The sequence below is a fragment of the Amblyraja radiata genome, chromosome 22 (assembly GCF_010909765.2).
Source record: "Amblyraja radiata isolate CabotCenter1 chromosome 22, sAmbRad1.1.pri, whole genome shotgun sequence".
In the NCBI taxonomy this organism is placed as follows: Eukaryota; Metazoa; Chordata; class Chondrichthyes; order Rajiformes; family Rajidae; genus Amblyraja; species Amblyraja radiata.
Window position 1 is genome coordinate 34,022,963 of NC_045977.1, and position 134,596 is coordinate 34,157,558.

The following is a 134,596-nucleotide window of genomic DNA, read 5'->3' on the forward strand; positions in this document are numbered from 1 at the left end:
AGAATGTCCTTCGTCAAATTAGGAAACCAAAACTGCACACAATACTCTAGGCGTGTTCTCACCAGGTCCCAATACAACTGCAGAAGGACCTCTTTGCTCCTATACTCAAATCCTCACGTTATGAAGGCCAACGCCATTAGCTTTCTTCATCTATCTCTCCCTCCTACCCATTCTCCAGCATTCTCCCCATAACCCGACACTCGTACTAATAAAGAATCTATCCATATCTGCCTTAAAATTATCCATTGACTTGGCCTCTACAGCCTTCTGTTAGCCGGCTACAGTGCAGAGTTATAAAAAGAATATGGCCGTCATCTATGGCCGTCATTCTTGAGTGTCATCCAGACTGCTGGAGGTTTCACAAGACCAGCAACATCCTTATTGCGAGCAGTAACCTGATCTAAAGTAAATTATCTCCAAAGCCTGCACTAAACACCTCATAAAGACCCGCAGCAGATGTGGACTGAACAAGGATACAACAGTCAGAAATAAAAACGTTGGAGTAACTCGGCGGGGCAGGCAACATCTCCGGGGAGAAGGAACGGGTGACATTTCGGGTCGAGACCAGACTGAGAATCAGGGGAGGAGACATAGAGATATGGAAGGGTAAGGCGTGAAAACGCCAAAGGGGATGCTGATCAAGGGAAATGTTGAATGATTCATTGTTAGCCGAGGGGAAGACGACAACAGGGCACACAATCAGTAAAATTTAATAAGGAGCACAGTGAAACTAGACAGAGAACTAGGATGGGAGGGACAGAGAGAGAGCGAGGGAAAGCAAGGAATACAAGATGTGGTACAGTGACTGTATGCCCTAAGCGTCCTATGACAACGTTACAGACCTTTATTAGATTTTAAACAGGACACAAGGAGGTGGGAATAAAAGAGTTTTGTACTTAACCATATAACAATTACAGCACGGAAACAGGCCATCTCGGCCCTACTAGTCCCTGCCGAACTCTTATTCTCCCCTAGTCCCATCTACCTGCACTCAGACCATAACCCTCCATTCCTTTCCCGTCCATATAACTATCCAATTTATTTTTAAATGATAAAATCGAACCTGCCTCCACCAAGCTCATTCCACACAGCTACCACTCTCTGAGTAAAGAAGTTCCCCCTCATGTTACCCCTAAACTTCTGTCCCTTAATTCTCAAATCATGTCCTCTTGTTTGAATCTTCCCTACTCTCAATAGAAAAAGCTTATCCACGTCAACTCTGTCTATCCCTCTCATCATTTTAAAGACCTCTATCAAGTCCCCCCTTAGCCTTCTGCGCTCCAAAGAATAAAGACCTAACTTGTTCAACCTTTCTCTGTAACTTAGTTGCTGAAACCCAGGCAACATTCTAGTAAATCTCCTCTGTAATCTCTCTATTTTGTTGACATCTTTCCTATAATTAGGCGACCAAAATTGTACACCATACTCCAGAATTGGCCTCACCAATGCCTTGTACAATTCTAACATTACATCCCAACTTCTATACTCAATGCTCTGATTTATAAAAGCTTAAGATTTCATACCACCACCCCCCTTAATGGTTGTTATTGAATAAACTTTAGTCACTTCAGTCAACCACACAGCCCTGGGAACTCAACCTGTTGACGATATAGTATGTGGAGTATGATTAAATGTAATCTGACATTTCATAAAAAATCACATTGTTTCAGAATTTATCATACTTTCTCAACTAGTGTTTTTTTAAGTAGCCCTTGTTGGGGATAAAGTGTATTTATCATACCATTTATCAATGGTTATTTATCAGTTGTTGGACGATCTAGGATCACTGTTTATGGTCCCATCTACACGTTTGGCCCATATCCCTCGAAACCTTTCCTATCCATGTACCTGTCTGAATATATTTTTAATGTTGTTTTAGTCCCTGCCTCAGCCACCTCCTCTGGCAGCTCGTTCCGTACACCCACCACCCCTTGTGTGAAACACATTTCTTAATGACATAGAGGTTTAAAGTTCTCACTTTTTCTTAATAAAACTTTTTTTTTTGCTATCTTTCACATTTGCTGTTTATTTTTTACCTCACTTGTCATATACATTATATTTTAGGAGTAATGCACAAGATGCAATCAATCTTGCATCTTTGAGTCTGAAGAAGGGTCTCGACCCGAAACGTCACCCATTCCTTCTCTCCAGAGATGCTGCCTGTCCAGCTGAGTTACTCCAGCATTTTGTGTCTATTTTCTTGCATCTTTGAGTGGGGCTGTTTCAAACTGCATTAATACAGCTTGGCTCTCATTACCTGGATAAAGAGCTCCACCTTGTGGCAGGATGGAGGAGAAAACAAATAATGCAAGATGCTGAGCTTTGTCTCCCTCCGTCCCCATCTCAATGAGTTCCGCGCCCACCATGACTTGGAGCGCTTCTACCGTCGCCTCCGCCTCACAGCGCACTTCCATGGGAAGGAGTCCTCGCCCCCCCAATGATGACCCTTTTTCCCGTCTCCAACGCACCCCCTCCTCGTGGAACCCCTCTCGTAAAGTCCCGGCTCTGGAACTCTTTATCCAGAACTGCCGCCGCGACGTCAACCGCCTCAACTTCTCCACTCCCCTGTCTCACTCCAATCTCTCCCCCCCTGAACGCACTGCCATTGAATCACTCCGCAAAAACCCAGATTGGGTTATCAAACCAGCCGACAAGGGAGGTGCCGTGGTAGTCTGGCGCCTCGATCTCTACAAAGCGGAGGCCACGTGCCAACTCTCGGACACCTCCTTCTACTTACCCTTGGACCATGACCCCACTGACGAGCACCATCACCGACTTCATCAATTCCCACGCCCTGCCCGACCAAGCTTCCAACCTCATCGTTCCCCAGCCCCGCACGGCCCGTTTTTATCTTCTCCCCAAAATCCACAAACCCGGCTCTCCCGGCAGACCCATTGTCTCTGCTTTTTCGTGCCCCACCGAACTCATCTCCACATACCTTGACTCCATACTATCCCCCTTGGTCAAATCCCTCCCCACCTATGTTCTAGACACCTCAGACACTCTCCGCCGCCTCCACGCATTCCACTCTCTAGGCCCTCACCCCCTCATCTTCACCATGGATGTCCAGTCACTCTACACCTCCATCCCCCACCAGGATGGCCTCAAAGCCCTCCGGTTCTTCCTCGACCAGAGGAGCAACCTATACCCAGCCACTGACACTCTCCTCCGCCTAGCGGAGTTGGTCCTCACCCTCAACAACTTTACGTTTGACTCCTCCCATTTCCTCCAAACACAAGGCGTAGCTATGGGCACATGCATGCCTCTTTGTCGGGTACGTTGAACAATCCTTGTTCAATACGTACCAGGGCCCCATCCCCGACCTCTACCTCCGTTACATTGACGACTGCTTTGGGGCCACCTCCTGCATCCACACACAACTGACTGACTTCATCCACTTCACCACCAACTTCCATCCGGCACTCCAATACACCTGGACCATTTCCGACACTTCCCTACCATTCCTTGACCTCACCATCTACATCGCAGGGGTCAGACTTCTGACCGACATACATTACAAACCAACTGACTCACATGGCTATCTGGACTACACGTCTTCCCACCCTGCCCCCTGTAAAGACTCCATCCCCTACTCCCAATTCCTCCGCATACGCCGCATCTGCTCCCAGGATGAGACGTTCCACACCAGGGCATCGGAAATGTCCTTGTTCTTCAGGGAACAGGGATTCCCCTCCGCCACCATAGATGAGGCTCGCACCCCATCCCTGCACTCGCAACAAGGGCAGAGTCCCCCTAGTCCTCACCTTTCACCCCGCCAGCCGGCAAATACAACAAATAATCCTCCGCCATTTCCGCCACCTCCAACGTGACCCCACCACTCGCCACATCTTCCCATCTCCCCCTATGTCTGCCTTCCGCAAAGACCACTCCCTCCGCAACTCCCTTGTCAATTCTTCCCTTCCCTCCCGTACCACCCCCTCCCCGGGCACTTTCCGTTGCAACCGCAAGAAATGCAACACCTGTCCCTTCACCTCCCTCCTCGACTCCATTCAAGGATCCAGCAGTCGTTCCAGGTGCGACAAAGGTTCACCTGTATCTCCTCCAACCTCATCTACTGCATCCGCTGCTCTAGATGTCAGCTGATTTACATCGGGGAGACTAAGCGGAGGTTGGGCGATCGTTTCGCCGAACACCACCGCTCAGTCCGCAATAACCTACCTGAACTCCCGGTGGCTCAGCACTTCAACTCCCCCTCCCATTCCCAATCCGACCTCTCTGTCCTGGGTCTCCTCCATTGCCAGAGTGAGCAACACCGGAAATTGGAGGAACAGCACCTCATATTCCGCCTGGGTTGCTTGCGTCCGGATGGCATGAACCCAGTTATTCTCCCAGTTTTGCTAGCCCTTGCTGTCTCCTCCCCTTCCTTAACCCTCGAGCTGTCTCCTCCCATCCCCCCACCCTCGGGCTCCTCCTCCTCCCTTTTTCCTTCCTTCTCCCCCCCACCCCCCATCAGTCTGAAGAAGGGTTTTGGCCCGAAACGTCGCCTATTTCCTTCGCTCCATAGATGCTGCTGCACCCGCTGAGTTTCTCCAGCATTTTTGTGTACCTTCGATCTTCCAGCATCTGCAGTTCCTTCTTGAACACAAGATGCTGAGCCTGTTTAAGACCAGTATTTTTTTTAACTTGGGAACATTAATTACTGAGCCCACAGAGCATTATTCCAGTCACTAACATCTTGAGCTGGTCAAACTTTTAGATGGAAATTACCTAAATTGTGCAGAAGAATCTCAAAGGAATAATTAGATTTGTGCACAATATTTTACCCACCAAATTCAAGTGTAAAATTTAAATCAACTTTTAAGAATGAACTGAAGAAATTAAAATGATATTAGCAAAATGAAGGATTGCATAGAAATAATTCGAGAGGATTCACAAAAACATAAATGCCATTATAAATGGAGGAATTTGGTCTTTTCATTAATAATAACGACTTTGTTTAGTTTAATTCAGAGATTCAGCGCAGAAACAGGCCCATTGGCCCACCGAGTCCACACCGACGAGCGATCCTCACACACAGACACTGGCGACAATTTACATTTATATCTAACCAATTAACCTACAAACCTGTACGTCTTTGGAGTGTGGGAGGAAACGGAAGATCTCAGGGGAAACCCACGCAGGTCACGAGGAGAATGTACAAACTGCATGCAGACAGCACCTGTAGTCAGGATCGAACCCGGGTCTCTGACGCTGTAAGGCAGTAGCTCTACCACTACGCCACCGTGCCAACTTGATGGCACTGGAAATATGGTGACTCTTGTGTATTGCGTATATGACAAACAATCAATCCTCAGGAGATGGTGCTTTTGAATTACTGCAGACCTACTGGTCAAGATATTCCCACAAAGCATTTGCGATGTTGAACATTTTCACTCAATGAAAAAGAATAACTGATGAGATAATTCGAAGTCTGCAACTTGGAGGGGAACCTGCAGATGGCAGTGCGACCGAGTCTGCTGCCCTTGTCCTTTTTTTTAGGGGATGCCAATACAGGCTTGGAAAGTAAAGGGCCTGTCCCACTTTCACAACCTAATTCACGACCTCTGCCAAATTTGCCCTCGACTCATACTCGCAGCATGGTCGTCACGAGGTCGTAGATCGTAGGAGGTCGTGATGCTAGTCGTAGGTACTCGTGGCATCAAGTAGGTCGGGGCGTTTTTCTAGCATGATGAAAAATGTCCACGAGCAAAAAAGGTCGTGAATTAGATCATAAAAGTGGGACAGGCCCTTTACTGCAGTGGAGAGCTGGAGTAACTCAGCGGGACAGGCAGCATCTCTGGAGAGAAGGAATGGGTGGCATTTTGGGTCGAGACCCTTCAGACTGGTTAGGGATAAGGGAAATGAGAGATATAGACGATAATGTGGAAAGATAAAGAACAATGACTAAAAGATATGCAAAAAAGTAGCGATGATAAAGGAAACAGGGCATTGTTAGCTGTTTGTAGGGTGAAAATGAGAAGCCAATGCGACTTGGGTAGGGGAGGGATAGAGAGAATGCCAGGGCTAACTGAAGTGAGAGAAATCAATATTCATACCACTGCGAGCTGCCCAAGCGAAATACAAGATGCTGTTCCTCCAATTTGTGTTTAGCCTCACTCTGACAATGGAGGAGACCCAGCACAGAAACGTCTGTGTAGGAATGGGAAGAAGAATTAAAGTGTCGGGCAACCAGGAGATCAGGCAGGTTCAAGTGGGTCGAGTGAAGGTGTTCTGTGAAACTGCAGTGGAGGTCAGCTAAGGCATAACATTCAAACCTGACCAAGCCCAGACATCCCGTGCCCTACCTTATCCAATCGGGTACAGTGAGGATAAAAACTGACACATATAATAAAATTGCACAAATCTTTATGACCTGGATAAAGAATAATTTATGTTGAGGCCCTTCTTCAGACAATAACAGGATATCTTGTAAGTATTACACACTGCTGCCATTGGGTACCAGTGACGCAAGGGGTAAATGGGGTACCAGTCCAACTAGCTCTTTTTTTTGTGCAAGGAGGAACTGCAGATGCTGGTTTACACCAAAGATAGACACACAAGGCTAGAGTAACTCAGCGGATCAGGCAGTATTTCTGGAGAAAAGGAATAGGTGACGTTTCGGGTCGAGACCTTTCTTCAGACAACAGCTCTTTTTTTTGTCCTAAAAGGCAACAAGCTCAAGTGCCACTGGTGTTCATCAGGGCAAGTGGAGAACTTCATAGATCTCCAGACCTGTGCGTTGGAGATGGAAACACGCGTCCCCATCACACGCGCTGACGATGGTCGCCCACCACCAGCTGCTCTTGCCCCCGTCATTTGGATGACTGATATCCATGTCATCTTTCTTTGTGTTCCGTATTCCCATTTGTAGATTTCCATTGACCCGAGTTTTAAAAGCATACTTATTCAAATGTAACCATGATATTAAAGAAGTCAGTCTCACTTTGTGTCTGCAATTTATCTCTTCTATGTTCGAACCAAAATGATAAGATTTGGCAGTCACCCAATTGAGCATTTCATTCCTATGCACTTATTCACCTTCTGTTATGTTGCTGATCACCACAAGTAGACAACCCAAAGGTTTATAATTGGATTTGAGCATCTTCTGGACAGCGTATACCTGGACCATTTATGATCATGGTTGCAGGTTCATTGAAACATCTTTACTGGGGGTACAGTCAGCTCTGGAGTGTAAATGGCTACAGATGGATTAAATAAAACTCAATGTGATTCAGAAAAGATTACACAAGAAAGTTAATTGATGGTTTTGTGAATGACTTGTTAAAATTCTAACCTAGGTTGTGAATGTTACAGCACAGAAATAAACTTTGTGAAACTCTGAAAAAAACTTACAGCACAGAAACTTTATGTTGATTTTTTAATGTGCAAGTAATGTTTTTAAAATATGATTATAAATGGAATTCAAACATAAACCCTGTTTACCAGCACAGACATCCAAATTTTGTTTCACACAGTATTCAACATTATTTTGAGATGCGAATAAAGAAGTTAATTCTGGGTCATTCTAACCAATGTATATTTTTCTTCATTCCCAGGACACTTAGAATAGCAGTTTGATCCCAAAGATAGACATAAAATGCTCGCGTAACTCAGCAGGAGAAAAGGAATAGGTGACGTTTCGGGTCGAGACACTTCTTCAGATCCAAATAATAGTTTAGAATACTGGTTTAGACAATAGACAAGTGACAATAAGTGCAGGAGTAGGCCATTCAGCCCTTCGAGCCAGCACCGCCATTCAATGTGATCATGGCTTATCATGCCCAATCAGTACCCCGTTCCTGCCTTCTCCCCATATCCCCCGACTCCGCTATTGTTAAGAGCCCTATCTAGCTCTCTCTTGAAAGCATCCAGAGAACCTGCCTCCACTGCCCTCTGAGGCAGAGAATTCCACAGACTCACCACTCTCTGTGAGAAATTATTGGGGGAAATTAAGTACAAGTGTTCAAGGAACACTTGCATTATTAGACTTCCACAATTTTTTAATTATAAACTAATATTTTCATTGCATAATGTTCTTGCAACAAACAGCTTCCTCCAACTTTCAATTCAAGCACTGACATGCATTTATAACTCATGGTTTTAATTAATTCACTCGCTATTCAATAATCAACCATTATGAGGTCACCGTAACACTGCCGTAAAAAGTTAGAAAAGGAACAACCCTATAACAAATGTTTTAAAAATACAATCTGTAAGAAAGTGAATTCTGCAACATAATGGAAGTCAGATATATAAACATCCTTTAAAGACTTATTCTCCGCAAAACAGTTTTTATTGGAAATCAATTTTAATTTCATTGCACTGTTGAGGCCAGAACCAAAGTAATTGTTCCACTCAAATCTCCAATAAGTTCACCTTGTGCCATCCTGCAAGTCATAGGTTTCAATTAGGAGCAGACGAGGGCATTCGATCCAATTTGTGATCCCAGCTACAAAGACAGATGTGTACAGCAATTCGTTCTTCCCCCGCACAATTAAAGCATGGAATAATCTCCACCAAACTATAGTTACCCAACCAGATGCAACTAAATTTAAAGTAGCACTTTCTTCCCAATAACCCTTTCTGGCTTAATCCCTCCCTTCACCACCTCCAGTTTAAATTCCAGTTGGAATATTTTGGAGGACCAAGTAACCAAGAACCAAGAACCTTGATGAAACTCATTGACTAACTGCGACAATCAACCCATGTCTATTAGTTGACAACAGATTCAGACAAGAGGTAAGAAACTCCCAAGGGTGAAAGTTTTTGGAAACATAGGTCGGAAATCACCATTTGCATCAAGTGGAATTTAATTCAAACATATGGAAACTTATGAATCGCCTGATGCAAAATATTCTGCTGCAAAGTTTTATTTTTCCACACACGGTCTTCTCTTTAACACTGTAGACTTTCTAAATAGTGGAGATACAGTGAACTCACTTAAAATCAGTACAGATATAGCAATGATAAAATCAGACACCAGCATTATTGAAATTTAATTTTACCACTTTAAATTGGAATCATTATTTAAAGTTTCCTTTTCTAGGACAAGGACAACAAAACCATCACTAAACTGTACTGAAGGAATCGGCCAATCCAGCGATTACAGCTATAAAATAAACCTGCAGCGAAAAGTTTGTCCAGATCCCACTCAGTTGGCTTAGATCACCACAGAAAATGTTGCACCAAGCAAGTTGCACCTGCACTGGGAAACTCAATTTTTTCTTTAAATGAGCGCTAGTCAAAGTGCTAATGTGAGCTGGATTCTGCATTATTCTTGACGTACGCCGGGAAATGAAAGGCAAACTACCAAAGCTTACAAAGTAATAAAACACAAGCTCACCTTTAGAGTTTACCTTTTCTTGTTCATTTGGGAGTAGATCGGTAGCAGAATGGCACGAGGGACAATATCAGATGCTTGGACAATGCTTAATTATAGACCTTGTGCTTAGATGAAAAATGCGTTTGGGATCTAATTTGAAAATTGATTCGGGGAAAATGTTAGCTTCCGTGTATAATAAAAGTAGGTGTTAATATTTGGCATCCCACATTCTATTGTGAAGATGTCACTGAGTATGTCAGAATAAGTGTATCGATGTCACAGCAACTTCCTGTGACATCATAAAGCAGTTCAACTATCTTTAGTGTTGCCTATTTAAAAATTATGCTTAAAACTTGTTAAAATTAAAACATTGGATTATGTGACAACTTTCAATTAAACAACTTCAGTGTCACAAATGTACTGAACCTCCTACATTAAAAACCTTAGGTGGATATAAAATTAGACTTATCGTAGTGAATTAGGATAGGTTAGACATTTAATTAGTAAGATAATTCTGCCACAATTGTTTAATTTCGCTGTAAAAATTATTTGATACACCATCCTTGCAATTATCTGATCATAGTGCGTACTGCCTTCATACAATGAGCAAGAAAATCACAAATGATAGAAGCACTCCATGTACAAGGGTGTTCATGTATTCGATTTGAAGGATAACATTTAAGAAACGTTTAGACAAATACATGGATATGACAAGCTTAGAGGGATATGGGCTAAATGCAGGCAGGTGGGACTAGTGCAGATGGGAAATGTTGGCCGGTGTAGGCAAGTTGGGCCGAAGGGCCTGTTTCCGCGCTAAGACTATGATAACCCAATTTATATTCCTTGATGTGTCGCAAAATAACAAAATCTTTAGTGTTGCAACATTTTATTACAATACAATATCCTACAAATAAATGTAAAATCACATCCATATGAAATTACAGAGTATTTCTTCAATCTTTTAAAATGATGCACTCAATACATTCTGAATTAAATGCAGCGATGAAGCTCTATGGAAATAAGTGACTACATATTAAAAATCTATGATGGACAAAAGTACTTCAACATGGTTCTGCAAGATAACCCATTCTTTGCTGTTCATGTATTCTTTCCGTCACTTCACAATACATTCAACTAAGCATTTATTTATACTACAGTAAATAGAAAATTAGTATTTTCGTCCAAAACAGTTTGAAATTCGAGATTTTGCTCAATCACAATCACCGGATCAAATGACAAGATTTTTATGACATTTACTTTCATCATAAGATCAGGTACAAGGCACAGAATAAGGATACAATTTCAGCAGATGGAGCTGAATGAATATGCTGTATTAATCTCAACTGAATAGTCTTAACTCGCCTCGTCTTAATCATACCAAAAATCAAATATTCAAGAATAACATGAATACAGCAAAAGGTTACATACACGAGCAGCATGATGTACATAAACCTAACACATATTCTGATCATTAACTTTTTTTTTTTTTAAACAGCTGAATGGATTTGAGCATAGTCAGAAACAGCGTCTTTAATCAGAAGTGCAGACTGGCAAAGAACTATATTAAAACATTATTAAGTATTTATCTGTGCTCAAATTTACCTGCATATTTTAATCATTTGCTTTTGCGCAAGTATCATCTATCAAAATCTGATGAAAATCTGAGTAAATGGTGACTGAAATGGAACAGCGAGAGTCTCTGTTGCAGAGAGTAAATTGAAACAATTAAGAGTTAACAATTAAAAGACCCAAGTTCAATGCTTGTCTGTATAGAATTTGTACGTTCTTCTCCCCATGACCTGCGTGGGTTTTCTCAAGAGCTTCGGTTTCCACCCACACTCCATAGACACACAGGTTTGTAGGTTAATTAGCATGGTATATATGTAAAAATTGTCCCTAGAGTAGGATAGTGTTAATGTGTGGGGATTGCCAGTGCAGACACGATGGGCCGAAAGGCCTGTTTCCACGCTGTATCTCTCAACTAAACTAAACTAAAATTGGTGTGATGGTATTTTAGGAAGGAATTCAATGTTTAGTTATACAGCAGTACCAGCATGGAACATCAGCAACTTCTCTGCAGATGTAGCGAAGAGCTTAAGCAGATTGCTCAAATGGAGTCTGATGTAAATACACAATTTAAAATATTTATTTTGAGGAGCGGGTGTGGGTGGGGGGGGGGGGGAGTGGGGGGGGGGAGAGGATAAAATAAAATCTCAAACAAATAGATTGATTCAGGAATAATGGAAAATCCTGGCATTGACGCACTGCAGTTTTGCTGGTTTAACTTACTTCATGTTCTTCCACCTATCTGATTTACGCAGCTTTGTGAATTTCCAATTGAACCCTGATGGTGCAGCATTCCTGGTTGGCTGCAATGAAACTATAGCAAGACAGATAAACAAGTGGGAGCAGCATCTAACCAACAATATACAACATCTACCACAGTGGTCTTCCTTATTTCTCATATGGTTAAGAGGGGCTAATCAGGCATACTTTGTGCCGTTAGAGCCGAGCTGCATGGTACACCATTTTTTCTGGGAATTACACACTCTAATACCCGCTCCTTATACACTAGAATTGTCACTGATTACAATGATCATCATTTATACGTCTTTCACAGGCAAAAGGAATCTCTAATACTGCCGACATCACATTTATGCCAGGATAACATTTCGAATTGGAACTTTAAAAATATTATCAATGGGACTGTTCGAGGTGATAAAAGTGTTAAACCACTCTCCTTGGAGGATCAGATGAGGGTGTGTTTATGCTTTGGTGGAACATGTGTGCCGCCTTTAACTTTTCAACACTGTTCAAAGTATGTTTTTTAATTGCAATCACTGGATCGTTTTTGCGTTAGAGGTCTTGCTGTTGAGATTCCCTGCCCTGCTCTTACCCTTTCCAGTTAGAATCAAAATTGTAACAAGCCATCTCGATATCTACAGCGCAAATGTGCCGTTGCTCTGATTTACAAAGAGCTGCCAACTTTGCTGTGCAATACAATAGTTTACGAGATTCGCAACCATTTTTAGTTTTGTTCAGTTTAGAGATACAGCATGGAAACAGTCCCTTCGGCCCACGGAGTTGGTGCCGACCAGCAATTCTCGCACACTCACACTAACCCCACACGCACGAGGGACAATTTTCAATTTTTACCAAGCAAGTTAGCCTACAAACCTGTAATGTCTTTGGAGAGTGGGAGGAAACCGGAGATCCCGGAGAAAACCCATGCAGGTCATGGGGAGCACGCACAAATTCCATACAGTCAGGATCAAACCCGGGTCTATGGCGCTGTAAGGCTGCAAAGGTTACCTTTGCGCCACCATGCCAGAACCTATCATCAGCAAAAGTTAAGATTTAACTACACTGAAACATATGTGGGTCATATTTGCTTCAAGCTAATCTTCCATACCCTACTGCCATATTAAAACATGAGTTAATGAGGTAGACACCACAAAGATGAACAGATTACAAGATATCACAGACTATGCATTAATGTGCAGATTATATTCAACAATTTCAAAGATTAAGGTGGTCAGAAGAAATTATATACTTTGAGAGTAAGTGATTTTTTTTTTAAAGACTATATTGGATAATAAAGTCTTCCAATGGTTTTCTAATACAGAGCATTCAAAAACATGGTTTAGTGTCCAGAGTCAATCACACCAAGACAGACGGGAAGAGTAAAGTCAGATGTTTCAGTATCTGGGAAGATAGTTTTAAAAGGCGACTTGTGCAAGGGGGAAAAAAAGAAAAAAAATTATGCACAGGTGATATAATAACTGTCCAAAGTACAAACTTCAGGACATATGGGGCTGTTCTTTTAAGAGTGATGCAACTTTTTAAATCATGCATTATCAATGGTTATTTACGTAATATAATTGGAAAATCCAAAACAGCTTCAATCTATATTAAATGGAGCACTAAATAAATGCCTTGCATTTTCACATGTTCTTCAGCACCGCACTTTAACTCAGAGATGTAACTGCAAAATGTTTTAATTGTACTTTTTAAACATGAAAACCCTGATCAAGGCCGGTGAACTGCCTTGGTTTCCCGTGTCATTAGTACGGGTGGGGAGGGGAAATAAGATTAATAAGCCAAATCAGTATTCGTGTTCTATGTTAGTGCATAATGTATTTTTGAAATGTATTACAAAGCATGAAACATTATAAGTTATAAACACTTTGACCTCTGCAGGGAATGGATCAGTCAAACTGCCAGTAACAGAGTAAAGAGGAATGCAAGTTTGGGTCATGAGGGTGTTAAATGTATATGGTGCAAATGATCATTCAGGACACCATGAAGCATGGCGAACTATTAAAAAAAACAAAAAAAAACAGTTAAGTGTGTCATGAAGACAAAACTGATACAGGGACAGTAGATCTTACATGGCACATGCTATTGGTCATTCTGCTGCTAATTCGTACATTCTCAAAGAACCTGGCTCTCATCCTCTATGAGGACAGCATTTGAGGCAGCAAGGAGAGGTTGAGATGAGCTGTTGGTGCTCTGGCTTTTCAGGCTCTCGGTAGAGTCCGAAGTTCCTGCAGAAAAATACACAACAGTGAAATATCAAAAATGTCAATGGCTATATTTCAGCAAATGGCTACCACCATTTAACTAACATTCGATGACAAAATGGAGTGGAAGGGGGGAAGGGGAGGGCTAACACCGTTCTCGTTGTGTTTAACAAACGTCTTCTGTTGTTGGGAAAAGAAAGAGCTATTCGCTATCTGTGGCATGATAAGGTCATTTATGCTGGCGTTGCGTTCTAAGTTTTGCCCTTAGTGGTGCTCTTAAATTAATGTCTTGCATCTCTACATGAAAAACAACTAATCTTGCTGCTATCATTTAATTCACAAAAGGAAAATAATTGAAAAAGCCTCAAGGAAAATTATCTGACCAAATAATTCTAAGACAATCCCGAAGGTGTTAAGTTATACTGACTGAAGGCAAAATTATGGTTTGGCCTGCAGTTATTGCCACAACTCCGATGCACCCTCATCTTTACTTAATGTGCTTTCAGTCAGATTTAATGCAAACTGTAGCTAAACAATCCATGAATGAAAAACGTCAAATAATTTTACAAACCAATCTTCAACATGTTTTAAATTGAGTTTATTGTGGAGTTATCAGTAAATATGCATGCAAAAACATGCTCGATTAACAATGTTAAATTATTGCCTGAAGCACATTCCCTCCAACCCACAGGTCTCTTCAGCCTCCCTCTACACCTATCAGTCCCCAACTGCAGACCAGGAGGGGGGTAGAAGGAGAGAGCAGGTGCGTGGAGAGAAAACAGAAACAGAAAAGGGATGGAAGCCAGAGGGAAGGAAGAAAAGATGAGAAGACTGGGAGAGGAGAGAGAAGCAGTGGGAAAGATAGAATCACGTGCAGAGGTTAGGTAACATGAAGTGACGTTCAGAAGCCTGGATTAGAATGCAAGAATTGAAAGCCGGGCTTAATTTGATCCACATGCCATTTGGCAGCCCCTGGCTCATTGTAGCACCATTTCTTTTTTTGGGTGATTGAGTCGGCATAACAACTGTTGGAAACACGGTTTAGTCTAAGTCTACATCTCTGCCTGGATTCTGATCTGGTGTTGGAGAAGAAAATCAGGACCTGGACGTGGCTAGAAAGAAAGACAGGCAAGGAGCTGAGGTTGAAAAAGGTCACGATACGATACAACTTTATTCATCCCAGGAGGAAAATTGGTCTGCCAGCAGTCATAAAATACAAGATACATGAAATTAAAGTGATGAGTGGAAAGTCAAGGATTGGGGATGTGCAAAGACTGGGAAGGGGGGGGGGGGGGAGGAGTCAGTCTACCCCATGACAGAAGGGGGAGGAGTCGTACAGTTTCATAGCTACGGGGAAAAAGGATCTCCTGTGACGTTCTTTGCTGCATCTTGGTGGAACCAGTCTGTTGCTGAAGGTGAAGGTTGCAGAGGTAGAGAAGACCAGAGGGCTTCAAACTAGTTAAGAGTATTACATTATGCCAGAGTACTTCTTCTGGATCATTCAGAAACACTGATATATAACAGTGCAATTTAAAAATGTCAATTCATCACAATACATTAATTTCTGACCTCAATTCTTTTAACGATTTGATTGACAGCCCTAGTTTCTTGAGTGGGGGTGGAGGTGGGGATGAGATGAAGTTGCTCTGTTATGAGTAATAACTAAAATCTACCATGCGATTTACTTAATGCAATTCCAATGGTACATAATATCTTGAACATATACATTAGAAGGCAAAGATAGGCATAGGGAAATTAAACAAGCATATGCAGTTCCTTCCTATACATTTGAAGGCAGCCATTAACTAGTCTCTATTAAATCCAACAGTAAATTGGGCAGAACTGTGAAGCCTCACAGCATTGGTGTCGTCTTCTGTAAAGTGAGGGCACAAAGGAAAACTGAGGATGCCTCAAAGTTCTTCAAATTATGTAAACAGAAGACAAAGTAGCAGAAAAAATATTACTTATAAAGGCAGCAGTAAAGTTTTCAAAGATCGGCCACTGTTGGTTGGGTATTAATGATGCACATTTTGAATATAAGCACAACCAAGGTGGCAATTGAGTGATCAGACTGCATCTGAACACTGCCATGTTGTTGTAAATCATACTCAGTCATAAACATATTTGCACATTTTGGAGAGAATAAAGGTACAAACAACTGCAGCTTGACGCTGGCACAAAAGGAGTCAAAATCAAATATGAGAAAGTATTTTAATTTAAAAGCAAAATATCATGACATTTAACACTGAATTAACTGCAGCAACTGCTTCAGCGAATCCTCAAAAATTGCCTGGGCGGAAATTACCACGGCGGCCAATATGCAAGATGAGTCTTTCCACAAAAATCAAACTTGAAAATCATTTTCCAATTAATAATCTCAATTTACAAACCATAAAAATTAATAGAAATCTCAGTTATCAAACATAATTTCCATTATTTGCAGAATTGTTTATTCATGAATTTGAACTGTAAGTACAACAGCAGTCACAGCTAACTCGGTATATCACTGATTACAGGTAATATTTGAACAATGTAAAAACTATGACATTTTTCAAAAATACACGTTTCAAAATAATAGAATACATAAGCAATGCTTGATCATGTGCTATGTTATGGATTTCCTTAATGCAATTCCAAGTATTTACTACCGCTGATAGTACTCTATTCAGATTTCGTCAAAGGCTCAAATGGACATCCCAGGAGCACCAATCCTGCTATCTGCCCCACTCCCTCGTTCACTGAACCAGTATCTCAAATGCAGGTTTCGCAGATCACGGGTTCCTTTTTACAGATTGAATTTGGCAAATTAACCGTATTTTATTCATTTTCTGCATTTATCGCAGAATCCCAAGAAAATCTTGAGTAATCTCGAGGGAAGTTAGATAATGATTATTCACAATTCCTTCAACCACAGAGGGAACAATGTACATTCATCTTGTCTCTCTCGGACACATACACGGAGATTACAAATTGAAACAAATATAATCCGATAAGGAATCTCACTTTGCAATCTCAAAATAAATTGTAAAATTCAGGACACAAAACTGTTCTTGATAATATGTTCTTGAACATCAGAACCCAGCAATAAGATGTGCAAAATTACAAAAATCTTCCAGTGAACTTGTCACAAGGACCATACATTAGTTGAAAATGAGTAAATATACAGAATGGCATATCAAATACCCAAAATTCAAAAACTCTTTTTTATACTGTTAATTTCCCCCACTCCTGGCAGATCACTGTAGCTAGTGACCACCAAGGCAATTTTCAAAAGCACTTTAATCCCTCTGCACTGCAGTGTTTCACAGGCAATAGTGGCCCAAACATCTTGTGGTGCAATTAAATGGGCAAAAGCTCTCAAGATTAGTTAGTTGTATAATAGTACTGTTGTAGTATTTGACCAGTGTACAGATAGCTTCCAATGGATCACTTATGCTGGGATTCGATTATATTGGCAGTGGCTACACTCTTCCATTTTGAAGAACCCTGACAAGTTTCAAACATACAGTGCCCTCCATAATGTTTGGGACAAAGACCTAGCATTTATTTATTTGCCTTTGTACTCCACAATTTGAGATTTGTAATAGAAAAAAAATCACATGTGGTTGAAGTGCACATTGTCAGATTTTATTAAAGGGTATTTTTATACATTTTGGTGCATCTACATTTTCAACCAAATATCGATCTCTGCAGTACACCACTTGCTACAGACTTCGAGTCAGAAAAGTACCCATCTGTCAGTACCCTCTGCCTCCTATCACCAAGCCAATTTTGGATCCAACTTGCCAACATGCCTCTTTATCTCTGCAGAGAAACCAGCAGATATCCCATGCAGCGTGCACTTATATAGTAACAAGCACAGATTCATGTATTGGGCAGTTACATAAACATCAACAATCCTCTCTGCATGGGCGCAGTTAAACAGATTTGGCAGAATTACACTGGCACCCATAATGGGCAGTTACACTGTAAACACCAATCATTCCATAATGGGCACAATTACACAATCTATTATAGACACAAAGATGGGGTAACTCAGCGGGTCAAACAGCATCACTGGTGAAAAGCAATAGATGACGTTTCGGGTCGAGACAGTTCTTCAGACATTAGATTTTCTTCTCCTACATATGTTTGCAAGCTATTCCTTTTCTCCAGAGATGCTGCCTGACGCGCTGAGTTACACCAGCTTTTTGTGTTTATCTACGGGTTAAACCAGCATCTGCAGTTCCTTCCTATACACAATCTATTAACATAGAAACATAGAAAATAGGTGCAGGAGTAGGCCATTCGGCCCTTCGAGCCTGCACCGCCATTCAATATGATCATGGCTGATCATCCAACTCAGTATCCTGTACCAGCCTTCTCTCCATACCCCCTGATCCCTTTAGCCACAAGGGCCACATCTAACTCCCTCTTAAATATAGCCAATGAACTGGCCTCAACTACCTTCTGTGGCAGAGAATTCCAGAGATTCACCACTCTCTGTGTGAAAAATATTTTTCTCATCTCGGTCCTAAAAGATTTCCCCCTTATCCTTAAACTGTGACCCCTTGTTCTGGACTTCCCCAACATCGGGAACAATCTTCATACATCTAGCCTGTCCAACCCCTTAAGAATTTTGTACGTTTCTATAAGATCCCCCCTCAATCTTCTAAATTCTAGCGAATATAAGCCGAGTCTATTCAGTCTATCTTCATATGAAAGTCCTGACATCCCAGGAGTCAGTACTTCCTGTCAGTCCAGTCAGTCTAATAAGTCATTATCGGTCTCCGAGGAGCTACAGTTTTAATAGTAGTCGCTGACTCTCTGGCACTGAGTTATAATGACAAAAGAACTGATGAACCTTGCATGGAGGACAGTCACATGGCACTCATTGTCCAGCTAAATGGTCTTTGTTCAATGTGTCATCACATTCCGGGAGGCAAAGTAGCCTTTAATAATCTGCGTTTCAAAAAACATCTGCATTTAATATTGTTGGGTTTTATACAAATGTCATAATAATTGTGGTTGGACTTTAGTTTTAACTCTTGTCAGATTTCTGCCAGCTATTGCTACATGATCACGAGATGTTAAGAAAAAGAAACTGCAGAAGATGGAAATCTAAACTAAAAAATAAAATGCTTGAAATATCAGCAGGTCGGGACATATATTTTTCTTTCCCCAAAGATGCAAACTGAGCTGCTGAAAATATCCCGCATCTTCAGAATTTTTAAATTTTATTAGGAATTAACCTCAGATTTATCTGTATCTTGGACATTCATCACCTGCAATAATTTTCAATTGCAAATATTTATTCCAAAGACAGACCATGAGTGACAGGAATGGGTGACGTTTCGGGCAAAGACCCTTCTTGTGTGGTCTGAAGAAGCGTCTCGACCCGATACGTCACCCATTCCTTCTCTCCAGGTGCTGCCTGTCCCGCTGAGTTACTCCAGCATTTTGTGTCTATCTGCAGTTCTTTCCTACATAATAAAGGAGCATTTTATGGGATTTCTCCAAAGTGCAACAGCAGAGCAGATCGCAAAACAAACAAAACAGTAGAGTTGCTGCCGTACAGCGCCATAGACACGGATACGATCCTGACTATGGGTGTTGCCTGTACGGAGTTTGTACATTTCCCCGTGACCTGCGTGTGTTTTTCTCCGAGATCTTCAGTTTCCTCCCACACTCCAAAGACGTACAGGTTTGTAGGTTAATTGGCCTGGTTAAAGTGTAAATTCTCCCTAGTGTGTGTAGGGTTGTGTTGATGTGCGTGGATCACTGGTCGGCGCGGACTCGATGGGCCGAAGGGCCTGTTTCCGCTCTGAATCTCTAAAAAACTAAAAGCTTTTCACTGTATCTCGGTACACATGACAATAAACTAAATTATAACTAATCTCTAACTGTAACTGACTCACCAACAACCTCAATCTTGCAGCCTACGTCCTTACAGGGTCGGCCTTAGGAGGTGCGGGGCCCAATTGGGAACAATTTTGGTGAGCCCCAGGTTCACAGCCAAGGTCTGTAGAATCATAGAAATACAAATAAAGTCTATTATAGACTTTATATCTCTATGGTAGAATGGAAAGTAATCAAAATGTGCGCTTAAAAAGGGCCTGCGAGTTAATGGACCAAACAGATCTAAGCTACATTTTAATATAAAATTACATACATGTAAGCCTACAAGTAACAAACAAAATGTGTAGATGACCTCTGAAAAATACATAGTTACAAAACCACTTGATTGAGTGACCGAAATGAAAAACAAAATTTTTAATTTGGAAAAACAATAATTATTAGCGAAAAACCAGTCCAGGCATTAAATTTTGGGCTTCAGCCCCATCCTACCCTTTAGGCTTCTACCCCATCCTAACTTAGGGAGAGGGGTGTGTGTGTGTGTGTGTGTGTGTGTGTGTGTGTGTGTGTGTGTGTGTGTGTGTGTGTGTGTGTGTGTGTGTGTGTGTGTGTGTGGAGGGTAAGAAGGGAGAAAGGAGAAAAGGGAGTGAGGGAAGGAGAGAAAGAAGGGAGGGAGGGAAGGAGAGAAAGAAGGGAGGGAGGGAAGGAGAGAAGGGAAAAGAGAGAGAGGAAGGAGGGAGGGAGGGAAGAAGGGAAGGGAGGGATAGAAGGGGAGGAGAGAAGAGAGGGAGAGGGCCGGCAGCAGGAGCGGATGCTGGGGTCCGGGCGGACGAGTGCGAGCTGAGGCCGAGGTTTGTAAATGTTGCTCCAATCCTCGGCCCGGCCCTCCCTGTAGTGTTCACCGCGTCTTCCTGGGGAGAGAAAGGGGTGGAGCCGGGGCTGTGTGCGTGAAGCACGGCGACTGGAGGGGCGGGAGCGCTGCCACCTCCCCCTTATCCATTCCCCTTCAGACCCCATCCCCATCTATCCCTTTCTTCCTCCTCCACCCCTCTACTCTCTCTCCCCCCTCCACCCGGGGTAGATCTACCCGAGCCGAGAGTAGATTACTCTGGCGCGGGGCCCCCCCTTAGGCGCGGGGCCCAATTGGGAGCAATAGGTCCAATCGGCTTAAGGCCGGCCCTGCGTCCTTATCACCAACTTCTTCTCATAGTAGCACCAATCCTGCTGTCTGCCCCACTCCCTCATTTATCGAACCGTTATCTCACTCAAGTGCAGTTTTACAGATTACAGGTTCCCCTTTACAAACTACATTTTGCAAATTAACTGCACTTTCATCATTTCCCGCATTTACAGCAGAATCCTAAGAAAATCTTAAGTAATCTCCAGCTGTGAATAATTATTCTCAATTCTTTCAACCATTGAGTGAATAACTTGTTAATTTTGTCTGTCTGACATCTAAACAACGAGCTACCAGCAGGAGTTTTCTATAACAATTAACAATCCTATTTCTAATCTTGGCATTTCTTAATTGACGGGCATCAAAAACCACATGAAGCGTTCTTTATTACTCCATGGTTTTGAATATCTTGATCAATGCAGAACTGACATCAAAATTATTGCTGTTCCTAAATGTATGTTAATCACTGAATGAAGCTCAGTACCATTTTCGAGAGGGAACCTAATAAGCTTATTGTGCATTTTTTAAATGAGGTTAATATCCGACAGCCTTTTTAAGTGAAACTTATTGATCCTCCCATATGATTTGGAAGCATTTGCAGATTAAATAATAATTCACCAAAACTATTTTTCAAAGTTCTAAACTATGCTTTGCCCATGTTCTTTAAAATTCTGTTTCAATGGAAACACAATTTGGAATAGCAGAACAATTAATAATCTTTCCACTACTGTGGCAAACTGAGTTTTTAAATGGCACTTAAGTTCAAAATGTGCATCATTTACGAAATGCTTTTAGGATATCCTACGAACTTTAAACAAAAAGTAACAGCTGAAAATTAAAATAGCAGCAGGTATTTAAATTGTGCAATAGTGCTAAAGATAGAGATATATTTAACATGAATGCGTCTTTAACATGGATTGTGTTACAGGGAGCTTTAAGGAGGTGTGGGGCTGGTTTGTGTAAGGGGGAGGGAGGGGGGAAGAGGGGAGGACAGGAGGAGGAGCAAGTTAAGCTAGTGGTGGGGTCTGCGAGAAAAAAAAAGTACACCAAGCCACTGATGCAAAATGTGACCTTTTAAGATGGACTTTAAATATTGGAAAGACGATTAGAGTTAGAGGTTAAAGGTGTCGTGAAAACACAGAGTTAAAGTGCCAGAGTATTACAGCACAGAAACTGGCCCTTTGGCCCGACTCACACAATGTGTTTGCAGTGACAGTGGGAGGAGGGGAATTTGATGTGGTGTTGTAGGGGTGGCTGTAAATGATCTTGCCAGGATGTAGAACTGAAATTCTAGATTTAAAAGATTCAATTACTATGGAAAAAATGATAAGTAGTAGTAAATAACTGAAGCAACTCAGCGGGTCAGGCAGCATCTCTGGAGAAAAGGTGAGGTTTCTTGCTGAGACCCTTCTTCAGACTGAAGAAGAGTTTCGACCCGGAAAGTCACCTATTCCTTTTCTCCAGAGATGCTGCCTGACCCGCTGAGTTGATCCAGCATTTTGTGCCTATCTTTGGTGTAAGTCAGCATCTGCAGTTCGTTCCTACAAAGCAGTAAAGAACTGTTGAGGAGATACGGAAACCTTGAAACATATTTAAAAGAAAATGAACAAACAGTAGCTGATCATAAGGTTGGATACCTGGTTTCCATTTCAAAGGTGTATAACCCAGCCCAACAGCTGCAGTGGAAAGTAGATAAATGAAGTAAAGGGGTGATGAGAAACTAGTAAAGGAGTGGGGCCGAAGCAATTGACAATTTCTTTTCAGCCAAGAGTGCAACGAAAGGAAAGGAGATGCATGCAGACAAAAGGGAACACAGCAAAGCCATGAAGCAAATAGGGACAGGATTTTACACTGCATCGCAGGTGATGGGGGAGGCTGCATATACCAACGATGGTGTGATGGAACGGAACAGATGAGGAAAGCTGCATTTTGGAAGAGTTTGCATTTATAACATGAGCAGCGAAAAGACTATTTTCAACAGCATGGCGGCAGCAAGGATATCAGTGTGAACAGGAGTGAAGATGAAAAGGGAGCCAAAAGATGAGGTGGGCTTATCTAAGAGTTGTGCTTGAAAGGTACAGAAGAGATGCGGAGAAGTAAAAAAAAAAAAAATTTGCCGACAGTTGTTGGATCACTTAGTGCTGCAGGGGGAGGAGGAGGAAGAGAAAAAGATTTCACATCCTGTACTTCTTATTTATAATTTTCATGCACACAGAGAAAACACAACAGTTAACGTAGTCAAAATCATAATAAAGATTAAACAGTAAAGAGGGTTAACATACCAGAATTAATCTTCTATGCCAATTGAGCAGGAATCAGGACCAAGGGCTGCCCAAATCAGCAAAATTATAGATAGAAAAAGGTAAGGATATATTAGAGAGGTAATGAAGTAAGTCAATAAAGAACACACAAAAATGGAACACAAAAAGAATTATGTTATAAATGAGGATATAAAATTAACATTCATTAATAACTTGTTAGAATGAATTCTCTTTCAGCCTTTGAATATTTGTAGCTAACAAATGGGGAATAGAAGACCAGGTATCAATAGTTCACTGCCTAAGATTAATGTTATCAGCAGAAACAGATACCTGTCTATAACAAGTCCTGTTTCAGGAAATCTGAATGAAGTCTTTTACTGGTAATGTTTAGAGGCAACACTTGAACATCTAAAAGATTGTCGTATTTGCTATGCTTTATGCTGTAATTCAGAATTTATAATACACATTAATAATAAAATTCCTTCTTAATAAGGAGAAATTGTGCATAAAATATTCTCCTTATTTTTTTCAAATGAAAGATTCACTTTGCTAGACTTGGTGGTTCTGAGAAACAGAACCATTCTAATTAGTACAGGAAAAGTACTTCACTAAGAGTGGAGTCTCAATTCTTTCAGTGTGCATAGTTCTCACCTTTAATTTTTCCTTAAATGGTGGTTACTTATTTTACTACTTTGCCTACAGATGTAAGCCTTACATTCTTCGCATGTGGTAAGCTAAACAACCAACGTGGAAGAATTGAAAAGACCAGTAAAGCAAAAGAGACAATTAATTCAAACTTCCAAACATCCTTTAATAAAATGCCATGTTACAGACAGAAAAACAAATGGAGTCAGGGGGACAAGTAGGAAAAATGGTTTCAAGAGAAGGAGCAGAGAGTAGGGTTAAAAGTATTTATTCTTAGTTTCAGACATTGGTAGGTGAATAGAGAGTAGAGGTTTTTGTAAGTGAGAAATTATATTCCCATTGAATTTCAACACAGGTATACATGTGATTCACAGTAAATTTGCACTCTGACAAATGGGGCACCAGAGTGAACAGCTTCAATAAGCCAGCAAGTTTGGGGTTCACATATTTGTTCATGCATGTACGCAGATCACAAATTTGCCAGCACTTAACGAAACGGCAACAGCTCTTCCTGGAACTGTTGGCATTTGCATGCTCATTAACTGCCACGAAGGTCATTCGGTAGAACTGAAGAATGGATAAAGATGGGAGTACAAGAACGATACCACAAATGCAAGGCTATGTCTTTCATGAAAAGTTGTGTTGTGTTTTTCCCCCCTTGAAAAGAGGAATGAGGAGGGAAAAGTGTCTTAAAATTATGATCCTGTGTTTCAATAGAGCAGGCAAAAAAGTACGTTTCCATTTGTGGCGAACAGCAAAACCAGAGGTCCCCATTAGATGAAAGCGTCAAGAGTTCCAACTGGAAATTCAGATTTCTTGACCCAGAAAGTGGTGAGAATTCATAAGGTCAAAAGGAATAGAAGCCAGAATACACCATGTTTTTGCTAAAAGTAGCCATCTTTTTCATGTGACTTTCTCTCATGTTTGGTAATCCAGTTATATGCAATATAATAATTAGCAAGGCTCTAAATATCTAATATGTAGCTAGAACTTGTGAAAATGGTAATAATTGGAAGCTAATTAATCAAAAATCATGAGGAGTACTTTAGCTAAGCTAATTAACATAGAGGCTACAAGGCCTCATGGTGACGCAGCAGTAGAGGTGTTGCCTCACAGCGCCAGCCTCAGGTTCTATCCTGACAACAGGTGCTGTCTATGTAGAGTTTGTACGTTCTCCCTGTGACTGCCTGAGTTTTCTGTGGGTGTAGGTCAATAAGGTTACATTTTCATGCATGCAGGAACGTAGAAATGACTAACTTGATAACAACAGATGACAATACTGGATTCAGATCGCAGTCCCCATATAGCGCCAGCACTTTCACTGGAGAATCTTCTTTTATTTCAGGCAAGGATAATGACCATAGGCGTTTTTTGTAAGCTTTTAAATTTTAATCCTTCTACATTTTAAAAACTGTTTTGGGATAATTTAGGTATCTAAAACATTTAACCTTAAGTAACTACACTAGTGGCATTGTTTAAAGACAGCTGTCAATTCTTTTTAGCATTATTTTCTGGCCAGGTCACGATCATTCTCCCGCCTATCCCCCGTGTAATTTGATTTAATGGAACAAAGTCCTGGATGGGAGATGACATTTTTTCCTTACAATTTCCTAACAATGTAAGTGTCCTCAAACGTACTGAATATTTCCAGGCGTACTGGATCAAAGAGATCTGCTAACTGATCCACAACTTGTCCAAGTGTTAATATGGTATTGAAACACATAATAAAGTACTGCAGGGATGAATGCGATAAGACTAGTCTTTCCCTTTACGCAGGTACTGATTGTAACTGCAGTGGCATCATTGTGGACTAGGAATCAATGCACAAACCTCTCAATTCTAAGGCACAATGCATTTGTCATTGGCACAAAAACAAAATAGAGGAAAAAACAGACAATAATGAGACGCACCTTTTATACATACTTGTTACATCTCATGAACATCTTAAAGCAAATATAATGAAGTGTTATTATTACAACTGTGATATAACTTAAAACAAACCATATATTGTTACTTCCTGTGTAAGATTTCACTTACTGAAGATGAATTTAGCACCTTATTTTCCATAAGCGTACACAATTGCTAATAAACCCATTATCCCCATCATATAATTAAATAATCCAACAACCCAATCCCAAGTACATACAAAATTAAATATAGTTATGATAAAAAAAAGTTTATATATAACTACCAGGTAGGGAAATTGCAAGAGGAGTGTCCCCATCTTCTTTAGCATGGCTACCGTATTCATTGGTGCTATCTTGTACAATTTCCTCAGAGCGAGGTCTGTCAACTGCAAGAAAATAGATAGGAACTACACTGAAACCACCCAGATCTCGACAGTTACATTGAAAACCAATTTGAAATATTCTGGAACTCATTTTGTGATTCTGGGTCTGACACTTATAATGCCTCTTGCATTTTCATCTTTTAAGTTCCGTTGTTCTATTCTTAAGCATAGATTATTTTTATTTAACAATTGCTCAAGTAACATTTAAATCAGATTTACATGATCGTTCTTATTACAAATAAAATCTCTTCTGAAAATCTAAATACATTTCATATATTGTTCACTAGCCAGAAGTATGGACCATAAGGAGGAAACAGAGATGCTATGCAGAATATGGGCAGGTTAAGTGAACAGGTGACAATATGGTAGATGGAAAAAAATTGGAGAAATATTTTACTGTCCAATGTGGTAAAAACATTTTTTTTTTAATGTGGCTGTAAATAGATTGAAACGTGTTGCAATTTAGAGTGACCTGGATATCCTTATACATAAATTGTTAGATGGTAAAGTGCAGGTACTCCAAGCAATTAGGAAAGTAAACTGTATACTAAACTCTATTGTAAGAAGATATCAGTGCAATACTAAAAACCTCTTACTGCAATTATACTGAGCCCTCGTGAGACCTTTACCTGCAATTCAGTTTACAGGTGTGGTCCCCTACTGAAGTGATGATATATTTATGACAGAGGATGCACAAACAAGATTCATTGGGAAACGTAATCAAGTTTAGAAGAATGAGAGATTATATAATTGAAATATTTAAAAATTGCCAATGGTAGATGCAGCGAAGATGTTTCCCCTGCATGGGGTGTCTAGACTCAGGGTCACAGTCTCAAAATAAGGTGTTGACTAATCATGGTAGAGATAAGAATTTGTTTTCGCTGAGAGGGCAGCGAATCTTTCAAGTTCTTTACCCAAGAGGGATGGGAAGGTTCGGTCGCTGAATGTATTAATCAAAGACAAATGGATTTTTAAGGAAATAGAGGGTCTTATGCACTGAAAGGAAACTGAGGAAAAGATTGCCACGATGGTATGGAATGACATAGCAGGCACAAGAGATCAACCAACCTTTTTCCTATCAATGATGTTCCTAGGCATGCATTTTTGTTATTAACACATGAGAAAACCTAGCTCTCTAAACATTAAAAATTAAAATAACAATAACACAACATAATTAATGCAAAGTTTTATCTGGGCATATATTATACTGTGAGATACAATCATTTTATGTGAATGGATACTATGGAAAGATCGCGGGATGTATGCATTAAAATATTCTAAAAGGTGGCATGGCACAATGTGGTTTGAAGAAAATAGATCTTTGGCTTTACACATCAGGGCACATGATATATAAAACATGAAATGGGCTAAATCTTTATTGTGCCCCATTCAGGATACCAGTTCACAAACTACATGCGAGTTTTAGAAGAAATTTAAAGGAATGGTATTGAGGATAAAAAAAACATTGGTTATGGGTTTTATCTACAGAAGCTTTTCTTATTCCCCTTAAAGCAAAGGTTTGATAAAGATGCTCAAAATGAGGAAAGGATTCCATTTGTAAAAAGGCTGAATATTGGAGCAGACAAATTTAAGGTAAAAGATTTGGCAATAATATAGAGGAATAAATTGAAATGAGTTCTTGTTATAGACGTGTTTTAGAAATGTTATAGACATAGTTATGGAAACAGACTAATTTTCCATCTGCTTCATAGTGATACTAAATTGACTTGCCTCCTCCTGTACTGTACCAACATGTCATTCTAAGATCTCACCTGGACTGTGCGTATGTTTTTCCGGAGATTCTTCCGTTTTCCCAATCTGTGGAGCAAAAGGCCAAGTTGGTTGTCATGAAGTTAACCAAAGCATAAACATAATTCTGCACATCCACACTCACCTTGGGTAAATGGGCAGGTCACGGAGAACTAGTAGCTTCTTTGGTAAATATACTCTGATTTTAAAAAGGGAACTGTGACAGTCTTTCCACAGAGAAGGGACTCCAAAACTAGAGGGCACAAATTTAAGATGAAAGGAGAAATACTTAAACGGGACTTGAGTGGCAAATGCATAGTGAAGTGGTAGAGGCGGGTGACCATTATGACATCTAAAAGACACTTGAACAGGTATATGGATAGGAAAGGTTTGACGGGATAAAGAGATCAGAACAAGTGTCTTCGCTAAATTTCATGTTCGCTGTCTTCTCAGAAAAAAATCTTTTACCAATTCAATTCATTCCACAAACGGTCAGAATTATGGCCATGGTGTTAAATGGAGACAAGACCACAGATGCTGGAATATGGAGCAAAACACAAAGTGCTGGAGGAACTCAGCAGAATCTGGGGAGGGTATGAGCAGGTGACGTTTCAGGACAGGACCCTTCTTCAGACTCACAGGTGACCTTTTAGGTTCAGAATCCCTTCTTCAGACCGAAGAAGGCTCCAGACCTGAAACATCACCTGTCTCTTCCCTCCCTAATGCTGCCTGACCTGCTGACTTCTTCCAGCACTTTCTATATGCAATTAACTATTTCAATGGTGTAGTGCTGAAGACTGATTCCAGAATTAGCTTTATATCAAACCATTCTATTCCATTCCAACAGCATCTACCTGAAAAAAAGAGTAAATTTTCCAAATATCTCCTGTCCATATAAATGGTACATTCAGTTTCATCAACTAATGCTAATCAGTCTACTCTGAAGCTCTACCTTGCTCACTCAGGTTCAAGGTGCAAGTTCTCCAGTGGTAACTTGGCTCCAGACCTCCTAACATTTTGGGTTAAGTATGGACAAAATAATTGAAATCCAGTAGAGAAGCAAGAATAATTTCCCTTGATATCAATACAAAGTTGCACCAAAAGCAGTAAATTTATGACAGTGGAAATCGCAAGAAAAGTCTCCTCATTATAACGGAGTTAAGTTATTGCGGAGGGAGTGGCCCCACAGTAATCAGACAGCATTGCCTCTTTAAGAACACAGGCTGCTGGTTACACTGCGAGGGGCCATAGAAATTGACGATTGCTTCGATCGGAACTTTGCAATGATACTCCATTGAACAATGTAATAAGCAGCCTTTAGTATAGCTTGCAGTAACAAAAAATAATTTTTAGCTGTTAAGAAGAATTTTGTATTTGAAGTAAACTCGGTGTTTCACAGATTGGCCGCTGGGTAGTTGGAGCGAATCCCTTACTCGGTTATAGCAGACAATCGGCAATAACGGACACCATCAAAGACCATCTCCCTCCCACCCCCAAGGTCTGTTATAATCTTTAGATTACATTTTTAGCATAAATTTCTAGTTGAAATCTGCAAGTAAGGAGAGTGTTAAAATATACAATTTAATCAATTAACTATAAAGTGATCACAAAATTGTATTTATTTTCTTAATTGCATTGTAATTATAATCAAATTTCATTCAGAAACATTGCTTTCCTTTCAGAGAAAACAAAAGGAATTTCTGTTAGTCAATCCCAACAGGCTACTTCATACTTACTTCTTGGGAGCTTGTTCCACTTTGGAGCTGTGGCCCATTCTTTTGTAACAGATCAGAATCTTCAGAGAGTTTCTCTTCGTCTTCTTCTTGTATGGGGGAAGATGGAGATCGCAGGCTGCTAAAATGATGGTACATATTTTAAATTAGACTTTCAAATGTACAATGTAGACATAGAAAATGTCAACTGATTTGCACAGCGCTATATGCACAAACCTCCATAGTGTGCCAGAGTCCCACAGTAAAGACACAAAGTGCTGGAGTAATTCAGCAAGTCAGGCAGCATCCGTGGAGAACATGGATGGATGATGTTTTGGGTCAGAACCTTCACAACCTTAATCGTGTTCCCTTTCAATTTCATAACCACAATACGATGGTTTTGAGTGCACTTGTCAAAATTTAAGCACCGACAATCCTCTAGAGGACATAATTCCAATGATTCAGTCTTCAACCTAATCAGCTTGCCCGTCTCTGATATGGATTCTCTCCTCACAATGATCTCTCCTTTCAATGATTTTAAATTCCCCTTTTCATGCTTCATTTCCTCCTCTTCATTCTACTCTTTTAAATGGCGTTGGCCTGCTACCTCGCAGATCCAGCAACCCAGGTTTAATCATAATCACTGGTATTATCTGGGTAGAGTTTGGAGATTTTGCACCTTCTTCTTACAATGTGTTTCCTTTGGCTGACTCAATTTCCTGCTGTCTCCCAAAGGCCTGAAAGTTAATTGACCACTGTTAGGTGCCTCAGGTGGTAGAATCGGAGAGGAGAATTGATGTGAACGAGGTGAGAATATAAATAAGATCTACTGTATGTAGGATTATGTGAACGGGTGGTTGAAGGTTGGCACAGACCTGGTGAGCCGAGGGGACCCTACCCATGGTGAATGACTTATTACACTGTATTGTGTAGGGGACACTATTTATCCCCCGAATCATGAAGCATTTAATCAGTGCAAGATGAATGAAATTAACCATTGCGGGAGGTTAAGATGTACTAGTAAATCCATTTAAACTGTAACTTCAGGTATTGGGAATTGTGGCATAACAAACAAAATGCAAGTTGATCAGGAATGTTGGACACTTACCTTTCGGAGGATTTGCTCAGTTTGGGCTTTTGGGGACAGTTATCCACCATCCTATCTATTGCTGATAGCTGTCTGCTGGATGGAGACAAACCATCTCCAATTCCGGAATAGTTTATTTCTTCATATAACGGAGCCGGGGGGATAGACGGAGAAACTGATCGTAATCCGTTTAAAGCCTCCAAAAGGGAAACTGGCTCAAATCCAGGAGGAACATGGTCAGATGCCTAGAAATAGAAACATAGAGACATAGACAATAGGTGCAGGAGTAGGCCATTCGGCCCTTCGAGCCTGCACCGCCATTCAATATGATCATGGCTGATCATCCAACTCAGTATCCTGTACCTGCCTTCTCTCCATACGCCCTGATCCCTTTAGCCACAAGGGCCACATCTAACTCCCTCTTAAATATAGCCAATGAACTGGCCTCAACTACCTTCTGTGGCAGAGAATTCCACAGATTCACCACTCTCTGTGTAAAAAATGATTTTCTCATCTCGGTCCTAAAAGACTTCCCTCTTATCCTTAAACTGTGACCCCTAGTTCTGGACTAAAATAGAATAATCAAGTTAGCAATTAATTAGACAATGGACAATAGATGGAGTAGGCCATTCGGCCCTTCGAGCCATCACCGCCATTCAATGTGATCATGGCTGATCATCCCCAATCATTACCCCGTTCCTGCCTTCTCCCCATATCCCCTGACTCCGTTATCGTTAAGAGCCCTATCTAGCTCTCTCTTGAAAGTATCCAGAGAACCGCCCTCCATCGCCCTCTGAGGCGGAGAATTCCACAGACTCACAACTCTCTGTGAGAAAAAGTGTTTCCTCGTCTCCGTTCTAAATGGCTTACCCATTATTCTCAAACCGTGGCCCCTGGTTCTGGACTCCCCCAACATCGGGAACATGTTTCCTGCCTCTAGCGTGTCCAAACCCTTAACAATCTTATATGTTTCAATAAGATTCCCTCTCATCCTTCTAAACTCTAAGCCCAGCCGCTTCATTCTCTCAGCATGAATTACTCTCAATAACCTATTAAAATATAGGGAATAAAACAAACTAAAGCAAAGCGCTACATTTTTAAATGTCTAACTGTAACAGATCTTAACGTTTTACCTCAAGCAATATGTTAAATGTTAAATTTAATCCAAATTTGCTTCTTTTTTTTGCCATTTACCACCAATGGAAAATGTCAGAAAAGTAAATTTACTCAAAAAAGTGAGGCTGCATCTAATCCATAGATTAAACAAATGATTCACAGCTGAGCTTTATTTATGAACTGCAAGTCAATTTAATTGACATTAACCCGAGGCCTTTAAGGCATGCAAGACCCATTTATGTTAAAAGGTGCAAAATGGTACAATTTGAAACATGTATTCAATTTTAGGTAAAATGAAAGTATGAAGGTGGAGAGGTTTAAGAAGGAAGTTTGAGTGATGGAAGGTTCTTCCACCAGTGTGACAAATCAAGTCAATGCAAAAAATAGAGTGATAATGGAGTCAAGGTTTATGAGCATTTGAAAATTAGGAACTAATTTTGAAATAAAGATCTGCTGTAATCAAGATTTATTTATTGAGAGAAAAGCACAAATTGTTAACTGAACTGATGAACACAATTAAGTCAACAGACTCTCAGATTACCAAATGGTCTTCGGAAATTCTTCTTTCTACAGATTGATTTTATTTGTTTTTAGCTTGTACACAATGGCACTAAAATAAATATTGGTCACTGTACTTTATAGATCTTCAATGTACACAGACAGAGTTTATTTCACAGCTTCTGTACATACATTGTGTTTTTATTTAGTTAAAAGCGTCCAAATTTGATCAATATAATTTTACTTCCCTAAAATGTAATGCTAACCCCCATGACTATACTTTATTTTTCCTTCATACATGGGGTGTGCATTCTTGGCATTATTGCCCATCCCAAATTGCTCTTCAAGTTGATGGCGAGAACTTCAAGGCAAGGTGCCTTATTGAAAATTCCTGCTCTTATGATGAATAATTAATCAATGTTAGACACAAAAAGCTGGAGTAACCATGCGGGCCAGAGAGCATCTCTGGAGAAAATGAATAGATGACGTTTCGGGTCAAAACCTTTCTTCAGACTCGTCTGTACTCATCTGAAGAAGGGTCTCGACCAGAAACGTCACCAATTCCTTTTCTCCAGAGATGCTGCCTGACCCACTGAGTTACTCCAACCTTTTGCGTTTATCTTCGGTTTAAAGCAGCATCTGCACTTCCGTGCTACGCAATTATTCAATGTTGACAGCCAGGAGATTCCAGGATTTTAACACATTGAAGATGGTGATATGAACAGGAATTCCCAAAGATCATTTCAATTATGCTACCCACACTCTTGGTCTATGTAGGAGATGGAGGTCTTTCCACCCAAATCCTGGAACTCCACCGAACAATACCATGGGAGTACCTTCATCATAAGTATTGCAGAGGTTCACTGCTACCTCCTCAAGGTTATTAGGAATGAGGTGATAAATGCTGATTTAGTCACATCCCGATAAAATGAATAGAAAGGGAAGGATGTGGTCACAGGAAAAGTTAACAAAAAACATTTTGTACAAGTTATTGCAATGCAGTTTGTAGTTGGCACACAATGCAACGACAATCCTCGTGTTGGAGAAAGGATCGAATATTTAATTTGGTGGAAAGCTTGTCAGTCAACAAGCTGCTTTGATGTGGATGTTGCTGTGTTAAATGTCATTGTTCTGTTTAGCAATCAAGTACAGAATATTCCCTTCCGGTAACTTTTTTTAGAAGTTGAAAAGACTTTAATTCAGACCATGGAGAATGCCTAATCTTGTAATTACTCTTTAAATCACAATGTAAAAGGCATGATGAGAACAGGTCCAACCGGCAAGTGGATCAGAACCAACATAAGTGGTGGTGATGGAAATCCAGGACATTGCTTGAAATCTTTGAATCTGGGCATGTAAATCAGTCAAATCAGGCTGCAGCTTGAATAATCCATTGGATAACTCCCCCAACTTGGCAGTAATCACTTAATATTATGTGCATGCAACCTCTCCCGTGAGATGGAATGCTTGGAAACAAATGAATTTAATTCCATTACAAAAGGCCTAAGTTGGAGTGCATTAGGACCACAGCATTTTGATTAGCAACAACCAAGGGCGTAACAAAAATGACATATTCATGCAGAAGGCTTTTGTAATAATTAATGCCAGACATTGAGTCTTCAAAATGAGTGTCAATTAAAAACGCATTTGGGTTTTACATTTTTCTTATCGTATTCTTAAAGGAAAATATAAAATATTAAGTCAACGGCGTAAGTGGCTTACCGAATGATCGTCGTGATCCATAGTCTGTGCCAAGACAGGACTGAACGACACGGGTGACAAAGCCCCAGCCCTCTTTCTCACAGCTCGGATTTGCAACAATGCACGAAATGCTGTGGATAGAAGATCTTTTCATTATCTACTGCACATGAATGCCAATTTTATGAATTATTTTATTAGGCATATTTAACATACACAACTTCTGTATCATTTCATGTGGGTGTATTGTAGAGACATCAGAGCTGAAATAATGAAATATTTACACACAATAGTTGTGTCAAATACAGTGTCCAATACTAAAGTCCTAAATCACCTCTAATATAAAGAATGCACGTTCATACTAATTTTTTAACCAGATAGCAATCTCTGCCAGGCAAAAGAATACATGCAATACTTTGCTTCTGTGTCTACTTATAAACAAGGTCAAAAAGCTGATGAAGCTTCAGCCTCGCAGCACCAGTGACTTGGTTCAGCGCTGTCCTCTGGTGTTTTTGTGTGGAGTTTGCAGGTTCTCTCCGTGACTGTATGACAGGCGCTTGGTTTTCCTCCCATTTCCTAAACACGCGCTGGTTGGCGAGTTGATTGGCCATTATAAATTGCCACTGATAGGTGGATGAATGGCCGAATCTGGCGGAAGTTGATGGGACCATGTGGAAAATAAAATGGGATTAGTGCAAGACGAGCATAAATGGCCGCTTGGTGCACTCAGGTGGGGGGGGGGGGGGGGGCTGAAGGGCACATTTCCGTGCTGTATGAACCTGAGGCGAGATTCCTCCAGGGATTAGGTCATTTAAGGTGAAAATGAGGGGAAATTTCATCAGTCGAATTGACATTGACCAATCTTTGCAAATCTCTTTCCTGGAGGTCTGTGGGGCCTCAAATATTAATTGCCTTCAATACAGAGATTGGTTGATTTGTGGATATTAAAGGGATCGAGGATTATAAAGATAGCGCAGGAAACATGGCGCGGAGCTAGAAAGATCAAACAGGATCTCGTTAATTGGTGGTGAAGCCCACAGATCATGGGGCCTATTCCCACGTTCTTAAGCGATGATAATCTCAGAATATGGGATGTCAGATACAATTTCACAGTTGTTTTCTAGCCAAATATCCTTGAAATGCTCGCTATCTAAACTCATTCATAAAATGTCAATTAGGCTAGGTAATGGAGTTATCTATAGACCGTTTCATTCACTCCAGTTAGTAAAATATATAGTATACATTTTCCTGCATCGTCTATAAAGGATTTTTAATTAGTTTCATAAAGATCGATTTTTGAAGAGAAAGAAGAGTAAGTGGGGTGGCAGCATGCCACAGCTGGTAGAGATGCTGCCTCATAGCCCCAGAGACCAGTGTTCGATCCTGACCTCGGGTGCTTTCGCGGTGGAGTTTGTATATACTCCTTGTGTGGGTTTCCTCTGGGTGCTCCGGTTTCCTTCCTCATCCCAAAGTCGTGCGGGTTTGCATTGCATATTCTGTTTACATGTTCTATTGTGCTGCTGCAAGTAAGAATTTCATTGTGCTATCTGGGACATATGGCAATAAAACTCTTGGCTTTTTTTTGTAAGTTAACGTCTCTGTAAATTGACTGTAATATGTGTAGGGAGTGGATGATAAAGTGGGATAACATAGAATTGGTGTGAATGGATTATCGATGGTCAGCATAGGCTCAGTGGGCCGAAGGCCCTGTTTCAATGCTATATCTGTAAAAACATTCTGATTATTTTAAAATGTTGCACACCAACCTTCACCAATTCTCTTGCTTTATCTTAAAATCAATCGTGTGATGATAAGTCATTGCAATACTTACGTAGCCTGCAGATAGGACAGTTATTCGCCTGGTAACGTAGTGTATCTGCACAGGTGCTGCACAAGCACAGATGTCTGCAAGGTAGGATTAAAGTATCTCGCAGATCAGACAAGCATACAACACATTCATTGCTGTTGTCACTGTTCTCATCATCTGAAGGCTGCAAAGGAAGACATTTTATAAATTAATAGGAGCCATTACTTTCTCAGCGATTCACAGCTAAATCTTGTGTCATGTATCCAAACATTTTCAGGTGCATAAAGTTATTCTCTGAATTCTTCCTGACTGTGTATATCAGTAGGAATCACAGTTATGTTTTAAAATGAATGTTTTGCCAGATAAATCTATGAGATTAATACTTAAAAGTAATTTCTTGTTCATTCATAATACAGGTCCACCGCCGATTCTCATGAATTCCGTGCCTACTCATAACTGAAAATGTCTAGATTTTTAAGTAAAAGTGTATTATGTCTAGAAAGCAACTTACATATTTTATGACAAAAAATAAAACCAATATTAAATGAAAATAAAGCATAATTATTCAATCCAAAGCAAGGTAATTGAGCGAGGACAATGGAAAATGGTACCTTTGTTTCTTGGTTATTTTTGTTTTCAATACCATATATTTCTTGTAATAAATAACTGACTCGGTCAACCTGCAAAAGAGACAAACAGAAATGCATTTAGGATAAAATCAGAAACATGACTGATGTATACCTAGACTAAAACAATCCATGTATCGTTGATGGAATTCCAACTCAGTCATTTGAATTCTAATTCTTCCAAGATTATTTAGAAGGTTTAAAACCTTAACATTGTCTTTAATAGGCAGGTTTAACTTCAGCTATTTCTAAGCTTTGCCTCCATTCATTCACGCACTTTCACTTCTTATCAACACGAGAAACAGGAAAATAATAGAGTTTGCTTATCATTCAATAAGATCGTGCCTTTTCTTCAATTTTAACGACTATTAATTACTCCTTTGGTAAAGGGAAATGAGCATGTAAGAGAGATTAAGTTACAAACCTGCAAGGAAATAAGATTAGGAGAATCATGGAGCCAATGTGACTGTGTAGGGAGGAACTGCAGATGCTGGTTTAAACCAAAGATAGACACAAGAAGCTGGAGTAACTCAGTGGGACAGGCAGCATCTCTGGAGAGAAGGAATGGGTGACATTTTGAGTCGAGATCTTTCATCAGACGAAAGTCTGGTCTCGACCCAAAAAGTCATCCATTCCTTCTGTCCAGATTTTTTTTAGTAAAGAGGATGCTGGCCAGCCTACGGAGCATATTGAGGATGTTGTTTCCGAACATTTCGACAGAATAAAAACATTAATCGCAACAACTAGTACTGACACTCATTTCCCTCGAGATACAAAATTAGATTTTGTTGTTTGGCATTGCTAATAGCTGTTCAAGCCCTCCAGCGTAGTTTGGAAAAATCTGCATGATAAGGCATAATTTGTACTAGGCTTTCATCTGCTTTTTTCAAATGTGAAGCATTTACAAGTATTCACAGCAGGGGGCAGAAACACACCATGCTTCTGTTCTTATAGAACAAGATGTAAGATAATCAACATGCACTGTGTGCTCAGTATCCTGCTGAGAGATTTGCTGAAGTTCCCATTAATAGGCCTGCACAATTTTTTGTGTGCATTTGCTTGCATTATCAGAATAAGGACCGTTTTACATTTTGACACTTAATTCACGGAAGAACTAATTTTATGAATTTTAGATTACTTTGACGTATTTATATACTCCAGTGACATGTCCCTCAAAATATTATCATAAGACTTTGGTGAACGGTTGTACTGGCATTGAGCATTTTAACCGGTACAGGGAATGATACAATAATGAACCAAATGCAATCGAAACAAGTTACTCATTTCTGGAATTGTAAAAGAACGAACAACCACTCGTTGTGAACTTGTGTCCACTCATCTGCTCAGTTATTGTCATCCATAGTAATAATTTACATTGATAATAGATTAATAAAGTAAGGACCTCTACAATATCACAGCACAATTTGTATCCCATCAACTTTGCACCATTTACTTTGGAAACCACCCAGTTATTCCTAATCCCTGGCTGCTTATCACATCCTAGCAACTGTAAAAATCACACTTAAAGTCAGTGCTTTTCACCTTTTCTTTCATTAATTGTTCAATGTGCTGTCTACATCTCTTGTTTTCCCTTCCCAGACTCTCAGTCTGAAGAAGGGTCTCGACCCAAAACAGCACACATTTTGTTTTCTCCAATGATGATGCTTGACCCGCAGAGTTACTCCAGCTTTTTGTGTCAACCTGCATTGACCCCCCCCCCCCACCCCTCACCACAGTGCAAGCTTTAGTTTAGTCTATTTAAATGTATGGAACCCAGGTACAAGTAGGTCTCTCGGAGAAGACAGACTGCTGGTTTCATCCGCAGAACTCAAAATAAGAAAGGTGCAATCACTCCCAATAGCTAGAGGAAGATAGAGGAATAGATATGTAGACGAGTTATGAAAAGATTTAAAAGCAACAGGGTTGTCATAGTGGATGGCTTTGACTTCCCATCATTAACTGGGATTTCCTTAGTGCAAGAGACTTAGTCAGGGCAAAATTTGTTAGTGCATGCAAGCAGGTTTATTGAAAGAGTGTTACGAGCACAGCCAGACAACTGGCGTTTCAATGGGAGATGTGTTTTAGTAACCATGATCACAACTCCATGTGTTTTAGTAACCATGATCACAACTCCATAGATTTTTAGACAGTTACGAACATGGATAGGTCTGGCCTTTCCAGGTATGGCACTAATTTGGGAACGGGCAAATTACAATGTTATTAGACAGGAGCCTGGGCGAGTAAATTGGGAACAGCTGCTATTGGATAAGTCCACATCTGACATGTTGGAGTCTTTTAAAGACTAACTGATTAGAGTTCAAGACTGGTATGGTCCTCTAAGGAGGAGGGATAAGGAAATCAAGGTAAAGGAATTTTGAAGAACGAGTGGAGTTCAAAACAAAGTATGTGTAAGATTCATAAAGATGGAATCAGACTGGGCCTTTGAGGAATATAAAGAAAGCAGGAAAGAACACACACACACACACAAAGAATTAAGAGGACCAGAAGCAGCCCTGAAATGACACTGGCAGGTGGGATTAAACAGAATTTCAAGGCATTATATTCATATGTTAATAACAAGAGAGTAATTGGAGAGAGGGTGGATTACTCAAGGCCAAAAAGGGAATTTATACTTGGAGTCAGAGGATGTAGGTAAGGTACTATACGAGTACTTTACATTGATATAAACCAAGGAGAAGGACATGGACATTATATGCATAGCGATCAACATAGGGTATACTAATGTAGTTTAGAAACACACAGAATTTAACACACAATTGCGTCAGAGGAGACTACATAGCAAGATAGAAGCTAGCAAAAATAGACGGAACTGAGCCCTTAGAAATTAACACATCCAACAACATAAAATGTATTCAGATTCTCAACATAAAAAAGTCAAATAGAAATTATAATTTCAACTGACTTTTTTTTTTGCACCCCACTAGTCTCCGACAGCTGCCACCCATCAATGTAAAGGGAAGGCAATAGTGACAGTATTTCTCAACTAGCACTTGCACTAGAAATAAAAACTCCCAGCTGTGGCAAGTTTTCAGTCATCACCTCCACAGGCAAGTCACATAATATATATTGTAACTGTTGGCCCAGCATTTTAATTTTTCTTTTTAATTGAAATCACTGATTAAGCAGCTTAATCCCAATATCTTTTTACTCTGCATTATACAAAAAGGCAGAGCCATCTGGATAATGTCCCACCGCACAGCTTCTTTTACATATTTCATATTACTGGGATCAATCCTTTCAAAATGTGCCTCGAATTTTAATTTAGTTTGTCTCTGAAAATAGCAAAATTGCAATTAGAAACATGAATTCAAAATTATTTATTTTAAAAGGACAAAAAAAATCTACATGGAGCGTAAGTGCAAGATAATTTACTTGAAATTGTTTGGGAACAATTAATGTGCTTAAAGGGCAAGTTTTAAATGTGTTGGCAAAATTATCTTATTCAAAGAGATTGGAAAAGATAAATCATACATTGGCTCTTCAGATACATTTGTAATATTCTAATTTAAAATATTTCTCAATGCCAAATTCCCAAATATTTATTGCATTTTTTTCCACAGAGGAATTAAGTCACCAACTTCAACAACATTTGTTGTTTTCATAACTACACTTAGATTCCCCAAAGGAAAATTAGGTCAGTTAGGGATTGTTCGATTAGAATACAGTAAAGAATAAAATCCTCCAAATTATCATCAACTTGTTTTGTTATTCTTCACGTACCACAAGATTCTGGCTAAGTACGTCCCATATGCTGATCTCAACTGTAATATGTAGGTGCCAATATTGTTTGAAATAGTAACCTTGTTTCGCACAAGTTCAGACTAAATTATAGACACTTTATTTTCTTGCCTAATTCTGATGAAATTTACCTTAAAGAGATGAGTGCCATTTTATGAATTAACTTTGTTTTGTCCTTCATGGATATGTGTTTATTAATTTTCAAAACAATGCTTCATACCATGTGGTAAAATGCCTGGGTTGAACAAAAGAATGATGGTAGGGGAATTCATTTTGGCCTTCTGCAGCCAAGTCGAAAATTAGGCTTTGGATCCCATCGGCACACAGCAGATAGCAGATAACATCAAGATGTTAGCATGAGATTAACTTTCATTACATTTCCTTTTGGGAACAGCTTTCAGGTGGTTATTAAGAGGGGCATGGAGTGAATAAGCAGGACCACTGCAGACTTGGATCAAACACTCCTGAACAGGTTAATACATTTGCTCACCACCAGCGCCTTGAGTATTCTAGAAAGACGCTATATAAATCCCATCCATTATTATTATTATTATCATGATGCACATACGCTTACAATACTTACAATCTGCTTTTGCTTTAAGGGCTTCACAGAAAAGCTTCCATCGACATGCTGCAAGACAAATGAATGAGGTCAACAATAAGCTCAAAGAAGTCCCCAGCGAGTACAAATGTAAAATTCTAGGCACAAAGAACAAAGATTTAAAAAAAATGTAAAGCTACTCTAACTGGATGATGAAATACCACTGATGTAAACTATTCTCTCAATCAAATCTACAAATATACAGAGAATTAGTATGGTGATATCACTAAGAGCTAGAATATTTACATTAACGAGTAGGAACAGCATAAGCAGATGAACTCCCTGGTGGTACTTGGTTTTTACTAATCATCTTGAGTATTGGTTTCTGTAGTATAATACACTTACTTTAAAAACAAAAGCTCAGTTAAACAGACATTCATCAAATCAGACAAGTTTTGAAAATAGCCTTTCCTAATATTTCTGGCTGAGGATGAAAGATACTTCAATTCTATGAGGAAAGAGATCTTTGGGTTACTGAGAGTTTATGACAGACGATGTATCACCATTCAAATAAAGTAGATGTCACAAATCCTTGACAAACACTGAGGTGTTTACTGTTGTAACATAGTTTAATATGGCACTGTGACCACAAACAGCATATTGCATAGATGGCCAATTTATCTACTTCGCCGATTTTGCCAAAATACCAAGTTCCTTATCTTTTTTAAACAGTGCCACGGAATCTGTTGTACCCACCTTAACAGAGATGGAGTCAATCCACATTAAAACAATGGCACAAGCAACAGCATCATGTATTCGTCGCTCATTTCCGAAATGCCGCTTGGATTTTTTTCCCCCCACTTATTGACAAATAACTAAAATTAATTTCTGAAGAACGTTGTATTACCAATCAATGAGAAACTCGAGGGTGGTACAGGGGCGCATCTGGTAGAGCTGCCACCTTGCAGCGCCAGAGACCCAGGTTTGATGCTGAGCTCAGGTGCTGTCTGTGTGGAGTTTGCACGTTCTCCCTGTATGTGTGGGATTCCTCTAGGTGCTCAGGTTTTCTCTCACATCGTGCAGATTTATAGGTTAATTTCCCTCGGTAAATTTCCCCCTGTGAGTAGGGTGGGAGAGTGGGACAACGTTGAACTAGTGTGAATGGGCAATCGATAGTTGGCATGGACACAGTGGACCGAAGGGCCCATTTCCATGCTGGATCTCTAAAACTAAAACCTTTTTTGACTAAAATATGTTTCAATACCATTATAAAACAAGCTCATAAGCAATAGTTTCTAAAATTAGTCCACCTTTCTCTACCCATTTTTTAGGAGGGAAAAAATGATCTATGACATGCACCCAACCAGCAGGCCAAGAGTATTCGGCCCTTTAGCAGGTATTGCTCGTTAATTTATTGCAAGTACTCAGCAAATCATACGAGTCCGAAGAAGGGTCTCGACCAGAAACGTGTCTGAAGAAAGGTCTCAACCCGAAACGTCACCTATTCCTTTTCTCCAGAGATGTTGTCTGACCTGATTTTTTTGTGTCTATCTTAGGTTTAAACTAACATCTGCAGTTCTTTCCTACGCATATCATATGGAGTGACCAATTTCATATCCACCAGCTCATGCCAAAATGAACAGCCATTGCTTAGCTAAAAATTGCAAGCCCATGACAAATAGTAGCCATGAATTTGTATTATTTATTCATTCAAGGCCCAGGGATGTCACTTGCATGAATACCTCACAATGCCCAGCCTGTAATTGCCCTTGACAGAGTGAAGCGAGTCACCTTCTTGAATCAATGCTATCCTTGCAGTGTTGTTGGGGATGTATTCTTCAATTATTTATTACAAATGTTAAAAGGAAGATAATTAAATGCTCTTGTTAGAGCAAGTCTTTCCAAGCCGTCTGTGTGACACAAATGTTACTTGACATTTATCAATCCTGCCTGAATTGTTATCAAGGTCTTGCAGTACGCCGGCTCAGACTTTTGTTATCCAAGGAATGCAAAAGGAATTCAGTACTGTACCATCAACAAACATCTCCATTTCTGACATTGTGAAGGAAAAGTATTTATCAGACTACAAGAATCACCGAGGCAGAGTGACAATGGCAGAACCCATGTTAAGAATTGGTGAAGCTATTGCTGAGCGAGTGAGTGACTGGCAGAGTCATCAAATCAGAATAGTGCAGTGGTGCAGCTGCCAGAGCTTCTGCCTCACCATGCCGGAGATCCGGGATCCATCCTGACCTTGGGGGGCCGTTTGCATGGAGTTTGGATGTACTCCCCATGAACGCATGGGTTTCTTCCCGATTTCTCCCGCATCCCAACGACGTGTGGGGTTGTAGGTTAATTAGCCTCTGTAAATTGCCCCAAATTTGGAGGGCATGGATGAAAAAGTGGGATAACAGTACCAGTGTGAACAGGTGATGGATGGTTGGCATGGATTTTGTGGGCTGTAGAGCCCGTTTCCATGCTGTATCCCTAAAACTTTCCATCACTTTGATGGGAGTAGGTGGTTTGGGTCACTCTTTGTAATGGATGAAGAAGATCCCATTCTGTTCCCTTGATACTTCATCTAAATGTTGGATATTAGCTGAAGGGAGGGTGGTAAGTGGTAGATAAGAGATTTATTTGCAGCTCTTTGTTTTTTTTAACCTAATGCCTTGAAACTGCAGGGTGTTCAGTCAATATGAGCAACTTCCAAGGCAACATTGCCAATATGTTTCTGTACTGTTGCCAAGGAAGAATATTTTCTGCCACGGCCATGATCACGATGAAGAATCTTCAATTAAAAATAATACATCACGCTGCTTTTTTTTTTATTTTTTATTGAGTTTGAGGAACAGTTCTGCCAATCGAGACTCAGGTCATCAGATATTCACAGGAACAGTTTTACATCGTGGACTGGGCTGGGGTTGTGCTGTCAGTTCCCAACCAATGCTGAGATAGTCTTCATATTTGCTTGGTCATTTATGAAATTAGTTAAGTATCTAACAGACCAAATATAGAAACAAAGAACTGCAGATGCCGATCTGTCCACAAGATCACGTTCCAGAACTGTGGTTGCTGTTTTAAGTACTTCTTGGCAAACTGTAACCTGCCCATCCTATTTTTGCAGCTAACCAGTGGTTTGCATCTTGCTGTGTACCCTCTGTATTTCTGTTCATGAAGTCTTCTGCGGACAGTGGTCATTGGCAAATCCACACCCGACTCCTGAAGAGTGTTTCTGATCTGTCTGACAGGTGTTTGGGGATTATTTATAATAGAGGGAATTCTTCTGTCATCAGCTGTGGAGGTCTTCCTTGGCTTGCCAGTCCCTTTGCGATTATAAACTCACCAGTGCTCCCTTTCTTCTTACTGATGTTTCAAACGGTTGATTTTGGTAAGCCTAAGATGTCACTAACAGTTTTATTCCTGTTTCTCAGTCTCATAATGGCTTCTTTGACTTTCATTGGTCCTCATGTTGATAAGCAGCAATAAAAGTTTTGAAAGGTGATGGAAAGACTGGAGAAAAGACTAGCTGCTGAGAGCTCCCTTATACCTACATTAAGGAGACAATTAAAACACACCTGAGCAATTACAAACACCCATGAAGCCACGTGTCCAAAACATTAAATGGCCCTGAAATGGGGGGGGGGGGGGGGGGGGGGGGAAACTATGTATAAACACAGCTTTAGTTTTTACATGGTGAAACCAAAATGTATAAAAATGACCTTTATTAAATCTGACAATGTGCTCTTTAACCACATATGATTTTTACTATTACAAATCTCAAATTGTGGAGTACAGAGGCAAATAAATAAATGATGGATCTTTGTCCCAAACATCATGGAGGGCACTGTACCTGTCTAACTGTTTCTTAAATGTTGGGATAGTCCCTGCCTCAACTACCTCCTCTAGGGCGGTCACGGTGGAGCAGCGGTAGAGTTGCTGCCTTACAGCAAAATGCAGCGCCGGAGACCCGGGTCCAATCCTGACTACGGGCGCAGTCTGTACGGAGTTTGTACGTTCTCCCCGTGACCCACGTGGGTTTACTCCGTGATCTTCGGTTTCCTCCCACATTCCAAAGACGTACAGGTTTGTAGGTTAATTGGCTTGATAAATGTAAAAATTGTCCAACTTCCAGTATAGTCCCTGGTACCTTGTACCTTCCGAAGAGTCTACAAGGTTCCATCCATCCATTTGTGTGAAAAATCTACCCCTCGGAGTCCTATTAAATCTTTTCCCCTTCACTTAATCCTATGTCCTCTGGTCCTCGATTCACCTAATCTGGGCAAGAGACTGTGAGTCTGCCCGATCTATTCCTCTCATGATTTTATACACTTGCCCTGCAATGTAATGACTATACTCCTATTCGTAATAATCATGTACTCTCCCATAACCATTTTTTAAAAGGAGTGAACTATTGAAGGTTTTTAATGACTGTTAATCTTTACACCACGTGACATTTCAATGCAGCTCTTGTTGATTGAGTGGATGAGTCACGGGCTATTTTATACAAGTTCTCATCCTGCTTTCGGGGTTTATTGTATCCAGTATTGTGCGAGTGAAACCTTTCCTTATTCAGTACCTGCACACATCCTGCACTGAGTAAGCATTAAGCAGCCTGGAGGTTATTAAAACAGAACAAAAATCACCACCACCTCTGACACCATTTTTCCAGAGTTAGTCTATTTAAAGAAATGGCCCAAGATAACATTTTTAAAAAATCAGAATGGTGTCATATAGTGCGTAACACAGCTCACAAATCAATCACTACCAGTAACAAAGAACAATTCATAGTCTTTTTTTTTTTTTTTAATTGGCTAGTGTTTATGGAGAAATCTCAGAGGATTAATGTAAGAGGCTAAAGTTTCAAGTATTGCAATTTTGTAAACCAGATGTTTCATGGAATTTTTGAAGAAAAAATATTTACATTTTACATGTCCTCAGTTTTTTTGTTTTTTTTTTAAATAGCCAAATAATCACAATTTTTTTTTTTTTAAATGCTGTGGTTTGGGGAAAAAGAGAAAATGGTAGGTCAAACATCCAAGTGGAAAAACAATCACTTTAGATGTGAGAAGGCAAAAAAAAAAAATGCAGATAATGGAAATCGAAGGGAAAAATATTACACTGGTGAGGCCGCCTTTTGGAGGGAAACAGAGTTAAATGTTTCAGGTTGACGATTTTCTTTAAAAGCATATTTTTTTGTTCCAGTGAAGTGGAGAGAGCAAAGGAGGTGCTTGTGACATGGTGGAAACCATAAGAGTGCGAATGCCACAGATGGTGTTGGTGCTGGCTGACAGACGCTTGATGAAGGCTTGTTATTTGCAGCTGATGTGTTTGGAGGTGGTGTAAAGGAAGAGAGAGAGAGAGCGAGAATTGAGAGAGAGAGAGAACAATGTGGGATTTGTGAGATGCAGAACAAGAGTTGGTAGACACCCTAAATAAAATAAATTGCAGAAAATATTAATCAAATCAGGCGGCATCTATGGAGAGAGAAAAACTGTGTTAATAACAGTGAGCAGACCAATTCTGACAAATTGAAAAGGTTGGAAATCTGTGGGATTGTTATATGCTTAGGCAGAAGAGATGGCATTTTTCGTGTTTACATCAGGCTTCCCTGGAATAGGGCAAGAGGCCAAAACCAGACAGGAATAAGAATTAATTGACAAGGCAACTGGTGACCCTGAACTTCCAGTTAACGGCCTCTTGAATTCTCTGTCTTACTCTCATTCTGTCCTCCCTCTCTTTGGCCTCTTACACTATTCCAGCAAAGCTCAACACATGGTTGTGTGGACTTGGGAAATGAAATGTTATTATCCATGCTTTGAATATAATTGATTTGCAAATTCTCACAACTTTGATAAGTGACCTTTAAATCTAAATGAAAGAAAATACATTAGACCCTCTGGAGGCACAGATTTAGAATAGTTTAATTTCCCCCCCAAGGAAGATTATTAAATAGATCAGAATTAAAAATATGAGTTTAGTATGGATGGAAGGGGAAAAATCCATACTTAAGGTCTTTCTACATCGTCAAATTTATTATTTGGCACAGGCCGTTTCAAAATTCATACAATAACATTATTCTAAAAAGGAATTTCATGATTTTTGAAACAAAGTTCAGCTTGCGCAAGTACTTGTTCCATTAAGTTTTCTGAAACACCTTCATATTTGATACAGACGAGATAAACTAAAGGGAAAAAAATGCAAGGGAAATAGGATTCTTAATTTAGCAAACCCCCTGCTACACAAAGAGAAGCCTGTTAGCTCTGAACTAAGATTTTGACACCTTTACAGCTAAAGCATGCATAGTAATTTGATTTGATGAGTGAAAGCATCCTACGTAGGGCTGGAAATAAATCTACTCGCGACAGGTGAAAATTATTTCAAATTCGTCTTTAATTAGTTCCAGATTACGTGCACCATTTTGCTAACGAGTTTGAAACCTTCACTATATGGGAAAACATTTATGAAATGACAGTGTATGCTTGTAAATGAATATATAAGAGCAATATTAGGATATCGAAGCTGAATATTTAATACTAATTCTTACATGTACAACCACTCAGGATGTGCGAATAGCCAGCATAACATAAATTCATAACCATCACAAGTTCGGACTTGCTCATTGTGTTTGTGATACGTGCAACAGAGTGCATTATTAAACTTTTATGGGGCCCATTAAACTAATCGAGAGCCTGTCTGCAACGATTCTCTGTTCAACATTACAGATGCATTTATCTGCAAATTCTTCAAAATTGCCCATTACCGTGCAGAAGGGGGAAAAAAAAAATCTACATTCATTCTACATCTCCCCACATTCTTGAAACTTAGTTGCAACTTTAAAGCTTTTTAATGTACGACATTTTCAAAATCATTCTGATGTAATTTGATTTGAAAATGCTGATTTTATCAAAAGCAGCTGTTTTGATGCAGTTGTAATTCTGTTCTGTAAAACGCCTTACGAAATGGAATTGTGCAGCTTCATGTAGGAAACTAATGTGATCCCCACTCATAGAATGTGCTATGTTAATGCATCAGTGATAGATAATTTAGCTCTTCACGGTGGCGCAGCAATAGAGTTCTTGCCATACTGCGCCAGAGACCCACGTTCAATCCTGACTACTGGTGCTTGTCTGTACGGAGTTTGTACGTTCTCCCCGTGACCTGTGTGGGTTTCCTCCAGGATCTCCTGTTTCCTCCCACACTCAAAAGATGCACAGGTCTGCAAGTTAATTGGCTTGGTATAATTGTAAATTGTCCCTAGTGCGTGTAGGATTGTGTAAATGTGCGGGAATGTGCAGACACGGTGGGTCAAAGGGCTTGTTTCCGCACTGTATCGCTAAACTAAACTAAAGGACAAACTGTTCAAATGAAACAATCTAATTTTACTTCATGAATTTACTTTTCACAATTCCATTTCGTTCATTTTGTTCTGACGCCTATCAGCATGAAGCCACTGACATTGCTTTTTATCACAGTTACAAAATTCATTTACAAATTTCTGCATATATGAAATAAGCACTAGTTTTAAATCTAATTAGTTGTAATTCAATTTATATATATTTAATACAAATTAATTTTCTTTCAATATTCTCATCATGTAGTAACAGTCATATTGAATGTCTCAATTTTAACATACAGTACTGCAACAAGTGGGAAAGGTAAATGTACATTCAGGACTAAGTAATAAATTATATTTGATAATTATGGGTGTCAGAAGTTATGGGGAGAAGGCAGGAGAATGGGGTTAGGAGGGAGCGATAGATCAGCCAAGTTTGAATTGCAGAGAAGCCGATGGGCCGAATGGCCTAATTCTACTCCTATCACTTATGATATTGAAAATTGCTATGAATAATGGGAGATACAGCATGATGAAAACCTTTCGCCGACAGATAATGTTTATACAAACACCTAAGCATTATCAGGAGTCCAAGTTCAATTTCACAGAATTAATATTCCTACCTGGAAAATCCAGCCATTGTGAGCTGAATTTAGGATAATGACAATAATTCAAGATGTGTACAGCATTGTTACTTACTTTTTCCATTGCAGCCAAAAGAATATGGGCATGACCAGAGTATTCTGAAATTAAAAAAACAAATTAGGTTTATTAACTTTAGTATGTATCACAACATGAAAGTTCCAACAAGATATTTCATTTCCAAGAAATGTAAATCAACATTTCAGAAATAATTAAATTTGAATTTGTGACAATCTAATCACAATTGTCAAACCAAAACAAAAATCATCCAACTCGTGAAATGTCTACAGAACAGAAAATATCTGACTCTGTTAATACAAGCTGCAGTTTAATTGACAATGCATGGATTCATTCATCAAACATAAGCCTCCCACGACTGTTATTGCATTCAAAATCTTTTGTTTGCTGCCAACTTCTTTTCTTGCCTTATTTCTAGAAGGCACCAACTGCTTGGTGTTATTTTTTGATACAATAAAGACTTGGACATGGTTTAGACAATAGACAATAGGTGCAGGAGTAGGCCATTTGGCCCTTCGAGCCAGCACCGCCATTCAATGTGATCATGGCTGACCATCCCCAATCAGTACCCCATTCCTGCCTTCTCCCCATATCCCGACTCCGCTATTTTTAAGAGCCCTATCTAGCTCTCTCTTGAAAGCATCCAGAGAACCTGCCTCCACTGCCCTCTGAGGCAGAGAATTCCACGCTCACAACTCTCTGTGAGAAAAAGTGTTTCCTCGTCTCCTTTCTAAATGGCTTACTCCTTATTCTTAAACTGTGGCCCGTGGTTCTGGATTCCCCCAACATCGGGAACATGTTTCCTGCCTCTAGTGTGTCCAAGCCCTTAACAATCTTATATGTTTCAACAATTTTATATGTTTGCAGTGTAAATTTTCAAATCTGTAGCTTACAGAAAACTTGGGAGATGTGGACGAAAGCGAGCTGGATAGTAGCAGACTGCAAGAGAGTATAGGTAAGATGGCAGACTTGGCATACAAATGACCGCCAAAATGTATACAAAAGCGTGCTAAATTATACAATTTCACAGAAACAAAATCAGAACTAAAATACAGTGTCCTAAAACAAGTGCAGGAACAGAGGGACCTTGGTATATGTGCATAAATCTTTGAAGACGATGGCACACATTGAGAGTACAAGTGTAAATCAGACGAGAATATGAGCTTCATCGAGCGTAATGGAATCAAGCTAGAATGCAGTAAACTGAACCTTAATAAAACATTGATTAGGCCTCGAAGATAGACACAAAATGCTGGAACAACTCAGCAGGTCAGGCAGCATCTCTGGGGAAAAGGAATAGCACATCCTTTTCTCCAGTGATGCTGCTTGACGCGCTGTGTTACTCCAGCATTTTGTGTCTATCTTCAGTGAAAACCAGCATCTGCAGTTCCTTCGTACACATTGATTAGGCATCAACTGGAGTAGTACATCCAATTATGGTTACCTAATTTTAATAAGGATGAACATCCCAGGGAGACGAAAGGAAGATCAACCAGAATAGTTCTGGGGATGAGAGATTTAAGTTGAAAGGTTAGATTTAGATGTTGAAGAAGGAAAAAAATTGGCGATTCGATAGAAGTGCACAATATCAGAGGTAATCCATTCCCACCAGCAGAGGGTTCAAAGACCAGAAGACATAGATTTTACTTCGGAGTCACGTGAGTGACTACGTGAAGAAGGGCCGTCCGTCTGCGTGCGCGTCATTACGTCTGAACGCAACGCGCATGACGGACTGGAGAGGCACTGTGTCCTCCCAGCCGTCAGGATCGGCAGGTAAGGAAAGTTGAACTACTTACCTGCGTTCTCTCGGACTTGAAGCTTTTTGTAGTTTCAGAGCCCAGATGTCGAGGAGACGGTCCGTGGGGAAGTCGGCTGCCGAAGACCGCAGCATTCCCAGTAGCGGGCGACGGTCTTGTTCCCGACATTACCGCCGGCAAAACCGGCAGGAAAGACTTGGTGCAGGAGGAGGAGCTCCGTGGTGGTCCTGCGGGACGTAAAAACCACCCGCAAGTCTGACACCCGTTGACTCAGATGAGTCCGGGGAAGAGGGATACCCTCCCTCAACGGAGAGCGTCTGAGGACGACTCTCCCACATGGAGCAACTTATGGAGAAGTTGCTCCAACAATGATCTGCTCCGAAGGAGGGAGCAGTATCAGCACGGGCCTCTACAGCAGGCCGTGCCAGCAGCCTCACACATGGGGAAAACAAAACGGGCCAGGAGTACCTAGGCAAACCCAATTGGAGGGTAGGCCAGGAGGATCCCGGATGGAGAGGATAACCTCCTTCATGGGTAATGTGTTTAAACGTTCAAAACCCACATGGAGCACCTGATGGAGAGGTGCTCCACAATGATATACTCCAAAGGAGGGAGTTATCAGCCCGGGAATTATGGAGAACCCGCAGGCAGCGGCACCTGTTTCAGGGCTGCACAAATGTCTCCTGCTCTGAGGAGAGGAGCATCCACGGTCAGTTTCAGTCTGACCCAAAGCAAGAATCTCATTTAGGTCCGCTGGAGGGGCCATGTCAGCGCAGGTATCCTCAGGGGCCTGCGGCAGCACCTGTTTTCAGGGCTGCCTACAAATCTCACTCTCAGTGGAGGGAAGTGTGAGTGATCAGTAGGTAACTGATCTCGAATTTAAAGTATGAACATACTGAAGCACATGCATATGGCCTCAAGAGCCAGCAGTTGGCAGAATATTCGCACAAATGCCGGCAAGGGAACAGCGCTATCATGGTGACATTGGAGAAACTAGCCGCCGAATCCTCTCTTCAGGTAAGACCAGAAGAAGGAAGCAAAAGCTGTCGGACCAATCAAGGTACAACGACAAGCAAACTTCATCAGTAGGCGACAAACACACCCCACACCTCCATAGGGGATAAGCAGTTCACTGAAGCCGGTGGTAGCTTGAAAGCTGGGCACGGAAATATGATCAGAGTCGTCTTTCAAGGCAGACTCAGAATTATGGCCAGAATTGTCTTACAAGGCAAGCTCAGTATGATAAGGTTTTCAGACCAAGACTAAAGCAGTGGTCAGGAGAAACATGGAATCCACACTCCCTACCAGTCCTACTCCCAATCAAGGAGAGAAAAGGAACCCGCATCAGGGGCCTTTGGGCTTACCACAAGACCACCGGTAGCCATGGAGGTAGGTGGGTCTGGGTTTACCGAAACAAGGGATTGTGGACCAGTTACATGTTGGTAATTTTACTCTTGTGTTTTTGTTCAAAATGACAATAACATGAATTTCAGATCTGGTTTTAAAAAACAGATAACAACATGTGATTATTTTACTGCACAACATACATAGGTTCCAAGCAGACTTGGAACTTGGACCGGAGTTGTCTTCGAGGCAGGCCCAGTATTATGGGCAGGATTGCCTTCCAGGACAGGTGACAGATGGAGGATGTCACTTCATCCAGGTTTAACTCATTTGTGCAGTATAGACTTTCAGAACAGTAAAATTTTGTTATGTTCTAACAACTGTTTTATAGGAGCTTCCTATAAAATGGTCACATGGCATGCATCAACTTCAAAGATGCATACTATTCGGTGTCTATTCACTAAGAACAGGAGATATTTGAAGTTTAACTGGATGGCATGGCTCTGCCAAATGGGTTGACAGCAGCTCCTAGACTATTGACTAAACTACGGAAACCAATTCTGGGACTACAAAGGTCTCAAAACCACATAGTAATGGCATATTTGGAGGACATTTTCAATTTGGAGTCACCAAGAATTGGCAGAAGCATCAGTCAAAGCAAATCAAAACCCTGTTTGAAAGAATTGGTTACCTCATCCATCCAGTTAAATCAAAATTGACGCCTACAAGGGTAATTGATTACCTAGGATTTACTATTAAAAACAGTAAATATGTTGGTGACTTTGCCTAGGGGCAAACAACAAGATTAAGTAAGCCTGCTATGACCTGATAGTCAAATACTAGCCATCTATCAGGCAAACAGCGAGTGTAATTGGCAAATAGTACCTGCATTTCCAGCAGTACGTCACGGGCCTTTGCATTACCAGAATTTACAGCGAGCAAAGGAACGAACACTCAGATTACATGCAGGCCAAATTGGCAAAACTATGGATTACCAGCAGAGGCCATTGTTGATAAACTATGGTGGATAACGAACGAGAGACAGCTCAAGGGAAATTTTGCTCGAAAGCCATCAGGGGCTTCAGACCAATGCTAGCGGCTAAGGATGGGGAGCCACAAACACAGTCTAGAGCTGTGGGGGCAGATGGAATGAGCAGGAGTCTGTAATTCCCCAACACAGGGAATCAATTACCCAGAATTGTTGGGGGCACAATATGGACTCAAGGTTTTCTGTAGCGATATGCAACCTGTGCTTGTTCAAATTCAGATTGATAACACCACTGCGGTGGCATATATCAATCACAAGGGTGGTGTAAAATCTGTATCTTGCGACAGATTGTCGAACCTCATTTGGCACTGGTGTATCGAGAGGAATATTTGGGTTACAGCGGTCTGTCTACGAGGTAGATATAACACGGTGACAGATGCTGGATCACGAATGTTTAATAACAACACAGAATGGATGTTGAATCAGACAGTATTTAACGAAATAACTACACGATTTGGCATACCAGATATTGATCTGTTTGCATATAGACCAAACCATCAGTTACCCAGATATGTGTCCTGCGAGCTGGATCCAGGAGCTAAGGCAGTGGATGCTTTCTCCCTCAATTGGGGAGGAATGTTTATGTATGCTTTCCGCCAATTTGTCTCACAAACCGATGCTTGACCAAAATCAAGCAAGACTAAGCCACAGGCATATTGGTAGTGCCAGATTGGCCTACTCAAGCCTGGTTCCCAAAAAAATTGGGAATTATAGTCCAGCCAGTTATGGCTGTACCCAAGAGCAGGGACCTCCTAGTGAACCCAGTTACAGGGAGCAATCATCCGCTACATGAACGTATTAACTTGTTGGTCTGCAGATTCTGAGGAGGCCATGTCAAGGCATAGGACTGTCCGAACAAATACAACACAGTTCGGATAACGGATGTCTTGGAGTTCCTATCAACTCTGTACCATAACTATAAACAAAGTTATAGTGCAATCTATAGTGCCAGAGGCGCACTCTCCTCCTATCTGATGCTGGAAGCAGGGCACGGGTCGATAGGAACCCACCCCTTTACAACAAAATTCATGAAGGGAATTTACAACTTAATACCTCCAAGGCCAAGCTACACGGACACATGGGATGTGAGCGTGGTACTAACCCTACTTTGACAGTGGGGACCGCCTATAACTAACCCTGAAGGTGGTATGCTGACAAAGAGTCCAGACACTGCAAAAGTTACAGTTGGACTACATGACCACCAATATGAACAACATAACATTCCTAATCAGGAACCTGATAAAACAGAGCAGGCCAGGAATGCCAGGGATGGAGATCCAATTCTTGGCATATCCAGAGGACCAACGGTTGTGTGTGTGTGGTAACGTACTAACACCACTATCTGAGAGTTACGGAGAACGTCAGAGGCTCAGAACAATCGGTCCTCATCAGCCATAAAAAAACCACACCAGAAGGTATCAACTCAAATCATCTCCAGATGGTCAAAGGAGGTAATGGCGGTAGCAGGAGTGAACATTTATATCGTTAAATCTCACTCCACCAGGGCTGCATCTACGTCGGCAGCAAGAGCTATGGACGTGCCCCTTAACGACATCCTAGTGGCTGCAGGATGGACGAATGAAATAACGGTCCACCGGTTTTTATAACAAACCCATAACCGGACTGGGGGTGTTTGCACGTACCATTTTAAGTTCTGTCCCTTAGTTTCCCCCCAAGGTTGGGAGGGGTAACTTTTTTTTAAACTTTTCTTTCATTTAAAGCATCAGTTTCTTTACTTAACTACGTAATGTCTGAATGCTTTAATGATTACACGCATCCATGGTCAATCCATTCAGTGTGTGACGCTTGGATTCGTAACCGGCGTAAAATCACAGAGCTTTGAAATCTTCACGTAGTCACTCACGTGACTCCGAAGTAAAATAGTAAGATTAAACGAGAACTTACCAGTTTGAAGTTTGATCTTGATTTTATGAGGAGTTACGATGAGCGATTACGTGCCTACCGCTCCCACCCTCATATTATCAAGGTCATATGGAAGTTCAAGTTTTTCACAATCTTACTATTCTCAGGTCTTCTTTTTTATCTGTGATTTAAAACCACTGCTTTGAAGATTGACGCGCACGCAGACGGACGGCCCTTCTTCACGTAATCGCTCATCGTAACTCCTCATAAAATCAAGATCAAACTTCAAACTGGTAAGTTCTCGTTTAATCTTACTATTAAACATTAGGCAATGAATAGACATAGTGCAATGGGGCTGTGAAGAAAGAGTGGCAAGCATCCAGTAAGGACTTGATGAATCCGATGGGCTTCTTGTGCCAACAGAAATCCATGACCCATATCCTTCAGCTACTAACAAATGATCATCCCTCAGTCACAAAGATAACACAAGGTTGTTTGTTGAAAGGTTGCAAGATCTTCAGTTGCATTCGCTGGAGTCCGCACAATTAGTCAGGCCTGGGCCTATGTTGGTTGGCCCAGGCCCAAACAGCATTTAGACTTGCGATGATAAGAGGCAAGTATTATTTGTGCCTAACAAATAGCATACAATGACTACCCCACAGCATGAGAGACCCAAACTTCTGTATCCTTATATATACAAGCATGAGAATCAACTTTGGTCAAACATTTAACCCTGACGAGTCACATAAATGAAAAGGCTACACAAGAATAGATACAAAATGCTGGAGTAACTCAGCGGGACAGGCAGCATCTCTGGAGAGAAGGATTGGTTGACATTTCGGGTCGAGACCCTTCTTCAGACTTCGTCACCCATTTCTTCTCTCCAGAGATGCTGCCTGTCCCGCTGAGTTAATCCAGCATTTTGTCTTTATCTTCGATTTAAACTAGCATCCGCAGTTCTTTCCTACACACAGCTACACAAGAAGTTTGGTTTGGTTTGCAGCAGACCTTGCACCCTTATCCCTCTCTCTGAAGCCATTCTAACTTGGGGAAGTGCGATGAAATAACTCCCATATCGCTGCATGAGTATACCTCCAATGACGGTGTAGTTTGATACAAGAATCTAGGTCAAAGCGGCCAGCTTGAATGGCACTCTGCTGCCATTAGGCATTCATTGCCTCTCATACAAATGAACCTCAGCTGTAGAGTGCAGTCCATAAGATGAACGATATCATGTCATCCAAGTCTTTTTTTAATATGCCGATGAAACACGTAACCATCTGTCGCCAAAAAGGGTAAAGACCGAGCGTGAACAGAAACATCACTATCAGAAATTTCACTAGTCTTAACCTGGAGATATTACCCATCTTTCATTTTCGCTGTGACAAAATTCAGGGAACCATTTTTATGTAGCAGGACCATGACAGTATCTTTACCATATAGCTTTCAGCAATTAAATCAGCATCTCACGATCATGACAAATTAGCATCTCACAATAACCATCTCAAGGATGTCCATGCCCCATGAACCAAAATGGGAAGTAGTAGCATCACGTTCAAATATTTTAAAACTGCATTTATTGTTTGGTCACTTTGAATTTTTTTACAATTCCAGCAAAAGAATAGGCATTAAAATAATTTGCTATATTACCACAAACAAAAGCTAAGCATTCAACTGGAAAGATTTGGGAGGCTTGAATATTATACCAGAACCTTAGCTTCGGCGGCGGCACAGCGCAGGAGCATCATCACGGAGCGGGCAATGCCTTGCCCGGGTCGCTGTGCTGAGCTCCAGAATGCTGGGTCCGCCGATGGAACGGTAAGGAAGCGGCCGTTCCAGACACTCCAGGCCGCTGAGAGTGTTCTTCCGACGCCGGAGCACCATCACCCGGCGAGAAGGGCCTGAAACATCCGGCTGCCTTATCGGCGACTGCGGAGGCCTCAATAGGCCCGACTATGGGTGAGCAAGAGAATAAGGACTGGACTTTGTGCCTTCCCCCACAGTGGGAACCATTGTGGGGGGATGTGTTTATGTTTAATGTTAAATTCTTCTTTAATGTTGTGTTGTGTTTTTATTAGTGTGCTTCAATGGCAACTCGAATTTCATTACACCAATTGGTGTATGTGACAATAAATGAACCTTTGAACCTTTAATTCTACAGGTTTAAACTATACAGAATGTGTTTAATTCCCAGCATGGCCTGATATATTTCCTCTGCTCAGTGACTGGATTAAAATAATGAATGGGCTTTGCATTGATCACAGAGGATGCAAGTTAAACTGATCTCCCTTGCAGTTGCCAGCATTCCTCTACTTCACCTCTCCCGTTTACCTCAAGGTCGCCCACATGATAAAAAAAATAAATTGGTTGATACTGGAGTTTGTACTGAAATGGAAATGAATGATTCATGACCATTAAGAGGAGGAATTAACATGATTTAAATGCATAGATAGTTTTACGGTTCCCTAGCATCTCAAACGCTGCAGATAGCCGAGTCCCAGAGACAAGCAGGATGCTAACATTTCTAGTTTGTGTTGTAATGGCTGAGGACTATAAGATTGTATCATCATACCAAAATTGTATTTAGTGACCTGAATTAGTGTGGTGAGCATGAGAAGCAGCTTCCAAAGCCTGGTCTCTATGCAGGTATTTCTGCTGGAAAAAACATGTTCATTGTTGTCAGATGAAGGAAGACACAAAGTGCTGGAGTAACTCAGCTGGTCCAGAGGGTGTGAAGAAGGGTCCCGACCAAAAATAGACACAAAATGCTGGAGTAACTCAACGGGACAGGCAGCATCATTGGGGAGAAGGAATGGGCGACGTTCTGAAGGTCTCGACCCAAACATCACCCATTCCTTCTCACCAGTTACTCCAGAATGTTGTGTCTACCTTCAATTTAAACCAGCATCTGCAGTTCTTTCTTACACATCCCAACCTAAAATGTTGCCTATCTACAGTGCACTCCATAATTTTTGGGACAAAGATCCATCATTTATTTATTTGCCTCTGTACTCCACAATTTGAGAGTTTTAAGTTTTAAAAAAATCACATGTGGTTAAAATGCGCAAGAACTCAATTGAGCATGCCTTTCATATGCTGAAGAGAAAACTGAAGGGGGCTAGCCCCCAAAACAAGCATAAGCTAAAGATGGCTGCAATACAGGCCTGGCAGTGCAACACCAGAAAAGACACCCAGCAACTGGTGATGTCCATGAATTGCAGATTTTAAGCAGTCATTGCATGCATAGGATGTGCAACAAAATACTAAGCACGACTACTTTCATTTACATGACATTACTGTGTCCCAAACATGATGGTGCCCTGAAATGGTGGGACTATGTACAAATAATGCTGTAATTTCTACATGGTGAAACCAAAATGTATAAAAATACCTTTTAATAAAATCTGACAATGTGCAATTTAACCACATATGATTTTTTCAATTACAAATCTCAAATTGTGGAATAAATAAATGATGGAGGGCACTGTATGTTCCCCTGAGTTGCCCCCTAATCCGCTGAGCTACTCCATCACACTTCTGTCGTCTTCTGTTCCTCCATGGCACTGGATCTCCCCTACACATCTCCAGTATTACCCAAAGATTATAGAGGAGCAAGATAGACCACTCCTCGAAAAAAGCGTAGTATGACGTGTGTGATTGTCGACGCCATTTTATAGGGCATTTTATTGGGCTGCCCGCACACTGTCATGGCCAAAGATTATGGTCATGGCGTCCTCATCTAAATCTTCATCTCACTGCTCTGCTATCAATTGTTCTAATCGTAAATGTAGACGACCCGACCTGTCATTCTTTAGGTTCCCCAATAAAAAAGAAAGGTAAGAAAATATTATTATTATTATTTTCAGTCGATATTCTGTCGTGAAAATGTTATTTTCTGTTCTCCCATCAACGGCCATTGGGAAACTAGGTTTGTCGGTACATTAGAAAGTTATTAGACTTATTTTTAATAGATCTTTACTTACCATAATAATAAAGACAATTTTAACACTTCTGTACGTTTTTGGTTTTGTTCTTGTAAGGGATTGGTCTCCAAAATATGGCCCGCGGGACACATTAGGCCCACCACGAGATTTTTCAAGCTCAGATTCGAGTCTGAGAACGCGGCGGCTGTTACCTGTTATGTCCCTCGAATTGTCGAGACATCACAAGCAAAGATCACAAGCCCGCCGTGAAGAAGGGTGCAATCAAAGATTATAGAACTCTGCTCTATCATCACTAGAATGGTGGGCCGGGGGGTTCGGCGGCGGTCGCAATCAAAGATACTAGAGGAGCTCTGCTCTATAATCTTTGGTCGGAATGGGACGGCTGAGCGTTATAATGTGCTATCGTTCCACTCTCCCTCTCCCTCCTCTCCCCCCTCTCCCGATCTCTCTCTCTCCCCTCTCGATCTCTCTCCCTCTCTTTTCTCGATCTCTCTCTCTCCCTCTCTTCTCTCGATCTCCCTCCCTCCCCTCTCTCCCTCCCTTACCTCTTCGTGAGAGTTGGCAGCTCTGCTATGCCTTATGTCCAAAAGAGGATAGAAAAAAAAATACTTAATGGTCTTTGTAAGAAGATTTTAATAAGCTCTTCTACATTTAAGATAAATTGACATATTAGAGGCAAAAAGCATCTTCAATATACAGGTCTCTCCACACAACTGAAAACAATTGCACTTAAGTGATATATCATCCATTCTGCAGGCATGTATATATGCATATATTTATTATTATATAATTATATATATAATTGCCTTTATGGTTTATGTACATCATCTTACATAAGACAAATAAAGTAATAGTGATGCTTTAAATCAAAGTTGCTTCTGATCCATGAGAATAAACTTTATTATCTCTAACTTGCCTCTCACACGCAGACACACATTCATATAAATATATAAAATATATATATACTTTAAATTTAATTTTGTGTGTGTTAAAGCAATACAAGGGAAACTGCACAATACAATGCAAGGGAAACTAGGCAAAGGAGGGGGCTGGGGAGGAAAGACGAGAGGGAAACAGTGGAACGGGGAAAACATTTACAATAATATTATGTGAAGTGATAGATGCTATATAAAACACTGTTCCCTACAACACGGATTACACCAAAGATGATAGAGCGGATCAATCTTTGGAACGGATTACACCAAAGATACTAGAGGAGCATTGCCCGCTGCCTCGGGCTGACGCTTGAGGCTCTCCCGCCGGACAGAGAGCCTGGTGCCGGCCAGCCGCCTTCATCTGGTATCGGGAGGGACCGAGAATCGGTCCTGGATCAACTCAGGAGTGGAGGAAACGTCCTCTTCCCCCAAAGATACTAGAGGAGCCTCTAGTTTCTTTGCTCTTCCCTGCGACCTGATGTAAGCGCTTTGGTATAACCAAAAATTATGGAGCTTCTCCATAATCTTTGGGTATAACTGGAGTCCGTTCCCGCTACAAGATACTCGAGGATCTTTGCTTTGGATTACACAGAGGCATACCGGAAGTCGCGTTTGGCATAAACAAATGGCGGCCGTGACGTTCCGTCACGTACTACACTTCAGTCCATTGGATTACGGAGGAGTGGTCTATCTTGCTCCTCTATAATCTTTGGTATTACCTACTTTCTTTTCAAGCAACCATAGGCAACACAACACTTGTATTAAAACATGATGGGAATAGATAGGGTAAATGCAGTGTCTTTTTATCTAGGGAAGAGGAATTAAAAATAAGATTTTTAATAAAATTAAAAATAAGTTTAAGGTGAGAGGGTCAAGATTTAATACAAACCTGAGGGGCAACCTTTTCACTCAGAGGTTGGTGGGTATACGGAACGAGCTGCCAGAGGAGGCAGTTGAGGCAGATACCATAAGTGCATTTAAGAGATACTTGAATATGGGCCAAACACAGGGAAATGGGGCTGGCTTGGATGGGGCATCTTGGTCAGCATGCACGAGTTGAGCTGAAGGTCTGGTTTCCGTGCTGTACCACTCTATGACGTGCCATGCTAGATCTGGGCGGAAAACAGAGCACCCAGAGAAAACCCACACGGCCACAGGGAGAATGTACAAACTCCGCATAGACTGCACCTTTAGCCCGGATCGAATCCGGTCTCTGGCTCCATGAGGGGATATATGTGGTCTGATAAGCTGAGTATTTACACTATTGTCTTTTTTTTTGGCATCTATGGATTATGTTTACATCAGGGATTGGAGGAGGGAACAGCAGATTTAAAAAAAATCAGTGGAAAAAAATCCTGCTACTGTTCTTACATTAATAAACACTCGCACAGAATAAAACAGCTGCACTCAATCTTAGCACACGTGTTCAGCACTCCATTTCACTATAGTATTCTATATTTGGCAGGATTTACTTAGGAAAGCTTATATTCAATCGTCCACTCATAATGCGTCACCCACCAACACATAAATATGTCTCAAACAATCTACTCTGCTGCCTCACAGATATAATGATTTCATTCTCAAAGGGTGGTCTCGCAATGGAAGTTTCCACTTCAACAATCACTTCTATCAGTGTAAAATTCAAAAAGAAATATGACAGTTCTGTTATTTGCAGCAGGATAAAACTTCACAGAGAAACTCGAAGCCATTGTGTGAAATACAAGGAATATTAATTTTGCCAAATTTTAATTCACTATAAATTCTAATAAGAGTTGTAAATACAACATGGAAGCAGGCCAACTTGTACATGCATCCAAATCAGCACTCTGGGCGGGTCCTATTTGATTGTATTTGGTATATAGCCCTCTAAATCATTCCTGTCCGTATAGTTGACCAAATGTATTTTTAAAGCCGTAGTTATATCTGCTTCTAGTTTCCTCTGGCAACTCATACCTGATATAGACTGTTCTCTGAAGACCGTCTTAAATCTCTCTCCTCTCACAAGTCTGTGTCCTCTCGTTTTAGAATTTTCTACTCTGGGAAAAAGACTATGAGTATTTACTTTATCCATGTCCCTCATAGTGTAAGGCTCTGAAGAAAAACAATGCCAGCCTTTCCAACCTCTCCCTATAACTCAAGCCTGCAGTTCCGATAACATCCTGGTGAATCATCTTTTCACCCAATCCAATTTAATAACATAATTCCCAAAGCAGGGCAAGCAGAACTACACACAGTATTCCATGTGTGGTCTCAACTGCGACTTGTACAACTACATCGTAATGTCCCAAGTGCTGTACTCAAACCCCTTCCCAATGAAGGCATACATGTTACAACTGTGAAGCTGATGTTTAGGTAAAAAAAACACTTAATGCACGATACATCCCAAAATTGCATTATTATTGTTGGATTAAAAAAATTGCATTATGCTCAAACAATAAGATTTGTTTTGATATCATGCCTTACAACACACATTCATAATAGCATTAATTAAAGTAATTGCATAAATCTGATAAAATGATCTAATTATTTCCCACTTCCACTGCAGTTATTAATAAAATTGTTAGCTGGAATATATTATGTACATCTACTCTTTTGGGTAATTCAAATGAGGAAAATAACAGACTAGCATGTATATAATTCCTTTCACAACTTCAGACCATAATGGAATTTGGAATTGTAGTCACTGACATGATGTACAAAACAGTCGTCAATTTATGTATTAAAAAACCTCCAGAAACACCAATATAATAATGACCAGCCCCTCTGTTTTATTTCAAGAAGTTGATCACGGGATAAATGCTGGCCAAAATAGCAATAATAGCCTGGTGAGACACAAAATACTGGAGTAACTTAGCAGGTCAGGCAGCATCTCTGGAAAAAGGATAGGTAACTTTTAGTTTTGCGACCTTTCTTCGAATGAGCATCTACAGTTCCTTCTTATTACATTTTTTTAAATCATTAATAGCCTACTGCTTTTCTGCGAAAAATACTGAGATTTATCTGTGCATCAACAAGTGCAGAAAGGCCTTTGTGTAACATCTCATAAAAAGCAAGCACCTCTGTTAATGAAGTACTTAGAAATACTCACATATTTGCCTAGACTTTATAATCGAGAGTCCAAGGTGGGACCTGAACCCATAAACATTTGACTCGGGTGTGTGTTCTGCCACCCCTCTCCCTACCTTCACTCCATGAAGGAAAGCTTTTGCAACCTAGCCACAACATTTGTACATTAATTACTTCATGGGTCTATTTTCTAATAGAGTCATAGAGTGATACAATGTAGAAACAGGCCCTTCGTCCCAACATGTCCACACCGGCCAACATGTCCCAGCTACACTAGTCCTAACTGCCCGTGTTTGGTCCATATCCCTCCAAACCTGTCTTATCCATGGATACATGTTGGGATAGTCCCTGCCTCAACTACCCCCTCTGGCAGCTTGGTCCATACACCCACTACCCTGTACTGTACTGGGTCTTTCCCGTGCCTCAGCAGAATTTCTCAAGTTTAATTTGGCTATAACAAGGATAAATAATTCATTTAAATATACCGTTGTCCTTTCTCGTGATGTTCGACCTGAGCAGAATGATAAATTCCAGAGGAACGTTGTCAAACTCTGGGCTGTACATTCTTGATTTACAAAAGATCTCATCCATGGTAACCTTCATTGCGATTTATGTTCCCTTTATTGGGGAATTGTGGAAGCGGATTTAAACATGGTGGCACGGCGTCTGGTTGTAAGAGTGAGTGGGCATGTGTCAAATCGTTGTCATATGTTTGTGAGGGTGATCTTACTCCAAATAATGACCTTATTAACAGGCAACATGCCACAGATAACAAGCAACATCGGCAATGAAAGTCATTGTTAACCCAGACCTGACATTTCTTAATGCCTTCCCTTCCAATGTGTTTACAAATTATGCATAGTTTAATAGCGAGTAGGCTAACTGCACAACCACTAGTTAAAAACTTTAATAAAAGGTCTTTCAAACACAAACCATCAGGATGGCGGAAGGAATTCGCCATGAGATTTGGGATTTGAGTATTATCATGTCATACAACTTACCATCCACTTCATCTACCACGGCCCGAATGACTAAAGGAAAAACTCCTTTCTCGAGGTCAAAGTTCAACTAAAGGGAAAAAAGAAAAGAACGATTAACAAAGAAAATAAGTCACTTTTAAATTTAAAATAATATTCAATATTATTTTTACAAAACTTGGAGAATTCAAAGATACTGCAGTTTATATATTTTCTGCATTTCTCAGGAAAACACCATCGGTATTCAGGGAATGAAAAGTATTAATCTCCAATTAAAATGTTTCTTTTTAAAGTTTGTCTGATTTATTACAATACATTGAAATGAATGGTTATATTGTAGCATCCGCTAGCAACTGAGATCACAGTATCAGTTAACATTTGCTCTGGAGATGGTGGGTAGCTGAAATTTCCCAATAAGAAACTTGCTCAGAATTGGGGAATCTTTAGCTTTTCTTTAATTTTTGCAAAAGTTAAAATCTAATTAAAGTCCAGAAGTGTCAGCTATTAAATTTGCACTTGGGTAGAAACACAGAACAACTGAAAGTGTTGCGATAAGTGTGGAAAATGTGCTGCACATTGGTTAGGTTATGGTGAAGAAGAAATAAATGAACATGCAGGAGCATAGAGCTAAAATAAAATGTTTTTTAAAAGGATATATTACAAATGTAATGGATCTTCTATAAAAGAAACAAGTACTTCAGAACCCGTTGACACTAGATTAAAAGCCAATTAAAAATTGATTATTCATGAATGCATATTCCAAACTCTAACAAATTTGCCAATTAGTGGCAATTAGTTCTTAGAAAACTGTATTGTAGAGCTGAATCCAAGCTCAAGAAGTGCAACAATGTTTTATTCACGAAGGATGTTTTTAGATAATTTCTGAAAACTAAAATGAGTACAAAGCACCTTTGTTCAATTTGGCAATTGAAAAAGGAAGACAGAAGAGATTTTGGCAAACAAGAGAAAATAGAATATGCAGCCACTGTTTGACAGATGAGGTTGAAAGAGAGGTGCACTTCCTCCTAAAATGCAAAAATATTGACAAAACAAGGAAAACATACTTTGACAAATTCAGTCTGGCAACCCCAGATTTGAAAGAACTAGATGATATATCAAAACTAAGAATAATCCTTGGTGAAGGAAATACGGCACATCTTGGTGCACAATACGTAACAGCATGCCATAACCTGAGAGACAGTGAATGACCAACATGCACACATGCACACACACACACACACACACTAATTGACATTAACGGGGAGGGGGAGGGGGAGGGAGAGAGGAAATGAGCAAGGCAAGTTTTTAACAGAGTGGTGGGTGCCGAGAACGCACTACCACTGGTGGAAGCAGATTCAATACTGGGATTTATGAGTCTTTAAGATAGGCCCTTGAATATGCAGGGAATCCAGGGATATGAATCAGAAGCCGACAGAGGAGATTAGATGTATTTGTCATCATGTTCGGCACAGACATCCTGTCCTGGGCCAAAGGACCTGTACCTGTGCTGTACTGTTCACTGTCCTAAAGAGTAATGTAGGTAAAGCAATCACACAGAAAGCAATCAACAGCAAGATAATAATGACCACATTTTTTTTTTCATTTCATGCCATTGATTAACAATATTGGCCAGGGAACCGAGGATAATCAATACATTTTGCTTTGAAGCAGTACAACAGGACATTTTCCACCCCTTCAGTCAACAAATGGAGCCTCAGTTTAACATTTATCGAAAAGTCTTTAGCTCCAATGATCAGCACTTCCTTCATAGTCCAACCTTGACACCTGTGACAAGCTTCTGAGTCAGACATAAAGAATATTCACAACCGATATGAAGTAATTATGGCGAGTGTGGGCTTCAGGAAAATTTTCAACAAGGTATGAATGGAAGGTCATCAAAGAATGTCACTCAATAAGAATTCAGAAAAAATAAGAAATTGAAGTACAAATTGAGGGTTAAAGAAGAGGGCGAAAACAAAAGGCTTTGGTGAAGTATTTTTAGCTGGGAGTAGGCTAACAACATGCTGATGGGTTTAGTTCCTTAGCCAGTCCAGTACAGAATGAGAACAACAAAATTGCAGGCACTCTCAATGGAATTTATTACTCTTCCCGTTTCCATACTAACCCTTCTGTCCTGGGTCTCCTTCATTGCCAGAGTGAGGCCAGATGCAAACTGGAGGAACAGCACTTTATATTCCATTTGGGTATATTTCAACCTAACAGTATGAATGTTGAATTCTCTACTTTTTAGGTAAATAGCATATGTGCAAGAATAGGTGGCCTAGAAATGTTATGTGAAGAAAAGGTTTTAAACGCTGAAGAAAGGTGGTGCTTATTTTGGCATAACGAAATGAAGTAAATCATGTTAACATTCAAGAATAGATTGATTAGATAGATAAAGAATAAGTGTTGACAAGAGATTGTGACGTAATATTCAACCCAATTAGTATGATTGTCTCCAAAGAAGATGGAGTAAACTGAACCCATTCCCCATTGTGACATAATCTATTTCAGTGCAGACAAGACCTGGGTATGTACTGTATTGTACAGTTGTGTTTAAGGGAATAGAGAAACTCCTGGCCTCGTGTGCGGAGGGAAGTGCAAGGATCAGAATCTGGAAAGCTAGATACCAAACCATCAGATTCCTAAACAATTGGACAGTAGATTATTGATGTTTTATTGTACCTACTGAATCGTTGGTTTGGTACTGATATTACCCCAGCGGCCAATTGAAAGTTATTTTCTAAATGCTCTTTGCCACACTCCATTATTAATCTCAACCTTGATGCAATGATGCCTGTTCCTCAATTGTTTTCGCACAACGCCAACCTCATTCCCCAGAATCAAAGCAACAATGTCTCCCATCTCTGTGGGTCAGAAACATTAATCATGGAAGTTCTCTTCACACAATTTAAACAAATCCTTCCTTTGACTTTTACTGTAATATTGCTTCATCCAATTGACATCCTCCAATATCACAATTTAACAGCTCGTGCACATATCTAATTTCCCTGCAGATTTTCTCTTCTCCGTCTCCTCATTAGCATGATAACTCTCCTCTTGTTTCTTAACTCCAAACCATAGACTCTTCACCTCACCTCTCAAGGGCATCCTCTGGCTCCAACACTAAATCTTCTTTAATTAGCACTGCGATCCACTTCCATTTTTCCCTTCCCTATCTTTTATTAAACACCTTGTATCCTGAACTGTTAAGCACCATGTTTCAGTTCTTACAACTGTCTCACAACCTTTCATTATTTTGCGGCTCACCAACTTTAATCATGCTGAAATAATGTTTCTATTCCTCATGTTCTCTCTTGATTTACTTACCTACTTAGCCCACTTCCATTCAAATTTAACATCTGAATTCTTTGTGCACTGGATTCTTCCTTTCTAGTATCATATACAGGTGCCTATCCTCCTACTATTGAAGTTTAAAACCCTCCTCAGTCACACCACTGAACCTCCTGTCATGGGCATTATCCTGCAACAGATAATGTTGCACCCCTCAGTCTCTCCACCTCTGCTGTACAAGATGCATTGAGCAAGGTGAATGAGCAGCAAAGCTGCCGGCCCTGATGGCATCCCTGGCCGGGTTCTTAGGGCATGTGCTGGACAACTATCCCCAGTCTTTACCGACATTTTCAATCTCTCACTGGCCCAGGGTGTTGTCCCCACTTGCCTCAAGACATCAACCATCAGTTGCCCAAACAGTCAGCCACAGGGAGTCTCAACGATTTCCGCCCAGTGGCACTCACCCCTGTCATTGCTAAGTGCTTTGAGCGGCTGATCTTGGCTCACCTCAAAGCCAGCCTCCCCCCCCACACTGGACCCCATCAGTTTGCCTACCGGGCCAACAGGTCTACAGAGGACGCCATATCGGCGGCCCTACACTCTGCTCTGACCCACCTGGACAACACCAACTCCTACATCAGGTTGCTGTTCATTGATTTCAGCTCTGCCTTTAACACTGTCATCCCCGCCAGCTTGATCACCAAACTCAGCGGACTTGGCATCTCCACCTCCCTCTGCAACTGGACACTGGATTTCCTCACCAACAGACCACAGTCTGTCAGGGTCAACAACCTCACCTCCTCCACTATAACACTGAACACCGGCGTGCCACAGGGCTGTGTGCTCAGCCCTCTCCTCTACTCCCTCTTCACCCACGACTGCATCCCTAAGTACGGATCCAACGCCATCATTAAGTTTGCTGACGACACCACGGTGGTAGGACTGATCAGTGACAACGATGAGTCGGCCTACAGAGAGGAGGTCCAGCACCTGACAACCTGGTGTGCCAACAATAACCTCGTCCTCAACTCCAAGAAGACGAAGGAAATTATTGTCGACTTCAGGAAGGTCAGAGGAGGCAGTCATATCCCCATCCATATAAACAGGGACTGAGGTGGAGCGCGTCTCCAGCTACAAATTCCTCGGGGTACATATCTCGGAGGATTGTCCTGGTCCCTCAACACCTCCAAGCTGATCAAAAAGGCACAGCAGCGCCTTTACTTCCTGAGGAGGCTCAAGAAAAGCCCACCTGTCCCCCCAGATCCTGACCAACTTCTACCACTGTACCATCGAGAGCATCCTGACCACCTGCTTCACGGTATGGTACAGCAGCTGCACTGTTGCGGACAGGAAGGCACTACAACGGGTGGTGAAAACCGCGCAGCACATCATCGGTGCCCCGCTCCCTGCCATGGATGCCCTCCACCGAAAGCGGTGTCTGAGACGGGCTGGGAAGATCATTAAAGACCCCATCCCACCCCAACCATGGACTGTTTGCCCTCCTCCCATCAGGGAGGCGGTACAGGAGCCTCAGGTCTTGTACCAGTAGGATGAGGAACAGCTTCTACAATTATACCATCACATTGCTGAACTCGGAGTCCCGCCGATAGATTTCTCCGATCCCTCCGTCCCCATTGTTTAATTATTCTGCATTTTTGATTATTCTGTATCTTCTTTTTTTTTAAATTTCTATATGCACTACTACTACGGACTGACGCAAAACTGCATTTCGTTGTACCCATACTCAGTATTTGTGCAATGACATTAAAGTTGAATTGAATTGAATTGAATTGATCTGGGTCAAGCCATTTTGAACAGGTTCCAAAGCCCAAGCATCTGATCCATGTTTTCAGCCATGCATTAAATCTGCAGAATGGTCCTAACCCAAAACGTCACTTGTCCATTCCCTCCTCAGATGCTACCCGACATGTTGAGTTCGTTCAGAACTTTGCAGATGCTGGAATCTTGAACAAAGCAATTTCTTGTGCCTCCATTAAATCTGCCTCATCTTCCCATATCTATTCTCGTTAGCATGTGGGGGTGAGAATAATCGGGAGATTATTATCTGCTTTCTAATTTATTCCCCAACTCCTTTAAATTTGTTTATAAACGTTTGAATTGCTCATCGGTGCCAATATGCATCTATATTTCCTTTCTGCATCCTCCCCCCACCAAACAGAATAACCCATAGATTTAGTAAATCAATAGTGAAGTCCAGGAGAGCTAAAGATAAATCTGTAAAACGTGATGATTGATGGCTTACCCATAGTTAAGTCCTCAAAGACTGAGAAAATTACAGGGATGAAGAAAGGAAGGCTTAGCTTTAACATGGGCTTCAAAGACAGAGGTGATGGAATGAGTCAGCAAAGTTATTGTGGCAAAAGAGGAGGCAAACGACAAGGTGTTTGATAGTGTTGCTGTAAGTAACATACAGGAGCTTATTTTTGCAATCGACATAAAGCTTAAAATAGAAAAATGTGCGTGGAAAAGTTTGCAAGACATGATGGAATCGTGCAGCACAGGTACAGGCCCTTTGGCCTACTTTATTCTCCCTACATTTGTAAGAACGCTCCCCAAATTCTACTACTCATTTACTCTGTAGGGTTAATTTATATTGCCCAATTACCTTACCAATCCATATCTCTGGCCGCAGGAAGAATATGCAAACCTCATAAAAACAGCAGTGAAGGTCAAGACTGAACCCAGGTCACTGAAGAGGCAAGGCAGCAAGTCTACGCTACATTCTGCTGTGTCACCCCAGATGTGGTCGTCATGGGGTACAATGATTGATATGTAAATGGGAAAACAGGCCATGAATATGTTGGAGTATTTCTATGATTCAAAGCAGAGGCTGTGAAAAATGGAAGGAGATTATTTTGATCAGCAATCAAGGAAACGCCAATAATTCAATAATTGATTATGAAGGGGGAATTTAATTTATGCAGATGGTGGGTTAAAAATGTTGCCGTTGATTGAAAGTTTACTTAAATGAAATCATTCATTTCAATTTGATAGCTAAACTCAACTGGCTATATAAAATCCAAGGTACACACAAAGTGCAGGAGTAACTCAGCGGGACAGCCAGCATCCCTGGGGAGAAGGAATGGGTGACGTTTCGGGTCGGGACCCTTCTTCAGATACCTCCAGAAATTTACTACAAAGTTTGAATTTTGTAGCCAAGCAATTAGAAATGTTCCAAGTCATGAAACCAGAGTCTGTTTTGCTTATCTAAAACTTGACAGAACCACAATTATTAACAGTCTTTTTATCAAATGCTTGAATTTTGTACGAAATCCAATGGGAACAGACAGTGCATCATCATACTTATTCAGGAAACGTACTTCACAGCCACTTCACACATTTGGGAAACCATGCATGAAATTAAACATTACAATTCACAGAAAAGAACCCCATTTGTTATCTACAGTATCGGTACATATTGTACGTTTGGTTTAAAGAGAAACACAACATAATTTTCCATTAACACTGTACAGGGTTTTCTCCACTCTTAAAATTGTCTCCATAAGACTAAACACCTGCAGTTTGCTCCATGACTTACAAACTTTTGCCACCCACATTTTCCTATTTTAAGCTATAATTTCCTCAATGTTTGAGCACTTGTGGCTCAGCAATCAATTATCACATGTTATGTAATTGTCTTTAGCTTGCATGGCACCACAAATTCATTTTATGATGTCATTTTAAGATGGTTGAGACAATGTATAAATGAATCACCACATAATATAACAAAAGAATGAAATCATCAATATGTACAAGCAGCTAGCACATGTACAATCTAAGTATTGATAAAAGAGATTTTTTTTTTTTTTTTTTTTTTTTGGAGAATGTACTATTGGAAATTAGTCCAGCTATGGTTCGAATGTATCATGCAACACACAATTCATTCAGCTGGTACAGAAACATGGCATCCTAATTGTCCAAATAAAATAAAAAAGCAACAATTAATGTTTAAATTAATAATTCAAGAGAATGCACAATGAAACATTTCAAAGAAATTCCACACCAAATAGGTTAAAACATTTAAAATCTTGAAATTGTAAAATGATTGTTAATTGTTATTAACAAAAAAAATATCGGCACTGCTACTAATTTAAGAAATATAAATGTTGATCATATCAACTAGCCAAGGCAAATATAACCAAATTTACCATTGGTAGTCTTAGTTCCGTTATTCCCACCCATTTTAAATAATGTGATCTGTATATAGCTTTGAATGGCATCAACACCCTCGGAGTCTGGGAGAAGTCACCACCAAAGATAATGATGATGCAAGCAAATTTAAATCTAGTGCTTCAGCTCTGCAATAATTAGCAAGCTTCCAGCTCAGATAAAAGGTTGGCATGGCAGCCGCAATTAATTCTGGACCTCAATTCATTATCAGTTAAAATAAAGTGCGGACACAATGTATCTTTAAAATTTTGCCTCTATTGATCTGTCTAGTTTACAGCAAAATAAATATCAAAACAATTAAAAAGGTGTTTTACAGGAGACTGCAAATGCTTTAAAAACTCAGTGAGAAATGTAATTGCAAGTTCAGCTAAATTCTAGTGAGGCTTTTAAAGCTACAAAGACTACAAAATTGCAATCTGTAATTCATATGTCTCCGTGGATTGTCACCTTGTTGTGGTGGAGAATCTTGTGTGATCCGGAGATCCTGAGAGCGATGCCGTCTGGAGCTATGCTCCTGGTAGGGCCACCCATGGCGGAAAGTAGAGGGGGAGGACTCTGACAAACAGCAATCCAACCAAGACCTCAACGGTGGCACAGGCGGAGGATGATGGCTGACCTTAGTGGAGCGTCACATCGGCTGGGAAGGCGGATGAAGGCAGCAGCAGAAAAGGGTCTCCGGTCGTCTTGGACTCCATGCCATTGGATCCTGACCCAGATCTGTGAAGGATCGTGTGGTGGCTGTCTGTGCACCAGTCTCCCCACGTTAAACAAATTCACGCACTGGAGACACCCATGGTCAGTCATGACAAAGGGGGCCTAAGAAGAACGTCTCTTAGATTCAGACCATGTCACATCTAAGCCTTTGGCTGGAATTTTGCTCTACCTTTTAAATGTGTTTATATCTACTGTTTTGTTTTCTCTGCCTTGCAACCTATCTTCAAAACAGTGTTCTGAAATAGCTTGTGAACAGATTTGGCCAACATAATTTGCTAATGTCCCAATCCCTTTAAAGGGCTTGTGTTACAAACATTCAGAATCTCTGCAATCTTCAATTGTTTTGAATCTAACATTGAAACAGGTACATTTAACATAAAAATGTTGTCCCTTCACACCTTGGTCCATTTTTTTTTGTTGAATGAGAATTTTGACATATATAAAAGTTCCAACATGCATGAGGCTACGTATAAAATTGACAAACTATATTTCTTCCCAGGATTAGACCCATGAAACTTAATGTATTCATCAGGCAAAGATAAAAGCTGAAAAAACTACAAATAGTGAATGCTGAACCAATGTAGAATTAATTACTGTGTTATCCTCTTCTGTTACACCCCAGTGCAATTAATAAAAAAAACATTTTGCATAATCCTACACAGGCTGAAATAATTCATTTTTCAGTAAATATTGAATGAATTTGCTGCTCAATTTAGAATTAACGTAATAATGTGAAGACAGATGCTCTCTTAGAATTCTCTCCAAATATTAGCAAGAAAATCATAAACACAAAATACTTGCGTAATCAGCTTCATGAGGAATTATATTGATTTTATTTTTGATTTTTTTTTTTAAATACTATTTTCTTCCCACCAATAATAATATAAAATCTCAAATAGCCAAATACCAATGAATGACACACAAAAACAAATTATATCAGTAGATTGAGTACCCAGTATCCAGTCCATAGACACAAAATGCTGGAGTAACTCAGCACGATAGGCAGCATTTCTGGATACAAGGAATGGGTGACGTTTCGGGTTGAGATCCTTCTTCAGACTGAGAGTCAGGGGAGAGGGAGGCACAGAGATATGGAAGGGTAAGGGGTGAAAACAAGACATCCCCTGACTCGCAGTCTGAAGAAGTGTTTCGACCCAAAATATCACCTATTCTTTCTATCCAGAGATGCTGCCCGTCTCGCTGAGTTACTCCAGCATTTTGTGTCTATCTGCAGTTCCTTCCTACCCAGTATCCAGTCCATCAGTAAGGTTTTGGATGTTCTGACTCCACTCTCCCACCTGATCCCATAGGGGGCGCTGTCCTGTGCACGGCTGCCCTGCCAGCAGTTGTCTGTCTTTTCACCATTTTATTTTTATTTTTAGTTAGTTAAAGTGTTTTGTTTGGAGGTCTAGACTTTTTTTATGTGGGGGGTGGGGGGGGAAGGGGGAAACTACCTTTCGGGGTCCCTACCTGGTCGGAGAGGCAGCTTTTCTCCAGGCTGCAGCTTCGACCCTTCCTCGCGGCCTACCAGCGGGCCGGGAGCGGCGTTTCCTGTCGCGGACCGCCCAGAACCTCGGCTTCGGCGGCGGCACAGCGCTGGAGCGCTATCGTGGAGTGGGCGATGCCTTGCCTGGGTCGCCGCGCTGGAGCTCCGGTGAGCTGAGACCGCCGGGAACAACATCGCGGAGCTGCGGGTCCGAGGAGCGGCCAGCTGCGCCGAACTTTACACCGGGAGCCTGGGATCTCGCGACGAGATCGCCAGTTGTGGAGCTCCAACCGGCGCGGCCTTGTCGGCTTCGGAAGCCGCGGCTTCCAGTACGGAGGCGGCCGTTCCAGGGTTCCCATGCCGCTGTGAGGACTCTCCCGACGCCGGAGCACCACCACCCAGCGAGAACGGCCAGGAACATCGGGCCTCTGTAGAGGCAACTGTGGAGGCCTCAATAGGCCCGACTATGGGTGAACTGGGGTTGGGGACTGGACTTTGTGCCATCCCTCATGGTGGGAGCCATTGTGGGGGGATGTTCTTTGTGTTTAAGACTCTCATTGGTGTTATGTCTGTATTCTTTTTTTGTGTGCTGCAAAATGGCAAAAAGCATTTCACTTCATTACACCTCGGTGTATGTGAATGTGACTAATAAAATACCTTTGATACCTTTGATCCCGAAAATCTTCGATAAAGCAAAAAGACCAAGATTATATCTCAAACTTGAATGTTGAGAATAACTTAATATATTCATGTCTCTTGAAGAAATTCATCTTCAGCCTTTAAAAAGGACAATCCCTCACTCTGATATTATGTTGTGTAACTCTGCACTTACCCATGGCACAGTCCTGATCTGTCAGGTCTCCTTAGAATCTTCTGTTTCAATGAGATCAGCTCTTGTCCTTCTAAATTTGAGATTAGGAGGGATTGGCCGAAAAGCAAACACTGGACAAAATGAACCAAAATACTCACCAGCACCCATTGACATGCAGGCTCACAAAAGAATGCTAGCATAAGTAAGGCTATGAAGGATTAATACAAGTTACGGAATCATATTCCAGAATGGGTTTCTGTCTTTAGAAGGAGAAAAAGTAAAAAATTAATGATGGGAAAAAATGAGTATATACCTCATCTTCCTTCCAGTCGGAGAAGTCAATCTTAAAAGAAGGAAGAGAGAAATGCTGGCTCACTCCTCTCTTGCAATGGACAGTCTCAGAGTGCATGGATGGGTGCTTTGATGTATATCTGAAACAAAAGGAAATAACATGTAAAAATGCATTCTCCTATCCATTAAACAGGCTCAAGTATCCAATGTTATCAGTGGTTAACTTTATCCACACCAACACATTACCAGTACAGGAAATACCAACATTTGCAACGTTTCAGAGTTCAGTACAAACACATTTTAAAAAGGAAGCAAATCAATTCAACAAGGGTTCCATCCGGTGTTTTTCCCCCCCGTTCTGAACAAAAAATAGAAATGTCAAGTTGGTGGTTACGGAACACTTAAAATCTAGACATTGTAAAAGTTTGAAATTAATAGATGGGCAGTGTGGGAAGGAACTGTATATGATGGTTTAAAACGAAGATAGACACAAACAGCTGGAGTAATTCAGCGGATCAGGCAGCATCTCTGAAGAAAAGGAATAAATAACTTTTTGGGTCGAGACCCTTCTTCAGACTTCTTCTTGATCGGCAAAGACAAGTTGAGCTGAAGGGCTAGTTTCCATGATTTATGACTATAACTATGTAAATTGCTGCTTTTGGGCAAGACACTGTAACTGAACAGAGAGGGAGGAATCTGAAGAAAGGTCCCAACCCAAAACATCTCCTATCCAAGGTACACAAAATTGCTGGGGAAACTCAGCGGGTGCAGCAGCATCTATGGAGCGAAGGAAATAGGCGACGTTTCGGGCCGAAACCCTTCTTCAGACTGATGGGGGGTGGGGAAAAGAAAGAAGGAAAAGGGGAGGAGGAGGAGGAGCCCGAGGACGGGCGGATGGGAGGGTGGGAGGAGACAGCTAGAGGGTTAAGGAAGGGGAGGAGACAGCAAGGGCTAGCCAAATTGGGAGAATTCAATGTTAATGCCATAAGGACGCAAGGTCCCCAGACGGAATATGAGGTGCTGTTCCTCCAATTTCCGCTGTTGGACTGTTGCTGAAGCTGCCTGACCCTCTAGGTTACCTTCCTGATGGGAGCTGTAGGTGTATGGAGACCGGATGTCCATGGGAAAGATGAGACAGTTGGAGTCAGGGAATTGGAAGTTATTGAATTGGCGGAAGGCATTACTGACGTGCCGCATGCAAGTGGGAAGGGACTGAACAAGGGCAGATATGGTGGTGGTGGGTATAAAGAAATGTATTGAGAGTTTCGAGCAGATGGAAATGATAGATAGATACCAGGGTGGGACAGATGTAGATGTGGTCAGAGTGAAGTTGAAAGCGCTGGAGGTCCAGAGGATGGCATGAGGTGATGTCTGAATGCTGATATTTGCAAGTTAATGTGGTAGTCAAAGTGCCGGACTACAACAGCACCAACCTTGTCTACAGGTTCAAGGTGTAGGTTGGGATTGATCTGAAGTGAATGGAGTTCTACACATTTAGATGGGTGAGTTTGGAGCGGCTGATGGGAGTTTACTTCTTAATCGGTTCCTTTTGTTCCTGTGCTCATGGCAACATAATAACCAACACCCACTCACTCACCCCACTGCCCTTTAACACAATGCAGCCTCGGAAATGAATGTTGACTCAGTTGACAAAAGTGCCAAAAGAGATGAAAGGTAGGTTAAATCAAGGAAATCCTACATTAAAATATGAACAATGTTTCCTAATGAGATATGCTTCAAAGCTTTTGCAGTAAACAATAGCATATTCTGCACTGCATGCTTTCTATTATCATAACTAGAATGCATTTCTAATCTTGTTTCATGGAGTTTCAAGAATTATAATTGTTTATTGAAATCAGCATTACAACTTGCACTCGGCAGTTTTTTTTTCCATAATGCTAAATTATAGGCAAACTACAGTGATTTTTAATTTAAATTCTTATTGATTCGTCTCAAAATCCACTTCATCTAGTGCCGGTAAAGTAATTGTCTGTCAAATCATATTTGAACAAGAGCAAAGACATGTCTATTTTATCCAGCAAGGAGCATGAGGGCAGGTCTCCCTCTGCCCTGAGATCATTGATGCCTAAGGCATGGATCACACTATATTCCCAACGAGGTCCACAGTGCAGTCTTTGGCTAGAAAGCAGACCCCCAGCTCATTAGACGACGTCTCCTAGCACAACCAACTGGCTGGGCAGACAAAATGACTTTGGTGGTCCAGACTCACTGGCTCGCAAAGTCAGCAAATTCTGCAAATGCCTTTGGTGTTCATAACCAGAGCCCATTGACATTAAATTAAAAACATTTTAATTTTATTGCTGACTGCTGACAACAGTTTCTGCTTTTGTTTTATGCTGCCAGCATCTGCATGTTTGCTTCATAATCATGAAGCTTTTCAGATGATGCTGAGAGAACGGGATCCCATGATAAAGGAATTCAGAATTAGAGTGCAAACCATCACAATAATGAGTTGGACACAAAAAGCTGGAGTACTCAGCAGGACAGGCAGGGAGACTGCAGTCTGAAGAAAGGTCTCAACCCGACACGTCACCCATTCCTTATCTGCAGAGGTGATGCCTGCCCTGCTGAGTTACTCCAGCTTTTTGTGTCTATCTTCGGTTTAAACCAGCATCTGTAGTTCCTTCCTACACATTAATGGGTTGTCCATTTCAGGAGGACCCGAGGAAGTATTTCTTCTGTGGGAATCTTTGGAATTCTATTCAAAGCTGAGATTCAGATTTCTGGACTGTGGAGGAGTTGAGTATTTTTGGGGACAAGCAGGAAAGGAATGGATGCCAAGATCAGGTCAGACTTGTGAAATGATAGAGGAGGTTTGAGGGGTTTCAGGGTATTAAAAAAAGATTCTTTAAGTGGCAAATTCTGCATTGTGGATATGTGCACATTTTCAAGCATGTGCAGAATATTTCAAGATTTGAAGAGATTTAGTAGCAGAACATATTCATGGAAAGTAATGGTCATCTAAAGCAGGGGCTCCCGACCTTTATCGTCCCGTTTACCCCACTGGCAACTTTTCAAAAGTGAATTTATGTCCACCCTGTCTTGTTCAGTTATTTGAGTTCACACTTCGACCATAATAACCGACTAAAGGGAAATTTTAAAATGCATTTTTTAACAAATCCAGAATCAACAAATTTACCCCCTGGGTAAGCGAAATTTATCCCCTGGGGTAAATTTACTCCAGGTTGGGAACCCTTGATCTAAAGGCAGTAGGGTTATCAAATGCAAGAATAGATTCAACTCTTCCAGCCTTTAAAGCTAATTAATGATCAATGGTCTCAGGAATTACATATCGATGTTGAAATAATAAAATAATCATTACATTTTGCTCTACAGATGTATCTGGTTGTTCTTGGATTCCCTCACCACCTTTCTGAATATTACATCGCCAGACAAACCATTCCCTTCTTGCATAGAATCTTTTGAAACAAACCTACAGCCTTCAGCTCTGGAATATTCTAATGTCTCTCGCTCTCTAAATTTCTCCTCCTCAACAAGGTGTCTTGAAATTACCTCTTTATCCACATTTTTGGTATTATCGCCCATGGATACTTCAATTACATCATATCCTTTACAGTGTACTGTTTACATATTCTGTTGTGCTGCAGCAAGTAAGAATTTCATTGTTCTATCTGGGATTTATGACAATAAAACACTCTTGACTCTTGAATTAGGTCCATTTATTTTGGATGGGGGAGCATTTCATCATTTAAAAAGCTGCAAGATAGTTACACATTAACTTGTGGTCAATTTATGAGTTTAGCCCACAGTCATTTAACAACTCCAGCCCTGTCAGACAGCCACTCCCAAATCCTCAGTTTTTTTCTGCACTGATTTAACAGGCACACGTTTCGTGGATGATAGCATCTTAGATTTATAGCTATAAATTTACAATTATCACCTTGAACCCCGCCTCCTCCCCAACTCCCTCTTAAAAACCACGTTCAGTTGCCACTTGTCTAATTCTAAACAACAACAATTACAACTCTGAAGAAGCTTGGGTCACATTCTAGGTGTGGTGTAACCCTGTGTTGCATCAGTTGGGGCACAGGGAATTCATCGTTACGGACTTCACAAATAACTAGCCAAAAACTGAGATTTTGGAGTAAAAATTGGCTCCTGTGGATTTTGTGAAATAAATAAACAATTGCAAAACGTATCTGATCTAATTTACCATGGACAACAATTACAGGTTGCTGCTTCACAGTAGTGGGCTATTTAAGGGATTTTCTTTGCAAACTGAAAAGGCAACTTTTTCTATTGACACATATACAATGACATTTTATCAACAACATCTATTTCTAGTTATTAAAACAATAACACTTTCTCTTCTGCCAACAATGCAATCAGAATCCCCTTGACAGCACAGCCACAGGGACATTGTTGTTGAGGGAAAAGAACTTCCTATAAAAATGCTTATTACATGGGACATGGGTTTCAAAAAATAATAAAATCCATCTAGACTGGTTTCTGGGAACACAACTTGCCTGCATCGTGGGGTTACAATATATATCTGTTCAAGATTCCGTTTGCTTGATTTAATGCAAGGTACTGAATATGAAATATAAATGTTATATCCCGCATACTTTGAACTTTCTAAAAATAGTAATATAGTAAGGCATCTTCCTGCATCTGCTGTTCCTTCTTGAACAATATAGTAAGGTTAACTGTTTGATTGATAATCAAAATTCAGAGCTAGTTATTAACTTACACTGCCATGCCACTCTGGAACTCCTCTGTTGCCTGGCAGTAGATCGTTATGGCAACACGTGCATCGGCATCAAAGGTGAATTCCACACTGTAAAGCACTTTCGGCTTCGAATTCTCATCAGGAGAATCGTCAGCTTCATCCTTGTATCTATGAGTAAAATAAATGTATACTTTTATTCATACACAGGATCTGGACATTTCTGGCATAATACATAGTTTAGTTTAGTGATTCAGCTTGGAAACAGTCCTTTGGCCCACCGAGTCCACGGTGCCGAACTGCCACTCTTACACTAGTTCTACCCTACACATTAGGGACAATTTACAGACGCCAATTAACCGACAAACCCGCACGTATTTGGAGTGCGCGAGGAGACCGGAGCACCCGAAGAAAACCCACGTCACCACAGGGAGAAAGTACAAACTCCATGCAGACAGCAGCCGAAATCAAGATCAAATTCGGGTATTTCCCCCCCAAGTTGGAACGGTACACTTCTAGGAGGGAAACATACCCACACACTTATTACCCTGTAGAAAACACAAGTTGGAAAGGTGCCACCAAATTTGAAAATACATTCTGTACACTCGCGTCCAAGACATTGATATTTACAAATAAGTTAGTGATGCTGTCAAACGGTAATGGAACACACGCAAAATAATAGATTGCTTAGATTCTCAACCATTCAGTTAGATTAAAGCTGATCAGTGATCTAATTGTACATTTCCACCTTTACCCTTCATCTTTAGATCTTTACATGCACATTACCATGGAAGATCAAGGCACAAGAGACAGCAGATGCTGTATTCTGGAGCAAAAGAAACACTGCTGGGTGAACTCAGCTGGTGGAAGGTAAAGAATTGTGATGTTTTAGATCAAGGTCCTGCATCAGGACTTACTGAGGAAGATATTAACAAGGAGGTCAATGCTGCTGGAGTCTCAAAGGAAGATGCAGATAAAATACAGGACGGATAAAAATGATAATTGAAAAAATTCTATAAATGTTAGCTACACTTGGTGGATAAGTCTTAAGCTGCTGAGGGAAGAAAGAATGAAAATGTATAGTATTTTCCAGTACTACAAATGCTACACAATTGTTTAAACATTGAACGAGAATAAATGCAGTAGTTTTACACAGCAAGTTTAATCAGATTGGTGGGGAGGTTTAGAAAGAATAATCAGAGGCAGACTAACTAATTACTTGAACTCATGGATTAATTAGCGAAAGCCTGCATGAATTCAATAAAGGGCAAAACATATTTAATTAACTTGATTCTGTTTTAATGAGTTAAAAGTGAGGTCAATGCAGTTGATATGTACTTTCAAAAGACCTTTGGCAAGGTGTCCCTTAATAGTGTTGTAATCAAGACAGATACCCATAGAATACAAGCTAGTGTGGCAGCATATGTAGAAAAATGGATCAGAGTCAAGGAGACGGGTCGTGGCAAATGATTGTTTATCAAACGATGTTCCCCAGCCATTGGTACTAGAACATAGAACGGTATAGCACAGGAATAGGCTCTTCAGTCCACGCCGAACATGATGTCAAATTACCCCAATCCCCTCTGCCTGTACGTAATCCACTTCCTTCCATTCCCTGCATGTCTAAAAGTTTCTTAAATGCCATTGTTATATCTGCCTCCACCACCAACCCTTGCAGCATGTTCCAAACACCCGCCGCTCTGTGTAAAAAAACAAAAAAACTGCCCCGCATATCTCTTTTAAACTTTGCCCCTCTCAGATGAGTGTGTGGCCAGGGTGATGTTGGCTGCCTTTTTGAGGCAGTGACTCCGATAAATCCCTTCCATGGTGGGGTGGTCAGAGCCGGTGATGGACTGGACAGTGTTCACAACTTTTTGTAGTCTTTTCCGCTCCTGAACGTTTAAGTTGCCGAACCAGGCCACGATGCAACCAGTCAGTATGCTCTCTACTGTGCACCTGTAGAAGTTCAAGAGAATCCTCTTTGACATACCGATTCTCTGTAATCTTCTCAGGAAGTAGAAGCACTGATGTGCTTTCATTATGATTGCATCAGTGTGCTGGGTCCAGGAAAGATCGTTGGAAATATGCACACCCAGGAATTTGAAGTTTTTGACTCTCTCCACCATCGTCCCATTGATTGTAAACAGGATTGTGGGTTCTCAACCTTCCTCTTCCAACTAATACCTTTTATTCCAGGCAGCATTCTGGTAAACCTCTTCTGCGTCCTCTCCAAGCCTCCACTTCCTATCTGTAATGGGGCATCCAGAAATCCACACAATGCTCCAAATGTGGCCTAGCCAAAGTAATATAAAAGCTGCAACATGACTGACTCTTATACTCAATGCCCTGACATATGAAGACGGCATGCCATGCACCATCTATACCACTCTATGTATTGAGTTGCCAATTTCAGGGAGCTATGAAAGGCTCGATGAAATTGAGGGAGCTCACTTTCAGGGAAGATGGACACAAAATGCTGGTGTAACTCAATGAGACAGGCAGCATCTCTGGAGAGAAGGAATGGGTGACGTTTCAGGTTGAGACCCTTCAGCATACCTTCAGTCTCAGGGGAGAGGGAGACGAGAGATATGTATGGGTAAGGTGTGAAAACGACAGATCAAAACAGACGATGATCAAGGAAATGTAGAATGGTACATTGTTAGCTGAGGGGAAGGTTTCAGGGAAGTCCCACTTTCAGGGAGCTGCTTTAAGCTCAGAGTTGCAACGTTTCCAAGTTAAATAAGGCAAACTCCCTGAAGCAAACTAAGTTGTGGTGTCAATTAAAAAACCGCAAACATTAGCAGTACAAAATGTTCAAGAAGTTATCTGTAGAACACAAAACCTAAACAACAGACTCCACTTCAGCAACAAACAACCAGTCAATAAATAAGGTAAGACACAATATTAAATTAAAAAAGCTTATACAAGGACAAAACAAAAACCCGCAGGAGTAGAAAGCAAAATGTAAAGAGAAACAAAGAGATACAAAATAGTGATACAAATGGAAAGGGAAGAACTGTGCAAGGATTTCAAAGCTATTAAATATTTTTACAGATATAATCGAAGAAACAACGCCCAAGGTGGAGCACAAAAGGAAAGAGCACATTTTAATCCTGATATAAGTTTTGATGTTTCTTCCCACCACACAGATTAGATTAATACGGGATCTGCCAACCCTTACCTCATTTACCAAACATCTAAAAACATGGTTACTGCAAAATCAAAATTGCAATCATAATCTACCTTAAAATTATCATATGGTACTCTTTTATTGCTACTTTTTTACTTTATTGTTTGTTTTGTTTTTGTTTTTGTCTTTTGTTTTTACCTTGTTTGGGATGTGTTTACCTTGTGTTGGGACTAAAGATGGAAATTAGCTACTGGCTACAATCTTGCATATTACATGCAAATGTTTATTAATATGCACTGTCCCTAATAAAATCAATTCAATTCAAATTCAAATTAGATTCCTTTATTGTCATTCAGAGCTTTCAGTCTGAATGAAATTTCGTTGCCTGTAGTCATACATATAATAATAAATAACAAAACATACAATAAACACAAATTAACATCCACCACAGTGAGTTTACCTCCTCACTGTGATGGAGGCAAAAGTCTTAAAGTCTCTGTCTCTTCCCTCCTTGTTCTCCCTCTGCGCTGAGGCGATCCAGGCTTCCGTTGTTGTGACCCCGCCGGACGATGGTGAGTAGGTCCGAGCTCCGCGAACGTGCCGGTTTAAGCTCCGTGGCCCGGGGTGGTAGAAGCTGCCGAAGATGCCGCCCTCCAGTCCAGCGGACGCAGCTGTAGTTGTGGGAGCTCCGGAGAACAGGTCACCAACCTGTGACCTGCGAGCTCCCGACGATGTAGTCCACTGGGCCCGCGGCCGAGCCCCGAATTCAAGTCGGCGCTGCCAGAACGCCGCCTCAGCCCCGAAGCCGGGCCACTGCTACCGGAATGCCGCCACAGCTCCGAATTCGGCCAGCCTCGCGTTGGTAAGTCCTGGCTGGCTCTGCCTCCGGAGCCTAGAGGACGGTCGCAGTTGGAGGACGCCAGCTCCGCCATTAGGCCTCAGCGCAGACGGAGGCAGAGAAGGGGATACGACAAGAAGAGTCGCATTCCCCCAAAGGAAGAGACAAAAAAACATGTTTCACCCCCCCCCCCCACACATATACACAACCTATTAAACTAAAATTTAACTAAAACAAGACAAAAGAAAACAACAAAAAAAGTAAAAACAGACGGACTGCATGCGAGCCGCAGCTGTCAACAGCGCCACCACTTCCGGAAATGCTGCTCGACCCACCGAGATGCTAAGATCATAAGATATAGGAGCAGAATGACATCATTCGTCCCATCAAGTCCTCTCCTCTATTCGATCATGGCTGATCTACTTTTCCTTCTCGACACCATTCTCCCCGTAATTACTTGCATTACCCATTGTCCAATCGTGCCCAGCCCATGCAAAGTTGAATACTTTCACACAAGCAGTTTGCTTGTACGTTTGCAAACTCGTTCAAAAATTGCTGTCAGCTACAGACGACATGACCATTTATTTATATAACGCCCTTTTGACTATGTTTAGAGTTTTCCATGGCATCCATACTGCAGCTAATTAAACCTATTCCCAATTTCCCCATTTCATTTTCCACAAGGGTGGGGAATCTCTCTGGTTCAGAAGGAAGTCAGCCCATCTGTACAGAAAGTTTTCTTAATAAACATTTTTTATTTTACAATGCAGAATAATCAAAATATGTGTGACCAAACTGCAAAACGGAAACGTTAGCAAATGTATTATGTCGGTGGGGCCGCACAGTGGCGTAGCAGTAGAGCTACTGCCTTACAGTGCCAGAGACCCGGATTCAATACTGACTACGGGTGCTTGTCCGTACAGAGTTTGTACTTTCTCCCCGTGATCTGCGTGGGTTTTCCCCGAGATCTTCGATTTCCTCCCACACTCCAAAGACATAAATGTTTGTAGGGTAATTAGCTTGATATAAATGTTAAAAAATCGTCCCTAGTGTTGGATAGTGTTAGCGTGCGGAGATCGCAGTTCAGGGCGGGCTCAGTGGGCCGAAGGGCCTGTTTCCGAGCTGTATTTCTGAACTAATGTATTTTCTCCAAATCATTTGTACGGGTACCTACCTGACCAAGCGAAGAGAGTCTTTTCGAATATTAACCAAACTGCGTAAGGTCTTCACCGGCTCGTGGGCAGCTGGTGTCACATATGGAAACTAAAATTGGAAAATAAAAGTTATTTCAATGCACAAATGCAGCATGTCCAAAGGCAATATATCTTGCTGTCTTCAATTTTAATTCGTTGACATGAAAAAAACACAATTAAAAGGATACCTGCTATTGCTTTGTGGAACAGTTAGCAAGTACAAAACAAAAGCAGCATTTAACATACATAATGTGTAACAAAGAGGCTGTTGCCATGGTGTGGCTGATGTTCAATTGCAATTATTAAAGGTTATTTATCACACAGGAAAGCAGTTTCTCCCCTCTCCCCACCCCGTCTCTCTCTACCCCCCTCTCACCCCCCGTCTGAGTGGGGAGTGGCTAGTGTGCGTGTGTATCTTCGGTTTAAACCAGCATCTGCAGTTCCTTCTTACGCATGTTGACCTTTCTGTCCTGGGCCTCCTCCATTGCCAGAGTCACGCCACATGCAATCTGGAGGAATAACACCTCATAATCCGCTTTGGTAGCTTACAACCCAATGGTATGAGCATTGAATTCTCCCACTTTAGTTGACAACAACCCAACAACCCACCATCCCCCTCCCCTCAATTTGCAACTCTCGATCCTTTTGGCCCACACCCATCTTTTCATCTCTGGCCTTTGTCCGACCCCTGCCTATCAAAAACCGTCTTCACCTCTTTTCACCATTGCTTACCAGACTTTGTCCTGCCCCTCCTCTCTTCGTGCTTTCTTCCCCACCGTCCCCTAGCCCCACCAAAATCAATCTGAATGAGGCACCAACCAAAATCCGCACAGATCCACCATGTTCCCCAAAGACCTGCTGAGTTACTCCAGCACTGTTAATTTTCTAGAAATCTAAAATTCTTGCATGCAATTTTCGTTCAAGGGTGTGCTCTGCATTATTTTTCTAAAAGGAATCTTTCCATAGCCCCAAGTGAACCTCTTTAAAATTGCTGAGATTTTGGTTGAAACCTTTTTGAGGAATGTTTTGATTTTAAAAACTTGACAATTTAACAATTTAATAATTTTCAGAAAAATTTGTTACATTACTTTATAATCTGATACAAGCTGTTTGCCCAAATTTCACTCAACATTATTATGAACATAGACACAAGATATGAATTACGAAGATAGACACAAAAAGCTTAGTAGGACAGGCAGCACCTCTGGAGAGAAGGAAAGGGTTACAAATGATTGCCTAAAAGAGCAACGCTCGCACCAAAAATTAACGCAATGCAAGCTTTGAATGAAGAATTACATTTGGACAACCTGTACAGTATTGACAGCATGACAGACATGGATGACGCTGGGGGCACGGCGAGTCGACTTTTTCCATGTCGCCTCCCTCGCGGCCTAACAGCAAGGTGCGGCCTTTCCCGGAGTCGGGCCCAGGGCTTCAGCAGCGGGCGCAGCGTGGAATTTTCCATTGCGGAGTGGATAAACTCTTGCCGGGGGTCGACAGAGAGGAGTGCACCGATCGCTGGCCTGGTTGACTTTGGCATGATGGGGCTGTGGTCTGCGGAGCTTCTAGCCGTGGGCATGGCGAGCTCGGACCGCCGGCCTGCGGCCTATAACATCCTGAAGCTGCGGTCTCCGGTAGGAAAGTGCCGATTCGGGCACTCCAAGCACAGAGTGTGTTTGGCCGTCCTGACGTCAGAGGTTTGATCATCCCGACGAGAGGACCTGTACATCGGGCCGTCTGTAGCGGTGACCACGGAGAGTTTATGACCCCGACCATGGATGAATAAAAGGAGGACTGACTGAATTTTGTTGCCTTCCACCACAGTGAAGAATGCTGTGGTGGATGTTTGTGTTAAATTCTACTGTGTATTGTGTGTTCTTTTTAAGTGTATCGCTGCTGGCAAATTCATTTCACTGCACCTTCGGGTGCATGTGACGAATAAAATTGATTTTGACGAGGCTGTACATTTACCTGTTGAATTTTTACACTCTCTATCAACATCTGGTGGGTTATCAGCATTTAACGGCTTTGGGCCAGTGCTCGCTGGGGTTTAGGCGGATGAGGGGGGATCTCATTTAAAGTTATCGAATATTGAAAGCCCTGGATAGACTAAATGTGGAGAAGATGTTTCCATTAGTGGGAGTGTCGAGGACCAGATGGTACAGCCTCAAAATAAAAGGACGTACCTTTAGAAACGAGACGAGCAAGACTTTCTTTAGCTGGAGGGTGGTGAATCTGTGGAATTAATTGCCACAGATGGCTGTGGTGGCCAAGTCTTTGGGTATTTTTAAATTGGATTTTGATAGGTCCTTGATTAGTAAGGGTGTCAAAGGTTACGGGAAGAAGGAAGGAGAATGGGGTTAAGAGGAAAAGACAGATCAGCTGTGATAGAATGGTGAAGTAGACACTATGCACCAAATGACCTAATTCTGCTGCTATGTCTTATGAACCACATTACTCTGAACAAAAAGGAGCTCTCAGCATGTTACTCAAAAATTTGGATTCATCCATTCTATGCAATGACACAAGATTATCAGTTCAAAAATTATTACCACATGTAGATAAGGCTGCAGTAATGGCTGGTACAGCTGCTGGGGGAAAATTAATTGCGGAATTAATTGCAGCTTTCAAAACAGGAATGGACAAATATTTGAAAAGGGAAAAATCTGATTCATTATGTTGAAACGGCAAGGGAGTGGGACTAATTGGATTATTTAAGAACCAGCACAGACATGATTGAATGGGTTCAATGATACATTATTGTCACATGTACCGAGGAACAGTGAAATTCTTTTTTGCAAACAGTTCAGTACAAGTACTATTCCTTCCTTACAGTATAAACCTACAAAATCTCTAAAAATCATAACTTTGCATAGGAAATCACTCAAAAAGATGAACACATTTTACACAGTTAAGAATTTGTTCAAAATCTAAAGCCGTAAACAACTATCCCACCACTCAACCAAGATACTCTGCCAAATATTGTGTATACATACATGACTTAACTCAAAGCAAGGCGTAAATTTCCAGGCAGTGCAAATAACTAGAATTGGTGTTCAAGTCTTTACTGGGTGAGGCCGAATTGGGTAAACACAGAGTACAGCAGAGTTATTCATATTCAGTTTTTAGATCGATTCAGCAGCCTTTCCATTGTGGTTGAGGCAAAGCAAAATTCAGACTTTTTGTAAATGGTGCCAAAATATGGCAACTCGTGTATGTGTGATCAATGCAAAAAGAATTTCACTGTACAATGCACACATGACCATAAAGCACCATTGAACCATTGAGTTTGAGCATTAGCATGTAAAGCGTTTGTTACCATTTCTGATGTAATATGTAACACTGTCTTTGTCCCAAATATAAACAGTTTCAGAGCTTGATGTGTTTAATATTACTGTTTCACTGCATCTAATGGAACTGAGATATTACAATACTTTTGTAAAGTCACACTGCATAAATTCTGCAAATAACGTTGCTCTGCTATTTTGTGGAATGAAAGTTAAACACGCATTTCTAGAATCTTCGATGCCTCAAAATACTTGAAATAAAAGACATACGTGTATAAAGACACAGCACCCAATCTACACAGAGAACTATATCACAATCTTGTAAATGACCAAATGATTGGTCATAATATAATTTAAGGGTACATTTAAGGGTTTAGCAAACCTGATCCACACACTAGAAGGTCAGATGAGACATTCTGCTCAAATGTCCGAGATGGAAAATGTACTTGGAACTGAGCCAGGGTTGGCAAAGTGGTGTAGCTGCTGGAGCCGCTGCCTCACGGCACCAGATACCCAGATTCAATCCAGACATGTTCGCATGGAGTTTGCTCATTCTCCTTGGGACTGCGTGGGTTTCCACTGGATGCTCTAGTTCCCACCCACATCCCAAAGTCGTGAGGGTTTGTAAGTTAATTTGCCTCTATAAATTGCCCCCAGTGTATAGGGAGTGGGTGATCGATGGTTGGCATAGACTTGATGGTCTAAAAGACCCTTTCCATGCTCTATAAAATAAATATGTGGTCATGTTCTCCCTCTTGCTAAAAACAATGTCCAACGTGGTTTGAGTCCCCAGTGCTAAACATGAATTCACTATCAATTTTATTTTTATTTTTATCAATAAATAGTCATAATATTTCCAACTATTATGAGGAAAGGACAACTGGCTGAATGGGGTCCATCTGCAGTCTACAAACCTAAAGGGGCTGTAACAGCATAACACAAATTTGGAAGCTATAAGTACACATCCTGGTCAGTGTAGGAAGCAACTGCAGGTGTTGGTTTACACCAAAGATGGATACAAAATGCTGGAGTAACTCAGAGGGACAGGCAGCATCTCTGGATAGAAGATATGGGTGATGTTTCGTGTCAGCTGAAGAGGGGACTCGACCCTAAACGTCACCCATTCCTTCTATCCAGAGATGCTGCCTGTCCCACTGAGTTACTCCAGCATTTTGTGTCTATCTGAAGAGGGGACTCGACCCGAAACGTCACCCATTCCTTCTATCCAAAGATGCTGCCTGTCCCGCTGAGTTATTCCAGCATTTTATGTCTATCCTGGTCAGTGTGATGTTAATTAGGTCAGTTGTCAAATAATTGGCCACAACATTCTAGGCCGAGTGGTCTAACTGTTAAATCTAACTCCCAACTGCTGGTCAATGACTTATGTGAAAGGTGCCTGTATATGGATCTCATGTAAAAATCTGCACCCGTTCAACAGCTACCAAAACCTGTCACCCAAAGTTAATTAATTAATTAATTTGTTAATTGATAAGTTTATGAGTGAATAAATTTATCGGCCATGTTCACATACAAGGAATTTGCCTTGGTGCTCCGCTTGCAAGTGACAACATGACATAGTGACAATTAAGAATGACACATAAAACATTCGTGGAAAAATCAAATTTAAACAAAAACCATTGGAATCAAGTATGATTAGATATAACAAAATTTTTACTTGGGAAATTAACAGTAACGTACAAGGGAGGATTCATCTCTTTAGAACAAATCTTTACAATATCTTACAGAACATCATCAATTTATGTCAATTCCACTGAAAGTTAACAATGATGACGACTGCTTGTCTAATAATCTGAACTTTATTAATTGTTCTCAACACAAAGTTCACATTTCAGGTTGAAGATCCTTCAGACTTGTTGAGAACATCTCTGTATTTTTTTTAATGAGTTACAGCATTTAGTTTTCTGATAAATTTTAGAGGCCAATCGCCTTTGATCAGTTTTTATTTTATTCTACAAATCTCTAATTTGTTCCAAATGATTCAGATTATATATTTCATAAGACAAATCACAGATGGAAAAGTATCGGAAGTATCCGAACCAAACTGGATTCGTGATACTGCTTTTTTTTTGTTATCTGAAAATACACATAGAAGCCACATTCTTCACTGAGTTACACTGTGAGTTTGCCAACATTGCTCCATGGCAATTGATTGCAAACATGTGGCATGTGACCAAAGCTACAAATAGGCTGCTAAAAGTATCTGCAATGCAATGAAAACGAACATAACAAAGACCATTGTGTGACACTGGTTATCTTTCAGATACTACACACTTGTATCCACAACACAAGGATTCACATGACAATCCTTCCACTCTGAATTCATGTTCATACGTCATCAGAGCAGAATTAGGCCATTAGGCCCGTCGAGCCAACTCAGCCATCAGAGCCATTCCCCTGTTCTTTCCCCATAACCTTTGACACCCTTGTAAAATTAAGAACCTTTAAAAATACCCAATGAAATGGCTTCCACAAATTCTCCACCCTCCAACTAAAGAAATTCCTCCTCATCTCCGTTCTAAAAGTATGTCCTTTAATTCTTACCCTGTGCCCTCTAGGCCGAGACACTCCCATTTGCGGAAGCATCCTCTCCCCACCCACTCTATCCAGGCCTTTCATTATTTAGTAAGTTTCAATGAGGTTCCCCGTCATCCTTCTAAACTCCAATGAGTACAGGCCCACTCAGCCCCGGGATAATTTTCGTAAACCTCCTCTGGAATCTCTCCAACTCCAGCATACCCCTCCTCAACGATGGGGCGCAAAACTGTTCACAATACTCCAAATATCGTCTGATCAACACCTTAAAGCCACAGCATTACGTCCATTGTTCTTTTTCAGGAAGCCAAATTATCAATTATAAAAGCCACTCATAATAAACCAGATTATTGTGCAAACAAAAGCTTATTTGTCAACCATATCAATTCTCACACACAAAATCTTTTCTCAACTGGTTCTTACTGCCTGACAGGTGGTCTGACCAAGCAATGTAGCACCTCACAAAAAGTTTTGTCATCGTGAAGACATTATGCAACCTCAGCTCGATGGTTGGTTATACCTGTGTCCACTTGTGTTCTTTGTGAAATTAGAACTGTGTTAAACTGTGTGAAGATAGACACAAAGTGCTGGAGTAACTCAGCGGGACAGGCAGCATCTCTGGTTAGAAGGAATGGGTGATGTTTCAGGTTGAGACGCTTCCTCAAACCTTAAGAAGGGTCTCGACCCAAAACGTCATTGATTCCCATCCAGCATTTTGTGTCTATCTTCGGTGTAAACCAGCATCCGCAGTTCCTTCCTACACATTAAATTTCATGGTGGTTGGTCGGGCAATCTACAACATATTTTCTTGCAAAGGCAGTGAATTATTGATTCAGTACAATGCAAGCTTATTTTACAATAGTTGAATGGTTATTATTGATTGTATGATACCTGCACAGGGCGATTTCCCAGGAAATTCAAGTCCATGTTCTCACCAAAAAGGTAACCCTCGGGGTGTGGCGTATCAAACTTCTCACCACCCATGAAGAAATGGCTTGCAAAATAATTCCCTAAAAGGTCAAACAACAATTGAGTTATTAACAGCAGTTTTTAAACTGCTAAATATCAAAATCACAGTGGTAACCATTGTGGGGGGATGATTTTTGTGTGTAAGTGATTATTTTAGTTTGTGTCCAAGATGGCTGTCGGAAGGGAGAGTGTACGCTGGCGCGGTTTAGCTGCCGCTGCTCTCTCTTCACATTGTGTTTTTGATTTTTTTTGTCTTTGGATCGAATTCTGTCTTTAATTTGTGTATTGGTGATGTCTTTATTATTTATTTTACTCCGATTATATGTTTTTTACTCTTGTTAAATACTGTAAGGTGTCCTTGAGACTTTTGAAAGGCGCCCACACATAAAATTTATTATTATTATTAAAATTGTCAACATACTTTATTTAAAATAATTTAAAATAACATTAAACATAAAGTATCTACAAACTGAACTAATTAAATTTTAATTTTAATCCAGAAATGTGTCGACTAAGTGCAGAAAATTAATCGGGAAGCTTTAAAAATATTGTGTTAAAAATATTTTAATTAAATTGCTCAGGGCTTCAACGAAACCACATTCGGAGTAATGAGTGCAGTTTTACTTTTTCTGTATCCAAAGAAAACCCAGAGTCAGTGCAACAGTTGACCCCTGGGGTGAGAGGATTTTTCTATTTTTATTTTTAACCTTCCGGGTAAACAGAACAAAAAATTCAATTTCTCACGAGTGACAAGCTATTACAAAGTTGATTCACATTTCAAAGTTTCCCCATATCAGCCAAACAGTTTGAACAGGAGGAATCTCCTAATTGATACCTTTGGTTGAGTGCTGTGGACACTCATCCAACTTTGCTTCTGTTTTAATTTTAATATTGGTTGTCACATGTAAAAGATACAATGAAAAACTTAAGGCAAATCATACCTCACACGAGTACAATCAAACCATACACAAGTACCACAGGTAGGGTAAAGAGAAAATTTAAACAGAGTGCAGTTACAAAGAAAGTGCAGATTTTCTTTTTTAAAGTGCAAAGGCTGCAACGATGCAGATTGGGGGAACATCCTTCAATTGTCTGATTATAGAGGGGAAGGAGTTGTTCCTGTGAATTTTCAGTCTATAGGTGATCTCCAACCTGCTTCACTCGGGACACTACTTCAGAAAATCCAGTCCGTCTTAAAAGCACTGAACATTTTATTTATGTTTGCACCACAAATAAAAAATGTTCAGCACACACCTTTTATTAAACCCAGCAAGTAGTGACATTTCAGAACAGCCTTTTCTTCAATTCATGCCATTGTATAAAATAGGCATTAACATTGCCTCAGTGACCAGGGATTATAATTTATACTAGCTATCTGCAAATATAACGTACAAAAGGAGCTGATTAATTTCAGAAATAGTACTGAAGGTTAGAACGAACATTTTAATCAAATAGGCTATAGGATACTTCTGTATTGTTGAGCTCCGAGATGAGAAAAGAGTAATTGAAGGGATGAAATACATGTAAAGGCAGATCTGGAACGAATAATAAATGCTATCCACAGAAAGTTTTGATTATTTTGTTCACCAATACTGCTATGAATTTCAACAGTTGCCTATACATGATATACAGAAATTAGATATTTAATAAAAACCTGCCTGTAAAATCAACTTGTATCAATAACTGAATCAAAGTACAATGACTAGAGATTAAAAAAAAATAATGTACATGGTATTTGTTTCAGTTCAGTCCCAAACTGCACTTGATTGAGCGATGAGGAGTGAACTACCCCAAAATAAAATAATTATTCATTTGTTATTTAAATTGCAAATTTAATGTTCTTGAAAAAACATTGTTTAGGATTGTTTCCATGAATCTGGGCCTGTGAATCTGAGTATCCAGGAATTTGTAAGATTGTGACCATCTTACACATTCCTGTAGAGATCCGAAAACATCTGCCAACAGAAAACAACAGCTGTCAGGTGGTGCTAAAATCCTTCACCTAAAACGACAGCAACTAATATTTTCCATTCATTGCGGTAATGAGAAATGCTGGCTCTCATGAATATCCATGACATACTGACAGTTTACATACATTGTCCACTGGCAGTGCAATGCAAATCTGATAAGCGTTCTCAATAGCGCCATTAGCCATGATAGGGATCAGTGATTCCTAAATGATTCCTACCTGCATGCAGAGATGGGAGATTGGGTAAAGCGTGCAATAGGTTGGAAAAAAAATCACCGCATTTTAATCATGAAGGAAATATAGTTAGAAAATTACAAGAAATTTATAACTAAAAGAAAAGATAGTCAGGCCACCAGCTCTGTCTATCGTAGGCTGCAGCAAACCCCCGAATTACTAAAACAGCCCAAATTCCTTACAAATCCGGAATAGATCGGGAAAGAAGCATTCAGTGCCCTCCATAATGTTTGGGACAAAGACCCATCATTTATTTATTTATTTGCCTCCGTACTCCACAATTTGAGATTTGTAATAGAAAAAAATCACATGTCGTTAAAGTGCACATTGTCAGATTTTATTAAAGGGTATTTTTATACATATTGGTTTAACGATGTAGAAATTACAACTGTGTTTATACACAGTCCCCTCATTTCAGGGCACCATAATGTTTGGGCCACATGGCTTCACTAATTGGTCAGGTGTGTTTAAATGCCTCCTTAATGCAGGTATAAGAGAGCTCTCAGCACCTAGCCTTTCCCCCCCAGTCTTTCCATCACCTTTGGAAACTTTTATTGCTGTATATCAACACGAGGACCAAAAGTTGTGCCAATGAAAGTCCAAGAAGCCATTATGAGACTGAGAAACAAGAATAAAACTGTTAAGAGACATCAGCCAAAACTTAGGCTTACCAAAATCAACTGTTTGGAACATCATTAAGAACAATTGAGAGCACTGGTGGGCTTACTAATTGCAAAGAGACTAGCAGGCCAAGGAAGACCTCCACAGCTGATGACAGAAGAATTCTCACTATAACAAAGAAAAATCCCCAAACACCTGTCCGACAGATCAGAAACACTCTTCAGGGGTCAGGTGTGGATTTGTCAATGACCACTGTCCGCAGAAGACTTCATGAACATAAATACAGAGGCTACACTGCAAAATGCAAACCACTGGTTAGCCGCAAAAATAGGATGACCAGGTTACATTGCCAAGAAGTACTTAAAAGAGCAACCACAGTTCTGGAAAAATTAAGAGCATGGTTGTTTGGTAAGAAATGATGGGGTAGCAAGAATGAGCACACCAGGTTAGTGTTAATAATCCATAGGCAATAATAGTGGATATGATGCCGCAGACATTCCTTAGTCAGTTCACCCCTGCAGTGGGAGAAGATTTCAGACTGGTTGAACCCGACTCTAGGACTAAAATAAGCCAAATATCTTCAGCCTAAGTGTGAATGAAAATGAAGCAACCTCCCACATTATCAAATCCCCACTTGTCGAAACCAGCCGTGATAAGTATGCTCCACTCAAATCCTGATTCTCACTGAAAAATGTATGATTGATGATTGAGGCAACAGCTGGTGATCAAAATTTACAACATCACTGTTAACAGCGATAAAGTGTTTCAAAAGAGTATAAAAAGCTGTTAGAAGAGTATAAAAATATAAAAAATGAAGCTGTCTTTTAGTTTAGAGATACAGCACGGAATTAGGCCCATGGGCCCACCGAGTCCGCACTGACCAGCGATCCCCGCACATTATCACGATCACATTATCACAATAGGGACTATTTTACACATACCAATCTAATTAACCTGCAAGCCTGTACGTTTTTTGGAGTATGGGAGGAAACTGAAGACCTCGGAGAAAACCCACGCGGACACGTACAAACTCCGTACAGACAGCACCCATAGTCGGGATCGAACCTGGGTCTCCGGCGCTACAAGCGCTGTAAGGCAGCAACTCTACCTCTGCGCCACCGTGCTGCCTCAACTATCTTCCTCAACTATATGTGGCAACAAGAAACTGCAGAAGCTGGTTTATTCCACAGATAAGACACAGTGCTGGAGTGACTCAGCAGGTCAGGCTGCATCTTTGGTGAAAAAGGATGGGTGACGTTTCAGGTCAGGACCCTCACAACACGAGAGGGGTCCTCGAGAAGGGTTCAGGCTCTATTCTGAAGACGGGACCTGACCCGAAACATCACCCCTCCTTGATCTCCAGATATGCTGCCTGACCTGCAGAGTTACTCCAGCACTTTGTGTCCATCTTCCTCAACGATATGCCTACTGACTTTTACATATACCATGATGAATAAAAAGCCAATTTTACTGATCTATGATTTTATCTGCCTTGAATCACAGCACAACCATGATTTTTTGAAGCAAGTTGGGCAGGGTCTTAATTATTATTCTACAGCACTGATATTGTGCACTATTCTTAAACAAATCTTCAGCATTTAAATAGTTTAAAGAACCTATCTGACTGTTTATAATGTTTCATGCTGACTACAAATGTTTGTTAATGGTGCCTCATTGATTTTGCACGAAGCTCTGCCAAATGGTATTTTGGTACGGCCAATTCTATGAACAAGCTACTGCAAGTTTTTTTTAAATTGCCAAGAAATAATAATCTCTTTAATAAATGTCATCAGAATTTCATGGTACACAAAAATGCTGGAGAAACTCAGCGGGTGCAGCAGCATCTATGGAGCGAAGGAAATAGGCAACGTTTCGGCCCGAAACGTTGCCTATTTCCTTCGCTCCATAGATGCTGCTGCACCCGCTGAGTTTCTCCAGCATTTTTGTGTACCTTCGATTTTCCAGCATCAGCAGTTCCTTCTTAAAAAAGAGTCTCATATTCACTTCCCTGTTGTGTGACTCTTTAAGCAAAGTTCTGTTGGAAGTTGCAATATTCAGCTAAACTCTACTCAAGAATAGATACCACCATTGAAAGAAAGCATGTTCATCCTATCTCAATTACTTGAAAACATTTTGTGCATTATAAGAATTTTTCATGTGGCATACCATATTAAACAAGATCCCAAATACTTTGATATGCAGCAACATGCTTTCTATCCAGAAATGCTGCCTGTCCAGCTGAGTTACTCCAGCATTTTGTCTAACATGTTTAAGACTACGTGATGTAATAAACAGAATGGTGTAAATGTACTTGATGTTCATTTGATAGGATTCAAAGACCAGCATGCATTGATAGACAACTTTATTCACATTCACTGATCTATAAAATGCTACTTCAATCAGTCATCATCACAAATTCATTGATGTGTGTAGAGCCCAATGAATGGTGCAGGTATTGAGCTGTCTTCCAGAGTGGAACTCCAGCTGATTTATTCAGCAGATCGTTCAGACGAGGCGGTACCAGACATTAGAGTTTAAGTTAAAGAAGGTTACTTTACAAGCGTGTGTGTGCATTAGAGGGAGTTGGTGGATAAACTACAATCCCCCAACAGGAAGGTCTCAAGGCCCTCCAGTTCTTCCTTGAACAGAGACCAAATCAGTTTCCCTCTACTAATCAGTCTGAAGGTCCCGACCCGAAACTTCACTCATTCTTTCTCTCCAGAGATGCTGCCTGTCCCGCTGAGTTACTCCAGCATTTTGTGTCTCCCCTCTACTAACATTCTCCTCCGCCTGGCAGAACTTATCCTTAACCTCAACAACTTCTCTTTGGACACCTCTCACTTTCTTCAAGTTAAAGGTGTAGCCATGGGGACTCGCATGGGCCACAGCAATCCCTGTCCTTCCACTCTGGAAGACAGCTCAATACCTACACCATTCATTGGTCTTACACACATTGCATTCATGCAGATTTCATTAATTCCACCACTAACTTCCACCCTGCCCTCAAATTCACTTGGGCCATCTTTGACATCTCTCTCACCTTGATCTTTCTATCTCCATCAGAGGACAGACCATCAACTGATGTCTACTAACAAATCCACCGACTTCCATTGTTATGTGAACTATACCTTCTCCCACCCTGCCTTTTGCAAAGACACTAACCCTTACTCTCAAATTCTCCGTCTCTGCCGCATATGATCCCAAGATGAGGCTTTCCATTCTAGGACATCTGATACATCCTCTTTTAGTAAAAGTGGTTTCCCCTTGCTTTCATGTAAACATGCCTCACCCCTATGTGTCCCACAGTATTACTCTCACCCCCCCCCCCCCTCCTGATGGAACAAAGACGGAGTTGCCTTCTTTGTCTTTATCTTTCACCCCGACAGCCACTGCATCTTAGACATCATTCTCCGACATTTCCACCACCTTCAACGTGATCCAACCACCAGTCACATTTTTGTATGCCCGTGCTTTTCCCACCTTCCAGAGACTGTTCTCTCCACAAATCGTTGGTTCACTCATCCCAATCCAAACCACCCCCTCCTCGGGTATTTCCCGTGCAAGCGCAAGAGATGAAGGGGGTCCGTACCCCTTTCACATCCATCCAGGGACCCCAGCAGTCTTTCCCGGCGAGACAGAGATTCACATGCACCTCCTTTAACCCCATCTACTGCATTCGTTATTCCCAATGTGTGGCGTGTGGTGGGAGAAGAAAGAGGAGAAAAAGAGAATTAGAAAACAAATATGAGAATTTTAAAACAATCGATTGTCAGAACAGAGGTCCATGTCGGTCCCTGAGCAGTGAACAAGACTTGTGTCAGGTTAGTATGTAGACCGAGGGGTTTTGGATATGTTCACACTTTTCAAGAGGTTTTGCTTACAGTAACTACCTAGACATTAAACTATTCATATCTACCATTTTGTTATCCAACTGTCAATTGTTTTACGATTTTCCAAATTATTCTTCCCACTCCCCCTTCAACTGAAGACAAATCATGTTATAAACAATTGGCCAGCAGATTAACATCAATAGACATTATGCATTATGATAAATTTCCTGACTGACCGCCACCACCACCACAGTAGAAAACGAACACTGGATCTTGTTTATGCTCCTCATGGTTATACAAGATGGTGACTAATAATCCACGGTGAAACTTAGTTTATAATATGCACGTTACTAAATCAAAATGTATTTCCACATTAAAAAAGTCATCTAATGTAACCCAAGCTTCTCTTAATGCTCACAAAGGCTTAACAGAATAAATATCTAAGTTTTAAAAAGTCAGATGTAAATATCACTAAACTGAAAAATACACTTGCTTCAGGAAGATAGAGGGAGAAATTTTAAAAAATCCAAACTACGAGTGAAGCCACAAAAGGAAAAACCCCAGCGGAAACTGGGCTGACAAACCATCTTAAGTCTCTGAAGTACTGTAGAAGCTAACTCTGGCAAGAAAGACATATTTTACCTCCAGCATGTTTCTCCATTCAATTTCCTCACCCTATTTGTTCAAGTTTACATCAACGTAGACCCAGTGAATGTTAAGAAATTTGTTTTAGAAAAATAGTACAAACCACAAAGTATGGTTCACAAATATGACTAGCACCTCCCCGTTTTCTCTACACTAGTTAACACCAGAGGATACCAGTTTGGCATCCTTCAATAATTCTTTTCTTTCCACATGCTAATGAAAAATTCCAAGGTAATAATTAAACTTTGTCCTCTATTAATTCCCAATTTGTCATTGGAAAGATTTCAACCACTCATTATACCTTACGTCCTTCTGTTTATTAACATTTAAAAGCATCTGGAAAGAAAAATGTGTCAATAGCACTCCAAAATGACAATGAGCTTATCCCAAAAGTAGCTCAATTTAAATCAAAAAGTCAGTTTTTAAAAATTGCATAAATACCACCGATGGAGTCCATATTAAGGGACAAAAATGGAGGCAGTGTGTGTGAATTCAGGAACAAGTTTTCATAAACTCAGCTGAAAGCCCAATGATTACATACTCAACATACTGGACCAAGTATTTTGTGACTGATGATAGGGTTGTCAGTGTCCGCCCATCTGCAAGCCTTCCTTTGCTCCAGTCTAGGTCATCAACTGCTAAATCACTATTATTACCAGATAAAATATTTGAGGAATAAATACATTTATATTTGATTTTCAAAGTGTGACAAACACATACAACAGAAGCAAAGCACAGAATAACCTCGAGGGATCTGCTGTAAGAATTTCTTGCCATGTGGGTTAATATCTGAGTGACAGCACTATTATTTATAACAGATGTAATTTTATTCTGATGTATCTTTCCTATCCGCTACACATTCAAGCCAGCACCGCCGTGTGTGGGGAGGGGGTGTGGGTGGGCAAGGAGGATGTGGGAGGGGGTGGTTTGGTGGAGGGGTTGTGTGTGGGGAGGGGTATGTGTGGGCGGAGGAGGGTTGTGTGCAGGGAGGTTGTGGGGCAGAGGAGAGGGATGTGGGGGAGGGGGTATGTGTGGGCAGAGGGGTTGTGGGGAGGGAGTGGTGTGTGGGAGGGTGTGGGGGGGGAGGGGTGTGGGGGGAGGGGTGTGGGAGTGGTGTGTGGGCGAGGGAGAGGGGTGTAGGACCAGGGAGGAGAGAGAGCGGAGAAAAGATGGGGGAAGAGCCATGGGGGAGAGTGCGGTATCACGTGGGAGGGGGGCAGGAGCCAGCGATGGGGACCAGAGGGGAAGGGGTTGGCGGTGCGATGGGGACTCACAGCGGGCGCTGGTCACTAGCCGCTACGCTGGTCGTTCTCCTCCGCCGGGATCAGAGACTCTGCTTTCTGATTGGCAACATCGGCGCCATCTCCGACTCTGCACCGGGCTGGTTTGGGCTGGGTCAGGTAGTGTCGGATCGTGCCGTTTCCGGTCCCTCCCTCCGAAAATTGTGTCAGGTTGGAGACCTCCGCCGGCCATCCAGAGCTTCCCGCAGCTGCAGTAAAGACGCGATGGCGCAGGAAGAGGCGGGCCGTCTCATGGAGTGACAGTAGAAATGACCAATCCGCGCGGCGCTGAATGGCAAGAGAGGCAATCGTTCTGCGCACACGTGGTTTTTAAGATTTTTAAACCTCCATAACTCTTACCAGCTTCCACCGATCGGAACGAAACTTGGTGCAATCGCAGCACAGGAGAACATTGAGTAAGCTGGTGAAAAATTGCGTGCCGTTTTTGCACAAATAGAATGACCGCTAAACCAGAAGATAACAAGATCAGAGGTTTAGTTATGTATAGATATGCCCACAATTATTTTGCGGCTATTTACAATTATGGATCACCCTTGCATACCCTCTTTATGCGCCCCTCCCCCACACTAGTTGTCGTTCAAGTTTCACCGTTATGGGGGTTTTCTTTAGTTTAAGGGGGTTTTAGTTTGGGGTTTTTTTCCTTTGTTCTTTTTCTTTATGTCTTTTTATCTTTGTGTTGTTTTTTTACATTTATAAGTTTCCTTTTAAAGATTTAACTATATTTACATAGAGACCAGGAGGTCTATATTCATTGTGTATTTTGACACTGGTCTCATACTAGGTTATACCTGTTATTAATGTAATCCTGATCCCTATGTATCAATACCATTGTTATGTTTATCATTATTCTTTTTGCTCTGTTCATGTTTTATTTTTGCTTTTTTTGGGGAAAAAACAATAAAAAGATTTTAAAAGAAAAGAAAGTTTCATCGTCATTCTACTTAGCTTCACTGTTGATATTACTCGTTATCATCTGCTCCACAACCAACAATGAACCTTTCCTTGATCATTGTTGCAGGCTTTAATTGTTTCTTTGCATACCTTTCATTCATTTGTTTCTTTGTACGTTTTCATATCTCTCGTTTCCCTCTCCTCTGACTCAGTCTGAAGAAGGGTCTTGACCCGAAATGTCACCTATTCCTTTTCTCCAGAGATGCTGCCTGACCCACTGAGTTACTCCAGCTTTTTGTGTCTACCTTAGGCTAAAACTGCTGGTTTTAAGCAAGGATTGTTTGGAGATGCATTGATTGTCCTCAGCATACTTCAACGGAGAAATGCATTAAAGTTCTGTGGCACTAGCAAGAAAGCACACTTAAGGAAAACAACGATAGAATCAATCCACATTCAACCCACCCTTGATAGTTTAACATAGTAAAGTCGCAAAGCACTAAATATTACAAGGCCTTTATTGAATGGCGATAGAGTACAGAAATAGTAAGTATTCTGAACTTCAGCAGCAGAGGCAAATGTCAAGTAATTATACATAAATATTTAGTAGGCAATACAGATATTATTTATTTTCTGCAATCTGTTTGTCCAGTACCTCATCCATTATCTAAACCTTCATTCCCTGTGCTACAGGCACGCATCAGTGGTTACCTGTGTACCATCCAAAAATACACTACTGCAACTCAACTAGGCGACTCCAATGTCACTTCTCAGACACTTATTCCTTCCACCAAGAAAAATATGGTCAGTAAGTGCTTGGGGAACACCGTACAACCATGTCCCTTCCGAGGTCAGAAATATGTCACAGATCCTTCATTATTGCTGTGCCAAAATCATGGAAAATTCACTGTGTAAGTACTTTCACTAGAAGCACTGCAGCAGTTCAAAGCAGTGGTGCAACCATATCTGCGAGTATTAGACACAGCACCTGCCTTTCCATCCATTATTACACCATAAGGGAATTAAAAAGACTGACAAATTGAATACTCAAAACAGGATTTATACTCAACACCTTCACTGCAAACGCGCATTAATAGACCATAAAGAAAATTATAAGAAAGCAACTGACAAAGATTGAATATTACAAACATATAGGAATAAATAAATGCACTTGCAAATTGACAAAGACAATTATAAATTAGGACATTAACAAAGTAGAAAATTTGATAAAAGGAGAATTCAATGTACCGGTGATCAAACACTAGTCAAATCATCAATTGTGGGAATCACAGAGGTAAATAACATCAAGGCACGGGGTCTTTGTCCCAAACATTCTGGAGGGAACTGCAGGTTAGTTCCAGTACTTACTCTAGATTACATCTGGCATTTCACTACTACCACAATAAACTGGATTTAGATGGCACTTTTAAGGTAATAAAATTCTCCAAAGGCATTTCACGGGAAGATTATTAAACAAGTTTTGGCATCGAGCCACACAAAGATGTGCAAAAATGTGCTAGAGCTTCAGAAATGTTACAGTCCAGATCAAGGCAATTTAGTCCATCATATCACTTAGTTCAATTTTCATTTATATCAAACTTGGATTGTTTTCTCTGCACTGTCAGAAGCTGAGAAATGACCTGATAAATTACCTTATATATGAAATAGTGAATGGCATAGATTGGGTGGGCAGCTCAGAATTTGTTTCCCAGTGTAGAAATGTTAAAGCCTACAAGGAGTAGTTTTAAGGTGGTGGGGCAAAGTTTATTGTAAATGTGCCGGGCAAGTTTTTTTTAATGGAGTGGTGAGCGCATCCACAGCCAGGGGTGGTGGTGGAAGCAGCTATGTTAATGGAATTTATGAAACTTTTAGGGATAGATACATGAATATGCAGGGAATGGAGGGATATGGATCACATGCAGGCAGAGGAGATTAGATCCAACTTGGCATCATGTTCGGCATGGAAGTTGTGTGCTGAGAGGCCTGATCCTGTGCTTTACTGTTCTATATTCTATTCTACCATTCTTCACTGTAAACGCCAATAAGATATTTTCCCTCAAGTCACTTTGAAAGACCCAACTGATTCTCTTTCCACTCACCTAACACACCAATGTTTTAATCAAATATTCTCATAACATTCTTTGTTCCAACTATAACGTCATTGCCAAAGCTTTCATCTGAGGAATCGTGGAAGCAAATGAAAGCTGGGAGAGCTGCTGCCTCACAGCACCAGAGATCCAGGTTCTCTTCTGACCTCAGGTACTATCTGTGCAGAGTTGCATGTTCTCCCTGTGACCACGTGGGTTTCCTCCAGCAGCACCGGGTTCCTCCCACATCCCAAAGACGTGCGGGTTTGTAGGTTAATCGGCCTCTGTAAATTGCCCCTAATGTGGAGGGCATGGATGAGAAAGTGGGAGAACGTAGAACCAGTGTCAATGGGTGATTGATGGTCAGCATGGACTCGGTGAGCTGAAGGACCTGTTTCCCTGCTGTATTTCTGAACTAAACTGAACTGAATTTAAATTCTATCCAGGTCCCAATTGGTCAGGAGACACAATTGCACATGCACAGACTGTAGGATTGAAGTCAGTGCCTTTCCATTAAGATAGTATTTAAAATATTTTAATAAAAAGTCACAAAAATTGAAAATAATAGAGAAAATTACTTGTCCACTGTGGTATAGAATCGCGATGTAACAGAAACAAAGTTATATAGATTTTAAACAAAAATCTCATTTTGGGGGTACATCCTCAAGTTAGGATCAAATTAAATGGTAGCTTCACTGGTTCCTTTCCAAATCACTTGTTCTGCACATAGCTGCTGACTGACTGCTGCTACTTGGTAGTTGTTTTCTGTACGTAGTTTGTCTGCTCTCCCCGTGACCTGCGTGGATTTTCTCCGGGATTTCTAATTTCCTCCCACATTCCAAAGGCATACAGGTTTGCAAGTTAATTGGCTTGGTATAACTGTAAATTGTCCAAACTGTGTAGAATAGTGTTCATGTACGGGGATCGCTGGTCTGCGCGGACTCGGTGGGCCGAAGGGCTTGTTTCTGCTCCGGATCTTGAAACTAAACTACTTAAGTGCAACTCGTTCATCAATAAACCCTTACTTACATTATACTTAGTTATTTTCTTTACAGATTGTAGTCAAGCAAATCAGATTGAAGAGCACTATATATTGAAACTTTCAAGTGTGACACTTAGAACGGTTTACAAATCCCACAGCCAAATCATTCAATTAACGATATGAAATCTCCCGAATTTCATTAGCATCAATTTTTCTATACAGTGCCCAACTTTCCTTGCAAAATTGATTCTTCTATTCATTTGCTCACAGAGATACCCTTCCACTTATTTGTCCCCATTCAGATCAGGTTGCCCCAACCAAAGCACTTGGAATATATTGAAGTAGTTCTTCAGTGTGGATGCTGTTTCTGGAGCCAATACAATTTGCATGCTGCAAGAACCATCAAATTAGATAACTTCTGGACATTGTTCGAAAAATGTCATGGAGTATTTTACTTTCCTTTGAAATGACACTCCAGACCTCTGTTTACACATTTTCCAAATTACTATTATGTCATTGTATTCAGTATTCTTGAGTTGGTTTTCTCTACATCGACGAGACCAAACACGGAATAGGCAGCTGCTTTGCAAAGGACCAGCTCTCTGTCCACAGTGGCCACCTGAATAGCGCATCCGAGTGCCAGCCAATTTAACTCCCCTTCCCATCCCTAAACCCACCTGTTTGTGCAATGTTCAGCCCAACAGCGTAAACATTGAATTCTCCATTTCCTGGTAGCCTGCTCCCCTCTTTCTAAGAGTTTCCCTCACCCTTCTTCCCAGTGCACTCTCCATCCCCTTATCAGGCTTTATTCCCCCTCCCTCTCCTGTTCCATCTTCCCATTACCCACACTCTACTCCCGCTGAATTTACTTCCCCCACTCAGAGCTCATCCCTCCGAGTTCCCCATCTCTCCGCCTCCACTCCTAATTCAGTCTCTTTTTTCACCCTCCTCTCCTATCTGGTTCCAGCCTTTCGTTCTCCGCTGATCACCTCGCAGCCTCTGTCGCTATCTCCTCTTCTCCTGACAATTATTTGCCATTCAACCCCTCCTTACTTATTTTCACCTATCACTTACTTGCTCTGTCCCCACCCCCCACCCTCCCCCTTCTTTATACTAGCAAGTTCCCCTCCAACCTTTCAATCCAGAAACAACTTCCATCCACAGATGCTGTCTGACCAGTTGAGTTCCTCCAACAGCTCTTGTTTTGTTTTTTTGCTACACATTCCAGCATCCGCAGTGTCTTATGTCTCTAGGATTCTTTATGGGGCTTACTTACACATTAAGCAACCCATTTCTTCTTATTATTATATGAAATAACCTTTTTATTGAGTCATCAAATGCAAAATGTTGTGCTAACTTTTTACACCATCGCGTTGAATCCTGAAATGTTGCACCTTTCCCTTGCCTCCCCACTACCTCAAATCACAATTTTAATTAAAAATTCACTTGGATTCAAACAGATGATAGTGCAGCTGCTAACAAAGAAACCAAAAAATGCACCACACATTAGAATCTGAGTTTTTGGGAGGCAGGGGAGAGGATAAAATCATGGTAACCACAATTACAGGGACGGATAAGGTTAGCAGACAAGCAAGGAAAGGAGCCTTGGTGTGAGATAGGCACAAATAGTTTGCTTAAACTTTATTTGTTGCAGCAGGGTAATATCATACTTCGTTCTAATAGACATGCAAGATGTGACAAAGGTGAAGCTGTCACAGCTTTTCAGGATCTGTAACGTATTAAAGGATCATTGAATAATTAAATCTGCGCGAGTCAGATACTTGAATGGTTGATGGGCCAAGAGGCTGAATCAGATAATATTTCAAAAATTGGAGAGCGGCAATTGTTGTGATAGAGTGCATAGGAAAATAAATTTCCAGGGCATAGGCGAGCGTAGAAGGAATAGACTCGACTGGATTGCCCGAGACACCTGACTGCGATGATTTTTAAAGAGCAGAATCAAATGCCCAGAATTTCAGTTACTTTGCTGAAATATTGCTGCACTTAATCAAAATAGCACCATCTCTTGCAGCAACATCAATATACTTTTCAATGTCGGGATACACGAAGGGTGAATATATTTCCCCAAGATATTGCGACAGCGATTTACACAAACGATACAAAATGTATGAGCTTTCAATTTAATTAAACATAGTTTCTGTTTAGAAACTCTAATAAAAAGGCTTATTTAACATCTGTTTAATCACAAGGTACCGGAAATTAGTTGCACAAAGGAAATAGTTTCTGACCTCCAGCAGTCTTTAGATTTCCACGTCAAAATTGAATATCTGAGCAATGGTCCTCTCGACAGGATTGTTACTTACAGTGTCAATAAATTCACTTATCATTCAAAGAGTAATTTGCTTTATCCCCGAACCTTTCAATAATTCCACAGAATATTGTTCTGCTTGAAAAACTGATAAAAAAATCAGCTCGAAATGTAGGTTACAGAATAATTGTTTTGAACGGATCAATGTAAACATATTGCAAAAGTAACCAAAATAAAAATCACATAACATTATCTTGTGCCAGTTGCACAGGTTGGGAACGATTCAAGAACACCTTGGTGATGGAATTCCCCCAGAAACCCAATTTCGGGTTGGATGACAACAACACAACAAACAGTGCTCTATGTGCAGAATGGTGAATGTATAACATGTAATCGTTATGTAAACCAGGTTATGTGGGGGGAAAAACATGCATTACTTCTACGGGAATTGATACACAGATAGATTCGTGCAAATCTTGTGACTGGTTAGCTTTAACTAAGTGCAGGGAGAGGGATTGTCACTGAGCATGGACACAAAATGCTGGAGTAACTCAGCGGGACAGGCAGCATCTGTGGAGAGAAGGAATGGGCCACTTTCGGGTCGAGGCCCTTCCTCTGCTGCCTGTCCCGCTGAGTTACTCCAGCAATGTTGTGTTGATCCTGGGTGTAAACCAGCATCTGCAGTCCCTTCCTACACAGCCTGTCACCGAGGGCCCGGCCCGCACACACTCCTCCTTACCAGACTTGGGCGGGTATTTGTAGGCCGAGTTGGCCTGGATGTCGATATCCTCGACCCCAGCGATCCTCCTGCTCAACACCGAGCCCATGTTGCCGCGGGTGGGGGGGGGTGGGGGGGGGGGGTCACTAGCGGGGCGGCTGCGATGGGGCTGGAGGCCGAGGCCGAGGCCGACCGACCACCGCTAGCGAGAGAAGTTGCCGTCCGCCCTCCTCCTCCTCACACAGAGACGTCCCTCGCAGGGTGAGGTGTGTGGGGGGGGGCGAGGACGAGCCTCAGCCGGTAAAGCGCACAAATCCCACGGTTAGTTCCTTCAGCGGAGAGGGGGAAACGCACCAACAATAGACCATCTTCTTGTTTGGTCGTGTGTAACTGTCGCGAACTTCTCCTCCCGTAAGTCGAGGAGGCGGCGGCCGCGCTGTGCATCGTGGGAGATGGTGTTCCCAGCCGCCGTTTGTCGCCTGCTTTTGCGTGATCTGGACTACAGTTCCCAGCATGCGTTACCCCCCCCCCCGCACCACACCCCCCCCCCCCCCCCCCCCCCCACCTCCAGCTGTTCTGGGGAACAGCTGAGCTGATGCACTGTATTCAACATTCAAGAGAGTTTATTGTCATGTGTCCCAGATAGGACAATGAAATCAATAACGCAATCAATAAAGGGTTGTAGGCCTATTGCATGTACAGGGACATATCTATCCATGCACTGTATACTTTATTTATACTTATGCATCTTAAATATGTATGTCATGTTTTATACTTTGGAAATACAATTATTCAATTCAATTCAATTCAATTCAATTTATTGTCACGTCAATTATCATGCCAATAAAGTTTTTAAATTGAAAAAAAATTTTTTGAATTGAAATTCTTGCTTTGCTTCAGCACAACGGAATATTGAAGGCATGAATACAGAACAGATCAGTGTGTCCATATACCATTATATAAATATATACACACATGAATAAATAAACAGATAAAGTGCAAATAGACAGATAATGGGCTATTAATGTTCAGAGTTTTGTTTGAGTTGAGTTCAATAGCCTGATGGCTGTGGGGAAGAAGTTGTTTCTGAATCTGGACGTTGCAGTCTTCAGGCTCCTGTACCTTCTACCTGAAGGTAGCGGGGAGATGAGTGTGTGGCCAGGATGGTGTGGGTCCTTGATGATGCTGCCAGCCTTTTTGAGGCAGCGACTGCGATAGATCCCCTCGATGGTAGGGAGGTCAGAGCCGATGATGGACTGGGCAGTGTTTACTACTTTTTGTAGTCTTTTCCGCTCCTGGGCGCTCGTTGCTGAACCAAGCCACGATGTAACCAGTCAGCATGCTTTCTGCTGTGTACCTGTAGAAGTTAGAGAGAGTCCTCCTAGGTGAAATATTAGGTGCATTGAAGACAGACACAAAATGCTGGAGACCCTTCTTCAGACTTAATCACCTCTGGCTGTCTGCCCTCTACAGCATCCAACCTTATCATTCCCCAGCCCCGCACGGCCCGGTTTAACCTTCTCCCCAAAATCCATACACAGAACTGCTCTGGCAAACCCATTGTTTCTGCCTGCTCCTGTCCCACTGAATTCATTTCCACATACCTTGACTCCATCCTACCCCCTCTGGTCCAATCCCTCCAACCTATATTGAAGACACCTCACACGCCCTTTGTCTTTTCAATGACCTGTTTTCCAGGCCCCCACTCCCTCATCTTAAAGGACTTTGAAAGGTCTCGATCCAAAACGTCACCCATTCCTTCCATCCAGAGATTCTGCCTGTCCTGCTGAGTTACTCTAGCATTTTGTGTCTACTTTCGGTGTAAACTAGCATGTGTAGTTCCTTCCTACATTTTAAGTGCATTGTACTTTGCAAAGCTTTTGTCAGCGATGGATATATTTTTAATTGCAGTTGGTTTTGTTTCCGAATACAGCGTCTCTATCAAAACCATTCCTTTCCAACCCACAGTAACAAAACCTTTTCACTTTTGTTTAGCACAAAACAAAAGCTTTTCATTGTACCTCGGTACCCGTGACAATAAACTAAACGCAAACTCACAGGGTATCACTTATCAATTATCACAAACCAAAATCAATCAGCAGAACCATGCGAAGATCTCCTGACCCACGCCACTGCTCAATATTCTGTCTCTCCCTTCGGGGGAATGCGACTTTTTTGTCGTATCCCCCTTCTCTTCCCCCGTCTGCGCTGAGGCCTAATGGCGGAGCTGGCGGCCTCCAACCTGCGACCGACCTCGAGGGTCCGGAGGTAGAGCCAGCCAGGACTCACCAACGCGAGGCTGGCCGTCTTCGAGCTGTGGCGATGTCCGGGTAGCGGCACGACTCGGGCTCCGGTGAGGGTGGACTACGCGGGGCTGAGACACTCTCGTGTGAGCGGCACGGCTACCGGCTGGAAGGCGCTCCCGTGTGAGCAGCCCAGTGCGGGGCTGAGACGCTGCCGTGTGGGTGGCCTGGCTATCGGCTGGAAGGCACTCCGGTGAGGGCGGACCGGCTCCCGGCTGGTAGGCGCTCCCGTGTGAGCAGCCCGGTGCGGGGCTGAGACGCTGCCTTGTGGGCGGCCCGGTGCGGGGCGGAGACGGTGCTCCGGCGGCTGAGGCGGCGGCGACTTGGATCCGGGGCTCGGCCGCGGGCCAGTGGAGGACAATGTCGGGAGCTCGCAGGTCACAGGCTGGTGCCTGTTTTCCGGAGCACCCGTTGCAACAGCTGCGGGCAGCTTCGACCACCCCCGGGCCGCGGAGCTTGAACCGCGGGACTGATACCATCGCCCGGTGGGGTATCGCCTCGGCGCAGAGGGAGAAGAGGAGGGAAGAGACAGTAACTCTAAGACTTTTGCCTCCATCACAGTGAGGAGGTGTTTGGTGAACTCACTGTGGTGGATGTTAATTTGTGTTTATTGTGTTTTGTTATTATTACATGTATGGCTGCAGGCAACAGCATTTTGTTCAGACCGAAAGGTCTGAATGACAAATAAAGGATTCAATTCAATGCAAGAATCTTCACCCCAGATCCCTGTATTGAGATAGCAAACAATTCTTGGATTTATTTTACTATTTATTGTTATTTATTAAATGTTGAATTGCATTCCCTATGGTTCAATGGTGCACTGGTGCTTTATTTGTCACTTGTTCAACTGCACAGTGAAATTTATTTTGCATATTTACGCATCCATGCTCCGCCATGCTTTAGCACCATTTCCAAAGTCTGGTCCACTTGTGCGCTCGGTCTACAGGAGCAGCTCTCGAACCAGGTAAACCCTAGACTCTTGCAGGGCCTTCCTCCGTCGCCTTCGACCAGTTCGGTCCGCAAACCGATGTCTCTCTCCTCGCCCGCCCATCTTTGTGTCCCGGAGGCACCTCCTGCAGCCGACCTGAAGACACTGGAGGCATCACCTTCCTACCGGCCCTTGGTCCTCGCGCCCGACATCTCCAGTGGCTCCCTCCTCATCTGTTCTCCGTTCTTCAGGAGGCGACCAGGGTCCAGGTCCAGCGGCTTCCCTCGACAGGCCACCGTCATTTGTCTTTGGGTCCATCAGGCGAGTTCCCAGGTCCACGATCGTGCCACCTTGTGAAGACTTCTCGGGAAGTCTTGTGAAGCCACACCTCAGAAAGGCTTCTACGCACTGTGGGTTTGAAAAAAGGCCTCATATATGATTATTTTCCTCCATAAGTACCAGATAATAGATCGTGCTGAAAAAAAATATTTGCGGCATCATCTACATAATTAAAAGTCTCATCTTGACCACTTCCTGTCTGCGCTGTATATTGATTTTAGAAAAAAACGCTACCATATATTGCTATGATTTTTGGCCATCTTACTCACAGTCCTCCTCTGCTGAGCAGGCCCCGAGGATTTTTACCATAGATGAAAAATAAAAAAGTTATGAGTTTTAAAATACCTTGAGATCCTCTCGCTTGTCAATCACCGCGATGAAGGTAACGGCCCTTCCGAGGTGGGGGGGGGGGGGAGCAGGACTATAAAACCCTGCAAGATTGCGAGGGAGAGGCCACGACTCTCATTCTAAGCTGTGAATCAACTGAACTGTGAGTCTGCAATGTACTTGCAATAAATGATTTGTTAGCCTTTAATGACAATGCCATGAGTTGTTTGGCCCAAAGATCCTATAGCAGAGCCCATGATCCCCTCCATAGCGTACTACACGTCAGTCCATTGCATTTCGCAGGAGTAGCCTATCTTGCTCCGCTATAAGATCTTTGGTTTGGCCTGCTGCCCTGCCTGTGCTTGAAACTGCAATGCTGACTGCGGAAGCCCCAAAGTGCAGAAGCCGCACTCAGCCATGTGCGTAGTCAAGAAAGTTTACTGCCATAAATTGTGTGTGTGTGTGTGTGTGTGTGTGTGTGTGTGTGTGTGTGTGTGTGTGTGTGTGTGTGTGTGATCTCTGTGACTGAGCTGCCAGCCAAGAATCCATTCGGCCCAAAATGTCCATACTAGCCCTCTGGAAACCAGTCCCTTTGGCCCACAACACCATGCTAGCGCTCCAGAAAGCCCCCCACACTGGCCAGCCATATTGGAATTTGTGGAGAGGTGGAATATTGCGTTGGGGGACCAGCCCTCCCGTGTGAAGCTGGGACCCAACGGGTCCCATTTTGTCTAGTATTTATTAAAAAATAAGGTAAATAATAAAATTTATGTTAAATCGATAAATGCAGATTTTTAGATTAAATATCAGCACCTGATGTCCTCACATTTTATTAATCAATAATAAATTCAAAAAAGGTAAAGTACCAATTGCATTTGTGCTTCTTGTGATTCAAAACCAATCTCACTCCCATCTTTCAGCTGAGAGACAATAGGTTCAGCTTCTCAAGGTCAATAAGAGATTACATGGAACTATTACATTGATGAGTAGGGTTGTTCTCCCTGCTTTCTTCTTCGATATCCATTTCTCAACCAACAATGTTATTATCGTATTATTGATGAAAAAAAGAACTGCAAATGCCGGAGATTCAAAACAATGACAAACTATTCTGGATGCACACAGCAGGTAAAATAAGAAAACAAGTGTATTAAGTTGCAGAAAGGAAAAGGGTTGGAGAGAACAGATGGAATAACTGTGATGGGATGTAGGCCAAAGTTGGGAGGAGCCATCTTGGTGAACGGCTGCTAACCAGCAGCCGTCCGTTTAATTCACTTTTTTTTTTGCAGTTTTAGTTAGTCCAGTGCCCTGTTTGTGGGAGAGATAGTCTTTTTAATGTGGGGGGTAGGGGGTAATAATATTTCTAGGTCCCTACCTGGTCGGTGAGGCAGCTTTTTCTCCGGGCTGCCCCGTCGACCCGTCCTCGTGGCCTACCAGCGGGCGTGGAGCGCCGTTTCCTGGCGGGGACCGCCCAGCACCTCGGCTTCGGTGGCGGTACAGCGCTGGAGCGCTATCACGGAGCGGGCGATGCCTTGCCTGGGTCGCCGCGCTGGATCGACGCGCTGGAGCTCCGGTGAGCTGTGACCGCCGAGATCAACACCTCCGGGCTGCGGGTCTGCGGAGCAGAGCGGGCGGCGCCGACTTTAACATCGGGAGCCTGGGAGCTCCAAACCGGCGCGGCCTTGTCGGCTTCGGAAGCCGCGGTCCCCAGTTAGGAAGCGGCCGTTCCATGTGGCCCAGCCGCTGACAGGACTCTCCCGACGCCGGGGCAACAGCACCCGGCCAGAACGGCCAGGAACATCGGGCCTCCGTAGAGGCAATAGCGGAGGCCTCAATAGGCCTGACTTTGGGAGAACTGGGGATGGGGACTGGACATTGTGCCTTACCCCACAGTGGTAACCATTGTGGGGGGATTATTTTTTGTGTGTAATGTGAATATGTTAGTTTGTGTCCAAGATGGCTGTCGGAAGGGAGAGTGTACGCTGGCGCGCTTTAGCTGCCGCTGCTCTCTCTTCACATTGTGTTTTTGATTTTTTGTCTTTGGAGCGAATTCTGTCTTTAATTTGTGTATTGGTGATGTCCTTATTATTTATTTTACTCCGACTATATGTTTTTTCTCTCTTGTTAATTTTCTGTAAGGTGTCCTTGAGACTTTGAAAGGCGCCCGCAAATAAAATTTATTATTATTATTTATTATTAAAGTTGTTAAGGTAAAAATTCAAGGTTTCAAGGTCAGTTTATTGTCACGTGTCCCAATTAAGGTACAGTGAAATTCAAATCACCATACAGCCATACAAAAAAAAAGTAACAAGACAACTACATAAAAATTAACATAAACATCCACCACAGCGGATCCCCCATGTTCCTCACTGTCATGGCAGGCAATAAAGCCCAATCTCCTTTCCAGTTGAGGCAGGAGAGGAAAAAAAGAAAGAGCAAAAACCTGTTGGTTAAATTAAATATTAAATCCCAACCAAGGCTGGCAACGGACCTGGAAATAAGAAAAGGTGCTCTTCCTCTCGTTTATTTTGAACATCATTAACCATTTTACAGAGCCACTCTGTTCTACTCTCTCTCCACAAATGTAGCTTTATCATTCTGCTTCAATTGGTATGGGGTTTTTTTCTGTTTCCAACAGCCAGTTTTCAGAGTTACTTCTACATTGACATCTCCCTGCTTTGCCTCAACACATTTTCTGCTGAAGCTTTCGATCTCCCTACTTGTTGGTTTCAATATCCACATTGCCAGGCGCTCTCAAACTGTTCTCCTAAATCTATAATCCAAATCTTTGTTGCCTATATATTCTAACTTTTACCAACCCCTGTCCATTCATGAACAATGCGCTTGTTGACTTATAGGCAACCTGCTTTAACAATGTCTTGATTTTCAAATTCTCATGTTTGTTTTGAAATCTACTCATGCCGTCGTGATTCCCTCAAATCTTGCCATAATCTCAAACCATCTCCAAGGTATCCATGCTCCTCTAATTCGGATCTTTAAAATTTCCCTGGTTTTAATCTCTCTGCTACCACTGCCACACCCTCCATGATCAAGCAGCAGTTCTACGTGCATCGATATCAATCTTCATTTGGCCGGCAATTCAGTTAAATAAACGTGCTATTGCAATTAAGGTGTACATTAATAAAGGTTTCGTTTCAATGGGCATTATATTTTGTTCGAGATTTTAAAAGTGTCTATTTTTTAAAATATTTTATTTTATCTATCCACTTTTATTTGCTTTATCTTCATCAGAATTAGCTTTCCCAGAGCTAATTTATTCTTCATTACATGACTTGGCATCAAATTCAGCCCAAATTTACATCCATTGTTGTTATTTTCGTAAAGGAAGATTATAAAAACAAACGTGCATCCGATTAAAAATATTGTCAGAAATATGTAGACAAAGATATGGAAGTCCAGATTATTTATGTGGCCTGTAATTAATGAGACTGTTCTTTACAAACATGAGAACAGTAATTCTCTCTGCTTTGTATATTTCTGGCTCAGTCATTAATTTGGAATGTGAGTTGGAAACACTTCAACTGACAAGGGAGGGGAAGGAAAATCTGGGCACTTAGCTGTAGACCTCAATCACAACTTTTGGAGAGATATTAGATTAGAAAAGCTTTGATTTGACTGATGTTTACAGCATATGAGAATGAAATCAGATATAGGATAAGGATCACAGAAAATCATTCTATCTAATAAACACAATATACTTACTTCCTTTGAAGACAAGGATAACATTTTGGCCAGTACAGATTAAATAGTAACTATGATTCTGGGAGAAGAAGGGGTGAATTGGGATAATGGGGAGGGGGGTTGCATTATTGTAATTGATTCGATAATTATGGAGATCTAATTTTTTTAATAATCTTTTGTTTAGCATCCTTTGTATTCCCTCATTCATGACCTACGTAATCCTCCGGTTGCTAAACACTTTAACTCCCCCTCCCATTTCCATACTGACCTCGCCATCCTGGGCCTCCTCCACTGGCAGAGTAAGGCCCAATGCAAATCAGAGGAACAGCACTTCATATTTTGCTTGGGCAGCTTACAACACAGCGGTATGAATTCTTTTGTAACCTTTGCTTTCCCTCTCTCTCTCTCCATCCCTCCCCCATCCTAGTTCTCCGACCAGTCTGACTATCCTCCTGGTCAAATTTTATCCTTGTATGCTTCATTGTCAACTTCCCCTAGCTAACAATGATCTATTCCATAATTTCATTGATCTGCATCTAATAATAATAATAATAATAAATTTTATTTGTGGGCGCCTTTCAAAAGTCTCAAGGACACCTTACAGAAAATTAACAAGAGAGAAAAAACATATAGTCGGAGTAAAATAAATAATAAGGACATCACCAATACACAAATTAAAGACAGAATTCGCTCCAAAGACAAAAAATCAAAAACACAATGTGAAGAGAGAGCAGCGGCAGCTAAAGCGCGCCAGCGTCCACTCTCCCTTCCGACAGCCATCTTGGACACAAACTAACATATTCACATTACACACAAAAAATTAAAACAGAAGCAAAGTTGGATGAGTGTCCACAGCAGTCAACCAAAGGTATCAATTAGGAGATTCCTCCTGTTCAAACTGTTTGGCTGATATGGGGAAACTTTGAAATGTGAATCAACTTTGTAATAGCTTGTCACTCGTGAGAAATTGAATTTTTTGTTCTGTTTACCCGAAAGGTTAAAAATAAAAATAGAAAAATCCTCTCACCCCAGGGGTCAACTGTTGCACTGACTCTGGGTTTTCTTTGGATACAGAAAAAGTAAAACTGCACTCATTACTCCGAATGTGGTTTCGTTGAAGCCCTGAGCAATTTAATGAAAATATTTTTAACACAATATTTTTAAAGCTTCCTGATTAATTTTCTGCACTTAGTCGACACATTTCTGGATTAAAATTAAAATTTAATTAGTTCAGTTTGTAGATACTTTATGTTTAATGTTATTTTAAATTATTTTAAACAAAGTATGTTGACAATTTGAATAATAATAATAATAATTTTTATGTGTGGGCGCCTTTCAAAAGTCTCAAGGACACCTTACAGTATTTAACAAGAGTAAAAAACATATAATCAGAGTAAAATAAATAGTAAAGACATCACCAATACACAAATTAAAGACAGAATTCGATCCAAAGACAAAAAAATCAAAAACACAACGTGGAGAGAGAGCAGCAGCAGCTAAACCGCGCCAGCGTACACTCTCCCTTCCGACAGCCATCTTGGATCTGCTTTGGTGTCTTGCTTTCACACCGTACCCTTCCATATCTCTGTTTCTCCCTGTCCCTGACTCAGTATGAAGAAGAGTCTTGACCCGAAACGTCACCCATTCCTTCGATCCAGAGTTGCTACTTGTCCCGATAAGTTACTGCAGAATGTTGTACCTATCTTCGGTGTAAACCAGCATCCGCAGTTCCTTTTTTTTTAAAAGTGCTGTTTTTTTCCCTTTTTCCTTCCGCCCACCATATTTAATATGTAAAATAATATGTGATTCTGTTCCATTCTGTTTGTAGTTTGTTTGGTTGTTTGTTTGTTTGTCTTTTTGCACAAAGTCCGCGAGCATTGCCACTTTTCATTTCACTGCACATCTCGTATGTGTATGTGACGAATAAACTTGACTTGACTTCCTACACATCATGATGCTGGTCGGTGCGGACTCGGTGGACCGAAGGGCCTGTTTCCGCACTGTATGCCTAAACTAAACAATAATGGTAATTGATAAAGTAGGTGATGAGAAACTTATATTTTTGATTTAGACTGGACAACAAGGCCTAAAAATTATTTCAAGACTTTACAAAAAGGATGTTCAGAAGTTTAGAACTTTCTGCTACAAACTACAATTGATGTAGTTGTTAATTGCGAATGATGAACCTTTGGATTAAAGGCACGTGGAGTTGGATCACAAGGAGGGACTCGAGGCATTCTTTCTTCCATGTTCCTAACCTTTAATCGGGCTGGTTAATGAGGTATCACGTTGTTTTGCCTGTTGCTCAGGTCCCAGAAGTTGTGACATTATTAGCTCGAATTGCAGCAACAGGCTACTCAATAAAAATCAAAAACAAGTATATATATATATATATATATATATACTCCAATGCACAGCCAATCAACATACCGCTACAGCAACATTCGGCTGAATCTATAATTTTACTTGCTTTTTATTGATTTTACACTGAAAATGCTGTTGAATTTCTAATTTAATAAAAAATAGCTGATGTGCAAAAATGCTGTTGAATTTCTAATTTAATGAAGCAAAAATATGTTTTTATATTTTTGTGTTCAATCATCAACATCCATGGTACTGGACTGCTTTGACTATATTGTAGTTAGTAGTTATAAAGCAACTCCCATATTAAAAACTAAGTATTAGGATTAATTTGATAGGAATGACCAAGAGATCTATGGATTAATTAACTGCAAACTTTAGTGTTTTTTTATTTAAATCTCCACCGTTCCTACAGGGAAAAGAAACAGCCCTTTAGGCACCTGAAGATTAAAGTCTTACGGAAAAGCCAGGACCAAAGGAACAAATGATGAATGGAACGAGTGCAAGAAATGCAGCAACTGCCAACACCATTCAAAGCCCGAGAATGCACAGGACTATTCTGCTGAAAACTAAGAACAAAAGAGAATTTATCAAGAATAAAAAGATAATCAATGCCTGCTGGAATTAACACTTTTGAGTGTCCTTGACACCATTCAGCAACAAATTACTTGATCTAATCCCGCCACCAACATAAAACAAGTTGAAAAGGCCATGTATCAGCCGCAAACAAGGTTGCAGAAGTAAAGTTCAAAAACTTGGAGAAAGGAACTTCTGATGCATTGACTCTTCTATGCACAGACTCTTCTCACACTTTCAGAAGAGAGGGGATCTCAGAGACAAAATGGTAACCATTTTCAAGAAGGAAGGAAAACAAAGAATCGTGATAACCAGAGAGGGGTCTGTCTGATGTCTGCCGTCACAAGAATTTTTCCCAGTTATTGAGACAGAATGCTGCTTCAGCAGACCCAATTTTTGCTTTGCTATCTGCTCCAGCCAATTCAGAGCTGTGCTGAAACTTCTACTGCAAGTCTATCTATCTGTAATATTAACTCATGATTTCCCTCTCTGCAGATATTGTTTGAGATGTGGTGGGCATTTACAGCATTGTGGTTTGCATTCAGGTTCTGCTACAATTCAAACCTGCATTTTATCATTTTAACATATCCCTTTGTTTGTGTTCTCCCTCTCCGACACATTAATCATTTAACCAATGGCTCCATTAACACTGAAATCTCATCTACCTTGTCCTGCATCAATTAGGGATATTCGCTTTGCTTGCACCATCATTCTCCCATACGTGGGACTAACTTATTTTCTCACTTTGTGAACAAGGGAGGAGGAGGAGGAGGAAGACTGTCTCAACTGTATTGCCTTCCACCGCAGTGAAGAATGCTGTGGTGGCTGTCTGTGTTGAATTTTGTTGTGCATTGTGTCCTTTTATAATTGTAACGCTGCATGGTAAATTACGTTTCACTGCATCTTATGGTGCATGTGACAAATACATTTGAACTTGAACTTGAACTATAATAGAAATTCAACCGGTCAGGCAGCAGTCGGGGAGGGACGATAAGACACAAAGGGTGGAACTAACTCAGCGGGTCAGGGAGCATCTCTGGAGAAAAAGGACAGGTGACGTTTTGGGTCAAAACCCTTCTTCAGCCAGAGGAAAGGGAATGTGATGGGAAATGGACAGACAATATTTTGGGTCGGCACCCTTCTTTATACAGCAGTATTATACGATATATTTTCAAATTCTGAGATTTTGAGTTCTTCTGTGTCTTGTGGATGTACTTATGAAAACTATCAAATTGTATATGCATTACTGCGGTTTGCTTGGCTTTATCAGAGTTTGAATCAATCTGATTATGCACATTTCTGCTGACTGCAAGAAACCAAGGTAAAAATTTGATGTTGATTATTCAGATAAACGATTATGTGTGATTTTTCCATTTTATTGTTCACCAATTTACATAATGTACTGAAACATTGAAATGCATTTCTATTATTTACTTCCTTTTTGGCCTTTGTGCTACTTTTTAGCAACTGATATCTGTCCAAGAAACCCATATGCAGTAATCTTTGTTAATAGTGTTTTGGAATTTTTTTTGAAAATCTATTTATTTAATATCACAAAATTGTTTTCACAAATAACAAACATATTAAATATTTAAATGAAGTTTATTATTTATACAATGAACACTGCATTACAATCATTTATAATTAAAAACAAGTTTTTTCTCATATTACTATTCGTATGCTGGCAAAGGGGTTGGAGTTTAAGAATAGAGAGTCTTTGTTACAATTGTTGGTGAGGCCACATCTGGAATACTTTGCAGTGTTGGTCCCCTTATGCAAAAATAGTAGGATTGTAGGTAAATTAGAAATTCAGATGCTAGTTCCTGCAATGAGAGGGCTGACCTATCAAAAGGAGTTAGACTATTAGTCTGTATTTCTTTAGTTACACAAGAATGAGGTCTGACCTAATTCAAACAAACACGTTCTTAAGGGTACACAAAATTGCTGGGGAAACTCAGCGGGTGCAGCAGCATCTATGGAGCGAAGGAAATAGGCGCCCCAAGTTCTTAAGGGTGCCTGACAAATGTTGAAATGCTTTCACTTGTGGGAGAGTCATGAACAAAGGGGGCGTAGCTGGAAAAATAATGAATGATCGTTTAAAACTGTGGCGTGTGTAGACATTTCTTCTCGGACATTGGTGAGTCTCTGGAATTCTCTACCATAGAGGGCGGTAAAGGTCAGATCATTTAATATACTAAAGGCAGAAATAGAAAAATATTTGCAGAATCAAGAAACTAGGAAAGGAGTTGTGTTCAGCATAGATCAGCCATGGTCTATTGAATGGATGGATGTACGGGGTTCAGGAACCTGGTGGCCTGCACTGGCTCCTTTCATGTGTGTTTCTGTACTTTCCCTTAATCCGATCAAAAGCTTGTTAGAAATGCAACTCCAAAGGAAAATACTATCACATTTTATGGAGGGACTTGTAAACAGGGATAAAGTATTAAACATTAAATGTGAAACATGGCAATTATTGTGTGCTGTTTCGGTATAATCAAATATTCTTGCACTATAGTAAAAAAGTATGAAGTATGATGGTGCCTAATTATAGTAAGATTTTTTACTGAACTGTACACAAAACAAATTCAAAAAGAGGTTCACGTGACAACAATGTACCATTGAAACATTAATACATGCCTTATGCTAACATAGTAGAAAGCTTGCCATTGATTAGGCAGGAAGGTCAAAGGTATTGTATTCTGAGGAAGTCGGAAGCTAAGCTGATTCAGCCGCTGCGACGTGTTGCAAAACAAATGAGCTCATCGGAATGATGAAAAGCAGGAATTCCTGTTCCCAAGGTCGTAAAAATCACGCTTCTGTTGTGTGGAAAATGAATATAAAGGGGCTGTTTGACGGATGATTGTAAGGATATATTATAAGTTCATGTATACTCGTAATTATGAGTTGACTCATGCACAACAGAGCCTCCTCCTGCGCCTATTTTCTATTGCAAGGCAGCGAATGTGGTTGGCGTACCACTCTCTCCCTGGACTGTCAACATCAATGCTCGCCAGAGGACAGGCATAAAATGCTGGAGTAATTGCTGCACAAAATGCTCGCCACACGGTCACCGCATGCACCGGGGTCATGTGGCAGCTGCTGCTGCTCCCTTTGATACACACCAAAGATCATAGAGCGGATCTTTGATACACACACGGACCGCCCCTCCCCCCCGCCCTGCGTCAGCCCCGCCCCTCCCCCCCCCCCGCCCTGCGTCAGCCCCGCCCCTCCCCCTGCATCAGCCCCGACTCCCCGCCCCTCCCCCCCTCAGCCATTGGCGCAGCCGCAGTGTTTACCTCTGGCGGTCCCGCCCCCCTGGCCGAAGCTGTCCATATAAGGTCAGATACTGACGAAGCCCCGCCTCCGATCGGCGCTCGCTTTCTGCCAATCACATGCGTCATCCGATGGCGGGCTGCCGCGGGGGATGCCGGGATCTGTAGTCCGGCACTATCGCCATCCTCAGCAAAGATCCTATAGCCGAGCTTTGATCCTCCCCTTTCACGCCTGGTAGACACAACCAAAGATGATTCTCCGCTCAGTCTATGGTCGTTGGACAGCCCCTTCTCCGCTCTATATGATCTTTGGACACAACAAACTGCAGTAACTCAGCCCCTTCCACGCCTGGTAAACACAACCAAAGATCATAACAAAGCTGCAGGAACTCAGCCCCTTCCACGCCTTCTCTGGAGGCGGTTTGCACGGAGTTATTGATCAGAAGCAGAGCCGGGGGGGTGGGGGGGGGGGGCACTAGATTGTCCTCGTAAATAACCTCGTCCTCCCTTTTGTACACCGAGGATACACACCAAAGCTTATAGCGCTATAAGATCTTTGATACACACCACAGAGTCTATCTTAATAATAATAATAATGGATGGGATTTATATAGCGCCTTTCTAATACTCAAGGCGCTTTACATCGCATTATTCATTCACTCCTCAGTCACACTCGGTGGTGGTAAGCTACTTCTGTAGCCACAGCTGCCCTGGGGCAGACTGACGGAAGCGTGGCTGCCAATCTGCGCCTACGGCCCCTCCGACCACCACCAATCACTCACACACATTCACACACAGGCAAAGGTGGGTGAAGTGTCTTGCCCAAGGACACAACGACAGTATGCACTCCAAGCGGGATTCGAACCGGCTACCTTCCGGTCGCCAGCCGAACACTTAGCCCATTGCGCCATTTTAGCGGGACAGGCAGCATCCCTGGAGAGTGTAGGATGGAACTGCAGATGCTGCTAGTTTGTGAAGGAAAGAACTGCGGACGTTGGCCGGATGGCCACTTTGTGCGCTTTGAAAACACACTTTAAAAAAACTTTTCCCCACACACCGTCAATAAAACACCAGCCGGTGACACCGACACTCGGTTTTAAACCGTGCAAAAGCGAGGAATTGCAGATGCTGGTTTACAAAAGAATATATGAACGATAGGAAAAGGGGAAATACAAACGACTATTTTGCTTCAGTGACAGAAGAGAAGCGGCCGTTGGTGACGTCAGACGTCGGGTCGGTTGGCGGCGCGGAGACGCCAGGCGTCGGGTGGGTTGGCGGCGCGGTGACGCCAGGCGTCGGGTGGGTTGGCGGCGCGGTGACGTCAGGCGTCGGGTCGGATGGCGGCGCGGTGATGTCGGGGGGCGGGGTGGGCTGACGTAAGCCGTCGCTCAGGGTGGGGGAGGGGCGGAGGCCGGTGTCTGGTCTGAACGCTACGTAAATATTTGTATTCGTGTTGGGAGCCGCCGCTGGTGAGAGTGTGTGTGTGTGTGAGAGAGAGGAAAAAAACCCCCAACAACAACAGGAGCAAAGGAAAGGAGAGAGAGAAGGAGGGTGATCGCGGCGATATTTACCTCAGACTGAGGCGTCGGCTGAGGGGAGAGAGAGTGTGCGCGAAGGGACCAGGTCTCCCCGTCCTCGCACCATGTCCGTCAACATGGACGAGCTGAAGCACCAAGTGATGATCAACCAATTCGTGCTGACCGCCGGCTGTGCGGCCGATCAGGCCAAGCAACTCTTGCAGGGGGCCCACTGGCAGTTCGAGGTAAGGACAGGCGGCGGTGACAGTCCAGACCCGACCCGGACTCGCTCACTTGCCCCCCACACACACACACACACACACACACACAACCACTTGCCTGCTCAAAGTGACCCTTCTTCTTCTTCTCCCCCCCCCCCCCCCTTTGCTTTCATCCAGACGGCCCTGAGCGCCTTCTTCCAGGAAGCCAACGTGCCCTACAATCATCACCATCAGATGGTAAGTGTTTGCAACGCAGGGGGGAGAGGGCGTGGGGGCTGGTGGTGGTGAAAGGCAGACTGGGGCTGCGGCCCGAACTCACATGGTACTGTCCCCGGCCACTGTCTATCCTAATGCCACTTTGCCCCCCACCTGCTCCCTTTGCCATCCCATGCCCTCCCCACTTTGCCACCGCCATTGCCCCTTCACCTGCCCTCAACGCCCCTATGTTTGCCACCCAATGCCCATACCTCTACCCACCCAGCTCTTCCCCCACCCAACTGTTCCCCCTTGCCTCACCCACTCCCCGCCTACCTCATACCTCTCACCCTCCCCTTGCCCCCCCTCTCCTTCGCCCCTCTGTCTTACACCCCTGTTCTCCCCTATTCTTCATCCCCCCCCCCTCCTTCCCCTCGCAACCCACTTGCCTCATCCTCACTCACCCCCCCCCCCAACATCGCCTATGCCTCATCCCCAATCATCCTACTTGCCTCACCCCCCCCCCCCCAGCATCCCCCATGCTTCATCCTGTGTCCCCCCCAACATCCTTCTTGCATCACCCTCCACCCCCCAAGCCTCACCCTGCCCCCCCACACCCCCTCTGCCTCGCTCCCGCCCTCCCTCCCCCCCCCCCCCCCCCCGTGCCGCCATGTTCAGATCAGGCAGCTGGAAGAAAATAAACACAAACCCGTCAGGCAGCTTTCTCGCTGGCCGCATCACGTCTGTCCTCCCAGCCACCGAGCATCGCCTTCCATTGAAGCCACCCACCCCACATTGATCCACTCCCCCACAGGCGGCTCGGCATGTTTTGGAACGGCGACCACGTTACATTCCCATGAAAATCTACCTTTATATTAAAAAAAAACAATTTCACACCCCCCTTACATCACGATTAACAATAAATACACTCTTCCCCCTTTGGGAAAACAATCTTTTCCCGATGTTCAAAGAAAAAAAGCGGTCGATGGTAGACGCGTGGAAGAGTTTGCCATCGTCTGTGTTGTGATCGCAATGTTATGGTTTCCGCACGCCACGTTAAACCCTCTTACGATCACTGGAATTTATAGTAGAGAGATGTTATTGTTCGGAGGTTTTGTTGATCTGATAGTCTAACGTGCAAAATGTATATTTTAAAGTAACCATATCATGTGGTTAACGCGGTTCCTGTGATTTTTTTGAAGATACGATAAAGCATTATGAATGGTTAATGGTATGTTTGGTCGAATCATGTGTCGATGTCAGTTGATACTCTATAGTGTAAATGTTTCAATGCGCATGTAACATTATTTATGGGATCTCAGTTTTATGGTTGTACAATAAATAGTTTGGCGTTTATGCATTCTATTAAACGTCGGTAAATCGAAATGAAAAGGGTGTCTTTTAAGGCTAGAGATGAAGGTTGTTTTTAGAAAGTAGAAGGCTATGGGCAGCCATTTTCAAACTAGTTAGCATAAACATTCGTTTTGTAGACATGTGGCAAACTACTTCCTATCGCGTTATTTATTGCCGTATGGTTCACATTAGTTAAGCGGTCTTTGTATACGTTTTGGTTATGAATAGATTTGTGGTGGGAGGTGAAAACGAATCTTTTGAATGAGAAAACCTAATCGTTTTGGGGGAAATTTGTCTTCCAATGTGCAAGGAATAAATTCACGAACCAATGTATAAATAACTCGTTTTACGATGGAACACTACTGAATCTGTCTGAAGGCGAAACAGCAATAAGAATGTTCGGTTATTTTCAGTATGAAAAAGATGCAATTCAAAAACCAGTAAATGATGAAACAGTTCCTCCTGTGTTGTGATCCTGTGTTTATTTCCTGCCAGTAGTTTTTTTTTCTCCCATCCCCCCTGTGACAGTTCACCCAAACAGTCGTCCATGTAAACAGGCATTTTCCATTTGTCAGGAAGTTGAAGTAAAATGGATTCCTTATGAAACGGCTAATGTTGCTGTTTGACTCTGGACTTTTGAAGCTTTTTAGACCTGGAATAAAGAGAAACATTGATTCAATTGCTGATTAACTTTATTTTCATTTTACAACAAAACCTGCAAGCCTCGTCTTGAGTTCTGTTCTTTTATAGCAGTGTTAAAATTCTGTAGAATGAAAACAGCTGCATATATAATTTAAAAAGCATCAACATTAGTTAGTGCTGTTGCAATTTTATTTCTGGTGTAGTGCAACTTTAGAATGTTGAGCAAGAACTTTTAAGTAGGTAGATCCAATTTTTAAAAACTTCCAGTGATTGGGAGATTCTTGAGGATTAAATTTCAGTAGTGAAACTGAAAAAATGCGGAATTTTGTCATCCTCCTCTTTCCACTGCAAACCTTGATTTCTATGAATAGAGGCCGGAGATCTGGAAGTGATATCTGTACTTAGTTGAGAACCAGATGTGATTTGCTATTTCAATTGCATCAAATATAGCCAAACCTCGAGCAACTTGTCTCTGACTGCCAGACCAGGCTGAGATTACTGGAAGTGAGAGGTTAATGAATAAACGGCAATGCTGACAAAATGAAAGAAGCGATGTGATCATCATTCAGATTTTTGTGCAGTGAACAAAGCAAAACATATACATTTTACATGGGCATTAGCTGCTTTTCATTGACAGAAAACATCATATTTAAATGGAAAAGGCAAGCTGCACATTTAAGTAGTGACTGTTACTATAAACAGTGATTTGGGAGTCATGGCTGGTTTCAAAGGAGTATGTTATTTACAGAAAACCAAATGTTTGAGTTTTTTTGTTGATGTTTAACTATAAACATTGTAAGAACGGTTTGAACACGGCTAAAGTAACACTGATGTATGGAAATAATTTTCATCAACTAACCTTTCTCTGAAGTTGTGGATGATGGAAATAACCAATTACTTTTTGTTTGTTTGCTCGTCTCTCATTTTTATTTGGCCTTTCTCGTTCTCCTCAAACCAATATTTCAAAAAAAAGGAATGATGCAGGAACAGGAGAGAAACTGAAGACGTGAGCTATATCGCAAATTTAAATTTATACCTTCACTTCCATTGATCGATCCCTGGAGGGCAGTCCAATGGCCTTCTGGTATCTTGGTCAAATAGCTAATCTTGCATATGAATTTTGAAGAAAGCAGTCTGATTGCTATTTGGGATAGAAGTCTCACTGGTAAGCTAACCTTTCATGATGATAATCCACATTAACAAGCTTTTTCTAGTATTCCTGGGCACTGAGGTTGATTCTGGTCCTTGCTGAGATTGGCTAACCCTACACAACAGTTGATTACATTTCTATTCTTCCATGTCTCACCAAGGTAAACTTGGTAAAGTGGAGTGTTTTGCAATGGAAAGTAAGTCCACTGTATATATTAACTTAAAATGAGACATTTAACACGGCATTTGTCTATGGATTTGGTGCAAACAGATGTCCTGCATATTGCTGGGGGAAAACTCTGCCAACAATATTGAGGTTTGCGGGAAAAACGCACTACAAGAAAAGCAGTCAGATTTGAATGACGTGATGCAAAATGATGGGCCACTGTTCGATTTGTTGAAATCATCGCAACAATTTTATGAATTTGTGTGGGTCTTTTAATTGAGGTGGGAAATGCTTGGGGGAAAAAAAGTAGTTGATTGAAATTAATGAAACACTTGTGTTTTCAGTCAGTATTTAGTTCATAAACTACCAATTTAATCTTTCTATATCTTTGGCCATAATTTAGCCAATAAAGTGTAGTGATGTTAACTGTGCACAAGGGGCATACTTTTATAGTAAAGGATTCTGTTCTGCTGGGGAACAATTTTATTTTTGTATCTCAGATTGGTTAATATCATACATAATGATTGTATAATGGCAGCTAACATTGCATTAAAAAAAAAATTAATTTAGGATATGTAATGATTTATTATGTGTCTCATTGAAATGTAGTGGTACATATTATAAAACATTTGCACTAAACTGCTTGGTAGAAAAAATAGATTTGTGGAAAGCAGTGCATTAAATATTGTTTTTGGAACTGCGCTTAAATAATACCTGTTGAAGTGAGAAAAATTGATTATACCCTGAATGGTGGATTACGGAATATTAATCAACTTGATTTCTATCACCAGTATAAGCTTGATTTCTATTGCCAGTAAAAGTTTTCTTTTGTAATGAGCACATTATTGTTATTGTGTATGGAGAACGTGCCTTTTGTAGAATTAATGTTGTTCATTTTAGTTGGACGTGTTTCTTGCATGTTCCTTTACATTGAAGATGCAGGTGGGAAGGAGGACAGGATGGAAAGTGTAAGAGCAAGGAAAGGGAGGGTGCGTCAAATTTAAAAGAAGCTGTTATTAAAAGTAAACATGTAGCAAAACTGACAAGACAGCACATGACTGTGAATCATTTCCAGGATCTCAAGACTTGTAGATATATTCTGTTTTTCTTTCCTTTTTGAGTTATGTACTTCACAACCTGAACAGGAAAGGAAGCGCTCTAGTATTTAACAAAGGTTACTTATTCAGATGGATAGTGCATTTAATAAAAAATCATTGACAGAATAATGACGTGAAGTGAGATAATTATTCCTCGGGTTTTGTTTCAAATACAGAATAGACCCAAAAGCCGACAAACAGTGGTTGTGACAATATAATTAGTTGGAAAATATATGTGACAGAAGCATTTGTTTTGTACATTAATGGAAGATCCTGCAAGTCTTTGCAAATGTCTGAACCTACATAATGTTCTGGATTTTATCTTATATTTATACCACATTAGTCGAGGAATTCACAATTTGGAAAAAGGGATGTCCAGTGTTCCTCTGAAGACAAACAACTGCAGTCCTACCTAAGATAGACAAAAATAGCTGGGGTAACTCAGTGGGGCAGGCAGCATCTCTGGAGAGAAGGAATGGGTGACGTTTTGGGTCGAGTCCCTTCTTCAGGCCTGAAACGTCACCCATTCTTTCTCTCCAGAGATGCTGCCTGTCCCGCTGAATTACTCCAGCTTTTTGTGTCTATCTTCGGTATATCCAGTATCTGCAGTTCCTTCTTACACATATAAAATCCTACGTGTTGACTGAGATTCAGGAATATTTGTGATAGCCCATACAGGTAAATTAGACCAGGTACAGGTTGTGGTGTGACCATACAGAATAACCTGTTTCCAGACATTATATCGAGGACACAAATTGCAATGTTTACCTGTTACTAGTTTTCTTACTTGGATTGGTTCTGTTGGGCAGAGCTCAGTTTTGGAATTGAAATCTGTCTCTTGTTGTTTGTGCCATACACTACATTCTCTCTGGAGGTTCAGCTAATAAAATCTGAAGCCTGATCCAACAATGTATACATACCAAGGATAGCCATGCTATTTGTCCATGTTCATTTAACCTTGTCACTCCGAATGATGGAAAAGGCAGACAGCAATGGTTGCAAGCACCTGTAATACAAAAGCCACATTCCTGAAAATATACCAAGAGCACAGAAAGCATGAAATGAGAGTGTGGAGATAGTCAGAGACCATGTTCCTTCTCTGTGCTCACATCATCCTTGTTGCAGTTTTCTGTTTGCTCACCCATTGTCCCCAAGGCGTTCACTTGAGCACAATATTGTACAACCTGTTTTTCCTTCTCTCAAGGGGATCTGTTTGAAAGGCTGTCATACAGCCAGCACTAAAGCTTGTGCTGCTCTTCCTCATCAATACACTTGCACATGTGCCATTTGAAGGCTGGGCTCCAGCTCCTCATTAAATCTTTGCATAAAAGAGGGTTGCGCCGCGAGCCGGCAGCCTCACCAGCAGCGCATTTGTCCTTTCTATTTTTTTGTTTTTTAGTATGTCTAATTGTATGTCTAAATGTATGTTTTAGGGTGGGGGGGAATAGGGGGAAACCGTTTTTCAGTCACGTACCTCGACGGAGATGCGACTTTTCTCTTTGTCGCATCTTCGCTCCCCTCGTGGCCTAGCAACCGGTTTGGTGTGGCTTTTCTCGGAGACCGGCCCAGAGATTCAGTAGCAGGCGCGGCTGACTTACCATCGCGGAGCGGGGCGATCCCTTGCTGGGAATCACCAGAAGAGGTGCTCCGACCGCCGGCCTATGAACTATAACTTCATGAAGCCGCGGTCTGCGGAGCTTCTGGGCGCGGTGTGGACTTACCATCGCGGAGCGGGGCGATCCCTTGCCAGGGATCACCAGAAGAAGTGCTCACCACCGGCCTGCGGCCTATAACATCGTGAAGCCGCGGTCTCCGATTCAAGAAAGTGGCCGATTCAGGAACTCCAAGCCGCGCGGAGTGTGTGTTCCAATCCTTCCCGACATCGATCATGGGGTACACCGGGCCGTCCGTAGCGGCGACTATGGAAGGTTCATGGTTCCGATCACAGTGAACAAAGGAGGAAGATTGACTGAACGTTATTGCTTTCCATCACAGTGAAGGATGTTGATTCCACTGTGGTGGATGTTTATGTTAAATTCTATTACGTATTGTGCTATTTTTGATTGTATGGCTGCATGGTAACTCATTTCACTGTACTTTAATTGGTGCATGTGACAAATGTCAACTTGAACTTGCCGTGGTAAGTCATTTATAGCTAACCCATGCTGTACAATGACCATTTGCTGACAAATTCTTGATTGTCAGGGGTTATGGGGAGAAGGCAGGAGAATGGGGTTAGGAGGGAAAGATGGATCTGCCATGATTGAATGCCGGAGTAGACTATGGGCCGAATGGTCTAATTCTGCTCCTATCACTTTTGACCTTTGCACCACACAATGAAAACAAGATACATAATTGTTTTCTGTAATATGTGGATTACTCTCGATATCATAAGGGCAACAATTCATAAACCAGGGCAATTGATTGTGAACTTCACAACTGTTTTCAGTGCTCCAGTACATCCTCTAGTCAACATTAAAGAAGTGTACATCAAGACCTTATCCCAGCACTAAGTCGTGGTCTACAGAGTAGCAGTGATTGCCCCACTCCCTGGTATGCTTCAGAAATATGGGCTATGTGCATTAGGCTCTTCAAAACACTGGAGGCGTTCCACTAATATTGTCTCTGTAAAATCTTGTATTTTTTAATGCTAAAAATTGAAAAGACCCAGCATGTCATGATACTTCTTGTTTCTTTCCAAACAAAGAACATGGAGGCCAAGCGCACAGCAGTGGACCACTTAGCACTTCGAACAACTCACCTCTTGCTCTGTTGTGTGCTGCCTTTTTGTATAGGATTCTTCGGGCACCTCAGAGTTGTACAGCATAGAAACTGGACATTTGCGGTACATTGCTGGTTACAGGCTTCCAATTTGAAAACACCCACCCTCCACTACCCTCTCCCTCACATCACTAAACCAATTTAGTTTGCTAACACGCCTTGGATACCATATAACCTACCCTCTGGTTCAGCCTACTTCTGAAGACTTTGTCAAAAGCCTTGATTATATCCATGTAAACAGCCTCTACCTTCGTACTTTTTCCTTGGTTACCAACCCAACTCGGGTGTGGGAGACCGAATTTCTCACTAAAAAGTCCTTGTCTTACAACATAAATCCTGTCCCGTAGCAATTATTCCAATGTTTAACCAGTGTTATAATAAGAATTCAGCAGCACCAAACAACATGGCATGACTTGTCAATGGTGAACATTTTAGCCTGGACACATTAATCCATGGAGACAAGGTAATACATTTCAGGAGGGGGTATCAGTTGATTCACAAAGAACAAGATCCACTGAAAGGAGAATTAAATAGCATATAATTTTTTTTTTGTAGTTCTGGAATTTAAACTACATGTATTTCTATATGTAAGCACACTTGCTGGGAACTGTATTCATCAATTAATTTATAGATATGGATAGAGTTGCGAGAATTAATGGTCAGTGTTGAGGAACCGGCTCTTAATTGTGCATATTGGGTTCTCGGTCCATCTTTAAGTATAGGGTGAATTGGGGGGCTACCACAGCAAAACATCTCATGATGGATACTGTGAATCCAATTAGGATTATTTCCAGTCCTCATCATTCAGGGTGTCAGAGGCTATGGGGAGAAGGCAGGGGAATGGGATTAGGAGGGAGAGATAGACCAGCCATGATTGAATAGCGGAGTAGAAGATGGGTCGAAAGCCTAATTCTGCTCCTATTACTTATGACCTTATGAATTCAGTGATAAGGACCTGTAAAAGGCCATAATACTCGCGGTCTCTGATCACTTGCCTGGATCGCAGCTGAATGCATGACTAGCACCAAGGTAGTTGGAGTAGGTACTGATGTGATTTCTTTTGAATAGAAATGCATGTAGCCACCTGGTAATCCCTGGAAAGATTCCACGTTTAATTTGGAAAGATTCAGGATAAATCAACCGTCTTCACAGCAGATACAGGAGATTAAGTTATCAGGCTATTGTGAAGTAGCAGAAAGAAAATCCCGCAATATTTGGCATCTTTTTTTCATTCTGTCCTTCTGATCATCTAAAAATTAATGACTATCATTGGTTTAATTCTTTCGGACCATGCTCTCAAATTGCCTTCCGAAATGCTTCTGCGCCAGTCAATTCATAATTGTTATTTTATCTCAGTGTCACACTTTAGTTGATTATAATCTTGTGAAAGGCTATGAAGTATTTTGCTGTGTTGGTGAGATATATAAATACACATTGTTGAGCTGAGTTGCCATTTGGTTGTTAGTTAAGGAGCTCTAGAATTTTGACCCAGGGACAAAGAAGGATGGAATGTAGAATGGACGCAGCTGAAAATGTTGCCATTTGCCTGCTGTCCTTATCCTTGGCAATAAAGGTTGTAGGTTTTCAAAACCTCTGCTGTTGCAAGATATCTGGTCAGAATTTAATAGGGTATATGAAAGCAAAATTCTTGTCACAGAATATTTGGCTTTTAATCTATTTTAGTCGCATCTGGCTCAATCATGCTTGAATCAGTTTGCAGTTACAGTATACATCATGTGGAATATAATATGGGGAAATATGAGCTTATCCACTTTATTAAGGAAAATGAAATGATTTTTAAATGAAATTAATCTACAAATTGTGATGGTGCAAAGGGATCTGAAACACAAAAGAATGGTCATGCAGATGTAACAGGTAATTAGGAAAGCAAATGGAATGTTGGACTGTATTACACGGTGTATGGAATCAGCATGTTTTGATGCAACTTTACAAGGTGCTAGTTGGATTCCACCAGTCACACTGCATACAGTTTTGTCTCAAAATTTAATGATGTGCTTGCATTGGAAGCAGTACAGACATGGGTCACAGGGTTAATTCCTGAGATGCCAATGATGTGCCCAAAAAGGTTGGGCCTATACTCATTGGAATTTAGAAGAATGAGAGGATATTATTGAGCGATGCGGAGGCTTGGGAAATGTTTTTCCTTGTATGGGAATCTGGAACCAGGGGGACATAGTTCAGAATAAGGGGCTGTCCATTTAAAATTGAAGTGAGCAGAATTTTCCTTAGAGCGTCATAATTCTTTGATATTCTCTGTGGGCGAGTATATTTAAGGCAAAGTTTGATATTTGAACTGCAAGGGGGTATGGGGATAGAACAAGAAAGGTATGTTGAGGCTACTTGCCTAAGCCACCATCTTATTGAATAATGGAGAGCACTTGCGGGGCTGCTTGGTCTCGTCTCGCTCCTGTTTCTTGAATGCTATTCCTGTATTATGTGGCTGCTAAGAATGTTGCCTTTGGCTGGGGTCATTCATGCTCTGAAGTCCAAGTAAACTAGACCTCGGGTTGTGGATTGTGTGTTCTTGCACCTCAGACTTTGACTGATTGTCAGACATTTTTATACTGTAATGATCAGAGACCTTAAAAAAAAGTTTAGATTTATTTCAACAATTAAAAAATTAAACTCTTTACTGTTTCATTCATTTCCTAACTTGTGATGCAAATACTTCTTATCGGCCATACCCTAAATGTCATCGGTCAGTGCCTTGCTGCATCCAAGCAGAATTGTTCAATTGAGGAATTGAGTGGAGCTGAACACGTGCATAATCAGTGAAAGTTTGTACTCCCAACATAACATTTGAGGGAAAATCACTTGTGAAGCAGCTTGAAATGCTTGAGCTAGAATACCATCCCAAGGGATTCCTGTATCAATGTCCTAAACCCATGTTAATTGGCGTTCAACACTTTTTTTGCTTGGAATGAAACCATCTGGTAAAGAGTTTCCCCATTGATGTTAATTATTGCTAGTGTTGGGGTGAATATTCAATGAAATGAAAGAATTGTAGTAAGTGTATAGAGTGATCCAATATTCGTAGCTGCAGAATACAGACATTTCTTTCTTGCGGAGAAATTGGCTTATGCACAGTTCTTGGGAATGGACCGTTTATGTAATCTGGGAATTACCTGTATTGTCGGGCAGTAAATAATATGAATGGCACACTTAATCAGTCCATATTGAAAATATTGTTATGCAGACTAATGTACAACAATGACTGTTTTGGAAAGTTGATTTATTGTTTAGAATTTTCCTACCTTTTAAAATGAAAGATAGTTTAGATGTATGAACAGTTTAGATGTATGTGCTTTTGCTGGTTCAGCTATTCATAGTAGCTGGTTATTTAACCATTCAGACCAAACTAAATTCTGAATTAAATTTGGATCTGTCATGATGCTCCGGGGTAATAAAGGTACCCCAGGATTATGGGGAGAAAGTTCTTCAGAGGTTTCTTTCACATAATTATTGGGTTCCATATAAGACCGATTTGGCTGTGGTTCCAGTTGTCATTCTGATCAATCTCTTTTTTTTTTTTTTTTGCTTGAGACTTTTTGTAACTTGTCCGAGAGCATTCTACCTTCATTTTAAAATAAAAAATAGATTTTTTTAAAAATCATAATGATTTGCTGATTGTCAGAATGAGCCTGCTCAGTTTGTTGCTTTACTGGCTGGAAATGTGCAAAATAAATTGGGGAACAAATCTTAACCATTAAAGATCCCTGTGTTCTTAAGTACTGACCTTAAGCCTTGGATGCCTTACCCCCTTACTCAAACCCGCGCTCTATCCTCAGCCCCACCCCATACTTCCGCCTCTGGCCGACACCTTCCTCCTCCAATCACCGCGCTGAATCATCATGGTCCCCCCCCCACTGCCTGCTGACCGACGTCTCTCTCGTCCAATCGGCGCCCTCGATCATCAGTCCCACCCCCACTGTCTCGCGGAAAGCAGAGATTTTTTATAGCTTTTTTTTCACCGAGTTTTAAAATCCGGATTACAAAACATGGGGGGGGGGGTCGTCCCAAAACATGTCCTCCCCGGGATTTCCGCCCATGATTGCATGCAAAGGATATGCAACAAAATACTAAACATGACTACTTTCATTTACAAGACATTGCTGTGTCCCAAATATTATCCCTGAAATGGGGGCACTATGTATAAACACTGCTGTAATTTCTACATGGTGAAACCAAAATGTATAAAAATGGCTTTTATTAAAAATCGGACAATGTGCTCTTTCACCACATGTGACTTTTTCTATTACAAATCTCAAATTGTAGAGTACAGAGGCAAAAAAATAAATGATGGGTCATTGTTCCAAACATTATGGTGGTCATTCATATCCAACTCCATTTGGGACGATCCCCCCCCCCCCCCCATGTTTTGTAATCCGGATTTTAAAACTCAGCGGGAAAAAAAGCTATAAAAAATCTCCGCTTTCCCCGAGACAGTGGGGTTGGGACTGATGATCGAGGGCGCTGATTGGACGAGAGAGACGTCGGTCAGCAGGCAGTGGAGGGGGGGGGGGGGACCATGATGATTCAGCGCGGTGATTGGAGGAGGGAGAAGTCCTGGTGGAGCAAAGATCATAGAGCGGAAGCTTGAATCGGCCCGTTCGTGGGGCTTTTCATCCCCCGGCCCGGCGCAGCTTAAAATCAGCCGCGGGATCTTCTACCGCCCTGTGGTAAATTGCTGCGTCGAGACGATCGAGGCTCCCGATGTTGAAGCCCCCGCCGGGCGATGAAAGGCCCCGTGAACGGGCCGATTGAAGCCCGATGATTCAGGGCAGACGAAGCTGCTGTTGCTGGAGTTCGGAGTCGATCACCTACCAGGTCAGCTTCCGATGTTACCGTCCACAGGGCCACGGCTGAAGCCTCGAGTCTGTGTGCGCGGCCGCCAAGAAGTTGTGCTCCCCCCCCGTGCAATGACCGCTTGAAGTCTGTGATTCATGGACATCACCCGTTGCTGGGTCTTCTCAGGTGATGCTCTGCCAGGCCTGTATTGCAGCCATCTTTAGCTTATGCTTGTTTTGGGGACTAGTCCTCTTCAGTTTTCTCTTCTGCATGTAAAAG

General features: G+C 41.5%; 2 protein-coding genes and 1 long non-coding RNA gene across 9 annotated transcripts in view; 2 read left to right on the forward strand and 1 right to left on the reverse strand.

Annotated features, from left to right (window-relative positions):
- Positions 1-10,191: 10,191 nt before the first annotated feature.
- On the reverse strand, positions 10,192-107,015 carry LOC116985887 (E3 ubiquitin-protein ligase MGRN1-like). Of its 7 annotated transcripts, none has more exons than XM_033040997.1 (17): positions 106,604-107,015; positions 90,961-91,079; positions 84,211-84,299; positions 79,093-79,239; positions 74,383-74,500; positions 63,598-63,664; positions 48,679-48,722; positions 40,689-40,736; positions 36,332-36,400; positions 35,745-35,904; positions 33,938-34,047; positions 30,623-30,846; positions 29,539-29,656; positions 27,826-27,871; positions 25,955-26,056; positions 19,743-19,846; positions 10,192-13,869 (listed from the first exon to the last, which is right to left on the reverse strand). In XM_033040997.1, the coding sequence occupies exons 1-16, from the start codon at positions 106,689-106,691 to the stop codon at positions 19,764-19,766; spliced, it is 1,632 nt and encodes a 543-aa protein (XP_032896888.1). In that variant the 5' UTR covers positions 106,692-107,015; the 3' UTR covers positions 10,192-13,869; positions 19,743-19,763. The 7 variants fall into 7 exon arrangements, with proteins under 7 accessions (XP_032896888.1, XP_032896885.1, XP_032896889.1 ...); XM_033040998.1 differs by lacking the exon at positions 19,743-19,846 and adding an exon at positions 23,140-23,185 and having other exon boundaries at positions 12,666-13,869; XM_033040994.1 differs by lacking the exon at positions 19,743-19,846 and having other exon boundaries at positions 106,604-107,014.
- On the forward strand, positions 79,879-95,714 carry LOC116985888. Its single transcript, XR_004415365.1, has 3 exons — positions 79,879-79,931; positions 94,308-94,313; positions 95,701-95,714. It is a non-coding gene; the product is annotated as an uncharacterized LOC116985888 (long non-coding RNA).
- Positions 107,016-121,790: 14,775 nt separating the features above from the next.
- The window catches only part of LOC116985889 (UBA-like domain-containing protein 1), a 22,152-nt gene continuing 9,346 nt past the window's right edge, over positions 121,791-134,596 (forward strand). Inside the window, exons 1-2 of the mRNA XM_033041002.1 lie at positions 121,791-122,149; positions 122,303-122,362. Coding sequence (XP_032896893.1) covers positions 122,030-122,149; positions 122,303-122,362 — 180 coding nt within the window. The 5' untranslated portion in view covers positions 121,791-122,029. The remainder of the gene's footprint in view (positions 122,150-122,302; positions 122,363-134,596) is intronic.

What these genes read in the sequence shown, in the direction of transcription:
- LOC116985887 (XM_033040994.1), bottom strand. Translation starts at nt 106,691, where the DNA reads ATGGGCTCGGTGTTGAGCAGGAGGATCGCTGGGGTCGAGGATATCGAC. An exon ending in CCGACTGGAAGGAAGATGAG is followed by an intron (nt 63,665 to 74,382) that starts GTATATACTCAT and finishes TTTTCCCTTTAG; the next exon opens with TTGAACTTTGACCTCGAGAA. An exon ending in AAAATAACCAAGAAACAAAG is followed by an intron (nt 35,905 to 36,331) that starts GTACCATTTTCC and finishes CTTCCTTTGCAG; the next exon opens with CCTTCAGATGATGAGAACAG.